General features: G+C 42.0%; 2 non-coding genes and 1 pseudogene across 2 annotated transcripts; 1 reads left to right on the top strand and 2 right to left on the bottom strand.

Annotated features, from left to right (window-relative positions):
* Positions 1–36,415: 36,415 nt before the first annotated feature.
* Positions 36,416–110,262, bottom strand: LOC131256325 (glutamate receptor 2.7-like; annotated as a pseudogene).
* On the bottom strand, positions 51,373–51,479 carry LOC131257034 (small nucleolar RNA R71). Its single transcript, XR_009177057.1, has one exon. It is a non-coding gene; the product is annotated as a small nucleolar RNA R71 (small nucleolar RNA).
* LOC131257201 (small nucleolar RNA R71) lies at positions 98,303–98,409 on the top strand. Its single transcript, XR_009177214.1, has one exon. It is a non-coding gene; the product is annotated as a small nucleolar RNA R71 (small nucleolar RNA).
* Positions 110,263–144,179: the final 33,917 nt, after the last annotated feature.

The raw sequence follows: 144,179 nt of genomic DNA, 5'->3' as shown, positions 1-144,179 counted from the left end.
CAACGTTGCAGAATAAGCTTATTCTCCAAACTCCTTAGTCCAGGCCGTTGATATGATTCGTCCCACCAGCCTATCCTGAATGGAACGATTTCTAAAATGATCTCAGGTTGATCCAAGCCCTACAATATTATGTCCTTTTCAGTTGAAGGTGGATGGTGTGTATACTTGTTCCTTAGCCTTCAATGTTGAGACCACACGAGGTGGGCCCATCATATCAACGGACTGGCTTAGTAAACGTCATGAACGAAACAGGCCTGGTTTGGGTTCGGTGGGCCAGGCCCAGATAAGCTTGTTGGATGGCCCAACATTCAATTGAGTCTTCTGATCGGCTATGATTGAATTTGACTTTGGAGGATTTGAATGATACGTTGGTAGGATATGGCGCAGCACGTGCACACAATCACCGAATACATGACATGCATGTAGATCAATTTCCACCATCCAAATTGTGGGGTCCATTATAGAAAGAAGCATTGCTCAAAATCACATTGATAAGATTATTCTAAGCATTTGATATTGGCCCTTAAGTTCAAGATATGAAAGAAAATTGCCAACTTCAATGTGAAAATGTCTATTAATCCAATGGTTAGAATTGTCCAATAGGTTTGATTTTGTGGCCATGCGGCATCCGAATTCGTGTCGGCAGATTGGACGGTCGGAATTGGAGACAGGACATGTATGGTGTATATGTGCGTGGGTATGATCCCTCATGGCACGTGCAAGGTTGAAGGACGGTCTCTAATCTCTATCATATCATTTCTCCTATGTGGGACCTCAAGGTTGCCACATGGCACCATCTAAATGGACTATGACGGTATAGATGGGTGATAAATGGGGACGCGGACTGCATCCTGCGCCCGTGTGTACGGACTCGGTTCAGGCAGGGGCTCTGTGGGACCCACTGTGATGTATGTGTTTTATCCACGCCGTCCATCCATTCTGACAGATCATTTTGGAGCGTAAGACCAGAAAGGAGACAGATCCAAGGCTCGAGTGGACCAACGTAAAAGCCAATGTAATCATATCCACATTCGACAATCAGTTCCTTTTGCCTCCGTGGGTCCCACATGATGGGATGTTCCAATGATTTGAAGCGTCCATATTCTTTATAACGAGATATATAATCCACTGGCCCGTAATCACACCTTGCTGATGATCCTTGCCTTTGATTTCTGGAATAAAATGCAAGCCAATGAAATTCTTTTTTCCACTGTTCTAAATTCATCTATTGATAGCTATGCCCATAATCATCCATCTATCTTAATTTTATTATGATAAATCATATATCGGAGTTTCCAAAACAGGGACAGTTCCGATCACTGGACCACCCAGTATGTGGGTCCCTGTGTGTGGCGACACACGCTGGATCTGGTGAGAGAGGTAAAACCAACTATTTAATTACAGTTATCTTTTCCCACGTGGAGAAGAGAACCAAAAGAGAGATCCTCACCGTACATTCACATGCATACAGTGTCCATGATCCGAGAGTTTGAATTTTGTCCACTACTTTCTGTTTTTCAGTTACTGTGGCCGACCGCTCAGTTATCCGAAGCGTTGGTTTGATGGGTCCTTCCACTGATGGCCTCAGCACCCGAGTATATAGACTTTGATCTTGAGTTTCCGGCTATTAACTTAATAAAATGTGCATGAATCTTTATTCAGATTCTTATAAAAATAATCAGAGTAATACAAATTAACTTAGCGAATATAAAGCGAGGTGAAGATAACGAAAAATTCAAAAATATCAAAAATATAATTTTAATGGTAGTGATCGCCCAAAATAGAGATTATACAAGCCACAACGAACATATAATAAAATTTATGCATAAAGTATGTCCGATCATGCACTCTACCATAGACATGCACAAAACAAAAATAAAAGTAAAGTCTTCTAACTTCGCATGACACTCCCAAGGTATTATGGTGAAAAGCGTAAGCCAATCTAAGTCTACTCGTCGGATACCTCGATAGAACCTGCATCAATGACAATGCCTAGTTGGTATTTTAAAACACTGTTTCAGGTGGGAGTGAGTAGCTAACTTAGTGGTTACATTAGTTCTAAATTATACATGTTATCAACTCAATTAGCACAGAAAATGATAAAACAAGAAAACAACCATTTCTTAAATGCTCTTATTAAATGCACGAATAAGATTATGTAATGATGCATGCACTTTTCAATCTAATACTCTCTCACACGAGACTTCAACGCTTATTTCGCAAATGCCAACACTCTCTCATCACGCGACTCTAACACTAAATTGCTACATCTTATCTAATACAATACGATTGATGCGTATGTTAACTGAGTAATTATTAAGTTCCATTCATCAAGCATATTGAAGAAGCTAGAATACCAACGTTATATCATGAGTCCTTATCTAGATTATGTAGCTCGTTGTTGCACGTAGCGGCTCCTTACCAGTGTCCTTTTATCCAACTTTAGGTATCATCTGTTTATCTCACCAATCAACAATTTCAAAAGTACGCCATGATACCCAAATGTATGAGAATTAACTCGGTATGGGTCGTCACCCAAACATCGAATATGATCACTCGGTTCTGAGGTACGGGCTTATCACATAAAACTAAATAACCACAAAGGAAAAGGGCTCGTCACCCAATTTCATTCACGCCCTGGTCGTTCAAACGGTACTCTGGCACGAAACCATCGACCGGGTAATTTGACGGAGCCTGTTCAAACAATGATTTATCACCTTCGTTAGTTCTCACTGGTCACTAAGGGGAGACTCATCACCCCAGCGTATGCCGATAGCTAGGACATGATGTCTCATACTACCATACCCAACTCATGAGTCTTAGTGGGATCGTATCGCACTAACAGTTATGGATGAACTCATCCATTATGAACGGGGTATCTTAGATTTCATTTAGTCGTGTCATATATTGTGAACATACATGATCAGTTGGCTAGTAGACTAATTTGATTGACTTGAGAGAACCACGATGCAACTGACATTGGGTGCAAGTATCCCGTGTAGTCTAACCACTGGCGATCATCTGTGTTCAACTTATGTCGATCAAACAAGCTTAAGGTGGCCACCCCAATTTGGGTCACTCCTTTAGTTCCGATGATTATGCAACTGACCCAACATCATCATAGCAATTCTAAATATCGTTATGGACTAAACACTACATCACACAAATATAGCATAAGTTCTATTACACAATCACTTAGGTATTTCATTGAACATGTAAGCATCTATATGGTACTAAGTTTACTAAGACATTAAATCAAACATATGAGTATGCATAAAATAATACAATCACTTAAACATTAAATCAAGCACATGAGCATCGAAAAAGCAACATATTCCACCACTCAAGAATTTCATCAAACGTGTGAGCATCCATATCCAATCAATAACATATATTATAGTAAAATCAAAATGTTAACACAATAGCATACACAAATTTATCTACAAACAGTTGATCATTAACTAAGACCATCAAAGGTCGATAAATGTAAACCTAGGCATAATGGTCCACACCTTTGTAATAATTCATCCAACTTAGTGCATATAGGGTTGGAATTTTAGGAAAAAAATATCAATTCCTAATCAAATCAAAGAAAACTTAGATAAGATTCATAGAATCTAACATGATATAGTTTAAATAGGATGTGGTATAACACCCAGGCCAAATGTCGCAGCGTCCTAGGGCGTCCACTAGCGGAATCACCATAGGACCGCACTAGGAAACCGCATGAAGCATTTGTGTAATGCCCTAAAAAGCTAGGGATAAATGATGCCAAAAGTCATTATCACCGAGTTATGATAGAATGAAGTCATGAACGTAGTCAAACCTGAGTATGATCGGTGTCAGAAATGGGCCATGGTGCCGATTCCTCCAACAATTCACTGCGACAGACTAAAATAACCTCGTGTTGTCCATGAAAAATCCAATAGGTCTGAAGCTATAGGGAATTATAGGCCTCACTAGGCTTGGGGTCCATGGTGGACCCAAACGGTGTCCCGAATTGCACAACTTTGACCGTGAAAGTAGTGCTTAAAAGGCTCGAATTTCCGAAATATGAAATCTAAAACCCGAAACTTAAGTAAGTTGGCCTCGCCACTAAAACTGCAAAGTTGTGACTTCCCAACCATTGAATTGCAATCAAACTCGAGGCATGAGCCAGGGATATTTCCCTACTCATATCCGAATAACTGGAGCCCTGATCGAACATCAGTGACCTTCGATCGCAAATAAAGCCCCTACAGTCAATCAAGACATCCGATTACTTCCAAATTCAGACCGATCACTCATTCGGCAATGGGGCACTTGTCTTATGACATAGATGGGTCAGTGGGCCTCTAGAATAGCCCTATGGGCTAGGGTTCAACCCACTAGGGGCATGCATGTTAGAAAAAGAACTCTTAGGGTCATGTAAACACAAATTTCAGACTAAATAAGCATGAAAAAGGAGTGTCTCCACGAACCGTCGGACTATTCTTAGGTGCGGACTATTATCCTTAGGTGACCGATTATCGAATTTAGTATAAAATTAATGATTGTGTGTGAAATTGTTGTGCACGTTGATTTGTAAGAAATTCGTTACTAGTTACTTCTCTATAAATTTTCCTAATTATGTTCAGAATAGCTATTGTTTGCTTCCATGTTAGATTAGGCAAAGTTATTTAACTGCTAAATGCACCCCACCCATGCCAGGACCAAAATCTGGCGCTTGCAAATGAAACCGAGATACCAGGCTGTCCAACCATCGGATCTCTTCCATATTTACGGTGGAGGTCTAATGGATTTTTCTACACCCGTCCACCAACTCTGGGACCCGATCGTAGGACGGTGACCGTCGATCACAAATCGGACCCGTACGACCAAACCTCAGGTCCAATCGTCCCCAAATTTTGCATGGCCCTTCATCGGGCCATGAAGCATCCGTCCTAGAAATTTTATAGCCAGAGGACCACCAAAATTACTCCAATCACCAGAATGGACCCCACATGGCTGTTTAAAGATCAGAACCGTTGACTCAAACCCCACAATCGTTCATCCGTTTGTTCCCAAATCTTACACGGGCCCTAACCGGGCCCTAGGGCACCTACCCACCGAATTTGGTAGCCAAAGGAGTGTTAGGGCCACTCCAACTCAAAAAATGAGTCATAGTTGTCTTTTTGGGAAATTGAGGGAACTTAAGGCCAAAGGGCCCAAGTTTAGGGAATAAACCCTATCTCTCATAACTCTGCTACAACCACCAAGAGAGGAGGGTGAAGGAGAGTAAAGAGGAGAGAGAGAGAAGGAGGAGATCCCAGGTGGACCCTAGATCAAGGTGGGGCCCCAAGTGAGCCAACCCTTCCAACTCCTTGCCTCTCTTACAAGGAGGAACTCTCCCCCTTGACTTCTACAATCGACCGTGGGTTGCCTAGGTAAGGTTTTCACCTATTCTTCATGAAATCTAGGTAAGAAGGTGGGTTTGGTTTGGGATTCTAACATGCAAGAGCTTGGTTTAGGGATTCCGGCCGATCGACCTGAAAGCCCTCTTTCCTAGGGCGTTTTTCGAATCTCCAACGAGCCATAGGTGCGGACTATTACTCCTAGGTGGCCTAGCACCAATTTTAATATGAGTTTAATGATTTTGTATGCTTGGTTGATGCATTTAGAAAATATAGAGAAAAACTAAGAATTTATGCTTATTTAGAGTGGTATGGAATCGTATGTTTTATTTGATTTCCTCACATGATGTTGTTCTTGCTTCTTACATGACTTGGTGAAATTTGATGATCACTTGTGATGTTTTGTTGGAATTGTTCATATGACAATGCCTTATAGCATGCGTGCCTCATTTGTTTCCTGGTAAATTTGTTTCTATGAGTTGTTGGAAGTGAGCAACTTCCTCACCAACGCACACACACAACACACTTGCACCATTGCTCCTAAATTGTGTTAGCTCGCTTATTAAAAGAATCTGAATTATATGTTGAGGTGTGAGAACATGATGATGATTTTGCTAGCTGATAACCCTGTCCGTTGACATGTTGTGGACCACCATCTAAACCCTAGGGTTGGTCAAGAAAACAAGGAGAGTTAAGGCGATCTCGTTGGTAGGACCGCCTTGAGGCTAATTCCATGGATTTAGGCGAGTGCGTGTGGGCGGCTGTAGTTAGACTACATGGGTTGCTCGCACCCGATGTCGTTCCGCCATGCACTTGCCTGGACTCGTGCGGTTTAGCCCACTGTCTGACCAACCATGATTGTTAACCCTGTTTGCTCACACTTGTATGGAACCTGGGACACCCTACAACCATTGTAGCTCATCAATAACCCACTTGGAATCGGTCCACAGCTTCGTGAGCCGGGCATGGTGGAATGAGACACTGTGTCCGAGCTATCGGCCTACGCTGGGTACCGCGCCTCCCCGTAGTGACCGCGAGCGATCCCTTTCTTTTGGCACTCCTCATGTACTTGAAGTCAAGGATGAGGAACCCGACGGGATCACGGACCGCGGGGCCTCGGCCTCACGCATTGGGGGGTCTTGGCTCGCACCCAGATTAGGGCATTAATATGTGGGGTGTACCAGATTCCCCAATCGGCTGGATGAATGAACCTAACTAATAACTCTGCTAACACGATCGCATTGCATTGCACTAGTTAGGATGGCGACTCGACAGTCGAGGTCGCACTGAGGGAGTGTTGGCATTGGCGATCGTTAGATGGTGTCGCACGAGGGAGCGTTGTGGTGAGGGCATGCATCATGTCATGCTGCATACATGCGCATTAATAAGATTACTTAGGCGTATGTGATTGTCTGCTTTTCATTAAGATCATATTAAAATTGATGCCTGTGATAACTTGAGATTAATAGCACCCACTGAGTTGATCACTCACTCCCACTCTGGGGCGGTATTTTAAAACACCAACCAGACCCATTCTTAGATGAAGGTGGCTCGGGATTGGAGGAGCCTGGCGAGGAGTGCCTGGACGAGGAGGACGAGCTATCATACTTCCAGTTGATGGAGGGTTCGCCGCCTGCTTGAGGGGCGGGATTGGATGGTTGGGCAATGGGCTCAGCCTCATTCTTTTTTGTCATAATATTCTTTTGTTATTTTGGTTGGGCAACGCCTTGTGCGACCCATTTATATTTTGGACTTGTATATATATATGTCAGACTTCTTTCATTTCAGCAGACTCGCGTGTTCATGTTTCATGTTCAGAGAATTTCAGGCTGCGCAACTTAAACGGATTAAATGCATATTAATGAAAATCTGTTAATAGTGACTCTCGGGAACTCGGGAGTTGAGCGGTTGCATGACCCCCGATTTTCAGGGTGTTACACCTATGTTTATTGATATGGGAGCTCGAATTTTCTGTGACTAAGAGTACTTTATGATCTCCTATAAAATGTTAAATGATTGACCCTTTTTTTGGGTTGGCTAGTAAAATTTCAAGACCCGTGCGAGCAGCCCCACCAGTTGGACCGCCCAGCGACCAATTTGACCAATCTAGGTCAAACACGGATAGTCGCCAGTAGTTGAACTGCGTAAGATGTTTGCACCCAATGCCGAATACTTCACAGTTCTCTTAAATTGGCTAAATTGACCCACTAACTGACCAATCGTATCTGTTCACCATGTATGACCACGCCTGTTTGAACCTGAGGCACCCTGCGCCTATGGAGCACCCATTGATAATAGCTATGATGTGATCCACAAGTCTCGAGAGTCGGGCATGGTAGAATGGGACACTATGCTCGAGCTGTAGGTTTACGTTGGGGTGACAAGCCTCCCCATAGTGACCGCGGGCAAATTAAATTTACAATGCCGCCTTTCGTATGAGTTTTCTAGGAGTGACGAACCCAAACGGATCAAGGATCGTAGGCGCAAGGCTGTCACGGCCACTTGGACCTTGCGATTAGGATAGGGTATTGACTTCGTTAGGGTGTCTCAGTTTCCTCAAACCTACTGGATGAATGGAGATAACTATACACTTGACTAATATAATCATGATCGCATCACATTAGTTAGGTTGGCGACTCGGCAGTCAATGTCTCATTGAGGGAATGTTGGACATATGCGAATGTCAGATGGTGTCGCTTAAGGGAGTGTTGGACATATGTGAACGTTAGATGGTGTCGCTTAAGGGAGTGTTGATGGCGAGGGCATGCACCATATCATAACAACATTCATGAGCATTAATAAGAGAAGTTAGAAATTTTGTGCTTAGATGTTTTTCATTAATTGCACCTGTAGAATTGATAACTTGTGTAACTTAATGCTAATAAAACTACTGAGTTGATCACTCACTCCCACTCTGGGACGGTATTTTAAAACACTAACTAGACCCTATCTTAGATGCAGGTTTCCCAGAGCCTGATGCGCTAGATGGGGCGATTATAGACGAGGAGAAGGAGCTCTCCTATTTCCAGCTTCTGGGCAAATTACCATAGGCCTCCCTAGGACCAGTGATGAGGCCTTAGGGTAAGGGGACATTTGCACATTTTTGGACCATATATTTTGTTGGACGCGGCCCCATACATCATGCATACTATCTCAATTTGCTAGTCATACTTTAATTCAGTAAGTTAGTCATAGTTTGTGTAGCATGATCCATTTAATTTTTCAAACGCTCATATAATCAATCGGATGATACCCAAAATTTGACAATCCGCAAGGTATAAGTGGCACCTAAGAATTCGGGAGTCGATTGCTTCTCGGCTCCCGAAATTTAGGGCGTTATAGGTGGGAAGCATTTCTTACCTTCGATCGTATGTAGGGGTGGATTCGACGGAGAAAAATGGTAATGGCTTGGGTTTTGTCGAATGAATTCCGGTTTAAGCAAGTACCAAGGACCTCACTCTCTTCCTCTCTCTCTTCCTCTCTACCTCTCTCCTTTCTTTTCTCTCTCCTCCCTAATTTCTAGGAAAAATTCATATGGAGAGGAGGGGGTGCCCAAACAAGGGCCTTATATAGTGGTAGAATTGGTGAAAATGGCATTAAGGGCTGAGTTTTTACTATATTAGCCCTAAGGGAGTGTATTTCTACCCTTTGGGGACCACTATGGGGCGTAGGAGTTGACACCTACTATTGGATAGTTGGCCTTATTGATGATTTACGCATAAACATAATCGACCTGCTATTTGGACGCGTCAATCGACATGTATGATCAAAAGTCTATTCGATGGTCGATCGGGGTCTCGGGTATATGGATATGTGCAAGATATTAACTTAGATTGTTGCCCTAAATTTAGTTGTGATCTAACGGTCTGAAAGCCATAACTTAGGTAAAGACCTAACATAGATAAGTGACTTAAGTTCTCGGTTAATTTCAAGGATATTTGCACAACTCATGCACCGAACTTGGAAGTCCAAGTTGAGCAATTCAAGTCACGATCTCGACTCGATGTCTTACGATGGGCGTCAAGTCTACTAAGATGAACATATTTGTATAGCATCAGATTTAGTGGCCCACTAACGAGCGGTCTAGACCTTATTTAGATAATCAGGGTATTTTCAGAATGAATTGGGTATCGAGATTTCTTGTGCACAATGATTAGGGTTTGGATTAACTAAGTTGTAACGTCTCAGATTTTCGCTATTTTGGATCTTTCAAAAACCCTTGATTTTTTTTAATTAACTTATATTGTTACTTACTTACTATTAACATTCGATGTTAGCCTATACATGGGTGGTATTAGTAAAGAACCACATAAATTCGATTAATTAACCGTAAAAAGCCAATGAATCTGTCCGATCACTTAAGCATCGAGTTTAGCCTCGTGATTTGTTCACATAGGGTCCAAATCTAGCCGACCTATCACTGACTAATCAAGACAACCACAACTAAATTAAAAACATACTTAAAGCTGGGACAACTATGAGTTGGATCTTAATTAATAAACCAAATAAACCCGATCACTCATTTAGCCTAAGAACCAATGATCTAGAGTAATCATGACCGAATCACTATTTTTACTAATTTCGAATAGGCTACACTATGAATTTAGTTAATCTAGACCCTAACAACTACGCCCAAGAAATCTCCCTACCCAATTCATTTGAAAAATGACCCGATTATCCAAACAAGCACTACACTAGTCGTTAGTGGGCCACTAGTTCCAAAATTATATAATAATGTCTGTCTCACTACGCTTGACATCCATCACGGGTGGCGAATCAAAATAGTACCTAGAATTACACAACTTGGGCCAGACGCCAAGTGCTTAAAATGCGCAATTACCCAAGGCTGAAATCTAAAACTTAAGTGAAATAAACCTCTTACTCTTTTACGAAGTAGTGGCTTTACGACCGGTAGATCGTGACCAAACTCGAGGTATAAGTTAAAGATATTTCCATGCTCATATCCGTATAGCCGCGGCCCCAATCGAGCACTGACAACCATCAATCGTAAGTAGGGTCCCCATGGTCGATCAAGGCATCTGACTCCACTAAAATTGGTCTGGTCGCTCTTCCTATGATGGAGCACCTGCCTCATGGCGCGGGTGGGCTAGCGGGCCCCCTGAAATAGCTTTATGGGCCAAAATCTAGCCCACTAGGGGCATGCATGTTAAAAAAAGGGCCCCAAGGGCCATTTAGGCATAAAATCTGGGCTATATAAGGCCCGAAATTTTACTCCCTCACTCCCATATGAATTTCTAGCTGCAAGGGAGAGAGGGAGTGGGAAGAAGTGGAAGAAGGAGCTCCTTGGGGGAGTTATTTTGTGGGTTTCCCATGCCACTACTGCCTACATTGGGGTTCATAATTTCGCCTCACTGTAGAGAATGACCCACCGACATTAAAAAGATAATCCTTTAGCCCTTTTCAAATTTCAGCCTTAACCGTTTGCATGCGCCCTTACAAGGTAATCTCATCGGCGTAGGGCTTCGATACACCCATCCACGGACCCGAATCCTAGTGGCGGCCCTAAAAATCCAACGGACTACCCTATGTGCGGATCAATACCCTTAAGTTGCCAATTATTGAATTTATGTCGCAATTAGTAATTGTGTAGTGAAAGTTGGAATTTGAATGCTAAAACATTGAGAAATTCTTAGGTGTAATACCCTCAATGAATTGCGAAGTTTGCCTAGAATATTGATCCTTGATTGCTTGTTAGAATAGACTATTTTGCTAAAATTTTCATGCCTATATGCTCTACATTCTTCGCTTAATACTCGTGCGTAATTATCTAGTTGTTGTAAATTGTGCGATGATTGAAAAATGCACTTGTATACCTTTTGTTTGCCCATATTAGTTAGAATATCCCAAGGTACTGATAAATTTGGTTGCTTATTCTTGAGTAAAATTGTTTGTGGTTTGATATAGAATTTTAGTCTAATGGTAATTGGGTTGACCAACAAAATCAGAAAGATTCGCAAGGGCGGCCCTATTGGATCGGTTGCCCTGAGCCAATTTGACCGATTCAAGCCGAAGATGGACAACCGTTAATAGTTGGACTACGCGGGATGCTTGCACCCAATGCCGGTTGTGCTGTACTTCACTCGAGTCAGCCGAATTAGTCCACCAGTTGGCCAACCATGTATATTCACCATGTATGGTCACGCATGCATGCTTGAATCTAAAGCACCCCATACCTTTGAGGGGCCTACTATTAACCGTTAGTGATACGATCCCAAGTCTTGGGAGTCGGTCATAGTGGTATGTGATATTGTGTCCGTGTTGTCGGCCTACGCTGGGGTGACAAGACTCCCCGCAGTGACCAGCGAGCACAGGAGGTGATAGGTCCTGTTCGAACAGCCCTCATCAAATTATCCGGCCGATGGTTTCGTACCAGAGTACTGTTCGAACGACTTAGGTATTAATGAAATTGGGTGACGAGCCCTTCCTTATAGTGATTTGGTTATGTGATAAGCTCGCACCTCGAAAAAGAGTGATCATACTCGGTATTTGAGTAACAACCCATACCAAGTGGATCCTCATACTTTTGGGTATCATGCCTTACCTTTAGAATTATTGATTTGTAAAACAAATGGATGATGCCTAAATTTGGATCATGGATCGCAGGTTCAGAACCGTTACAGTCACTATAGGCTAAGTGATCTGGATAAGGCTATTGATTAAATGGAGGTGTTTCAGCTTCCCCAATCTTACTGGATGAATGGACTTAATTAAATACTCGGCTAACATGAAAATTCATAGCATTGCATTAGCATAGGTTGGCGACTCAGCAGTTGAGGTCGCATTGAGGGAATGTTGGTCATATGCGAACGTATAGATGGTGTCGCTTGAGGGAGTGTTGGATGGTAATGGCATGCATCATATCATAATACCATGCATATGCATTAACAAGAGTACCTAGGAATTGTGTGCTTAATTTCTTCTCATTATTTGCGCCTGTGGAATTGATAACTTGTGTAACTTGATGCTAATAGAACTATCGAGTTGATCACTCACTCCCACTCTGGGATGGTATTTTCAAACTCCAATCAGACACTTTCGTAGATGCAGGTACTAGAAATCCGATGCGTTAGAGGAGGCTCACACAGATTCGGAGGAGTCCTCATACTTTCAGTTGTTGGATTGGCCAATATAGGACACTTTCAGGATGTTAATGAGATTTTTGGGTTGATACATTTTGTAATTTTGAAACTGTATATATTGCTCAATTGTAGTCCTGTACTCTATATAAACATATTTTACTTATTGGTCGATTTACATGCGTTAAAATTTACATTTATTCCAGAGTACATCGCATAGTCTAACTTAATACCATGAATTGCTTAAATGCCAGGTAAAACGAATTATAGAACCCCACTTTCGCAAAGCATAAGTGACAACCGAGATATCGGGAGTGGAGTATCTGCTCGGCCCCCGAAATTCGAGGCGTTACATAAATTTATAGTGCGGTCTATTCGTAATTAGCGAAAATAATGATTCGAACATAATCACCTTAAACCGTTGGTTCTTACGTTAAAATGATACTGGGTCAATTTGGTTTGTTGATTAAGATCCGACCCCTAGTTGTCTTGACTTTATGTAGATCGTTATTTAGTTACGATTGTTTCAATTAGTCAGTGATAGGTCGGCTAAATTTAGGCCCCATGTGAACAATTCATGTGGCTAAGCTCGATGTTTAAGTAATTGAGCGGATTCATTGGCTTCCTATGGTTAATTAATCAGATTTGTGCGGTTTTTTACCGGTACCACCCGTGTATAGGATCACTTCGAGCGTCAAGGGCTAATAAGTGACAACATAGGCTAGTCATATCAAAAGTTTTCAAGAACTTTTGAAAATTCAAAATAGCAAAAATCCAGTATGTTACACCCACATGCTAAAATCCGTTAGATTGGAAGATCCTAGGTTTAGAACTTGCCTTTTCAGGGCTGAATCTTGAATATATACCGCTGTAGTTCTTTCTTGAGTCTTGACCATCTATTTTTTTTTAAGTCATCAAGGGTCAGGATTCTTCCATCTGCAAGAATTTTGATGCATAGGCAATCCAAAATGAACCACGCAAATATTTGGATCATTTTCACATGGGCCCCTGACGCAGGGGAGGACGTGAGGTCGAGCACCGTCTTCCTCAAGAGGATAACTATTCCAAATCCACGGAACTTCTCTGGACTCCTCACAGAGACTTCTTGAATCCACGAGGAAAGAAAGCAGAAAATAGAAATAAATTCTAATAAATTCGAAATTGATTGATGAATAATTAAAAACGAGTTCACAACCCTTTAAATAAGGGTACCAAGCAATGGGAAAGAAATTAGAATCAAACTACAACTCAAACTCCTAGAATCCGCGACTTACTATAAATAGTAAACTTACTAGTTATAGACAGTTGTGATGTCTACTAGTGCGCAAGGTTTTTGGCCAAAAATAGTAAGTGTCCTATTTGGCTTCACCAAACCGTTCTCCTAATTATTCTAAGCTCTTTTCACGTTGAGCGCAACTCCTAAAGCCCGACGGATGAAGAGTTATAATCAAACTAAAACTTACTATTTATAGTAAAAACGAAATTAAAACAGGGAAACGACCATCGATTAAGGGGTTTTTCGCAATTCCGGGCTGCGCAACCTGGCATAGCAGGGTTGGTTGGCTAAAGTAGCTCGTTCTACCCTAAAATCATATATTTTACGTCAGATAACTCATTCCGGATTGCAAGATACGCCCGATCTAAGGTCCGATGGTCCGAATCACTTCTGTCGTCGACCGGGCCTTTTCTGATCTATCTTTGCCATGAAACTGTCCGCAACCCGCTCTACATCAGTCCCACTAGTAGAAACCAAAATACCAAATAATTGGATGTTGTTTTTTATGGTGTGCCCCACCTAATGATTGGACAATGTATTTTAGGGCCATCTTGTGGTGGGGCTCACTTAATAGACAGGTACGCATGATATACACGGTGGACCTGAATAGAATACGGAAGAAATCTTAATTTTTTACTTGCTACAAATAGAAATTTTTTATTTTTCTACAATGTGATTAGCTCACATCATCACTACTGTTATTAGCACTGCTATTTGTGATGATGTCGCCCAATCACACTACAACAATCAAACATTTTAGACAAAAGAAATAAAAGTTGTAGAATATGTTTATTCTACCACAGTTGGATAGGATACAACTTCTCAATATCATACAATTCAAGTAGAAAAGAGAGAAGGTTAGGAAAGAAAAGCAGTTGGTTAAAGCCTCAAAGACAAGTCTAGCTGATTTAAATCCTCTCCTCTTATATCTTCTGCCGTGAAATTCTCTCTCTTACCAAAGCTCCTCTCATAGTAATAATCAACTTGCTTTTGTGTGGACCCCATGATCATGGCACCCATATGTCCACTGTGGATAAATCCACCATTAGAAGAAGACTGTCGATGGCCCACCCCGATATGCGATTGGACGGCTAGATTTGAATCGCGACACCTCTTGGCCATGCTGCGCTCGAGCTTGTGTGCATTCTGGTGGCCACCCAAAGCTTGTGAGCTGTAGAATTTCCTTTGGCAGTAGTTGCAAGAGAAGATCCGGGGCACGACGTGAAGAGATATCGACGGTGATGATGGCTCTAGAGCTAGTTCAAGGTTTAGATTATCGTTATTTGATGGGGCCAGATCAAGATTGGTACTGGATTGAAATTCCATGAGAGAGAGAGAGAGAGAGAGAGAGAGAGAGAGAGAGAGAGGTTGAAATGGCTAGTGAGAGGTATTACGATGTATTATATAGAGAGTAGAGACGGTGCATAGAGGGAGATGCATGCAACTGTTTGATGTTCCTGCAATCATAAAAAAAGAAAAGAGAAGGAGATGTCAAAGGGTCTGTGAATAGAGGGGATTGAGACCTACAAAATATCAATGGAGAATCCAAGGTTTGTCCCCTTCATTTGTGGCATGATTTTAGTACTTGTCGGTCCATTGAAAAATAAATAAATAAAAAAAATACAAATGTCGTTTTGTATCCTGATATATATATATATATATATATATATATATATATATATATATATATATATCTATATATATATATATATATATATATATATATATCAGGATCATCGACCTAAGTCATGTACATTGTACTCAAGTTTCAAACATGGGCCATTACAATATCTTAAATTTGTTTTAATGGGAGAATCCCCTTCAAATGTCAAACCAGAAAAGTACACGGTTCATGAAAAAAACCACAGCAACAGCCAACATCCAAGTATCGCACATTTTGTGGCATTTTCTCTAGCTGAATTTGGACCGATGATATACATGTCTTCCTAGTAATCTATCATTGGGTAGTGAATGAATGGATAGGATCATCTTTTCAAAAATATTTTGTGTTATGGACCATTGACTGTTGGGCCAATGAACCAACGGTGTGGATCACTAAACATGTGCTCATTTTTTCTACAACTTGAAAAGGTAGGTATATTGTATACATTCACGTACATGCGGTATATAAACTTTTACATACGACGCACGCTTCCTTTCCGGGCAACATCTCACTTACATGGAACATCCAAGCCATGCCAAAGGTGGGCCAAATCTCCATGTCTAGCCTGCGAGACAATGACCCAGATCCGTATCCATCCCATGCCTGCCACAGGCCTGGAGGTAGGGGCCTTCTCCAGCCCATTGCAGGGAAAGGAGATTTTGAGTCCAACCCAAAACCTTATTAAGCATATGGGTCAGACCCAAGCCATCAGGGTCCATGTGTGGTAGGCCACAACATGGACGAACCAGAAATCAAACTCATGGTTTTAAGATTCGGATGAATCCCATGCGACCCGAGTTGAATCAGCCTCTATTGGACCCGATTCGGTTCTTAAAAAACCAGGGCTAAGATTCATGGGCCGAAACTCCCAGCCCAAACTCACCCTTAGTGTGGTGGGCTGGACTAGCTAGCCAAGCCCAGTTTCCTCTTTTAGTAAGGTTTCCTCATTAAGGATGGGTAATTGTATGATACTCTGGCCTACATGCACAGTACATATGACAGATAAGTACTCTATCTAGGCATGTTTTTAAGTGGGCCCACACTATGGGAAGGCTCAAATGACATAGAAAGGATAATTGTAATCATCTGGTCAACATGCATTTAGCTGTTTGATTTTGACTACGCACCACGTTTAACTTGTCAACCGTTCATTTGATGGCAAGATATGAAATGGCTAGTATCTTTAGAATTGGTCTTTTTCTTTTTTTGGAAATTACCCTACAACTATGTGGCCTATAACTTGGACGGCTGGGATGGAGTGCTTATAGCTACTTATGGAGCGGCTATGTGCATGAGTGTGATCCACTATACTCCTCCTTTTAGTCTCAGCTAGTAGCCTAGTATGCAAGTGATTGGGCAATCTTGTCCATTGAATTTGGGGCCAACAAACGGATGGTTAAACTGACTAAGAAGTTAATTGATCAGATGGACACGATCATACAACGGATGTTGTTTGTTTTGGATTCTGGTCATCCATAGTGGATGGCCCAGGATGGACAGCCTTCATTACCGATTACCAAAAGGGCGTACGGTGAGGATGATAACCATTGTAATGATGCCACGTGTATAAGCAAGTGAATGGTTAAGATCAATTGTCCGAATTCCCTGTACACACGTGTCACACGTGGTGATTGGATTGGTGTATTTTTGTGGCACGGCATTACACTGTCCGTACACCTTGTGTACAGCTCTGAATTGCTACAACACGTGCGTTAAACCCAGTGCGAGGCGAATGCACTTACAAGAGTTCGTTCTGCCTCTCTCGCGACGGAGAAACCAGCATGTATCTCCGCCCATGGGACCCACATGTTGACTGGTCTGAAGATCGAGACTGTCCATTATGTGGAGCCTATAACATAAGGGACACTAGATGAAATTTAATCTCAACGGATGATCTTGACTATCACTATCTGTAGAAGATTTGAAGCAATGAAAAGATTCAATGGTTCATATTAAAATCTATAAATAATATGATATAAGCATAACTGATGCCAGATTATGTGATAATAGCTTAGATATGATAGTATAGAGAAAATGGACGGTTCAAATCATCAGATCATCTCATCATGTGGGCTTAGCGGGTGGCAGAGCACGCTGGATCCTCAGTCTCGACAGAGGCAAAACGAACTCCTCTGCAGGATCCGATTTCTGACATCGTATCAGCTGAGTCAACTCGAATGACTCAGTATCTAAGGGCGCACCGTTTAAATAAGGGTTTCTTTTGTCTCTCTTGGTATCCGTTTCCTTGACTCGGTTAATCCCCTCGACACCAAACTTGTGTTTGGTATTGTGCGGATAACCATAGTCGCATGTCTTGCCATAAGGTGGGCCCACCAAGTACCACTTGTCCTAATGTAGGCCACACGATCTTGATCAAACGGTTGTTACATACTGACAATCACTCGTACCGAACCGACGGTATGGGTTCATATCATATCAATATGGATGGTCGATAAGTGTTCAGCAAACCTGGCACACGTGTGTCGAATCCGGACCAGTTATCAGGTGGGGCCCCTTGTAAATATACCCTGGTCCAAAATTCAAGGTCTACTATCAAGTTGAGCGTGCATGCTGAAAGAGACAATCGGTCATTTTTCTCTGACCATCGACACCTTGCGTAAACATGCGGCCCACCTGATGAGTGGACTGGCCTCGTATTCAGGTACGAGCACGGTTGCAATCTGCCCCACTTGATGAATGGCTCGGATCTTTTACATGTATACATCAATGCCACGTGTGGTATGAATCACATATCGTGCACCAATTCAGTGTACTAAAGCACATGCCAATTCAGTGTACTAAAGGTCTAAAGCACATGGGATGCTTGCTGTGCCCACAACCAGGCAATATATTGATATGTTCTCAGACATGATATTATAAATTATACTGGAATTGTTTGGTAAAACCATGCAAACCGGCTTTCATTAAGGAGAGCTTTGTCTCGCCAGTCAAAGACATAACACATACCTGAAATCTCTATTCCAACCACGATGGGCGCCACGTGGCTGCATTTTTAGATAATCTAGTCCATTCATCAGGTGGGCTCCACAATTTATGGGAGGAGTATATGTTAGGTACGCCGACTGAAGAATCTTCTCTGTTCGATTAATTGTTTTTAATGTGGACCACTGATGGTTCTTTTAAACCGTCTGTTCGAAGGCTGTTAATCGGATGGATATGATTGTCCACCCCATATGATATTCATATGGTCCACCTCCCACCAAAGTGCCCATTAGATAGACAGTCCAGATCATTCATTCACACAGACAAGTGGGCAAGATCCCTTGCTCATCATGGATTGACCAGGCAACCAACAGATCACAGGATGTATTGGATAGCCCCTGACGTGTCATTTGTATTGGACATCTGACCCGTTCAAAAGGATGGCCACATCTTCAAGATAATCTAGTACTAAAATAATATTTGTAGGCATACTAAGTAAGTTACACTTTCAAATCAATGGATAGCCATGAATTGACTCAATGCACGGGTGTCCCAGATATTGAGTGTATCGGACTAATTTTCATAAGAGACCATTCTTATGATGTGGTCCACCTTGTGAGCGGATTGGATGTCCGAAACATATCCCATGTTGGAAGGAAAATAGGGTTGTACGTGAAAGTTCACAAACATGATAGTTCCATGCATGCGATCCTTTCTCGAAAAAAAAATAATTACATTTTTGCAAATTCGTAGAACCAATAACAATATATAAAAGTAAATAAATAAAGAGAACTGATCACCTACATGGGGCTGTATGATTACTTAGTATGCAGCCCTTCTTTTCTTACCAACGAATAGCATGTGCAGGCAATCTGACACGTGTAAAAGTGTGGCCCCACCATTAAGATAATCTGTCTCGAAAATCAATCCGATCCACTCATTAGGTGGTCCACACCTGTAAGTTGCTGAAAACATATTTTTGATCATGTGAACTGCATGGAAAGTGGGCCAGTCTGATTTTTGCAGGTGGTCTTCATCGTGGGGCCCACTGTTTTCATGACTCCGATGTCGTGCATAAGTAAGACATTGGCGAGAAAGATGGGGCTGTAGGCTAAGTTAAGCATGCAACTGGCTGTAGGTGGTTAGTTCTATTAAAAAAACGAAGGAGAGGAGAGGGAGTCTGAAGGTGGTTGTATAAAAAAAGATGAGGAGAGAGGGGACTCACATGAGAGTTATGAGTTATTGAATAGCCGTAGATCTTGAAAACCTCTACATTTAGAGAAGAAAAGAGCTCCAAAAGCTTTCAGGATGTTAGATTAATTCTCTCGTGGATGTGGCATTTTATAAGCCTTCTGAGAGCAATCATTGCTGTTGTGACTAAGGAGTTTTGGTTTTCCTTTTCACTTATACATGGATAGACTTTTACTGTGTTTAGGTCATCCAAACACAGCTCATGACCTGGTTTTAGAGAAGAATTATCCAATATGCGCACGTATATGTGGACAGATTGATTTGGATAGTTCACTTGGTGGGCCCCACTTGGATTTATTGGGGAATGAAAAGTGGATGGTCTTATCTGTTGAAACAGTGAAGTAGTACACAATAGAAGAAATTCATAAACTTGTAATGAAAAATTAGGCTCGTAGAATCAAATATTTATCCGGATAGTTAATATCTTAAGAAAAATTTGATATTGTTTTTTTAAAATATTCCACCAAATGTAATAAAAAGGAGTTCATTAATTATCTTTAGAATATGATGAACTTACAAATCTAAAATTCGATACTAAGATTCATACCTCTTAAATGTGATTAGATTTTCAAATTTTAATACTGATATGCTTCACAAAAATATTCTTAAAAAGATAATTGCAAGAAGACAGAGAAAATAGTATTGGGCTTTGGATTGAATGACATGGAAATAGTGTATTTCTTGTCTCTTTTGATTACAATGTTCAAGAGATAAAACTTGAAGGGACATGATATCTTTTTAGGAGTTAGGCTCTTATACCTTTTTAAAATATTCACACACTCATTTACATGCAACATTCATATTTGTCTTAAATTAATATGTCATTTTTTAGGATAGTTAGTTTTTCTCTTTTAAACATAAATTGTTAAACAACAATAGAAATATTGTTTATGTATGACAACAAATTTAGCTAGCATGCAGATTTTAATTAGTTTAATTGTCATCACATATATGACATATGACACTAATACTTCGTATACAACTTTGTGTTAGGCACACTTAATCAACATTATAGCTAAAATCTTAGACACTAATAAGTTAAACCTATAACTCGAACCCTATTTAATCCTTAAGTGCGACATGACTCAAATAGGTTCGAACCAATTGTTAAAAAGATTAGCCTCCTTGTGAGGATGCATATACGCCAAGTGTAATGCACGCCTACTAAAGTGCCAAAAGCACTTAAGCAAACCTATAACTAACACCATGCGCATGGTTGGTGCTTCACATTGTCCTTGTCGGTGATTTCAACCAAGATTCTTGTGGCAAAATTTTCTCATCCTATCACCAATTTGATAAATATATTTTTTTAAATGTTTATATATAATATAATTATTTACTTTTTAAAAATAAATATTTTAATTATTTTTTTCTTATAAATATACAGCACTAGTTATTGAATCAATGACAACAAAGTCCTTTTGCTCTTAGTGGTTTGTGGCAGAGTTGAACTATAAATTACGATGGAGTCTATAAAATAAAAAATGACAATCCCATTGCAGGATACAGGAATACATATGAGAAAATAAGATAAAACACAAGAAAAAAATACTTATTATTGGAAAGAGTGTTCTAGCACTAAAATCATCAGTTTTACAGCATTTCCCTGTTCATTAATTAGGTGAAGTTCAATGGTCTAAATCTCTTATTTTTTCACTGGTGATCAGAGCCACATTTTCTTAAATGGGTATTTTTGAATGTTCTTGATTAGATGGTTAGGATTGCTCGATCTCCCATCTAAAAAGGAACCCACCAAGTGGGTGGTCCAGATTGATGATTATCAAAGATACACGTAAGTTGTTAGGATGAGCGTACTGAATCATTTCTCCTCAGCGAGCATAGCCCTAGCAACGTGAGGTAGTAGCCATTTGAATGACACGTGTGTAAGATATTGGCCATTCATGATGTGGGCCCCATTCATTGCCTGAAGATAGGCCAGGCTCTCTTTAGGTAGTGAAAATTCAAATGCCCTTTCCGTGTACACCTTATAATTTCACCATTTTCCCCGAGTTCGTTCGAATAAAACCCGCACGCCTGAAAGAGCATATGACACGTCAGCATCGTTAAGTTGACCACAGATGCGACTGACGGACTCAGCTGTCTGTCTCAGCCAGCGATTCTTGTCACCTTTCTCTTGGAAGAGAAAAACTTTGATACTCTGGCGGAACGTGAGGGATGATAAACAGGCACTTAGAAATTACTTTGGAATTGTTTATGTGGCATATAAGTAGTTCCGAAAACTTTCTAAATAATGACTCTTTTTAGGTGTATGATGACCAAAAACTAAGCTTTTTTGATAATCTGACTATCAGATCAGTGTACATTTATTGGACGGTTAAAAACTAAATATCCAATGGTCCCTATTTCATGAAACAAATGTCCACGAATCAAAGATTAAGATTGCTCAACCATGGGATTGTGAGTTCGCAGGATGGGGTTCTACAGTTTTGAACAATTTATAAGTGCCGGCGTATCAAGCTTCATACTCTGCCAGAGTATCAAAATGGTAAGTAGGAAAGTGCACTTACTAGTGTGATTGCGGCGAGAGGTTCCCGCACGCTCGATCCACGATGTTCATCAAGTGGGCCACACCATGTAGCTTCCATGGTAAAAGTTAGGCAAGTAGGCTAATCTAGTTTTGCTACGTAAGTTCGTCTAATGCAGACCTAGGTCTATAATCTTATACCTTCCATTTCTTTTGTATATATGTGGGACCCAACGTATGATCACACCAGCCTGATTTTCCACCGGATGTGCGGCTTGGATCACGCACGCGACATGTGTAACATCATGCACGCATGCACATTAAGATTAAGAGTACAGAGAGGTGGGCCACACCATGAATACGACCTGAAGCGACAGCCAGACTGACCCAACGCACCGGGCGTGCAACATCTAGAAATCAATGTACAGACGATGGTCTGACTCAACGTATAGATGAGGTCCACGTAATTAATGGACTTCTTTGAGTATCACGGCAGGTAACCTCATGGTGTGGACCAATTTTGGATGGCTCAGATGTCCAACACGCATGCCAAGTACGTGGGAAGCTCAGGATGTACACGGATTTCCTGCGAAAGCCTTTTGCAGGAAGTTCCTGCGCAAGGATGCTGGGTGGGGCCCACATAGATGTTTGTGAGAAATCCACACCGTCCATCCTTCTTTCGAGCTCATTTTATAACGTTAGACTAAAAAAGAGATGTATCCGATATTAAAGTAGGCCACAAAAGTGAAAACAGTAGAAATTTAATGAGCACCGTTAAAGCCATAAAGTTTTGTATCAGTCTATCCTTCTGGTATTTTCACTTAATCCCATTGGGAATGACCTTATAAACGGTTTGGATAGCAAAAAAACATTAATGTGGAGCCCAGGAAGGTTTCAACTGCAGGAATTTCTTTCTCCAATTTTCCTCTCGTGTGACCCAATTGAGTTTTGTATCCAAGTCATTTTATCTCGAACGCCCTAAAATGAGCTCGCAAAACTGATGAACGAAATGGATTTCACACATACATTGCAGTGGACCCCACCCTGTATCCTTCCGCAGGAACTTCTTGCGAAAGGCTTTCGCAGGAAATCCGCGCCCGTTCAGTACACGATACTCTCTACCATGTTTGCACAATAAACTCATTCTACAACGCCGACCGTGGGGCCCACTGTGATGTAGGTCCAACATCCAATCCGTCCTTAAGGTGCATCTCTTGAAGTTCACCTCTCATTACGAAAATCATCCCATCCAAAACACAGGTTAGGTTGCAACATAGGGAAAGAATGGGATGAGGATGCCACCACTCACACCTTCCACATTGTTTGTGGGGCGTTCCATGTTTTTATATTCCATCCAATCGAATCAGAAGATGGAGCCCACGGGATTAATTGAAATCCCAAAAATCATGCCATCCCCAAACTCATGTGAGCCACTTCACGTGATTTTAGAGTTTATGAATAATTTTACATGGTGTGGCCCATATGAGTCATATATCGGTGAAATTTTGGGATCAAGGAGAATATAATGTGGATCTCGTGATGGACGGATTAGATTTTGTACAAACATCACTGTATGACCCACATAAGACATTGTACAAGAAGCTTACTCTACAATATTGCAGGAAAACCATTCTCTTGGATGCATAGGGCATTTTAGCAAAATTTCAGGGGCAGTTTTGTAATCTTAATGTGGGTAGGGTAGGGTAGGCTACCCTATCATTTATGGTCGTCGGTTACGCACATACGCGCCTATGGTAAGGAAAGGTATCGCACCGAATTTTCCGTGTATAGTATGCACACTCATGTTTGGTGCATCCACTGTTTTCCACCATCCACTTGGTGGCTGGTGGCCCCACAAAGGGAGGTATTCCTTGTGTTGCCACGAGGTGAGTTAAACCTCGAGAAGGTGGTGGGCCCCACTTATCGTCAGTTCGACTGATTGAATGTGTATATACATCAAACATTCAGTGTATAAATCGTTCATTTAATAATTGATGGAATAATTGTAAGCCCCTAGAGGAGTACACGGGTCTAACGGAGTCGAGCTGTGCACAGCTCGACCTGGCTCAGCCACTTGCTGACCCTAGCTTAAACTCGGCTCAGCTCGGTCCTTGAGCATGATCAGCCAACTCAGCTCGATTCGGTCAGCAGCTCGGGCCAATTCGAGCCGAGTTCGCTTGTGCAGCATTTTCACAAATACATGGATTACACCTTCAAAATCTCACTTACGTAAAACAGTAGTAATGGTTTTATATGTATTTCATCAAACACCTTCTTAGCAATACAAAAATTAAGAAAAAAAAAAAAAGAATTTTTGTTTCATATACATACCTTCCTTGCCACCCACCACACTTCATCGAGTCATTTCATTAAATACTTGGTCAGCAACATCAATATCAAAGTAACTGAGTCACCAAATTGATTAGATTCGAGCTGGGTCCAATCCAAGTCGAGTCGAGCTCAGGCAAACTCGAACTCATTTTGAAATTTTTTCGAGCTCAAAAAATCAGCTCAACTCGGCTCAAACTCAATTTCAAACCGAGTTGAATCAAGCTTTTTCTAGTCGAGTCAAGCGAGCTAACTGAGCTAACTCGGTTCGTGTACAGCCTAATAAGCACCTCCCCAGTGTTTTCACAATTTGAAAATGCCACCCCCTTAAGGTTTGAATTATTGGTCATAGCTCTCTTATGCCAGAGATGTGACAGGAATATGCAACAAGTAACAAAAATATCCTCAGGCTTATGAGTTCATTTTTCCCTCATGTGGGGCCCGCATTCACATAATACTGCTGTCCAAACCGTCCAATAAAGACCCTCCACCATAACAAAAAAAAAAAAAAAGCAGGTTAATCCTATCATGGGATGGGCCACACCATATCAAAACCCTAAAAATTTTAGATGGCAGGCAAACTGGTGGTTAGATCAGCCTGATTTTTGGGATCACATTTTAATGGTGAGTAACCAAGTATGCACTATGGTTGGCCCACGAGTCTACAATTATTTACACACAAGGTCGTAATTGCAATAGTAAAAAATCTAGGTAGCATTTTGTAATTTTAAGAAATCAGAGCCCTGAACGTAGGGCCCACCTAGATGTATGCGTTGGATATCCATGCCGTCCATCCGTTTTTACAGATCATTTTATGGCATGGTCCAAAACTTGAGCTAGTTCCAAATCTCAGCCGGGCCACACCACAGGAAAACAATGGTGATTGAACGCCTACTATTAAAAACTTGCTAGGGCCCACTGTAACTTTTATTTTCCATCCAACCCGTTGATTAGGTCACACAGACCAAGATGAAGGGTAAAAACAAATGGAAGCTTGATCCAAAACTTTTGTGGCAACCGAGAAGTTTTTAATGGCGGGAATTCGATCCGTACTTTGAGGCTCACCTGAGATTTAGATCTAATTAATTTTTGGAAACATGCCTAAAAGGATCTGTAAAAACGGATGGACGGCGTGGATATGCAACATATACATTGACTTGGGCCCCAAGCTCAGGGCCTCACCCACTAAGCTGTTACCCCTGCCTCCCGCGGATGTTTTCCTCATATTCGTCGCGATGGAGATTCTGCTGTTTTGCCCAAGCCATGAATGGCTGGGTGGATGCATGATCAGATAATCCGCACCGTTCTTTGGATGGTTCTTATCCACAAATGCTTAGCTGTTGGCAACTTTTATGTTTTCATCCATCCAATTAGTTCGATTATTATATTCGGATGGATAGGATTGTCCTACGATAATGCAGACGTTTAAATAATTATCTATCCACGGAAGGCCCACCAGATGGACGGCGTAGATCCTTGATACATACATCCACGTAGGCCCAATGATGGCAGTCATGTGCCTCCACCACCTTAGATCATATAGAAGTTTACGGCTTTCAATGGGCCGGACCAAGTCCAAGAAAAATTAAAAAAAATTTAACTGGGGCCCACACGAAAAGGCCCAGTCCATCTCCCTAGTCCTCGATGCATCATTGACCGTCCATCCACATCTTCCTCCGCTTTATTAACGGAAGGCATGCGCCGAAAAATACGAGACACGGAGGCCAATTTCAAGGCTACAAGCGACTTGTTTTCACCGTATCTTTTGTTTGGTCTATGCCGTGCAGCCGTGTGCATGACTACCCTGTTAGTTTACAATCATTTTTCAAGGTGCTGTATCTCAGCCACCGTACACGTGGCATGCATGGATTTTAATACTTACCAAATAATAGAGCTCCTTTTGGACCCGAAATATCCCCAAGTCAATACTGATTAGTTGATCCTAGCTTTCCAATCGATGGGCTATCAAATGAACGGTTGAAATTTGAAGAGCAACGAGTGCCAATTCAAATGAGCAAGAATCAAACCGTTAAGATCTATTTGTCAGCGGTTTTTTTTTTGGCCTCTGCACTAGAACAATGAAGCCAACCATATGGACGGTCTGAATTGATATCAGGTGGATGGTGGATTGCTACACTACTGTTTAAAAATTAATGGAATTTCTGATGAACCATCTCATCTCACTGTTCTAATCTGGTCGGTCTGTGTCCTCATCATCGGGGCCCACCTTGACACGGCTCGACAAAGGAAGGTGCAGTTTTGTTTAGGAATGTAAATGGGTCGGGTCCAGCACCTTTAACTCGTCCGAGTCCACCCAGAGTACCCTACCCCGAGTCGCCCCAATTGGGGGACTATAGAACCACACAGAGATGAATTAAGTGGGGTAATTCAATCGCACCAAGAAAGCACAATGCAAACCCTCCAAACCTTTCGGATAGAAATTCACGGCACAAAGTAACATATATCATTATAAAAGCAGAAAATTACAAAAGTAGAGAGGTTACCTGATTCAAACAACTTCAAATCAACTCAGGTGAAAAAGCTTTAGAATTTTTATTTCCAACCCGATTACGTCCAAATATATAGTCTTTGGAAGAATCACAATCAGAATATATAACAAATCCCATCCAGTCTCTGAATGATTTAAGACTCAACTCCTTCTCAATTCTCTGACTAAGCTTGACTAAACGAGTCACCCCAATTAACTCACTTCAGACCCAACTGACTCAGGACTGGACAAGTTCATCTTAATCACTGAGCTAGAAAAACCAACTGGTGTGAATAGAAATTATTGAAAAACATGGACCTTTGACCGTTTAGTTTATTTAGTGGGCCCACATCCCTTTGGGTTTGTATATATATCTAAAATTAGGCCGTTCAGTAGCGGCGGTCAAGTCCAAAAATGTCCAACAATCAACTTTAGGTCCTGAAATTGACATTGGACTATGTGATGCATTACTATATGAATGATTGGTACAAGTGGGTCCATGAATTAATTAGTAATCTAAAATTAAACCATTGTTGGAATGGGCCACACCATCAATCGGTGTTGCTGTGGAAGTATTCAAATTTTGAAGATTCTAGCCATCGAATACTGTTCTTCCGTTTCTCAAGGGCTAGGATGTTCTAATGTCAAGAATTTAAGGCATTCCATGTCAATGGTGCAGCTTATCAGATCGTTGTCTAGTGATCACTGTACAATGGGCCACACTTGGGTGGACAGGCACATCACGATATGTTCACGTAATGTTGCATATTGACTAGAATATATGAAATTACGTGAGGAGAATAGAAATGGAAAGATGGGCAAGAATGAGATAGACATCAAGAATCTAACATGTTACAAGGGATGGATGACATCATGATCTTGACCATCTTTACTCACAATCAATAGACTAGTACATTGTTGACTGTCCAATTCAAAGACCACATCTTGCATAGGTCATGGCCTAAAATTCGTGAATTCTTATGTTCCGAACCAACCAATCATTGGATCGAAAAATCATGGTATTTGAATAGGACATGGCCACATGATTGGCTTCATGCCTTGAATGTGTGACCTGTTTTTGTTTTAGTTGTCCATTTATCAAACGGTTCGAAACGCCAGATTTCAGAAATTGTTGGCAACATTGTTTGATTGGTCCTTATTACAGATTAATAAATTCTTAATTTTTCATAAGAATAGAATCTTCTTCTACTTAATACAGTAATCCACATTGATATAATTGTTAAAACCGGACGTAGCCAAAATGTCTGTAGGGTGCATTACTGAATATAAGATGGTATAGTCCACAACTAATGACGATGAAAATAAAAATACTACGAAGAAGGCTAACACACACATGCCAATGTAGTCACCATTTCGAGATCGATGAGACTCATCTAAAGGTGGTTGTGATCCAGTGAATGGACTAAATCCCACACTGCTACCATTTCTAGAGAAGACCAATCTCAACTTGCGGTTGTGATCATTGATTGTCCCACCAATGGTTTTGGAGATGATCCTTCAATTCGATATAAATGGTTTTCAAGGACTAATGACATTGAACAAACAAGTAACTGTACGGACTTAAGTTTGCTCTTAAGAGTTGGGACACGTTGGGTTTTCTTTTCTTTTCTGGTTAGCTTGTTAGTACACCCACTGTCAGTTCATACTTCACTGTTAGCCACCCCCACTAGGGAATCAATACCAAGACCTCAATATTGAAATGAGGTATCATTCACTCAGTCTACCACTTGCACACACTCACTTTGTGGATAACAGGGTGGGTTGATGTAATGGACAATGCACATATTCTACCATGTGGATAACACATACTTACAGTCGAACCCACCCATTTTACTCCACACACAAGCATGATGAATTGTTGCAAGCATCCCAAAACTCTAGGTGAAATTGCTCTTTTATTTTCTTCTCTTCCAAGCACCTTTTAATAGTCATTGTTATGAGGAAAATCAAACTAACCTACTACATGGGACACATATGCATTATATATATGCATTATGAGGGGGATCAAGGCGATGCTAGCAAAGAACGCTAGAAGAAGCTCCCCGAACTACCAATGTATCGACTACATAGATGAGCCGAGCTGAGCTCTAAGGAGAAACCCCATAAATAGGCTCCAAATAAAGACTCACCTGCCGAGGTAAATTGCTCGAATTCAGAGCTTAGTGTTAGAACTTATCGGTCTAGTTGATCAAACCGGTCTCGACTTCGAACGAGGGATATTTAGAAAAAATCCCGCATTATACCGAATAAGGATAGACTCGACAAAATCTTAGCCGAAAGTCAAGTCGATCAAGGCGGGATCAGAGATATTCTCAAGAGCAGATCCTCACTTAATTTCAGACCATTCAGCATATCTTACAAATTCCATTGAGATACACAAACCGCATAACCATCCTATAAATACACCCCCTACCTTAGGATGAAAGTATCCGAATGCCTAGAAGTACAATTGCAAGCTCATTTAGGTTCAAACAATAACAATCATTATTAACCTTTTACAATTATTTATGTGTATCTACAAAAAATCAAACACCCCCTTAAAGAAGGGATGAAAATGGCCAGCTTGGCCTTCTAAATAAAAGCATCAATTCTTGGGTCCATCCACATAGATGGTTTTTTATTATAAAGAAAATCCGTCACCCCAATTTCATTAAGAAAGCTTGATTAGACGGCTTGGATGTCACATACATACTATTGTGGGCCCAGATGCAGATGCATGATTTTCTCATCTACAATTAATGCATAGAGTACTCTGCTTTGTTGGAGAGCACTCACAAAATTTACCTGCAGCCTATACAAGTCAAAATATGATATCCAAATTGCCAAACCTAGGAGATGGATGGTCATACCAAAATTAGATTGGTGGAATGATCCTAACCGTTGATTTGTGGAAACTTGATTAATGAATTCAGACCATAGGATATTTCTCATTGGAACTGTCCATGCATCGATTTCAGTAGCTAAGTAATCAAACGAGTGTAATTTCTTCCCTGTGATCCATCTAAAATTGTGGACTACTGTTTGGACAATTTAATTTGACTTCATTACACGTGCAAATGTGCTATTTCTTAATGCGTATGCGAATCAACCATCACAGTTTGGCAGAGTATAAAAGTTTCTCTTTTTAAATATGTTGTTTGGTTGCCAGATTTGAATTTGTGGAAGGGATAGCGCTTTCAAGTTTCTGTTATTTGGATGGCTTACTTCTCTTGGAATTCTTTTTCTAAGGGGAAGTACACTTATACATGAATATTCCCGTCCAATAAAATAGACATTCCACGGAATTACTGTAGCATTTATAGAAAATGAATTGATGGTTGAGATTATCCCATCAAAGCATTTTTTGGAAAGGATAAGACAAAAGGTGGGCTGTGCATGATAGATGTTTCATACAATGCTTATACGTTTTAAACCTTTTATTTTGTGGCTATTAATCAGATGGCCAGAGTCATTGACCAAAGCCACTTGGGCTGAGAAGGACTAATTCTCAATCGCGCAGTATATGATTGGGTCATGCATGTCAGATATAAGTGATCTCAACCAAACAATTTTTATATATGTTTTATTTCGGTCTCTGATAATCGCACATACTAAAGTTATTAGGATATCTTTAATAATAGAATTCACCATCTTCATATAAATAAGGAATTAATCAGTGAACTTACGCGATGGACAATCAAAGAAAATATCATAGCTTCTCTAGCATAAATAATATAGACCATCCATACTATTGATTAGATGGTTAGGTTATTCAGTCAAAGCGTTTCTTTAAAGGGTTGGCAATAGAAGTAGCCGGAAATGTTCATTGAAATTTTCTAATCTAATCAAAATGGACAGTCCATTTTCTAGCCCCTTTATAGGATGGTTAGGATGATCAAATTGGATTTTTATTTTTATTTTTATTTATTTTTATTTTTTTTAATACTTTGAGATGGATGGACAGTAAAAGGTTGAGCCCACATGATGGATGGTCCAAATAGAAGATTGGACCTTTCCAAGTACAAGCAATATGGCCATCTCTTAGCCATTGGTTAGGGGAGCAGAGGGAATTAAGCGCAGCCCTGGCTTCACCTAATGCGGTGCGGCCATGACTGTGGGGGCCACCTTGATGTACGTGTAGTATATCCACAGTCCATAGATAGGTCTGGATTGTTTTAGGATGCACGAGAGTACTCTGTTACAAAACTTATTGAATCAATAAGGAGTAAAATCCAAAACTTCTTCCTTGGTCGATGAGACGAGGCCTTAGCTTATAAGAGAATTTTGACTCATTGGGCAAAAAAAGATTGTTCGAACTTTATCACTCGGAACTACGAAAGATACAATGTATCATGATTTCAGAAGATAAGTTCCAAGTGATTGCAAGGGGAATGACTGATGTAGTGAAATTAAGAGAAATGAAGTGTACATGCGGTGAGTTTGGAAAAATGTTGCTACCTTGTGCTCATGTGATAGCTGCCTGTGATAAGTATCAACTTGATATGTACAAATATTGCTCTCCATCTACTTCAATGAAATATATCATAAAACATACCAAGAGTCAGTTACCCAGTGCTTGACAAGACACAATGGAACATTGCAAACGAAGTGAAGGTTTTATGTGAGAATATGAAGCCTCCACAAACGAGAAAATCTGCTAAAAGACCGAAAAAGATTCGAATTACATTCCTAGGAGAAGATAGGTTAGCACGCAGATGCTTGAGATGCAAACGAATAGATCACAATTGGTATCGATGCACTTTTGTCCCTGTAGGCTGAGGCTAAGGCTGATGATAACTTATTATTTTAGTTTTTTTTTAATATTTTTTATTGTTTGTGATAATGTAATGTGAACTGTAATATACTTATTAATTCATGAACCTTGATGCATGTTAACCACGATCCAATGTGGATGATAACCACAATCCGTTGTGCATTTGAACCACGACCCATAGAGGAAACCATGATCCGTTACAACTTTGAACCACGATCAATTTAACATGACAACCATGACCCATATCAACTACGACTAATGCTTCACGTATACTACAACCTATATAACACGACAACAAAGACCCATATATTATTCCATTCAGGGTCCATGTATCATGACAACCACGACCTATACAACCTTACAACCTTGACCCATATATAATGACAGTCATGACCCATGTATCATGTCAATCACGACCCAATGTTGATGATAATCACAAGCCTTTATACATTTGAACCACGACCCAAAGATGAAAATAGTGTACATAACAATAGGTCGTAGTTTTCATCATATATGGATCGTGGTTGTCATGTTAATGGGTCGTGCTTTCACTCAGTGCCGTGGTTGTCAACAACGATCCAGTACGAATGATAACCACAATCCATTATAAACATGACAACCATGATGTATGTAAAATGTCAACCACGACCAATGCAACACGACAACCACGACCCGTATAACATGATAATCATGAACCCATATCAACTGACAACTATGATTAATGCTACACGTCAACCACGAACCACATAACCCGACAACCACAATTCATATAACACGACAACCATGACCCATATATCGTTATATTCAGGGTCCATACTTCATGACAATCACGACCTATACAACATTAAAACCACGAGCCATATATAATACAGTCACGACCCATGTATCATGTCAACCACGACCCAATGTGGATGATAATCACGAACTGTTATGCATTTGAACCATGACCCCAATATGGAAATAGTGTACATAATAATGTGTCGTGGTTTTCATGATAATACGACAACCACGATTCATATAACACGACAACCACAACCCATATATCATTCCATTCAGGGTCCATATTTCATGACAACCACGACCTATACAACCTTACAACCACAAGCCATTTATAATGACCATCATGACCCATGTATTATGTTAACCACGACCCAATGTAGATGATAATCATAAACCGTTATGCATTTGAACCACGACCCCAATATGAAAATAGTGTATATAACAATATATTGTGGTTTTCATGATAACACGACAACCACGATTCATATAACACGACAACCACGACCCATATATCATTTCATTTAGAGTTTTTATTTCATGACAACCACGACTTATACAACATTATAACCACGAGTCATATATAATTACAGTCATGACCCATGTATCATGTCAACCACGACCCAATGTGGATGATAATCATGAACTGTTATGCATTTGAACCACGACCCCAATATGAAAATATGGTACATAACAATACGTCGTGGTTTCCATGATAACACGACAACCATAATTCATATAATATGATGACCACGACGCATATATTATTCCATTTAGGGTCCATATTTCATGACAACCACAACCTATACAACCTTACAACCATGAGCCATAATAATGACAGTCACAACCCATGTATTATGTCAACCACAACCTAATGTGGATGATAATCACAAACCGTTATGCATTTGAACCACGACCTTAATATGGAAATATGGTACATAACAATATGTCGTGGTTTTCATGATAACACGACAACCATGATTTATATAACACGACAATCATGACCCATATATCATTCCATTCAATGTCCATATTTCATGATAACCACGACCTATACAACCTTACAACCATGACCCATATACAATGACAGTCACGACCCATGTATCATGTCAATCACGACCCAATGCGGATGATAATCATGAACCTTTATGCATTTGAACCATGACCGAAAGATGGAAATAGTGTACATAATAATAAGTCGTAGTTTTCGTGATATATGGATCGTGTTTGTCATGTTAATAGGTCATGCTTTCACTCAGTGTCGTGGTTGTCAACAACGATCCAGTAAGGATGATAATCATGATCTATTATAAACATAACAACCACGACGCATGTAAAATTTCAACCACGACCCGTACAATATGATAACAATGACCCGTATAACATGACAACCACGAACCCATATTGAATGACAACTAAGATCAATGCTTCACGTCAACCACGACCCAGATAACACGACAACCACGATTCATATAACACGACAACCACGACCCATATTTCATTACATTCAAGATCCATATTTCATGACAACTATGACATACGCAATAGTACAACCATAGGCTCTATATAATGACAATCACGACCCATGCATCATGTCTCGAGCTTGATCATAGGGCTTGTCTTTGTCCGAGCCGACCTTATAATCTGAAACCTTCCGTGACAGTTCTTCCGGGTTCCAGGCTGATGTCAAAGCCTTACAAAAGAACTTGATATTTTGTTGATGAGTACCTACTCGGATTTGGTTGACCAGTTGTGTAATGGCTTCCTTCGGGTTCCAAGCCGATGTGAAATGGCTTCTTTCGAGTTCCGGGCTAACGTGAAACCTCTATAAAGAACTCAATATTTTGTAACATGACGCAACGATCCATATAACAGAACAACCACAATCCATAAAACATGAAAACCACGACTCATAACAATCGACACCATGACCCATGCAACTTTGACAACCACAATTCATATATCATAACAACCACGATCCATTTTACATGAAAACCATGATAAATACAAATTGTCAACAACGATCCTTTGTCTGGGTCATGTTTTGACAATGTGGAGGATCGATAAATAGATATACCCCCATATGGGGAAACAGTCGTTTTCTATTGGTAAATCCATTACATTACATTACATTCCCTGTATGGGGAAACAGTCGTTTTTCTTTTTCCAAAACATTCTAGGTATGGGGAAACGGTCGTTATATGATGAAGGTTGGGTCGTGGTTGTCATGTTAATAGGTTCGTGGTTGGGAACCACTATTTATTGTGTATGACAACCACGACCCGAAAGTCGGTCATGGTTGACATGCATATTGAATTGTGGTTTACACTAATAATGGATCGTGGTTGTTATTCATGATCCAAGGGACATTTTCATCTGAAACGTTTTATAAAACTTGTTAGAAAGCAACCACCGTCGGAATATTTCAAAGGTAAGACCATGCATCGAGGCCAGTATTAAGGGTCGTGGTTATAAAGAACAATTGGTCTTGGTTGTCATGGACAATGGTTCATGGTTGTCACTTACATCGTGTCGTGGTTATGATAAACAATCGTGGTTTGCATATTAGAAGGGTCGTGGTTATGAAGAACAATTGGTCTTGGTTGTCATGGACAATGGGTCATAATTGTCACTTATGTTATGTTGTGGTTATGATGAATAATGGATCGTTGTTGTAAAATGATAACCATGATTCATATTTCATAACAATCACGACCCATTATTCATGTGAACCACAACCCATGTCATCTAACAATCACGACCCTTCTAACATGAAAACCACAACTCATATAACATGACATGAACGAGCCATATCTACTGAAACCCACGAACCATATTCCATGACAGCCACGGACTATATTCCGTGACAACCACAACCCATGTTCAGGGGGCGGTATTGAATCTCAACTCCTTGGCCCATAACTTCGTATCATGGTTATTATGTTATATGAGTTGTAGTGTTAATGTTCGATGGGTCGTAGTTAACATGATGATATAAATCGTGGTTTTCATTGTATATGGATTGTTGTAGTCATGATATACGGATTGTGGTATTCGAATTCTACGAACCAATATGTCCTCGACACGTAAAAAGAGGTAATGATGAAAAGGTAAGATCGGCACCGGATTTATTGTGTTGTGCTGGTATGTCTCATACAACTCTGGTTATCTCTCGGTTGTAGGATAGATCTTATGTAAATTTTCAATCTACACCGATTGTTAATTGTTTGAGTATATACAAATCTTTATTCAAAAATATGAATTTTACTTACAGATGTAGTTGACCATACCAAAATAAACAGTTATAAGGTATTGAGAACTACGTGGGCCGTACATCCATCTAATAAACCTTATTTTTATGTTATGCCTTTATATACATACATTACATATAATGATCAGTTTAAGTGACATTTACATATCACTGTGGACCCCACATATCTTAGTTTGTACTTAATCAATATGTCGCATGTACATACATTAAAAATGGCATGCAAAAGGTGAAAATTCGCTTACGATTCCCAACGCATAACATCAATTGTTGATCATGTCGTTCTAGTCTATGGGCCCATCATAAATCGGATATAATCTGTCAAAATTGTTCATGGCTAATGGATTCCTTCAAAAAAATTAATAGTAACATGTATCAAGCTATCAGTGGCCCACACAGAGTAAAAATGATAAATTATGGGCTTTTACGGAACCTATTGGTTTGAACTGTTGTGGTCTATTGAATTTGAATATTTTGATCATTCTTTAGAAAATTCTGTTTCTTGATGTTACAAATAGAATGGATGGAGCAGATAAGTGAAAAGGCAATTCGATGTAACTTAGAAACGTCTGAGGTTGGAAGATATACAATGTAAAGCAACCGCTTGCCCCATACGGAACACTGACTTTATCTTGTAGCTTCTTCTCTGGGACCCTCTTCCCTTTACATTTTTCTAATTTTAAATCTTCTTCACTAGGCCTCTCCATCGCCACTCAGCGAGTACATCTACAAGTTCACTGCAGCTTAGTCAATATAAATGACAAAGCAATGTAATAGTTGACAGGCACAGTGTATCATGGCTCACATGTTATGTAGGGCGGGGCTGTGAACCACGACCTAATGTATATAACTACAACGATATGTATAGCATGACAATCACTATCATGGTTGTGATCATGGTTGATATGTCCAATGGATCATGATTGATAGGCACAATGGATCATGGCTCACATGTTATGTGGGTCGTAGCCGTGAACGACGACCCAATGTATATGACAACAACAATCCGTATAGCATGATTATCACAATCGTGGTTACGATCATGGTTGGTTTGCCTAATGGATCGTGGTTGACAATCATAGTAGATCGTGACTCATATGTTATGTGGGTCGTAGCTGTGAACCACGATCCATTGTAGATGATAACAACGATCTGTATAGCATGACAACCATGATCGTGGTTGGTTTGCCTAATGGATCATGGTTGACAGGCACAATGGATCGTGGATCACATGTTAGGTGGTCGTGACTGTCAACCACGACCCAACATATATGACATAAACGAACCATGTAGCATGACAACCACGATCCTTTAGAACTCGTGATAACTACGACCTTTTGTGGATTACAACAACAATCCACTATGTAGTACAATTACGACCTATGTTAAATTTTACAAGACCATCTTATTTTTTATTAACAATCCGCGACCATATTGGAATGGAGGTCGAAACAAGCTAATGATGACCACATGCTTAGACTTCGAAAAGGCACAGGTCTCTTGTCATGCCCCAAACTCGAAAAATGGGCTCACAAAATTTTCGATCGCCGAATCTGGTGCCGACAGCCTCCGTAGTACCCCATTCTCGGCTCCCAGTACCCATACGCCAGATTCCGATCCTGGGATCCTACAAGGAGGATTTTCAGTATGAAATTTTTTTTGGTAATGGAACATAACCACAAGCATAACCAAGTCACAAAACAACATCACCACATATCTACTATATTAAAAACTTTAAGTACAATGCGAAAAGAAAAAATACAGGGTAATCAAAAGCTCCAAAATAGTCTGGTACGCGCTCCTGCCTCAGCGCTGCTGCTGTCCAACGACACCTGCACGCAACAGTCGTGCATAAGCTTACAAAAGCTTAGAGGGTGGTGTAAGTGTGTGCGCAAGGCGAGTGCCAAGTATACAATGTCAGAGTAATGCGAAAATATGCGGTAAGTCCATGAATGCTATTAGTGGTACTAAAACTATGAGATGCAAGGCATGAATGCTATCGGCCATACCAAAGCCATGCGATGCGAGGCCTATGTAGCCAAATGTCATATGCAAGATGCAAAGCAAGCATGCCAGTACTCATCAAGTACACATATCAGTACAGTTCCTCTCTGGATATCACCAGGGTCTAATACACCTCACACTGACTGCCTCCTCCCTAGCTGCACAGTCAAGTAAGTGGAAGAGACCACACTATCCGCCTAACCAGTAGTTTGCCAATACCTACCTGGCTTGTCGATAGCGGACTCATTTGCGAGCTGGTTAAACTCAGCCTAACTTATAGCCCCCTCACTCGGGCGAATAAGGCCACACCCCCTTCCAACTGACCATGACACAGTGGGAGACGCGGCCTACTGGTATTCGACACTCGGGCGCTCGTGTATCCACTCGGTCTAGACGTTGGAGCATCTCCTGTTACCAAAAAGGTTTTGAAATTTTCACCCAAGGACATCCTAAGTGCCCACAATGCTAGAACCAATATTTTCAGTATCCAATACGACCATTCACGATGTGCCTATGGAGGCCACGACCCTGATGTTGCTAGGGCGTGCAGTGAATCACGACACACAATGCGAAATGCATGAGTCAAACCGTCAGTCATGCAGTACGCGCTCATGTGGGGCATTCCATCTCATAAGGAGTCCCGTAAATGTCTCAGCCCAATGGCTTATGATATGATCAAACATTCCTCATATCAAGTATACATATGATGCGTATGGGTATGAATCATGGAGATATACTAATTATGTTACAAAGTGGTGAATTATCCTTACAATGCAGATGGGCCTAAACGGCCTACACACAACAAGTACGGCTTATCAATGGGCCCTAGGGAGAGTCGTAATGCAGACATTTAATCAACATTATACTTGCAATGTGGACGTCAAACCAACATTGCTCCCAAGGCATAGCCTGCCACTAACCATAGAGAAATCACGCATTACAATGGACCTTAAGGATAACCCATCGGGCCTCAACCCATGGGCCTTAGATACATCAAATGGGCCTCCTCATATGGGCCTTATATAAATCAAGTGGGCCGCATCAATGGGCCTTGTGTACATTGCAGTGGGCCATATCCCATGGACCTTTGAAATACATCACAATGGGCCTCGTAACATGGGCCTTATATATATCAAAGTGGGCCTCAACAACGGCCTCATACACATCAAGGTGAGCCTCAACAATGGGCTATAAATATGACAAGGTGGGCCTAAACACTTGGGCCTTATATATACCAAGGTGGGGTCCACTTGAACTATAGATCTATCTTATTTTTAGTCTTAAACCTATTAAGACAAGCTTGCCAAATGGCTGGACCGTTTGGATGCAACACATGCATCAAGGGTAGGGTCCACCGAATTATGGATCTAGCTCATTCTTTAGCTCATACCATTAAATGAGCTTTTAAAATGGATGGACAGGTTAGATGCAGCACATGCATCATGGTGGGTCCCATATAAATGGACGGCATGGAGTGAACACATGCATCATTGAGGTCCCACAGTCCAACCCTGGACGGTGTGGTGAAAACACATGCACCATGGTGGGTTCCACCGTCCATGGTGGACGGTGTGAATAAAGCACATACATCATTGTGGGTCCCACGTGGGGCCCACCATAACGTTTGTTTTCCATCCAACCTGTTGATAAGGTCACAGTGACCTGAATGAAAAGGAAAAACAAATTTCATGCTGACCCAAAACTTGTGCAGCAACCCAAAAGGGTTTCAACGGCTGGCGTTCAATCATCACTGTTTCTTGCTGTGTGGCCCACCTGATTGACAGCTGGATGGCATGGATAGAACACGTACATCACAGTGGGTCCCACCATCCAGTACCGTGGACGATGTGGACAGAACACATACATCTATGTGGGCTCCACCGTCCACATGGACGGTGTGAATAAGACACATACCTCACTGTGGGTCCCATGTGGGGCCCATCATAATATTTATTTGCAATCCAACCCGCTGGTAAGGTCACACGGACCTGGATGAAAAGGAAAAACAAATTTCATCTTGGCCCCAAAGCTTCTGGGCCACCCAAATAGATTTCAATGGTAGCCATTTAATCCCATTATGTCCTGTGATGTGGGCCACATGAGTTCCCGATGGAGCTGATTTTTGGAGGGGGCCCACTTCAAGAAGGGGCCCACCAATTGAACAGATTGGATGACAAATACACATCATGGTGGGGCCCACGGCTGGGCTGTGGGTCCCTGCTCGTCCGCCCGCCAGCAGCAGGCGCTGCCTGCGCCTCTGACAGCAGCAGCAGCAATGCCGCTGTTGTACTTATTATTATTATTATTATTTTTGAAAACCTTATTTTTTCATGGTTTTTTACTCGTGGGCCCCGCGTCAAGCGAATCCATCCCGTCTATTGCTTCCCATGGCCCAAGACAGACCAAACAAGCCCAATACTGAATGGGTTTTCAGAGTGTAGAAATCTCAAAGTGTATTTTAAAAGTAGAAATGTTGTTTTCCATACTATGGCCCGCCAGAAGATCGGATTGGCCTCATTTTTCATCTCAACGCCTAAAATGGTCTGAGGAAAGGGATGGGCGGCGTGGATTGGACTTATACATCAAGCTAGGGCCTACACAAGTGGCCCACCCAAATAGCCTTAAACCAAGGATAATATTTTTTTTTTATTTTTTTGTTTCCTTTTTAAGTCCAGCGTCCCTGGACGCTGGATGGTTTGGCCCTACACCTTCATTTAAGGTGGGCCCCACCTAGGGACGTGGGCCACCACAAGAATGGGTTGGATGGTGTGGTAATACATACATCAAAGTGGGGTCCATCCAAGTGGGCCTATAACACCCTGAAAATCGGGGGTCGTGCATACGCTCGACTCCCGAGTTTCCGGGGTCACTTATAATCAATTTTCAGTAATATGCATTTAATTGGGTTTAAATGCGCAGCCTGGAGTTCCTGGAACATGAAGCACAAATGCACCTATCGACTGAAATGAAAGAGAACTAGCACATATATATATATACATACATATACACACACACACACACATATACATGACCAAGAAAAAAATGATAAAGGGTCACACATGGTGTCACCCAACATAATCACAAGAGAATATATATGTCCAAAAAGAGTAGAGTTGAGCCCTTTGCGTAGCGATCCAACGCGCCATCTACAGGTCCGATGAGGGCTTGTACATCGGCTGGAAGTAAGAGAACTCGTCCTCCTCCTCGAGGCTTGCATCGTCAGGCTCCACGAAATCTGTATCACCTGCATCTATGAACGAGTCTGGTTGGTGTTTTAAAATACCGTCCCAGAGTGGGAGTGAGTAATCAACTCAGTGGGTGCTATTAGCCTTAAGTTACAATAAGCATCAATTATAATAAGAATTTAATGAAAAACAATCAATCATAAACATCTATCTAGTCTTGTTAATATGCATGCATACAGGATGATATGATGTATGCCCTCACCACAACGCTCCCTCGTGCGACAACATCTAACGATCGCCAATTCCAACACTCCCTCAGTGCGACCTCGACTGCCGAGTCGCCAACCTAGCTAATGCCATGCAATGATGATGTTAACCGGGTTCTTAGTTAAGTCCATTCATCCAGCAGATTTGAGAATCTGATACACCCCACGTATCAAATGCCCTGAACTAGTTGCGAGGCCAAGACCCCCTAATATGTGAGGCCGAGACCCCGCAATCCTTGACCCCATCGGGTTTCCCCCATCCCCGACTTCAAGCACATGGGGGATACTGAATGTGGGGTCGCTCGAGGTCACTACGGGGAGGCACGTCACCCTAGCGTAGGCTGACAGCTCGGACACCGTGTCCCATTCCACCATGCTCGGCTCACGAGACTGTGGATCAATATTCCATCCGGTATCGATGGGCTACAACGGTGGTAGGGTGTTCCAGTTTTCATACATATGTGAGCAAACAAGGTTAACAATCAGGTGGGTCAGCCAATGGACTAAACCGCACAAGCCCAGGCAAGTATGTGGCGGAACGACATTGGGTACAAGCGACCTATGCAGCCTAACTACTGCCGCCCACACGTACTCACCCAAACCTATGGGTTTAGGCTCAAGGTGGTCCTACCAACGGAACCACCTTCGCTCTCCTCATGTCCTGACCAACCCAAGGGTAGGAATAGTGACTCATAGCATGCCAACTACCAATGTAATATCAAGTATATTCAACACCATGTTCTCATGTTGCTCAACATATAATTCAAATTTCTCTAACAAGCAACTATTAATATCAGGAATAAAGTGTAGGTGTGTGGTGTGGGTTAGTGAGGATGTTAACACTTCCTCCATGTTGAGAAATCATATGTACAAGAGCAATAAATCATACACAAGATGAAGCAACACATAAGAGAAGAAGAAATCAACCATACATGAGCATGTAACCATCCATACACTAGATTATGAGAGAGGCAAGATTAACATCAAAGAGAAATAAACATGCAATTCATATAATTCCAACAATATGTCATTCCTAGATTTTTCTAGATTCTTCCATACAACACACCAATCAAACAAAATCATTAAACTCCAACTATAATTGGTGCTAGGCCACCTAAGGATAATAGTCCGCACCTATGGATCGTTGGAGGCTTGGAAAATAACCTAGGAATGAGGGCTTTTGGGGTTGGACAGCCGGAATCCCTAAAGCAACCTTTTGCATATTAGAGTTTCAAGCAAATCCTTCCTCAACTCAAGGTTTTCAAGAAAAGGGATGAGGGTTTTTACCTAGATGATCAATGGAGCGAATGTGTGGTTGTGGTGGAGGGTTCTTCCTTGAAGAAGAGGTAAGGTGGTGCAAGATTAAACTCCCTTAGATCCCACCTTGCCTACGGTCCACCTTCACTCTCACCTTCACTCTCTTCTTCCTCTCTTCTTTCTCCTTTTTCTCTCCTCTCTCCCTTTGTTCCTTAGGAAAAATTCGTATGAGGGAGTGGGTGCCCCAAATAAGGCCTTTTATAATGCCAGATTTGGTGACAATGGCCCCAAGTGTTGGGTTTTTATTATACTAGACCTATGAGAGGGTCTTTCTAAGCTCTAGGGCCCACTATGGGGTGTACAAGTCAATATACACCGTAGGATAGCTAGCCCTAATGATGATCTACGTATGGATATGATCGACCCGCCATTTGGATGCGCTGATCGACAGATATGATAAGAAGTTTATTCAACGGTCACTGATAGTCGATCAGGGCCGCGGCTATACGGATATGAGCAAGAAAATATCCTTATTCCATGGGTAAAGTTTGGTCGCAAACCGACGGTCCGAAATCCTCAACTTTGCATAATAGTGAACGACTCAATTCACTTAAGTTCCAACTCCTTCCTTTAGAGTATTTGCACTTCTCATGCACTCGTCCTTCAGCTCAAGTTGACCGGTTCTGGACCGTACCCAGATCCGATTCCCGCGATGGACGTCAAGCCCAATGAGACGGACATTTTTCTATAGTTTTGGAACTAGTGGTCCACTAACGAGCGGTGTAGAGCTTGTTTGGATAACAGGGCAGTTCTGGTGGCCCTCTAACTATGAAACTTATAGGATATGTGCTCCATAGCCAAATGAAGGGCCATGCAAATTTTGAGGATGATCAGATATGGGGTTTGGTCGCACGGGTCTGATTCGCGATCAACGGTTACCGTGTCACGATCGGGACCTAGTTTTTGTGGGCGGGCGTAGAAAAATACAAACCTTTACCATAAATTTGGAAGAAATCCAACAGCTAAAATGCCTGAAATCTCAGTTTTATTTACTAGTGCCAGATTCCAATTCTGGCATTGGCGGGGCGCATCTGGCAAGTGCCAGATTTCACTTTTGGGTGTCCACTGGGTCCGTGGTCCGCAATGGTCCCCAAGCCCAGTGAGATTTATGCTCCTCTAAATTTTTATAATTTTCTGACCTTCCCGTGTCACGGTATAGCCCGCACGGGCTGTTGCTAGGTGTTAACGGCCATCTGGCTTGGATGCCCACACCAGGTTCTATCAAGGCCCGTCTGGTCTGTTCAATTAGGTTAATCTTGGTCTAATTTATTTATGATACCTCACTATGAGGGGCTTAAACGAACGGTCCTGTGGCAGATCCTACGTGGACGCCCCAGGACACTATTCTGTTTGGGCGGGACGTTACACTACACCTGATGTTCAAGTGATCAGGCGGATCTATTGGTTTTCTACGGCTGATTAATTGGACTGGTGTGGCTCTTTACTAGTACCACCCTTGTACACACTGACATTGAGTGCTAATGGTTATTAAGTAATATTTAGGTTAATTAAATAAAATTTAAAAAATAATAATAATAATTGATGGATTTTTGGAAATCCAAAACAGTGAAAATTCAGGATGTTACAAGGCCACACAATCATATCATCACACAAAAATAAATGAAAAAAAGAGGGAGAGAGAGAGAGAGAGAGAAAGAGAGACACGTGATGATGGAGGGACCCCGGCATTATGGGCCCTCCCTTGCATAATCTATAACATACATCAAGTGAGTCCCATTCCAAATGGGCCCACCAATCAAAATCAACGGTGGAGATCCTTTCTCCACCGAAATAGAGGGTCTAGATGACCCATTTTCAAGCTAGAAAATAAACATTATGATGGGGTCTATAGAGAGTAGCCCCATCATGGAATGATCATGAAGATCAAGGTGGGCCATCGGCCACATCTTAGGGTCCAAAGTGAGATCCATACCATTGATTGGTAGGCCTCACTTGGCCCATCATAAGAACATGAAAATCTAGCTTATAGAAGCACCCACCGTTCGATCTTCTCGGTCCGTTGGAAAGCCGATCTCCTTGTGCTTCACTTTAACGGTGGAAGATGAGAAATGAATGGCTAGGATGATGGATTTTTGGGATGAAAAGTGGGCCACACACACTCACTTTTCTCTCCTTAGAAGTGTTGGAGGTCCACACTCTTTTGCTTGGGATTTTGTGTTTTGAAAAATGAGAGAGAGAATGGGATGCAAGGAGAGAGAGTGATGGGTGATGGAGTGATGGATGGGAGAGAGGGATGGGTGTGTAAGGATTTTATTGACTTTAGGGGTAGATGATGTAAGAAGGGTATGGGGTGTGTAAGAAACTTTTGACTTATGGGTTGCTTGGGGATGGGTGTGAGGTAATGGTGTAGTAAGGTTGGAAAGGGGTGTGGCCTTACTCGCCCGAGGGTAGGGGGCAATACTAGGCTGAGTTTGACCAGCTCATGAATGGGTCCGCTATCGACGTGTTGGATAAGTATTGGCAGACTATTGGTCAGGCGGATAGTGAAGTTTCTTACGCTCACTTGGACTGTGCGGCTTGGAGAGCGGCAGTGCCTCTTGGAGTGACTAAATCTCTGTGATTATCTAGAATGAGAAATGTACTGATATATGATGAGGATTGGCATACTTGAGTTTGTATCTCGCATCGCATGGCTGTGTTATGGCTGATGGCATTCATATCTTGCACCGCATAGCCTTGGTACGGCTGATTACATTCATGTACTCATCACTATGATTCCGCATTACTTTGACCTTACATTCTGAGCACGCCTATATTGCGCACACACTTACACCACCCTCTAAGCTTCCTATAAGCTTGTGCACGATTGATGCGTGCAGGTAACGCCAGGACACAGCCATAGCATAGTAGCAGCAGGAGCGTGCAAACGAGCTTTGGAGTTTCTATCTTTTGCATTATCTTGTATTTTTCCCTTTCAGACGCATCGTACTTAAAGTTTTTGATCATAGTGGATTTTGTGATAGTGTTCTTGTGGTTATTGTTTGTGGGTTATGCTTTTAGTTGTGCTTATTATAATTAAAGTGATGATTTAAAATCCTCCTTGTATCATCCCAGGATCGGAACCTGGTGTATAGGTACCGGGAGCCGAGAATGGGATACTACAGAGGCTGTCAGCGCCAGATTCGGCGATCGAGAATTTTGTGAGCCCGATTTCTGAGTTTGGGGCGTGACAGTGGGTCTCCCCTCTCCATTAGTCCTCCGCTGAAGAAAATGTTCAGAAGTTGAGAATGAGAACCACATAATTATGCCAAGTTGTTCAAAAGGTGGGCCTCTGAACTTGCAGTTTATACTGTGTTTTAGCTGATAGAATAACAAAAGTGATTATATTTTATTATTGAGTAATCAATCGTATAAATACACCAAGGAAATAACCAAGAATGGTTGAAGATCCTACAAACTAGGAAGTTGTTATAAACTGAATCCTATATTTATGGAAGATAGTTAAATACATTTGACTGATACAATCTGATATGAAAGAAGAAGTCAAGCAGTTAAGTACAACTGATTAGCTCTATTATGCCCCCTCAAGATGGAGCTCGGGAGAGAAGTCCAATCTTGTGCTTGAGTTAAAGAAAACGTTGTCGTGGAAGTGGCTTGGTAAGACCATCAACTAGTTGATCTTTAGAAGAGACATGAGCAACATGAAGAGCAGCATTTTGAACTTGATCCCGGATAAAATGAAAATCTATTGCTACATGCTTCATTCGGAATGAAAAATTGGATTGGAACAAAGCTAAGTTGCCTCAACATTATCACAGTAAATGACAGGGCAATAGGGAAGCGAGATACCAAGATCAGTCAAGAGTTAACAGATGAAATTAAGTTCTGCAGCTGTGTTTGCAACTGAGCGATACTCTGCCTCAGTTGAGGATCTAGCACCAGTTCGTTGCTTTTTAGAACTCCAGGATATCGGATTTTTACTCAACATAAGCACTGGTTGAGTAAAAAGTGTCCTTGTCCCCTGCCCAATCAGCATCAGAGAAAGCTTGTAAACTGAGAGAAGAGTCTGAGAAAGCATGCAAACTGAGAGTAGAGTCATTGTAGAGTTGTAAGCCATCATCAATGGTGCCAACAAGATAACGTAGTAGCCGTTTGACAAAGGACCAATGTTCAGTTGTTAGGCAGTGCATATATTAGGACAATTTGTTAATAGCAAAGGCGATGTCAGGTCTTATTAGTAGCAAATATTGGAGGCTCCCAACTACCTGGCGATACTCAGTTGGATCAGACAAAGAAGAACTGAAGGTTAAAATGAGAGTCGGACTGGTTGGTATGGGAGTAAGAACAGTCTTGGCATCTTGCGTCTTGGTTTGAGTGAGGAGATCCATAACATATTGCCTTTGTGAGAGTAACAAGCCATGTTTGTTTGGGACAACTTCTATACCCAGAAAGTAAGTAAGCCAAGGTCTTTGATGGAAAATTGTTGAGCAAGAATAGCAATGAAATGATTAACTTTGGTAGCATTGTCTCTTGTGAGAATTAAATCATCAACATAAACAAGGAGATACATAGTGTGGCCATCAGCATGAAAGACAAAGAGCGAAGTATCAGCATAGGAATTCTGAAAACCAAACTGTAGAAGAAATGTTCTGAGCTCATGGTACCACGCCCGAGGGGCTTGTTTTAGGCCGTAGATTGCTTTTCTGAGTTTGCAGACATATGAAGGGTTGTCTTTATCAACAAATCCCAAGGGCTGTGACATGTATACATTCTCTAATAGATAACCTTTAAAAAAGGCATTGTTTACATCAAGATGCCTTAAGGACCAGCCATGGCTTACAGCTATACTGAGAACAATTCGAACAGTAGTTGGTTTTACAACTGGACTGAATGTGTCTTGGTAGTCTATTCCAGGACGTTGGTGGAAGCCTTTTGCAACCAATCGGGCCTTAAGCCTGTCAATTGAACCATCAGATTTGCGTTTAGTTCGAAAAATCCACTTACATCCAACTGGATTTTGACTGCTATCCGGGGGAACTAGTGCCCATGTGCCATTCTTTACTAAAGCATCATACTCTTCAGACATGGCTCGACGCCATTTATGATCTTTGAGAGCTTGGGTCAATGTGGTTGGTTCAAGATCATTACTTTTGGTTAATTGGGTGTGAAGATTCATTTTGGTGATGGGTTTGCAAATATTGTTTTTAACTCTAGTAGTCATGGTGTGGGTGGGTTTTGGCTGAGGCTCAAGTGGGTTTATTTGTGGTGATGGTTATTGGGGATTGTTGGTATTTGAAGGTTCATATGATGGTGTTGGAATAGAAGTGTCGGCTAGGTCTGGTGGTGGTGAAACTTCATTGGGGGATTTCTGTTGAGCTTCCACTACAGATGATGAATTGAGTGTTGGTACCAAAGACAAGTGTTGAGGGTCAAATATTGCATATCAGACCCATTTATTGCATAGATTTACACGCATGATACTGCTTAATGGCCTGATTAATCGTGTTTATAATGCAGAGTGTATGTACGAGCCTGGACCAAAATGGGTGCTTAAAGCATGGACTTAACGCTCTGATGACACCAAAGCGTGGGACGGACTCCAGAGACCCAAGATCAACAGAATTACACATCAGGGACCCAAGAAAATCAAGGAATTGAAGCTCAAGTGGCCTGAAAAGTGTCCAGAATGCAAGATCATAGGGTTCCCACCATCTGATCAGTTCGAAACTTCATACGTAGCCTGAGGACCATAAACTAACCGTACACGTCAAATTTCAGCCATTGGATCCTCGTGAAAGTGGCTGAACTAACAGATCAGTCCATAAAATCCTGATTTGGGGCCCACCCGCTGTCCAGATACGCTTTAACTTTGGTCCCCACGGTTCAAATGAAATGGAGAACAAGATGAATGGTGTGGATTTCTCATAATCATTATATAGTATATATACTACACTTTTTGCACTAAGAGTGCATGGCAACACAGGGACGTGAACTCTGTTTACGTGAACTCCGTTTCTGTCATGAAACAGAGACCGAGGATGATCTCAGTGGGCCATCATCATGGTCCAAATGCTCAATCCGAGCCGTCCATCATGCAGAGGGGCTCGATTTAGCCAAACCCATGTTGACTTTATGCACTCATGCATGCACACTTGTTGGTTTCAATGGTCACAAATGGACTGCCCTACAACTATTGCAGCTGATTTCTTTCGTGGGTCACGCCGAATCTGATCCAAAATCCATCCCTCTTACCAAAATTTTGTCACGAATCTAATGGACGGTTTGGATTTCTCAAGCGACAAGGTAAGTGGGCCCCACTAGTAGCTCAGCGCAAGTCTTGCGCAGGCAGAGAGTCCAAACAGCGCCCGGACGCTGCCGCTCTCCGTGGCCCCTTTTGTGATGTCAATCACGACCGGATCAATGATCCAGACCGTTCAAATGATAGAGTAGGAGATCCTGAACCCCACCAAGAAGTCCGATTCCGATTTTTGACGATCAGTCGTCCAAAATCTCAAGCGAAACAGAAGTACTTTTCTGCGAAATTCTTGGCTGCGTCAGCTGTGTCTGCGTAAACGAATTTGTTTCCGTTTCGAATACAACAACCTCGCTCCTCCGTCCCTAGCAAGGGATAAAAGGAAGGAAGAGAGGAAGAGAGGAAAAAAACGGGAAGCAGGGAGCTCGGTTTTGGGTTTTGTGCTCGGTGGGAGGAACAGAAGAAGAAGACTTGAAGGCTGGAACGGCTGGAGTGTGTATAGTGCTGCTGCACGTAGGGGGAGAAAACAGAAGAAAAGGAGAAAAAAAGCTAAGAAGAAAAGGAGAAAAAGCTGAGGAGATAGGAAGAAAGAGGTTTCCTTTTATTTTATTTCTTTCCTTTAATGTTTTTTTTTCTCTTTGGTTCTAGCATAATCATGCTAGGCTGAACCTCTTAGCTAGGGCTAAGAGGTGAAGCTTGTATTGAGATGGGAGACTTTATTTAATTATTTCATTGTGAATTAAACTTGATTGTGGTTTAATTATTAAATGAATATTTTTCTTAGTCTTTAATGGTCTGTTGTGACTGAAATTACAATGGGTTTGCAATGGCTTTGAATATTTCTTTTCTCTTTTGATGTTTATGACGTCAGGAGGCCCTGTTGTCCACCATCGTCTCATGGGCATGGTAGGATGACAGTACCTTCCTGATCTTCATACATTGTTGATTGGTTGGTAATTAGTTTAATTTTATTGTTTACTTTGTCTCCTGGGCATGGTTTGGTGATGGAATCCATTCTAATTCATATACCTTTCATCTCTTGAAAATCAAATCAAGTAAGTTCAGTTGAATTCCATAATCCTTGATGCAGGCATAAGATCTCCCTGATCTCTACAAGTGGATCCTCTGAATCCCTAGTTCCTTTCCTCTGAATTCCTTAAAGTTTTAGATAATTCTTCCACAATTATTTCTTAAATTCTATTTGATTTAAATAGCATCTTAGTCTAGTTCTATTTCTACCTAGTTTCAGGACACGTACAAGTTTCAGTCCCTGTGGATTCGACCTCGGTCTTACCGAGTTTATTACTACATCACAACCCTATATTTCGGGAGTGAACAAGTTTTTGGCGCCGTTGCCGGGGACTGACGGTTACGATTCTCTGAAGTTAATTGGTTTTAGGATTAGTTTAAGATTAGGATTTTACTAACTTTAGTTTTTATTTATTTATTTATTTTTATTTGAGTTCTAAACTAACTTGTTTCCTGTTTTATAGGATCTGGACATAAGTTTCTAAATTGGTAATTCCTTCCTAATCTCTCTACTTTTTCATATTTTTAGAATTAGGGTTTAAATTTTAAAAATTTTCTAATTCTAGTATCCTCCCTTCTGTAGGAAATAGTTTATTTTTAGAATTTAGCTTATTTCTTTCCCTTCTTAGAAATTAACTTTCTATTTTTGTTTTATTTTAGTAACTTTCTAATTCTGACACTTTTAGAATCTAATTTTGTTTCTTAATCTATTTTTAGAATTCTTTAGAAACTAACCTTCCTATTTTGTAGGCGTTTAAGATAGAAATCTCTAATTTGGTACACTCTTTCCCTATTTTCTATTTTTCAATTCTCTTGTAGTAATTTACTTTTTAAAGTTTAGGACTTTCTTAATTTATTTTAGAAGTTTCCACTTTCTTTTAGAAATCAGTTTACTGTTTTCTTTCTTTTAAAAGATTGTTTTTCTCCTTTTTAGAATCTAACTTATTTTTGTTTTATTTTGCAGGTCTTTAACTCAGGACTCCAATTTGGTAATTTCTTTCCAACTCTCTCTTTCTTTCTAGATTTTCTTTTCCTTTCTTAGGATTAGGTTTTTAATTGAGGGCTGCGAGTGTTTTCATGCCCAAGTGGGCCCGTGATGACACTCGACGTCTCTTGACTGAAGGAGGATTGGTTGAGGGGTTGACTATCCATCGCAGGACTAGACACCGCTCGAAATCCCCTGAGTTAACTGAGGTTATGGCTGAAGACCAACCTCCTCCACTTCCACCCAGGGTGGAGGATACCCAAGATGAGAATGAGGTGCAACAGGCACCCCCGCCTCTTACTTTACGAGATTATCTACAACCGGCGGGAGTGAGTATGCCCTCATGCATGATTTTTCCTGAAAACACAGGACAAATGGACATCAAGCCAGGAGTTATCCAACACCTTCCCAAATTCTATGGACTTGAATCAGAAAGTCCATATTTACATTTGAAAGAATTCGATGAGATTATAGCTACATTATGTTTTCCTAATGTATCTGAGGATACAATTAGGCTGAAACTCTTTCCTTTTTCCTTAAAAGAGAAAGCTAAGACGTGGCTACATTCACTGCGTCCTAGATCCATTGGCACATGGAACGATATGCAGAGGGAATTCATAAAAAAATTCTTCCCACATTATAAAACGATTACCCTCAGAAAAGCAATCATGAACTTTGCCCAAAAGGAAGATGAAACATTCTTCCAATGTTGGGAAAGGTTCAAAGATTTGGTCAGTTCATGCCCACAACACGGATTTGAAACGTGGCGCATTACAAATTTTTTCTACGATGGACTGACATCTTCCATGCGCCAAATGGTCGAGACAATGTGTAATGGAGAGTTCATCAACAAAGATGTTGACGAGGTATGGGATTACCTCGATAGTCTCGCTGAAAAAACACAATCATGGGACTATTACCCACTGGCGAACACCACGTCTAGGCCGACTCAATTAAAGGAGAAAGGTGGATTATATCTCTTGAAAGAAGAGGATGATCTCAAGTGTAAAGTGACTACGCTCATAAGGAAAGTTGAGGCCATGGAAGGAAAGAAGGATAAGGTCAATGAAGTTGTTTGCGGCATCTGTGATTGCAACATTCACACAACTGAAAACTGTCCTACAATACCTGCCTTTCGAGGAGTGTTGAATGAACAAGCCAATGCTGTAAATAATTATCAAAGACCTTTTACTGGACCCAACTCCAACACATACAATCCTGGCTGGAAAAATCATCCAAATTTTAGTTGGAGGAATGGACAAACGGCGACTCCTCCAGGTTTCTTCAATCAAAATCCAACTCAAGTGAAACCTCAAGAGGAACTGGTTCAAAATCCCATACAAGAGCTGGCTCAGGCAATGCGGGGGATTACAGATTTTATGCAAAGATAGATTCTCGTATGACGGTTATAGAAAAGGGGATGCTTCTTCGCACAACCTCTCCCCAATCCTAAACCGCGATACGAGATATGATCCCAGCTCTTCAAATCGGATGGGGCATGCTAAATCCATCACCACTCTTAGGAGTGGGAAGATCATTGATAAAACTCTTCCGGTTAGGCCCGAAAAGCCTCAAGAACCGTAAGAGGACAACAATGATGGATCCAAGTGATGCCCCACAAAAAGTAGAACCGGAACTTCTAAAGAAGCCGGTTGCTCCATTCCCCCAACGGTTGGTATCACCAAAACCTCTCTCTAACTCTCGGGATATCCTAGAGGTGTTGAAACAGTGAAAGTCAACATTCCTCTACTTGATGTCGTTAAACGATACCTTCATATGCCAAATTCCTAAAAGACTTATGCACGACCAAGACGGAAAATTATTCAAAAGAAAATCTTCTTCGAGAAAGTGAGTGCCATCCTCAAGCAAGACGTGCCACAGAAATTCAGGATCCCTGTAGCCCAACCATATCATGTGTAATCGGGAACCATCGAATTGATCACGCACTTCTTGACTTAGAGCGAGCGTCAATTGATTCCCTACTCGGTATACAAACAGTTAGGTTTGGGTGAATTAAAACCCACCCTAACCACACTACAACTTGCTGATCGCTCTGTTCGTGTACCAAGAGGGATAATTGAGGATGTGTTAGTCCAGGTCGATAGATTTTACTACCCTGTAGACTTTATCATCCTGGACACCGAACCCATCAAAAACATGAGCACTCAGATTCCCGTCATTCTTGGTCGCCCATTCCTTGCCACGTCAAATGCAATTATCAATTGCAGGAATGGTATCATGACTATGTCTTTTGGAAATTTGACATTGGAGTCAAACATCTTTTTCAATAACGGCAGCAACTCAGAGGATGATGGCGATTTCCACGACATTAACATGATTGACTCTTTCGTGGAAGATACGACACCTCTGACCTTATCCTCCGACCATCTAGAGACGTGCCTGGCCCACTCCCATGATTTTGATGATGACATGATTAGGGAGACGTGCGCCTTGCTTGATACTGCACCGGTACTTGAAGTTAACCGATGGAGGCCACAATTTGAAGAATTACCACAAACCGATGTAGTGCCTCTACCGCCTAACCTCAAGCCGCCGAAGCTTGACCTAAAACCTTTGCCCTCTGATTTGAAATATGCATATTTGGGTCAAGATGAGACATACCCGGTGGTGATCTCTGCCCACCTGGAGAAAGAACAGGAGAGTATGCTTATATCTACTCTCATTGAGCATAAAGGAGCCCTGGGATGGACGATAGCGGACCTCAAAGGAATCGATCCCTCGATTTGTACTCACCACATATATCTTGAGGATAATACAAAAACCGCTCGGCAACCACAACGTAGACTAAATCCAAACATGAAGGAAGTGGTTAAGGCCGAGGTTCTTAAACTATTGGATGTGGGTATTATATACCCTATATCTGATAGTCAATGGGTGAGTCCAACTCAAGTGGTCCCTAAGAAGTCCGGAATCACTATCGTAGCCAATGCTAATAATGAACTCGTGCCAACTAGAGTCACTACTGGTTGGAGAATGTGCATTGACTACAGGAAGTTGAATACCGTCACGAGGAAAGACCACTTCCCTTTACCATTCATTGATCAGATCCTGGAAAGGTTAGCTGGTCATTCCTATTACAGTTTTCTTGACGGGTATTCGGGCTATAACCAGATAGAGATAACCCCTGAAGACCAGGAAAAGACTACATTTACATGTCCCTACGGCACCTTTGCTTACCGAAGGATGCCATTCGGACTATGTAATGCCCCTGCCACCTTTCAGCGATGTATGCTTAGTATCTTTTCTGATATGGTAGGGTAATATCTAGAGGTCTTCATGGATGATTTCTCTGTTTACGGTCCATCTTTCAGCAAGTGCTTGGAAAGTCTTAAATGTGTGCTGAAAAGATGTGAAGAAAAGAACCTGGTACTTAATTGGGAGAAGTGCCATTTCATGGTTCAGAAGGGAATTGTCCTTGGACATATCATCTCGTCCAAAGGAATCGAGGTAGATAAGGCAAAAATCGATCTTATCTCTAACCTACCTCCACCCAAGAACATCAGAGACGTGCGATCCTTCTTAGGACACGCAGGATTTTACAGGCGATTCATAAAGGACTTTAGTCTCCTCTCTCGTCCATTATGTAATCTTCTTCAAAAGGATGTTCCGTACGAGTGGACTGAGCAATGCCAGGAAGCTTTCACCAAGCTTAAAGGCACATTAACCACTGCACCTATCATGCAGCCACCCGACTGGAATCTTCCTTTTGAGCTTATGTGCGACGCTTCTGATTATGCTCTTGGGGCGGTCCTAGGCCAGAGAAAAGATAAGAAGCCCTACGTCATTTACTACACAAGTAGGACTCTGAATCCCGCCCAAGTGAACTACTCGACTACGGAAAAGGAACTCTTAGCCGTAGTGTTCGCCTTGGACAAATTTAGGTCCTACCTGATCGGATCCAAGATCATTATATATACAGATCATGCGGCACTGAAGTATCTTCTTTCTAAGAATGATTCTAAGCCCCGCTTGATAAGATGGATCCTTCTACTCCAAGAATTTGATTTGGAAATTAAAGATAAAAAGGGAGTAGAGAACGTAGTGGCCGATCACCTTTCTCGCCTTAATACCTCTGATTCCCTTGAGGCGACCCATATCAATGATATGTTCCCTGATGAACAACTGTTCAGAGTCTCCCATTCACCTTGGTTCGCTGATATTGCTAATTATCTTGCTACAGGTGCCATACCGACACAGTGGACTGCACAAGATAAGAAGAAATTTTTCACCGAGGTGCGCAACTTTTTCTGGGATGATCCTTATTTATTTAAATATTGCCCAGACCAAATTCTAAGGAGATGTGTACCAGACGATGAGCATCAGAGCGTCATCTCCTTCTGTCACTCAGAGGCCTGTGGTGGTCACTTTTCTACTAAACAGACCACGGCCAAGATTCTGCAGTGTGGCTTTTACTGGCCCACTATGTTTAGGGACACTCATGAGTTTTGCAAAGCTTGTGAGCGTTGTCAGAAATTGGGAGCATTGTCCCGTCGAAATATGATGCCTTTGAATCCCATTCTTATCATTGAAGCATTTGATTGCTGGGGCATCGATTTCATGGGACCATTTGTAATGACCCAAGATTTGGTGCATAAGTATACACGTGCATATTTGTACACCTGCATTCATCGAAGCATACACGCATAGGTCCATGCATACATCCATACATCCATGCATATATACATCCATCATTCTATGAAACTCGTGACCGTGGATATGTATAATATATCTAATTAAGGTGAACATTGACTTACATGATTATTAATTATGTGATTTTATGCGTGTGTGTATTTATATGTATATATATACTTGCACTCTCATCACTAATGCATACAAAATCAATTGTTCATTCATATATTTGCCCAATCCTAACCATTAGTCACGCATCAAGCTCACTGGATCATTGACTGTTTATGTGATTACAGTATATGAATGCTGACTTGGTTGTCCATTCAAATTAGTAGGTAGACACATTTATCTAATCATCAATCTAAGTCATTTATTCAATGGACCATTAGATCAATCCATCTCCACTCAATTTGTATTGATTCATTCATAAAAAAATGATTGTTCTAATTGGGTTCTAATTGTCTGATTATTTTACATACATCCAATCATCTAACAATACATAACACTTATATTATCCAACTAGATCACCTAATTACCAAAGTAAACCATCATTTCCATAACTCTCAGGGTAAAATTTTAATCCAACGGTTGGTTTCCATATGAGATACCTGTACACGTCACATGGGACCGTAGAAGAGAGGAAACCATTAAAATTATTTCTGACCATCGTCAAGGATCATAGATCAAAATTGTGCTCATTAGATAGAGCACAACAATCTGAGGTGGGGCATCAAGTTGTACCCCAATTGGACGGTCCAATGTTGAACTACACATGATTTTATATTGTTTAAAAAAAAAAAAAAAAAAAAAAAAAAAGAGAGAGAGAGAGAGAGATAAGAGTCCTAGAGCCTGACGTCTCTCTCAACAGTCCACCTATTATACTACCTGAATGCATGCATCCCTCTAACCCAGACACATGTGGGACCCACACGTCTATATAGAATACACTGGAATTCGTGAGCTAATCTAAACCATATGTCTAAACACTTATTTCCATCCATCCTAACCGTTACTACTAACTTTTTATCCGTAGAAAATACTTAACTTTCAATCGCAACCACTCATTGAAACATTAGTCAAAGATATGTTTTCAGGAGATCCAGACCATTCATTAATGAGACCACGAGGAATGTAATGAGATGTACGGTGTACCTCAACTATTTGATGATATTACACGCGTACACGACCACATTGAAAAAAATAATAATAATAATAAATAAATTAATAAAACTAACCAGATGCTTGTTTGATGTAGCATATTGTGAATTTGCTCCTACATATCCTCTAACTAGAAGATGTGCTCGGTAATGACGTAGTCAAATCCAATTATGACAAGGGACCCGATCACGTAATCCACCATATCAAACCACACCATGAATCTTGACTGTTTTTCTTGGGCCATCCATCCCACATTCATTGACGAGAACCATCTATCAAAAAAAAAAAAAAAACTTATGTATAAATTCCATAAGATTCAATTATCCATCTGCCCATTCCATCAATCCAATCCATCCATCAGGATAGTCCAACCTTTAAGTGTGTGTGGGCCACCTAGTGCATGCGTGAGAGAGATGGACGGTGAACTAACAAAGAAGAAGAAGAATTTCACCAATGCACGTTACTGAAGGCAGCACCTTACGTGGCTGGAATAATGGAAACCATATCTCCTCTTTCTTCTCCTTTCCTCCAACACGTTGAAGGGTTGCGTGGATATCGGAACCCACCACCAACCAGCTCATTGGGACCACCTTTAATCCAAACCATCTGTCACGGTGGACTCCATATAGTTCCATGATCCTAGGCTTCTAAAGGTAATCCACGCCCACACGTTGTCTCACCTCTCCATTCTCATCTCTTTCTTTTTCTTTCCCTCCTAAATCTGTAATCCGTCTAGGACCAATCTTAACCATCCGATTTCCATCCTTTGAAAGTGTTCTATCCAATACAAAATACTTAGCTACCAAACTGAATCCGTGGAGCACGCACGACCCGTCATCTTCGGATAGTGGAAGATCAACAATGAAACCACCATCCGGAAACACTTCTTGAAAATCTAAAAACCCTGACCATTAATCCTGAAAACTTCACTGATCTCTTAGAACGGAAATAAAAAATAAAAATCCTCATCTCATGAATATTATTTGGGAACCCAATCTTTCACTCATGTTAGGAAGGCCAGGAATCAACAAGGAAGAATGCCATCAACGTGCCATGCATTAAAGGGTTCCTTCTCTGTCTGGGAATGTATGCGTTGTACCTGTTTCACATGTATTGAGCATGCATAGAAGTGGTGATGGGATTCTCTATAAACTTTTAGGCATGAAAGGAAGGAAGTTGTGACATTGTAGAGACAGTCCAGCGTGGAATGCTACGTGAGAGGCATGCATTTAGTCCAGAGGTCAGGTGGGTGATTCTCCTCCATTTATGAACTTTTTGATTTTATGTATTTTAGAATATTTATTTATTTATTTGACATAATGACTTCAAATTAATATTGTCAAATTCCTTTATCCCTAGTATCTACTTTTCTAAATTTTAACATGTACTGAATCTGATTAACTTGTAGAGTTAGATTTTAATTTAACTTTTATTTCTGAAATTTGGTGTTAAGATTTAGACCTTAAATCTGTGTTAAAGTAATTGATTTAAATTAATTGGTTTAAAATAATATTAATAATTTGATTCTAAATTTTGGTTTCCTTTTTTAAAAAAAAAAAGGACAAAGAAAATAACTTGATGTTTCAGTAAATTTTAGGAATTGAATTTTTTTACGGCAACGAATTTTTGCACATTTGTATAGAACTTGCATTGTTGTATCGGGATTTAAATAATTAAATTATTTCGCTACTGATTTAGGAATAATTCATGGCATGCATTCATCTCTATTGATTACGGAATTATAGAAAAAGAAAGAAAATGAGGAAATGATTGTGGTATTAACAAGTAGGGCAATCGTGTCCCTTGGGTGAAAGACCCTAAAACCAATAAGTAGGGCAATCGTGTCCCTTGGGTGAGAGACCCTAAAGCTAGCAAGTAGGGCAATCGTGTCCCTTGGGTGAAAGACCCTAGAACCCGTTGGATCCTTCGGAGTCTCCCTTGTGTACGGCGTATGAGTACAATTGTGTGCGCGGACATACGTCAGAGGTACAACTGGAGCAGTAGTCTGACTAGCTAACGTATAAATGAGTCCCTCACCATGAGGTACCGATGTGTGGGCATTAATGCAACATGGCCATACACCTAGGTACGGTGTTGTAAGATGTGATGATTATTTAATTTTATTATTGAATTCATGATAGTGTGGCATTCAGTACGTCTTTATGATTCCAGCATCGCATTCATGTCATATGTAATATTTAATATTTTGATTCATGTTTTGAAATTCAAGGAAGTACTTTTATTATTTATTCGTTTGATATAAATCTAGAAATTTCATATTTTGTTGGATAAGATCCCACGAGCGGTTGTGCTCATACCCAAAATAACAGTGTTTCAGGTCTTGGAGTTTAGTCGAGGCGAAGCAGAGTGAGGATCTAACCATCGGCTTAGTGGTAGCCATTCTGTATTTGTATTTTTTTTTAAATAATAATAATAAATTGTATAGCAGGAACTTAGAAGTGAGTTTAGGCTGTAATAGTTAAAGATTGTATTTGATGAATGTTGTTTATTGTAATGAGTTTTAATTAAGTGTGGTTGTTAATGTTTAAAATTGAATCATGACCTGAGATTTGGAGTCGGGTCTGGCCAACTCGGGTACCAAATTTCGGGGCGTGACACCATTCCCCCAATCGTTTGGGAATCTGTATATTTTGCTCGCCGTGGATTATGTCACTAAATGGGTCGAAGCGATTCCATGTCGAAAGAATGACCATCGCACGGTCATTAAATTCCTAAAAGAAAACATCCTTTCTCGATTCGGAATGCCTCGAGCCATCATTAGTGATGGGGGCTCACACTTTTGTAATAAACCATTTGAGAGCTTAATGAAGAAATACGGTATCTCTCATAAGGTGAGCACCCCATACCATCCTCAGACAAGTGGACAAGCTGAGATTTCCAATAGGGAGATCAAACACATTCTGGAGAAAACGGTTAACCCAGATCGTAAGGATTGGTCAATCCGATTGACCGATGCCTTATGGGCATACCGTACTGCATTTAAAACTCCTATTGGAACGTCTCCCTTTAGACTTGTCTATGGGAAGGCTTGTCACTTGCCTGTGGAGCTGGAACATAAAGCGTACTGGGCGATCAAAAATCTTAATTTCAATCTGGACAACGCTGGCTCGCTACGCAAACTTCAATTGAATGAACTTGAGGAAATCCGGAATGATGCGTACGATAATTCGAGAATTTACAAGGACAAGATGAAAGCATTTCATGACCAACACATTTTGCGAAAATCATTCACGCCTGGTCAGAAGGTCCTTTTGTACAATTCTCGATTACATCTCTTTCCGGGTAAGCTTCGATCTCGTTGGACCGGCCCTTATATTGTTGTCACTGTTTTTCCGCATGAGGCCGTTGAGATAAGAGATCCTGACAGTGGCAAGGAGTTTAAAGTCAATGGACATCGATTGAAACCATTTGTCGAGAAATTTGATTCAGAGGACATGTCCATGCCTCTGACTGATCCTGTTTACCAGGATTAATCTCCTAGTCTGATGGAGGTATAGGTAAGTTTCCTGTTTTCTTAGGACTAGGGTAGTTGCTTTATTTGTCTGGCTGAAGACGGTAAACTTAGCGCTCCTGGGAGGCAACCCAGCTCTTCATTTCATTTCATTTTTATCATTAGTTAGTTCAATGTTTGTGGGTAACATTGCTGCAAACCCTCACGAGACTACAACTCGTCCACTAGGGGTAACCTAGGGGTTTAAAGGCTTGTTGCATACGCTAAATGCAATCGAGAGCACCTGCGAAAGTGGTATAGGTAGGATTGTATTTTTGTTATTTTATTTGTTGGTTTCTCTCTTGTGCTGACCGCTCTTACGTAGAAATCTTTGAAAAGCCTCTTGATTCTTTCATTCAGGTACTATCTTTCCATCACTCTTATTTTTCCGTTGTCTCATGTGCATTGCATGTCTATTTCTTTTTACATTGAGGACAATGTAGATTTTAGGTTGGGGGTGGGAGATTAGGTCACCTAATCAGCATTTTCTTGGTCTTGAACAAAAGTTGTGAAAATTTTAAAAAATTTTCTGACATTTTGTTGAAGTCGAAGTGATTTTGACGGCCATCTAGGGCACTTAGAATTTCAAGATGCGTGATGTTGGTACTTTATGACTCTTGGATTCAGTTATCTATTAAATTTCACAGCTAAGTTTGAATTATTAATCCATTATTAGAATTTGTAAACATTGGTTGAGTCATGAATTCGCAGGACACATCTCGCTTGCATATTAAGGTTTCAGTTCGATATTAAAGGATTAACTTGGGAAAACTGAAAGGATTGGGCAAATGGTCTTTACCTTAGGTTTGCTCCCTATAGGTGTAGATTTAATTCCCCATGAATGATATGTGAAAAAGTTGGGTATACAGACTTTACCTTAGGTTTGCTCCCTATAGGTGAGGATCTGATCCCTCTTCTTGGCGTTACTTCTAATGAAAAAACCAAAAAATCAAAAAACAAATTAAAAGAATAAAAAGATAATGTGTAAGTCAAGAAGAGTTATCGTGAAGTCTCTCAGTTGTTACCAATGATATCCTTAAATATCAAGGTAAATCTTAATGTTGACAAGTCGAGATTAGATTATACATTCATGGATCTCAATGGTTAGAATTTTTCTAATTAATGGAATAATACTTTGAACTTGATTATGAAGTTTACCATGTACTGGAGTCTAGGAGAAAGTAATATCCAACAGTCATGAATCTAAAAGTTCTCGTATCTGGATTACTCTGCAAAAATCACTCGAGTTTATAAATTGTTCTGTAATTCTCAACTCATTTTTCGCATACTTTGCTCGGGACTAGCAAAATGCTGGTTGGGGGTTGTGTTGAGGGTCAAATATTGCATATCAGACCCATTTATTGCATAGATTTACACGCATGATACTGCTTAATGGCCTGATTAATCGTGTTTATAATGCAGAGTGTATGTACGAGCCTGGACCGAAATGGGTGCTTAAAGCATGGACTTAACGCTCTGATGACACCAAAGCGTGGGACGGACTCCAGAGACCCAAGATCAACAGAATTACACATCAGGGACCCAAGAAAATCAAGGAATTGAAGCTCAAGTGGCCTGAAAAGTGTCCAGAATGCAAGATCATAGGGTTCCCACCATCTAATCAGTTCGAAACTTCATACGTGGCCTGAGGACCATAAACTAACCGTACACGTCAAATTTCAGCCATTGGATCCTCGTGAAAGTGGCTGAACTAACAGATCAGTCCATAAAATCCTGATTTGGGGCCCACCCGCTGTCCAGATACGCTTTAACTTTGGTCCCCACGGTTCAAATGAAATGGAGAACAAGATGAATGGTGTGGATTTCTCATAATCATTATATAGTATATATACTACACTTTTTGCACTAAGAGTGCATGGCAACACAGGGACGTGAACTCTGTTTACGTGAACTCCGTTTCTGTCATGAAACAGAGACCGAGGATGATCTCAGTGGGCCATCATCATGGTCCAAATGCTCAATCCGAGCCGTCCATCATGCAGAGGGGCTCGATTTAGCCAAACCCATGTTGACTTTATGCACTCATGCATGCACACTTGTTGGTTTCAATGGTCACAAATGGACTGCCCTACAACTATTGCAGCTGATTTCTTTCGTGGGTCACGCCGAATCTGATCCAAAATCCATCCCTCTTACCAAAATTTTGTCACGAATCTAATGGACGGTTTGGATTTCTCAAGCGACAAGGTAAGTGGGCCCCACTAGTAGCTCAGCGCAAGTCCTGCGCAGGCAGAGAGTCCAAACAGCGCCCGGACGCTGCCGCTCTCCGTGGCCCCTTTTGTGATGTCAATCACGACCGGATCAATGATCCAGACCGTTCAAATGATAGAGTAGGAGATCCTGAACCCCACCAAGAAGTCCGATTCCGATTTTTGACGATCAATCGTCCAAAATCTCAAGCGAAACAGAAGTACTTTTCTGCGAAATTCTTGGCTGCGTCAGCTGTGTCTGCGTAAACGAATTTGTTTCCGTTTCGAATACAACAACCTCGCTCCTCCGTCCCTAGCAAGGGATAAAAGGAAGGAAGAGAGGAAGAGAGGAAAAAAACGGGAAGCAGGGGGCTCGATTTTGGGTTTTGTGCTCGGTGGGAGGAACAGAAGAAGAAGACTTGAAGGCTGGAACGGCTGGAGTGTGTATAGTGCTGCTGCACGTAGGGGGAGAAAACAGAAGAAAAGGAGAAAAAAAGCTAAGAAGAAAAGGAGAAAAAGCTGAGGAGATAGGAAGAAAGAGGTTTCCTTTTATTTTATTTCTTTCCTTTAATGTTTTTTTTTCTCTTTGGTTCTAGCATAATCATGCTAGGCTGAACCTCTTAGCTAGGGCTAAGAGGTGAAGCTTGTATTGAGATGGGAGACTTTATTTAATTATTTCATTGTGAATTAAACTTGATTGTGGTTTAATTATTAAATGAATATTTTTCTTAGTCTTTAATGGTCTGTTGTGACTGAAATTACAATGGGTTTGCAATGGCTTTGAATATTGCTTTTCTCTTTTGATGTTTATGACGTCAGGAGGCCCTGTTGTCCACCATCGTCTCATGGGCATGGTAGGATGACAGTACCTTCCTGATCTTCATACATTGTTGATTGGTTGGTAATTAGTTTAATTCTATTGTTTACTTTGTCTCCTGGGCATGGTTTGGTGATGGAATCCATTCTAATTCATATACCTTTCATCTCTTGAAAATCAAATCAAGTAAGTTCAGTTGAATTCCATAATCCTTGATGCAGGCATAAGATCTCCCTGATCTCTACAAGTCGATCCTCTGAATCCCTAGTTCCTTTCCTCTGAATTCCTTAAAGTTTTAGATAATTCTTCCACAATTATTTCTTAAATTCTATTTGATTTAGATAGCATCTTAGTCTAGTTCTATTTCTACCTAGTTTCAGGACACGTACAAGTTTCAGTCCCTGTGGATTCGACCTCGGTCTTACCGAGTTTATTACTACATCACAACCCTATACTTCGGGAGTGAACAACAAGGTGGGAATTCGAAATGGTGGAGGAATCCAAGTAGCAATGGAGTCTGATTGAGGACTGGAGGTAGGAGCAGAGAGATGACTGAAGGGAAAGATAGACTCAACAAATCTAATATACCTAGAGACATATATTTTGGAAATGGATGGATCATGGTAGTAATAGGCACTCTGAGTTAAAGAGTATCCAAGGAAGACACATGGTTTGGATCGAGTGTCTAGTTTGTTGGTTGCATATGGTCTAAGCCAGGGATAGCATAAACAGCCAAAAATTTTGAGTTTTGAGTAATTAGGAGCTGTTGTAAAAAAAATTTCCATATGGAGAGGAGAGGTTTAGTGTGGGTGTTGGCATGCAATTTGTTAAATAAACTACTATGGCTAATGCATAAGTCCAATAACTTAAAGGAAGAGAGGCATCAGAGAGTAATGCTAATCCAGTTTCTACAATGTGAAGATGTCTTTGTTCAGAAAAGCCATTGTGTTCAGGTGTGTGAGGTGGTGTAGTGAGATGAGAAATACCATTTGTTGAAAGAAAATGGGCAAGTGCAATATATTCACCACCATTGTCAGAATAAAGCGTTTTGATGGTTTTATCAAAATGTTTTTCAACAATGGCTTTAAATCTAATAAAAATTTCTTTGACTTCGGACTTTTGTTTAAGAGGATAGAACCAAATATATTTGGTGAAATGCTCCACAAAAATGACATAATATTTAAATCCATTATTTGATATAATTAGAGAAGTCCAAACATCAGGAAAGATAATTTCAAGGGGTTGAGAAGAGACAATTGTGGATTGAGAGAATGACATTTTGCGGCTTTTATTATTTAGATAAGCATTACATGAAAAATTAGAGGATAATGAAGAAGAGAAATCAAGTTTATTTTTGAAAACAATCTGTTTCAGAATGTGGAAAGCTGGGTGTCCTAATCTTTGATGCCGCTCGGAAAAGGTTGTTTTGATGCTGGAAAAAGCAAGCAATGGTGGAGATACTGGCCACTCATAAACGCCATCTTTAGTTTGGCCCTTCAGAAATGTTGCCCCCGTGTGAATGTCCTTTACAAGAAAAGCAATTGATAAGAATTCAATGGAGACATTATTTGAGGTACAAAATTGAGAAATTGAAATGAGATTCTTTTTCATAGCAGGAACACAGAGGACATTGTTCAATTGAAAAGTGTTATGAGATGTGTTGAGAGAGAAAGAACCGGTATGAGTAATAGAGAGACCCGAGCCATCGCCGATCATAATGTCATCCGAGCCATTGTATGGAGCATGCATGGAGAGATTGTTTAGATCAGCTATAACATGGTAAGAGGCTCCACTGTCGAGGAGCCAAGATGTATGAGTGGGAGTATTGGTGGCATAATGAGCCCTTGGTTGCCATGAGGTAGCAGAGTGATTGTTCGAAGTAGGGGAAGTACTGTTGGATGTGTTAACTAGAACTAGCCGAACTGAGGGACACCGTTTTGCTGTATGACCTTGTATGCTGCAGATTTGGCAATGACCCAGGTATGGCCGAGATGGGCGGATGCCTTGAGTTGTGAGTTGTCCGCTGTTTTGTGTAGTAAGATACCTGTTTTGGTGGCTGTTGGAGGGGCGCCATGAATGATTGTTGGTGCCTGAAGGTGCAGGTGAGTGCCAAGTTGTTGGATTCCTGCTCGTGGGATTAGCAGTGGCAGGAAACTGAAGAGGGTCTGGTTTTATGGTGATTACCGAAGCTTCAAAATTGAGCAATTTTTCATGTATTTCCTCAAAGGTTATAGGCGTCTCTGGCTTGGACAGCTCGTGTTAGTTCTTTTTATTCATCGCCAAATCCATCAAGGATTTTGTCGGTGAGATCTTCTGCATCTAGAGGTGCTCCAAGAAGGGCAAGCTCATCAGCTTTTGCCTTTATGGATTGTAGGAACGCTGTGACACTGTCAGAGCCTTTAGTGATCATCTTGAGTTGGCTTTTGTCCTATTTGATGTGTCCACGAGAAGGCTTGGCATAGGTGGTGGTTAAGATAGTCCATGCTTCACGAGCGGTCTTGGCTTGTGCAATGAATGGTATGATAGTGTGGGAGATGGAGCCAATGATGGCATTTAAGATTAACTGGTCCTGTCGAATCCAGAGGGTGTGAGCTGGGTTTGATCTGGTTGTGTCATTTTGTGTGAGAGTGGCTGAGCGACATGACTTTGAGCCATCGATATAGCCTAAGAGATCATAGCCAATGAAAAAGATCTAAAATTGCAGTTTCCATGAGAGGTAATTGCTAGAAGTGAGTTTTAGAGGGGTTTGGGCAGCAACATTAATGCTGATAAGGGTGTTATGGGATTCATTGGTGTTGAGAATGGAGGGTGAAGAGTTAACCATGGCTGTTCGAGATTAAAGAAAGGAGAGACAAAAATTAGAATTTGTTATCTCTAGTTTTGTTTTGATACCATGATAGAATAATAAAACTGATTATTTTATTATTAAGTAATCAATCGTATAAATACACCAAGGAAATAACCAAGAATGGTTGAAGATCCTACAAACTAGGAAGTTGTTACAAACTGAATCCTATATCTATGGAAGATAGCTAAATACATTTGAATGATACAATCTGATATGAAAGAAGAAGTCAAGCAGTTAAGTACAACTGATTAGCTCTATTACTAGCACCCACACCACGGAGCCGGTGAATAAAAAGAAGGCCCCGCTTATCAGCCAAGGGTCCCTATTGAGGGGCTTTAAGAAAATCCAAATGTTTTTACTATCATCTTTCATTGGTGCTACCATGAACACCCCCTGACTCTGTGTACGGCAACGAAAAATCCACGTACAAAGAGCGATTGGCTATGATTGTTGTATCTCCAACCACGACATCATATATCTGTCATTTTTCAAATACAACAAGACCCACAAATGAGAACATTGATCGTAATTTTTCTTAATTTACGGTGCATTCAGAAAATCTCCATTGGCTGCAATGGACTTCCACTCAAATTTTCATTTGGCTTATTTTGAGAAATGAGCCAATGTCAATTTTAGGCCATTTTGAGAGGGATCTCGTTCCACCTTCACGAACTCATGGAACCCTTGTTTCACAGGAACACCAAATCTTAACTTCTTCTCACCTGTAGGTATCATCCATCCCTTTGGCATAGACGTTGATTCTCCCGGCCAAAATACAGGTGCAAGATTGAAGCTGAGTACATTTTATTGGGACCTATGTTCAAGTTCAAATTCCGCGAAATTCCATAAGTTGGAGTCCAAATTCCGATCTCTCTCCCACCTTTCCCTGTCACATTAACTATTTGGAAGGCCAATGGCTATAATTCCCCATTGACGAGGCGAAACTCACTGCTCACGCCATGGAATTCTGTTTTTAAGATGGCATTGAGAAGTTTTGGACCTGCCTGAGAAACACCCAAACTCTCCAATTCTGTTGAATTTTAACTAGTTTTTGGTTTTTTAAAGTGATCTCTGCCGCCATTGCCAATGCCCAAATTGTACCATATGCCCATAAACCAAAATTACTTAGTTCGACTCTTTCTACATCGGGATTCTCCTGGCGGAACTTTCTCTTCCATCTGACTGTGAAATCATCAAGCTCTTTGGACTTTGCCACATATGGTTTCAGGCCCAAGACCCCTCACATCGAATCGATGACTAAAGAGCCCATCGAATCCAAGAGGTCCGTTAGCACATCTGTAATAATCCACACGTAACCTGTACTCATCATCCCTACCTCTTTTGCCTTTGGGAAGAAGCGGATTGCAAGAGAAGATGAGATGTGCACAATGAATACTCTTATTTGCATGGTCATCAACTTGTGGAGCTCCCTGAGTATCTGATCATCAGTTGCTTGTAGCAGAATGACGCTCTTAAATGAGACTTGAGTATTGATATCCTAGAAGGCGTCGGTGAGATAAGGAACAACTCCAGTTTTGTAATCAGTGTCTTCATAGATGAGAACGACCTCCCTCCATGCAAAAGCTTGAACAATGGCCGCGATTGCCTTCACTTGGGAGGAGTCATTCTGTGTTGTTCAAATAAAATAAGGAGTTCGAGAGGAAGAGAGAGAAGGGCTCGTCGCAGAGAAAGAGATGATGGGCACTTGCATTTTCACTCCGACTTTGGCCACAAAGTCAGCTGCTTCTGATCACTTCTACGTTTTTTAACAGGTCCAGAGCTACACAAAAGAAATTTGAAAAATAAGTGATGTTAATCGCCTGGTCATCACCAATGTTTGTCTCATGTAGTTGGAGATGCAGAGTTTGTGGATCATCTGTTTATGCAATGTATCTTGTCTTGAGCCATTTGGGAACATTTCCTCCACCTATCCCAAAATGAACTTTTCCTTCTTATTCTTGCACAGGACAATAATCTTGTTGGTTATGGGCTACGTCTTGGTTTGGCTGTGGCCCACCAAGCAATGGTAAATTATATTGATGGATCATTGCAAATTGAATGTGGTAAACCTCTTGCTACCTGGGATTAGAAATATTCTATTAATGAAAGTTTTAGGTTATGGGCCTAAGACCTATCTAAGAGGTGGTAGTAATTGATGCCCTCCTGCATCAATTGAATGGTTGAAACAACTTTTACACTATACTTCAATATATAGTTTGTACAACATGATCTCTTCAAATCTTCATGAAAGAAGAAAAGTCTACTATGTCATTACTATAACACTTGTTTCATCTTGAAACAAAAAGATTATTATATTTCAAAACATTTGCTGGCTGCAATTATCACAACCCATCCAAGTTTTGTTTGTTGTCCTGCCTTTCCTCTCTCTATAGATTTCCTTCACCTTTTCTCTTGAGATATCTTTTATATGATATTTTGGGCAGAAGATCGATTGGACACTAATGTTAGTTGTCTAATTTATTGTGTATAATCCAAAATCTTGACTCGACTCGATATTCAGCTAAGTTCGGTTGACCAGAAGACTTGATCCGACTTAACTTTCAAAATTAATTGCTATAAATTAAAATTCTAAAACTAAAAATAGATATTAAAATAGTTACAGTACAATGAAGTATATAAACACAGTATGTATGATAGTCTGCTGGGGATGCGTGTGTTGCTCTATGGGGGGTGTTTCAAATTCAATTCCTAGTATGGGCTTGTTCATTTTACCACCAGTAATGTTGTGTCAAAATGAGTGATTCAATTCAAGTCACTATGAATTGACTTGACATATCGGATGGAATCGGAGCTGAACTAGGACAAGGGTCAAGTTTTCCAGTGGCTCGGCTCAAAATCTCGCTGAGTCTAGCTGACTTAGCTGAGTTTCAAGTCGAGTCGGTGAGTTTTAGATCTATGGTCCAATCCCAATATGTATTTTTCTTGAGGCTACAAAGAATGGAGAAATTATAAATAGGTCACTAGTACTTTTTTTTTCTGTTCTTCCTTTCTTTTTGTTATTGTCATTAAATTTGGAATCTATTTAGATCTTGGGTGTCATTGATCTGACTGTTCACTAGATATTGCAAGTTTTCAAAAAAAAGTTCTACAATTTTTTTTATATAGAAAATTGGATATTCATTCCATCAAGAGAAGCATTACAGGATCTATATACATTCGAGAATGGCAGGAATAAAAGACCTGACCAAACCTATCATAAAGAGGACTGCAAAAAGGCGTGGGGCTAGCGCCTGAGGGCCCCAAGACCTACCCTATCCAGGAAAACACGGCCCCTAACCTCTCTAGGCAGTTCTGAAAGGGAGTGGAAGGTGGCTGACATTTGGGTCTCACTACCCATCCTGGCCAGCCAATCAACTAGCCCACTGCTGTCCCAAAACCTGTGTTGAAATTTCACTTCCCCTTTTCGCTACAACTCCTTGATCCTCGACAACCAGTATTTCCACTTACAGGCTGGAGAGTTACCCCCAGTAATTAGATTGATCACCAACAGCAAATCTAATTCAACGATGATATTTTGGAAGCCCTTGCTGAAACAATGGAGCAGTCCATCGTGGACAGCCCAGATTTTCGCTCTAATATTAGAGGCAATCCCGAAGCCGGCAGTAAAATTGAAAAGGACCTCCCCATTCTCCCCTCGACAGATCCCTCCAGCCCCAGCTAATCCTGGATTTCCCCTTGCAGACCCATCTACGTTCACCTTAATCCACCCCAAGGGTGGTTTGACCCACTTAATAATCTGCGCTTTTCTAATGGGGGGAGCTGGCTGACAAGTAGCTCCTCCTGACGTCATTCGATTCCACCTATCAGAACCCGTAGGAGTATTATGTGGGCCCCATCGATTCGAGATGGCGTGAATCCAAACTCTAGTCCGAGAGGTCTGAGTGTGGATGGTGGGGTGGCTGCCTTCGAACTTAACAAGGTTTCTCCCTCTCCATTGCTCCCATAAGATTAGAATGGGGACCATATTGTAGACAGCACCAGCCCAGCCTCTTGGGTGGGGACCAGTCCACCAGCGCCGCAGTCTGTCATCTACCGAGTTCCCACCCGGAGGAGGCCTCCCAAACTTTTTAGCGAAAACTCCCCACAATGCGGACACCCGGCCGCTGAGAAAGAATAGGTGGCTGATAGACTCCACAGCAGGCCCCTGGGGCATGGTTCCGCCATAACATACACATTGGGAAGTGAGGTGCACTCCCCTGAACTGAACCGCACACTCCACTAAGATCGCCCCCTTGAGAATTCGCCAGACCAACAACGAAAGCTTCAGCAGGACATAAGTGGACCACAGTTTGGCGCCAAGCGGGCTAGGAAATCTACAAGAACACTAGGCGAATCTGACTGTGAAGTCGCCTGAAGGGTCGGCCGGCCAAACGGGGGTGTCTGGACCATCTGAAGTGCAGAAGCTGCCATGAAATATGGCGTCAATTTCTACCTGAGGGAGATAGTTGAAAGCCGCCGATGGGGGGAGGGGCCTTGCCTGCCCCAAGCATTCCTTGATATGGATGTCCATCATACCACTAGGAATGGGCTGCATCACCTTAGATTCTAAGGGCCCCCGACCGGTCCAGTTAATTCTCCAGAAGCTTAAGTCCCCTTTACCAATCTGCCATTGCACCCTGGAATCCAGCATGGGAAATAGATCTCGAATCCTCTTCCAAAGAGGAGAAGCCGCTAACGCGCTCTAACCTTGACCGGACAGGTCCTGCTGATACTTGGCCTGCATAAAATCGCCCAAGAGACTCCGAGATTCCTGGTACTTAGCGGCCCAGGCTAACTTAAGATGGAAAGCATGCATGATATCCGCTAACCTCCGGATCCCCAGGACATCTTCATCTTTCAGTGCCGCAATCACTGACCAATTCCTCCAATGAAGCTTCCTCTTGCCGTTAGCCCACCCCCAAGAGAAATTGGCGAAATGAGATTCCAAGGCCTGCAAAATCGAAATCGGGACAGCCGCAGCCGCAAGGATATGAACAGGAATGCTGCTGAGGACATGTTGGATAAGCATGACTCTACCTACTTGCGACAAGCACCTCGCCTACCACCCCTTCACTCGGGCGTCCACCTTATCAATAAGCAGTTGGAAATTTGAGCTTCTTCTTCTACTCGCGGCAACTGGAACCCCAAGATAAATGAAGCTAGTTGAGATCTTAGTCATCCCCGGAGTTCTCTGAATCGCGTTGCTCCTGGCTGAGGAGAGACGGTTTGAGCATATGAGACTGCTTTTTTGGAAATTGATGTTTTGCCCCGAAATCTACTGAAATTGGTCTAAAAAATTCTTTGTAGCACGGACCAATTTAATGCCGCCATTAAGGAACAACAACGTGTCGTCGGCATAAAGAAGGTGGGAAACCCTGGGGCAATTCCTACCCATGCGGTAGGCGAGACAACTGCCCTTGTCTAGGAGTTTGGCAAAACCTCTGCTTAAAACCTCGGAGGCGAGAAGGAACAGGCTGGGGGACAGGGGGTCTCCTTGGCGAACACCTCTGGTAGATTTGAAAAATCCAGCCGCTTCACCATTGATTAAGATGGAGAACTAGGAGTTGCTCTAGCATCTCTCCACTAATCTAACCCACGGGCCCGAAAACCCAAATCGGGTCAAGCCCTTCTTAAGGAAGGACCACTCAATGTGGTCATAAGCCTTCTCCAAGTCAATCTTTAACGCTATGTTACCGCCACGCACCTTTCTGTTGATGTCCCTAAGGACTTCCTGAGTCAGTACCACATTTTCTGCGATAGATCTCCCTTGGACGAACGCACCTTGTTCTAGGGAAATCAAGTTCGGGAGCACCCTGGCTAGCCTATTTGCAATGATCTTGGCAAGGATCTTCTAGACGCAATTACAAAGACTTATTGGCCGGAAATTGGCAAAAGACTTGGGGGAATCACCTTTAGGGATCAAACAGATCAAGGTCGAGGTGAATGCTCTAGGGATGGGGCAACCCAGAAATAGAGCTGCCACTGCTTTAAAGAGATCAGGCCCCACTATGTCCTAGCAACCTGCGAAAAACACCCTAGAAAAGCCGTCGGGGCCTGGTGCACCATCAGGCGGGATGGCCATTACCACTTCTTTGACTTCGCTAAGGGTCGGAGGGGCCATAAGATCAGGGTTGTCTTCAGCTGAAACTAACTCTGGGATTACGGAGAGGATACTCTCCCCTAGGATTGGCACCCCCGCTGAAAAAAGTTTGTGAAATAATTTCACCAGCTCTTTCTTAATATCTACCAAGGAAGTAGCCAAATCCCCTGATTCCAGTAAGATGGAACTGATCATCGATTTTCTACTCTTAATTGCCACCGAAGCATGGAAATAATTAGAGTTTCTGTCACCTTCTTGCAACCAATGATTGTGGGCCTTTTATTTCCAAAAAATTTCTTCCAACATCTCAAGGTTACAGAGCTTGGCTTGCGCTGCGGTCAGGTCTTGAATGGTCCTGTTGTCCTCCTCAGTGGGGCGGGCCTGTCAAAGGAGAATCTCCTCACAGGCCTGGATTTCCTGTTCCGCTGCCTTAATCTACCCGAATATGTCCCCAAAAGTCTCTTTATTCCAGATCTTCAGCGCTAACTTGACTCTGTTGATCTTCAAAATCAGATTTCGCATCGGTTCGATTTCGCTAGCTACCTCCCATGCAGATTTTACAACTTGCATGAACAAAACGTGGTGCAGCCACATACGTTGAAACCAAAAAGGTCTGGGGTGAGAGATAGCCAGCCTGGGAAAAGCAATAAGGAGGGGAGCATGATCTGAACAGACCCGGGGGAGATGTTCCACCTGGAAATTAGGAAATGCCGTGTTCCAATGGGTGTTGATAAGCAGCCTGTTGAGTCTGGCCCAAGTCATGGCCGCACCTTGCTGATTGTTACACCAGGTGTAACGACTCCCAACGAACCCTGCGTCTAATAGACTTGCCCTGTTGATAGCTTCCGAGAAATCCCTGGCACTAGCTGCATCTGGATTCCCTCGGCTCCTCCCTATTGCTTCAACAGTAGCATTAAAATCACCCTCCATAGCCCAGGGACCCTGCACAGTACGGGACAGTACAACTTGCTGACTTGACTCAAACTCGGCCAAGTCAACTCAACTTGGCAAGATTTCAAAACAGGCGACTGGGAAACTCATTAGTGAGAGCAACTAGGTCCAAACTCATTAATGTATTTGATTCAATCATTGAGTTTCAAATTCACCTCTCTTTAGAGTGGAAAGTTCATAATTTGTATACTATGTAGCTGGATATCCACTCGGTCTATCAGTTTGGCAAGCTTACAATGCGTTGGCAACCTAAAAATTGAGGAAGATCCAAAACTAAAATGGCTCGCAAGACAGAAAACAGTGAGAATGGAAACAACTACACTTGAAACCTTCCTGGAATGCACCGTGATGTTTACATCATACAAACCGTTCGTAAGTTTATACCACTAGGATAACTGAAAAAAAATAAAATTATAAGCCAATCCAAAGCTTCTATAGGCCCATGAATGTTTCGATGGTGATCTTTCAATCCCTACTGTTTCCTGTGATATAATCCACTTTAAGGTTTTATATATATAAAATCTGCGGTTCCTTTCTTATTTTTGAATTTGAGGAGATGATGGATGGAGTGGATATCACGTGAACATCAAGGTAGGCCCCACATAACTAAGTCTGTGGTAACTTCTGGGATGGACGCGCATTTCCTGAAAAAGCCTTCAGCAGGAAGCTCCTTTGCTGGAAAATTAGGTAGGGCACGCCATGATGTTTGTGATAAATCCACCCGTCCGATAGTTTTGTGAGATCATTTCAGGACTTAAGACCAAAAGCCAACAGAATTAAAGACACAAGTGGGCCGTACTAACGGAAAAGGTGGGTGGGAAAATTCATACTGTTGAAACCTCCCTGGTCGACAGTTATATTTACATGCCATATATACTGTTCATAACTTCATTCTTAATGCGATGAACTGAAAATACAAATATTAGAGCCTGATTTCACACTTCTTTTGCCCTGCGAATATTTCAACTGTGGATGTCCAATACTCACGTTTTCGGTTTCCTTGAGTATTGGATCCGGCTTATTTTTTTCAGTATATCCTAAAATGAGCTCGCAAAACGGATGAATAGAAGGGATTTCTAAAAAACATCAGTGGCCCCACCTAAATTCCGAGCCCAACAACTTACGGCGGAGGCTTTAGCAGAAATCGTGTCCTCCTGCGATTAGGAAAGCAACTCCTATGGGGCTCGGATTGCGTCGTTCAGCACAAGGCACCTACGACCGTACTGTGTATTGCTATTAAAGCGAGGTGGACCAAAAAACGAGGCGTATGAAAATCTCAAGGGACCTTTCATCCAGGTTGTCCATCCATCTTTTCAACTCATTTCAGCGGGATTTTGATCTTCCCCATTTTTCAGCCTATATAACTGGATGAATAGAGTGGATAAAAGACGTACGTCACGGTAGCGCTCACTTGTCTAGCGGAACAAAGGGCCGCGGATTCGATACTGACAAGGTCAGTAGCCAAATCCTTATTGAAGTGACGTCATCAAGCTATGTGGACCCCACCATGATGCATTTGTTGTATCCATACCGTCCAACCATTCGTAGCGTCTGTTTTATGACATTACAAAGAAAATGAGATAGATCTAAATTTCAAGTGGGCCCTACCATAGAAAATAGTGGGGATAGTAATATCCACCAGTCAAAAACTTCGATATTTTTATTTTTACTTCGCCTATCTTGTGTTAACTTATGAATAGGTCGGACGGTGGCCCTATAAATGTTTCAACGGTGGTTGTGACTGCTCTCACGGTCTTCTATAGTGGGTCCGCTTGAACTTTGGATCTATCTCGTTCTCTCTGTGATGACATAAAATGATCTCTACAACTGGTTGGACGGTAGGTATACAACACATGCATCACGGTGGGTCAAGAGAGCATGGTGACGTCACTTCAGTAGTGATTTTCCTACTGACTTTGTCAGTATCCAATCCGCGGCGAGCACAACGTACCTTGTGCCGTATGGACGCCGATTTCCTGCGAAAGCCTTGGGCAGGAAGTTCCAACGCTGGGAAATCAGGTGGGGGCATTGTGATGTTTGTGAGAAATCTTTTTCGTACATCCGTTATGTGAGTTCATTTTAATACATTTGACCAAAAATGAACTCAAGTCAGCCAAAAACGTGACAATTAATGTCCACAGTTGAAATATTTGTGGGGCATAGAAGTTTTGATTCATGTTAATATTTTTGTTTTAGTTCATCCCAATAGAAATGACGTTGTTAACGGTATGGATGGCATCTAAACATCACTGTTGAGCCTAGGAAGGTTGCAACGGTGGGAATTTCCCTAACCACATTTTCCTTTAGTACGGCTCACTCAAGCTTTAGATACGGTTCATTTTTTTACAAAATGTCCTAAAATTAACTCACAAGACGGATGGACGGGGACGATTTCTCACAAACATCACAGTTGGCCCCACCTGAGTTCCCAGTTCCTGCAAAAGGCTTTCATAGGAAATCCGCGTCCGTGCCGTGTCCTACAGCTACACCACGCAATCCGAATCCATTCGCACCTGCTGCTATATACGCAAACCGAGTCCTATATATACACACGTACACCTCTCTCTCTCTCTCTCTCTCTCTCTCTCTCTCTCTCGTTGAGATGGAGAATCTACCAGAGGGTATTATAGTCGACATCCTCTCTAGATTATCTCTCAAGCCCCTCTTCCAATGCATAGGCGTATGTACCACCTGGCGCAAAATAGTTCTTCACGATCCTCACTTTGCTAAAATGCACCTAACTCGAGCAAACCAAGTTCATATCCCCTGCTTCATCTACTGCACACCCTCTATCCGAGGTAAATCCCAATTATGTCTGGTAGATTTTAATTCTGAAGACAATCAAGATCACGCACTCGACATGGTATCAAAAGGCTCGATTGGCATACGCTTTGGCATAGGCATTGAATTCAGTAACGTATTTTCTTGCAATGGCTTATTATGTTTATGTGAGCCTAAAAATAACAATCCCATATGTGTGTGCAATCCGGTTACTGGAGATCATGTTATACTACCAAAATCAACCCAATGCACTGATGATAGCTTTTTTATATCTGGGTTTGGTTTTGATGCAATAAATAATGAATATAAGGTAATACGAATGATGTATCAAATGAAATTTAGATCAGATTCCCAAGTTGAGGCTGAGGTCTACACACTCGGTTCAGGTGTATGGAGGAATATAGGAAGTGTTCCTCAATTACTACCAAAGGACTTTGGGGACGGCGATCAATTTATAACAAAAAAAATGGAACGCATTTGGCCCGTAGACCTTAATGGGGCTATTCATTGGATGGCTGAGCGAATTTTCAATGGAGCCCATGTAAAACTCATCATGGCATGGGATGTTAAGGATGAGAAGTTTCGTGTGATCCCACACCCTGTAGAATTTGGCCCAAATATGGATTACAGAGGCTTGCGTTTAAGGATGTATGATAATTGTCTTTCAATATTCGATAATAAGAAATTGGATTTTACGAATATTTGGATAATGAAGGATTACAATGTGAAGGAGTCTTGGACTAAACAGATTAGGAATGAGAAAACGTTCATGAATACAAGCAATATGAATGAGATTTTGATTACAAAAGCTAGAATATTTCCGAGGTGGTATTTACGATGCGATGCATCATACCATAGCACAGATGATGAAAGTATTGCAGAGGGTGTATACAATCGCAGAGAAAGACGTTTTATTGAAGTCAAAATGATTTATTTAAAAGAAAAGGTCGTTCGAGGTTACACTCTTCACCCGTTCGGCCGGTTCAAAGGTTGTGTCATGAATCCACATGCTCATGTGGGGAGCTTCATTTCTGTTAAAAATAAAAATTCCTGAGCAGATGGCATGGGCCGAAATGGTGTGGCCGCTGGTCACATTCAACTAGCCAAGAGAGAGAAGAGATGAAATTCCCAACTGCTGGTCACCAATTTCAATTTCTCGTGCTTTTAAAGATCAGGTGTTTTCTGTTTTCTTTTCTTCTCTTTATTATTCTTTGTTTTTCTTTCTTTTGTTTTCTTCCTCCCTGCCCGGGCTGTGCCCCCCTATATTTGTTTTTCAGTTGCGTACCCCTTTAGAAGAAATAAATATTTATCTCAGAAGCTTGTAATGCACAATTCACTCTAAGAATGTTTACATGCACATACGCCCGTCCACCTTCCTCATCGATGCAGCATCCAAACTGCCCTTTAAGTGGGCCCCTGCTTTGAGATTTACCCAGAACAAACATCAGGCCTATTTGATCATGATCAGGTCGGCTACATGATACAAAAACAATAGAGGCCAGCCACCCAATCCACATTTTTTCTCCGAGTGATCTACTAGCTAGCTGGACCTAACCTTTTGGACTGCGCCGATGCACAATGTAATGGTTTCCTATCACTATCAATGGCAGAAAGGGTATGGGGTGAGCTGGGTCAGCGTTTCTGATTTATTAATGGGCTTAAAAGTAAATTCGGCAAAGCCCATTTAGTAATCAGGGCTTAATTTCAAGATCATGCCCCTCGATAACATGATAATGGGCCTAGGGCAGTCCAGGCCCACCATAACGGGCCCTACCGTTTTATGAACCGGGGTTCAAAATCAGGACCTATGCTCCCAGGTACGCATTCCCCCCATTTGAACCAGTTTCATTTATAACTGATAAGGTTGGACCCACTCCAGTGATGAACAGCACAGCCCATTGGCCCTTTCCCTAATCGAGCATCTTGATTAATATAAATAAAGGGGTGAATCCTATGTAGAGCTGGGCATGTCTGACCCGATCCGAACCGAACCGACGGCCTGGATCGGTGCGGATCGAATTGAGCCATTTAGATCCGAATGTTTTTCGGATTGAGTTCGAATCGTGGTCAATCCGGACCAACTCGATCCGAATGGATTCGATCCGATCCGGAGTGGATAAACCACATGCATTCACGGTGGACCCCAACAGAGTTTACTCAAGATACATCCTCTCTTATGTACTTATGGTAACATACAATAGTACAGAGTTGTACTGTATAATACCAAGAGTAGAAAGAAAAGAGTGTTTATATCTGTCAGGGCGGACGGACGATAATATCATCGTATCATTTTCGGTGAGAGAGAGAGAGCTATATAACTGCTGTACCTGTAGGTACGTGTCGTGCGAAACGGTCCTCGAGCTCCGAGTTGTACGAACGGTTCAAAGGATCGAGATCAAAGTTATATGGGCCCCACAATGATGTATTTATTATATCTACATCGTTCATATATTTTTAGAGATTATTATAAAGCATTATCCAAAAAATGAATAATATCCAAAGATCATTTGGACCACACCACAAATAGCAGTAGAGATAATGATTTTCACTATTAAATAATTCGTGTGGTCCACTTGATAGTTAGATCTATCTTATTTTTCGTCTCAAGCATTAAGACGAGCTCACCAAATGGATGGACGGTTTGAATATAACACATACCCCATGATCAGACCCACAAAACTTGCTAACGTCAATACAGCAAAGTGCACATCAAGTGTCAACACAGCTGCACTTTCGTGCTGTGCATGTCAACACAACTACGCCTACGCGCCTCGAGCTCTGAGTTGTATGAATGACTCAAATGAGATCAAAATTACATAGGCCCCACAATGATGTATTTATTATATCCATACTGTTTATCCATTTTTCGTGATCATTTTAGAACATTTGGAAAAAAAAAATTGAATCATATCTAAAGCTCAAATGGATTACACCGAAAATAGCAGCGAGGATAATGATTTTCACCATTAAAAAATTTAATCTGAATCGTACCCAACCTGATCCGACTCGGTTTCCCTGACCGAGTCGAACTCGGTTCGAGTCAGATGTCCCGGACTCGGTCTCGGATTGAATTGAGTTCGGGTCAGCCTATATAGATTTCAAACCAAATCGAGTTGGACCCAATCTGATATAACTAGGTCCGATGCTAGCTCTAATCCTATGCTTGCCACAAGCAAGAACCCGAATAAACCATGCATTATCCATGGCCTATCATAGTGGCATAATTCATAATTTTGGTTTGAATATCATATTTGGAGATGTGAGATTACTAACCCCAATCAAGAGATTAGTGGACTAATTTGAATTGATGGTTGTTTTTAATGATAATGAGTTCATCCTCATACCTTTGAGTTTGAAAATTTATGCTGCATCATCGTGTATAAAAATTCAAGGGATATGATTTCTCGAAAATAATAGATATTTTCATGATTATGATCGAACCATGAACCTAAAATAAATAAATGAAATTCATGGATTTGATTTGTTCAAATGTCTCTTTAAATGCCCAGAGATATGTACATCACGTTATCAAATCCCATTTCATTTGATTTAGTGGTCATTCATCTTTCTAGACTTCAATTGAACTATTAAACCTTTTTTTTGTTATTATTATATAAGCTGTTGGTGGGCTCCACAAAAAAGAGATTTGCTGCTTTGAGATGACAATGAATCAATTACTCTTCCATGATCGTGGATGTTGATCAACAGCTTAGATTATTCCAACACGTAAACCGTGTTTTTAATGCATCTAATGTTTAGCAACAACGCATGAGCTATGCACACCAATTTCATGGAGCAAACAATATCAAACAGGTCAACGCATCCATTAATTATTCTATATGATTCCAATCAAGTGGGGCCCACCAGCATTGTTCATCAATTAGATCCAACGGACAGATTCAATTTTGTTTGATCATAAATTTTAATCGATATTGGCCCACTGAAAGGAAATCTTACAAGCTTAGCTCCTCTGATCTCTATTATCATTGGAATATTAGCCAATAAGCCACCCATGGATTCAAGGTGTGTCAGACTGGTAGACGCATGCATCTGAGATCCAGTGCATTCATTAGAAGGGTAGTCCCATGATGAATGGACCCAAGACAAGATTGGTCCAATCCAGTAGTGATCAGGTAGGATGCACACGAGCAAAAGATTTGGTTCATTGGAAATTGATAACAGACGGTACTCATCCAACTTTGCATGCTAAAAAACAGTGTGACGCTTAATTTCTTTTATGGAAATAGATTGCCTAATCAGTTCACACACCCATACTAGCTTAAATACAAACCATTTAAGAAACATGTTCTCCACTGCCTCTATCCAACCAACCTATTTGAAAAGGTAAGTCAAACAAAAGAAATGGAAGAAATCAAAATCAGATGTAACATCCAAATCCCAAATATATAAAATTTGTATTTCCATCAAAAATTGATTGTATATATGATACTCAATCCTAGATTGCCACTTGGCCATGTTGGATCACAACAACTCCGTCTAAAAGCAATCTTACAAAAAACATTAATACAATAATTAAATATATGCTAACGAAAAATATATATTCCAAATCTCATAAATCATATGAGGTAAATCTTTCAAACTATAAGCTAATTCTCACTTTCTTAGTGAAAATTATGATTACATTCAAACTAATGTATAAACAAAAATTTAATCAAGAAATAAACATTGGGCAGTTTGGATTAAATTGCCTGAAATCAAAAATGTAGTTGAATCCTAAGCTTCGACGCCTATTTCACAAATGCCAATACTCACTCATAACGCGACTACAACACCAGTTCACCACGCCCTAGTCTAATGCAATGCAATGAATGGTTATATTTAGCCGAGTAGTTAATTAGTCCTATTCACCTATTATATTCGAGGAGACTAGAGTACCACCACGTTTATAATTTGTCTCATTTGGATCACTGGGCTTGGAACAGTCGTGGCGGTCTCTTACTTGTGTCGCTTGATCTGCTTGGGTTCGTCACTCGTGGTTGTACACATATGATAGGCAAGTTGAAAGTAGCATTGCTCACGATTACTACGGGGAGGCTCATCACCCTAACGTGGGCCTACAATATGGACACGGTGTCTCATACCACTATGCTTGACTCATGAGACTTATGGATCGTATCGCTAATGGTTATTAGTATACTATTTGAACAGGTGTGAGTTAAGTTTGAGTTTTAGCTAGTTTCAATTTTTTGTGCAGGTTGAGTTGCTATGGAGGAGAGGGACAGAGTAGTAGGGAGAGAGAGAGAGAGAGAGAGAGAGAGAGAGAGAGAGAGAGAGAGAGAGAACAAAGGGAAATGGGAGCCGGGTGTGGTGAGCGGGCTCAATTGGTCAAGTATAGGTAGAGAGAGGAAGATGAAATTCAAAGAATGTGAGAGGAAAAGCAGATGGCACTCGGCCGATAGTAAGGTATGTTGTGAGTAAATCTGAACTGAGTCGCATCGAGGTTAACTTAGAGACAGACCGACCTGAAACTCGGAAGAAGTTATCACCCATCTGACGAATAGAGCCTCAGAATGGTAGCAGTATGAATTCATTTGAAAAGCTACGCAATATCTTGCACCCTAACCTACTCTACACTACTTAGACCTAGTTTCCTAGCCTGACTTTGGCATCGGAGGGTCCCCTACTCTAGCCAGGGTCTCCTTTGTTTTCCATTTGTGCAGGACCCAAGGTTCGCTCCGAGCACCCGGAGCTCGGTGGATGGTGATCCAGATTTTAACATCAACATTTTGGCACCGTCTGTAGGACTTCTAACAAAAAGACTAGATAGCTTTACCAGAAATGGCCAGAGGAAAGAAGAAAGCGCTCCCATTAGAGACTATGGAGCCTAAGCCGAGCGGGCAACCACACTCGTCTTCGTTACTTCATACCGAGTCGGCTCCGACAGGGCCATCTCAGTGGACCCAAAGTCGAGGAGGTAAAATAGGGCCTTGCAGAACCAGGTACAAATGTTAATTGACGAGATCAACCGGATGAAAGAACAGCAAGGGCAGCAGCCGCCTCTCAACCCAGAAGAGGTTACCCTAGTAGTTGAGGAAGAGCCACCACTCTTGAGCTCCGGGGTCAAAGCATCCCAAAACTTGTCCGCTCGAGCCCCGGATCCTTCACGGCATGCAGTGCCAACCTATGTATCTGCAACTTTTGCGTTAGCCCCGACTGACATTTGCCATGAGTTGGAGAGAAGGAGAAAGGGCAGAACGCCTGAGGTTGAGGCTCCTCAAGAGATTGTTGTGGAAAACCAAAATCTATGGGAAACTCAGCTTGAAGAGCTTCAAAATCAGATCAAAACTCTACAATGGAACCAGCAGACCCCTGCTTCGATTGCGGTAGAAGCGATGATGGAAGAAACTGAACCTCCCTTCACCAGTGTCGTTATGAATGCAGAATCCCTCTGAGGTTCAGGATGCCTCCCATCGCTCAGTATTCAGGGTTCGGGGACCCAACAGAACACCTGGAGTCTTACCGCTCATGGATACAGATTCAATCCGCCTCGGAGGTGATGATGTGTAGAGCTTTCTCAATAACTCTCACTGAGGCCACCAGGAATTGGTATCGACAACTTAAGCTGAGGTCGATCAGCACCTTCACCGAGCTCAGTAGATCATTCCTGACGCAATTCATCGTCGGCAAGAAGAGTCGGAAACCATCAACCCACTTGCTTACCCTTAAGCAAAAAAACGGAGAATCGTTGAAAGATTACATCTCTCGCTTCAATGAGGAGGCCCTGCAAGTAGATGACTACTCCAACAAGATGGTGTTGTCTGCTATGATCAGTGGGCTCAAGGAAGGGAGATTTCTATTCTCAATAGGGAAGAACCCACCTTCCACTCTTGGCGAACTCATCAGCCATGCACAAAAATACACTAATGCTGAGGAAGTTTTCAGCTCGCGTAAGAGTAACCTGACCTCTGAGCCCTCATTTAAAGAGAAGAGGCAGAGGGATGAAGTGTCACAATAAGCGAACAAAAGGAGGTTGGACGACAATGCCTCCCAAGACAGGAGGCCGTGTAGAAGACCCGAGAGCAAGTTTAGCTCATACACTCCACTCAACACGTCTCCAGAGCAAATCCTGCTGGATATCCAAGACCAGAGGTTGTTGCATTGGTCGAGTTGCATGAAGACGGAGGCCGGCTAGCAGGATAAATGCAAATATTTTCGCTTCCATCACAGCCACGGTCATAACACCAGCGATTGCATCGACTTAAAGGAAGAGATCGAGACCCAACTAACATTCGCAAGGAATAGATTTCCTTCACCTTTTCTCTTGAGATGTCTTTTATATGATATTTTGGGCAAAAGATTGATTAGACACACTAATGTTAGTTGTCTAATCCATTGTGTATAATCCAAATCTTGACTTGACTCGATGTTCAGCTAAGTTCGATCTACCAGAAGACTTGATTCGGCTTAACTTTCAAAATTAATTGCTATAAATTAAAATTCTAAAACTAAAAATAGATATTAAAATAGTTACAGTACAATGAAGTATATAAAATACAAAAGACTAACTACGGTATGTATGATAGCCTGCTGGGTATGCATGTGTTGCTCTGTGGGGGAGGTTTCAAATTCAATTCCTAGTCTAGGCTTGTTCATTTTGCCACTAGTAATGCTGTGTCAAAATGAGTGATTCAGATCAAGTCACTATGAATTAACTTGACATATTGGATGGAATCGGAGCCGAACCAGGACAAGGGCCAAGTTTCCCAGTGGCTCGGCTCAAAATCTCACTGAGTCTAGCTGACTCAGCTGAGTTTCGAGTCGAGTCGGTGAGTTTTAGATATATGGTCTAATCTCAATATGTATTTTTCTTGAGGCTAAAAAGAAAGGAGAAATTGTAAATAGGTCACTGTACTTTCTTTTCCTGTTCTACCTTTCTTTTTGTTATTGTTATTAATTTTGGAATCTGTTTAGATCTTTGATCTGGGAAGGGGTGGTCTTGGGTGTCATTGATCTGACTGTTCACTAGATATTACAAGTTTTCAAAAACTCATTCTGCAACTTGTTGACTTGACTCAAACTCAGCCAAGTCAACTCAACTCGGCAAGATTTCAAAACAAGTGACCGAGAAACTCATTAGTGAGAGCAACTAGGTCCCAACTCATTAATGTATCCGATTCAATCCATAAGTTTCAAATCCACCTCTCTTTAGAGTGGAAAGTTTCTAATTTATATCGCTCAACTATTGTATATATTTATCCCCATTCAAATATTAATTAGTATCCTTGAACATTGTTGAGGTCAAAATTTAGACCACCCTCCACTCAATGCTACAAACCTTCAATGAACCCTGGTCCTGCACAAAGGGATTAGCAAAGGAGACCCTGACTCAGCTGGGGAACCCTCCGATGCCTAAGTCAGGCTAAGGAATCTGGGTCTAAGTCGAATGTAGAGAGAGGGTGCGAGATCTTGCGTCCCTGTAATAATGGGGTCCCCTAGTATTTATACTTGTGGGTTGGATGATCCACGTCCGTTGATCTTGGCATGATTCGCTCAATCAGCAAGATATCGTGATTGTGGAGATATTATCTGCAATCTATGGATTTGTGTAGCGTATCATGTCTTAAGGGCACGTATCCTTGGGCAAGATCTTCGGTCACGTCCACGTTTAGGTAGCTGCCTGGTTCGACACTCGGAATAGTCACATCTGGCCTCAGCTTCGGCTGCGTCTAAGCCGAGGCCAATTGTTAGTAGTCGGGGCTGGTTGTATAGCCTTTGCTTCGGCTCATGGTTTCGGACTAAGATGGCCTCAGCACTATGTCTCGGACTGACAAATGTAAATGGCCCGTTGAATTCTTAACCGATGGCTGCTCGGAGTTGGGATGGGCCGAGAGAGGACTTGGCCTTGCTTCTCCTTCATACATTTCCGAGGTCTCCCCTCCGAGCTCTGAGGTCCGTAGCTGGCTTGACTTGTCGAGTTGGATTTCGCCACAATAGAAGCCCCCTACTCTCTTAGTCCGAGATCGGACTTAGAGAGTAAACACATGGGGAAATGAAACGACGTCTCCATGCCTCGGCTCATGATGACGATTAGGATGATCGGGGGGCTATTAATGCGATACATACGCCTCAGATCCTGCGTGTTGTACAATGGTCGCAACCCTTCGGCTTCTATCCTTTCGGTGAACGACACATGGCGACGGTTGCGATTCGTAATCATTGACATGAAGGAGACAGCGCCATGTGTATGCGGGAGAACAAGGATTCGACGCATCATTAATGGCATTAAATGCTGAGAAGACTCTGACCTTGAAGCGTGGGTTTGGACGTATGGCTCTCGTTCATGTGTCCCTTGGCGCTAGTGCCAAGTCGCCTTGGCTTCGGGAACGGCCACTTGCAATGATGGCACTGAGTAATGAGGCAGTTATATAAAACCCCTCCCGTCCTCACCCTCACACTTCTCGCGCTCACTCACTCCTCATTCTCTGTTCTTTCCTTCTTAATCACCCTCTACTAAAAATCACCCTTCACCGAAAATCGCCCTCTGCCGGAGAAAGGATTTTCATCGCCAGATAAAGGGTTTCTGACCATCGGAGAAGAGATTCTTCTCAGAGGAAGCCATCGAAGTTAGGAAAACTTCTGCCGAAGGAGATCGCCTGCAACGCTATGAGTCTTCCAACACTTTAACGTCTTTTTCCTTGTATTATGTTAAGCAATTCTGATGAGATGGAAGAGGTCCGAGGAGCTGGTTTAAAGTCTGAACCAGAGACTACCACCTCGGGACCCAAAGAGTTCGAAGGCCCTTTTGAGGCTGTACCCCTTAGTACTTTGGCCCCGGCCCAAAGAACTGCAAGTCAGAGGGCCAAAAGCTGAGGCAAGAGACCGAAGAGAGCTCTTAGAGATTCCGTGGGGCGATCGAAGGCAGGTTCCTCTGGAGGAAGGTCGAAACCCTTAGTTCCTGGGGGCTCCATCCTAGTCGAGTCCCAGATGGCTCAGCTCCACGAAGATTATCAAATTTTCAACTCGGTGCACATCTAAGCCCCTACCCCCATGGACTAAGCGGGCTCTCCAACTAAGGGAGAGATTGTTATCTTCATCTGTGCTCTTCAATGCGGGCTCCAATTCTCCATCCATCTATTCTTGCGCGAGCTAACCGCACAGCTGAGAATCGCATCGGGGCAGCTGGTTCCGAACTCCTGGAGGATCCTTGCCTCCACTTTTATCCTTCAGCATCGGGCGGGGAATTAGAGGCTGACGCCAGATGAGTTCTTATTTTTGTACATGGCCATGTACGATAGGTCGGATAAGACCTGGTGGTACTTCTCGGCTAGGCCTTAATGCTTCCTGGGTTTGTTAACCCAACTTTCCTCTTCTAACAAAGACTGGAAAAGGAAGTGATTTTGGGCCTCTAGGGAATGGGAGGCCTCTGCCTCTGAGTTAGGTGAACTGCGGATCCCAGTCCCCACCAAGTTTGTCAACCCAGGTCGGACACTTCATTTTAGTCGCATCGTATGCTCAGTCCATCTATGTTTTAACTCATACTCTACTTCTATTTACAGCTCAACCGAAGGGGGCCCCCGACCTCTCTGCTGTTTAAAAGCGACAGGTCGACCGAGTCAGAGTGCTCCCTGAGGACCAGCGTGCCTGGTTTTACCTCATCAGCCAGGAAAACTTGGTGTCGTCTTGCGTCTGTAGAATCCAGCCCACTCTCTTTACTCTGGGTAAGTGGGGTAAGGACCTTTAGAGATTGGTTTGCTGACATTCAATGATTCAGTAGATTTTACTTGGTTGATTTCCTTTTTCTAAGCAAGAATGGAGGCAGGCTACTCAAAGAGGAGGCAACCACTCGTGTCGCGCCCTCCGATGGACGTTGTCCTCTCCTCCGAACCGAGGACGATGGTGGCGCTGAAGAAGAGGAAGACTTCTTGGGCCAAGGTTGTACCTGCAGCAGCCACGACCTCAGCTAAAGTCGCGCCCGTCACGGCCACAGTCGAAGTCGTGCATACCGCAGTCCCTTCTGAGGTCATTCCTACCATCACTCTGACCCCTGCTCCCAAAGCACGAGCCCCCGAAGCCCCTGTCAGAATCGAGCCTATCACCATCTCAATGTCATTTGTTAGGGAGCAAGCCCCTGAAGCTTGGTCTTCAACGATTGCAGGTCCTCCCGGGGTCGGAAGAGAGGGAGTAGGGGAGACTCCTCATACAATCGCCCACGTGCGATCCGTGGCCCACCATGCTGCCACTGAGACTAAGCCCTTAGTCGGTCGAACCGATGCCCTTGTCAGATATGCCACAACGCCCGAGGCGGCTGCCCAAGCTTCTGCGGCCAGCTGGGTCGGAGGAGCTTCCGAGCCCTCTCCATAAATTGTCTCCCGATTATCACATGGCTCTGCTGAACCCATGGGCGGCCAAGCATATCCCAGAGTTAAAGATTGCTGACACACTCTCCCAACATCACGTTAACTTCATGAATGATTACGCAGCGGTTTGTTACTAGTCGCTGCCAATGATGGTGAAAGTGAAGGAGAGGTTGAAGGAGATGAAACAGCTCGAAGTGGAGCGGGCCAAGTTTGTGGTGGAGAAGGCAGATCAAGAGGTGTGGGTGGTCGAGCTCGAAGCATAGAGGGCTGAGCTTGAGAAACTGTTGGAAGCTTCGGCTGCGAAGTGAGAAGAACTGAGAAGGGCTGCTTTGGAGGGTTGAGCAAGGGAACTAGCGCTTCAGGTGAGGTCAACCAACTCCAAGCTCGCTTGGACGTGGCCAAGCCCGAAGTCAGGTGTGTGTGCCGGGCTAATAAGGACCTGGAGTTCAAGGTCGCAGAAGTCGAGTGAGGGCTCGAGGATACGAATGACAGACTTGAGACGGAGCAACGGATGGTTGCGAAACAGTTAGCCCAACAGCGGATTGTCCTTGAGGCCGCGGCATCCGCAGACCGAGCGACACTCCGGGAAGAGCTTGAGGCTTGAGCGGCCTCGCAGGTTGCCACGGCCGTGGACAAATACCAGAGGTCAACTGAGAGAGCCAAAGAGATGGATAAGCTATATTACTTTGGCTATAACACTAGCTTCGATGCTTGTATCGTTGAGGTCTGAAAGCTTCATTCGACCATCGACCTCGATGCTCTCTCTGCAAATGAGGCTGATGATGTTGATCCGGTCGCGGAAGATGGGCCTAAGGATGCTGAACCGGTTGCGGCAGATGAGCCCGAGAGTGCCCTTCCTACCGTCGAGGCCACCCCTGAAGCTTAGCCCCCCAGCTCGGTGGCTAGTCCCTCTACTCGAAGGGAGTGAGACTTAAATTGTTTTTTATTTTTTTTACAATGTGGATGGATAATTTTTTGAATGGATGATCTGATCTTTTAACCCCTTGGTAGGGGGCATTTTCTCATGTGTTGTTGTGATGATTCTTTGATGTTAGTACTTAAAGATCGACCCCTTGAGAGGTTAACCCCCCATGAATTGCGTGTCCCTTGATTGCTTTCGTAGATTCGTCATGTTGTGACAAGTCGACCCCTTTTTTAGGGAATCGAGTCATCTCCGGGCTTTTTCCCTGCGTATGAGGGGATCTCTTTGTAGATTTTCGTGAGTTTAACATTCCGACCCCTTCTTTAAAGGATCGGCCCGTTAAGTTAGCTTCTACTTTGAGAGGTAACTTTTTCCATTTGTAGATTGCGCAACTAGACTATGTAGAAAAGAAGAGAACTTTTATTAAAGGCCTTAAGAGGCTAGTAACTTTTTCCATTTGTAGATTGCGCAACTAGAAAAGAAGAGAACTTTCCAAGCAGTACATTTATTGAGGGCCTTCAGCAACCAGTAGATTTTCATGGGTAGATCTTCAAGTGCTCGGCATTTCAGGGGTGGGGATGCTGATGTCCTTTGAGATCCTCCAAGTGGTAGGAACCTACCTGGGTCGATCTGACCACACGGTAAGGCCCTTCCCAATTGGGCGCGAGTGTCCCATCCCCCAGCTCTGCTGTATTTTGGAAGATACGGCGGAGGACCAAGTCTCCTGGATGAAACCGCCTTGTTATGACTCTTGAGTTGTAGAATCGTGCCACTTGATGATGCCTAATAATGATTCGGAGTCTGACGACATCTCTCGCTTTCTCGAGCAAGTCGAGGTTTGCTGCGATCTGCTCTGCATTCTAATCCTCCTGGTAGTTTCTGACCCAAGCTGTTGGGAGGCCGATCTCAACCGGAACGATCGCCTCGGAGCCATAGGATAGCGAAAAGGGGGTCTCCCTAGTTGACGACTGAGCTGTAGTCTTATAGGCCCAAAGGACGAATGGGAGCTCCTCTGCCTAGTTACCTTTCACTTTCTCCAAATTCGTCTTAAGATGGTGCTTGATGACTTTGTTCACGGCTTCCACCTGTCCATTTGACTGTGGATGCCAAGGTGAGGAGTAAGCGTTCGAGATGCCGAGCCCCCTGCACATGCTTTGGAACTCATTGTCGAACTGATTGCCATTGTCAGAAACAATGGCGTACGGGATTCCTAACTGGCAAATGATATTCTTTCAGATGAAGTCGATCACTTTTTGCTAGGTGATCTTGGCCACGGGCTCGGCCTCAGCCCATTTAATGAAGTAATCGATCGTAACAATAGCAAACTTCACCTGTCCTTTTCCTATGGGCAGAGGCCCGATGATGTTGATCCCCCACTGAGCGAACGGCCATGGTCCACTCATGGGGATCATTTCTTCTGCAGGCTGCCTTGGTATAGTCACAAACCTCTGGCACTTGTCGCACCTTCGGACGTAATCTTTAGAGTCCTCTCGAATGGTTGGCCAAAAGTACCCCTGTTGAAGTATCTTCAAAGCCAAGGCTCGACCACCGGAGTAATTTTCGCAGATGCTTTCGTGGATCTCGCATATCACATAGTCCTCTTCCTCGAGTCGAAGGCATCTGAGGTAGGGCTGTGAGTGCCCCTTCTTGCATAAGACTCCGTCCAAGATGATGTATCGAGCAGCTTTGATCTTCAGGTGTTGTGCTTCCAATCTATCTTCGGGGATCTCACCAGATACAAGGTAGTTATAGATTGGGTCCATCCAACTAAGGAGAGTTTTCTCCTGGTTGACCACTTCCTGATACGTTCGGTCGATGCTCGGGCTTTCCATGAATTCCACGGGGATGGTCTGAGGCATCTTTCCTTCCATGGCTGAGGCTAACCTTGCGAGGGCATCGGCCCAAGGAATTCTCTGCCCTTGGAATCTGGTTGATGGTGTAGCTCCAGAACCGCTCTATCAATTTCCTAGCCTCAGCCAGATAGGCCACCATCCTGATTTCCTTGGCTTCATACTCGGTGGAGATATGGTTTACCATAAGTTGAGAATCACATCGTACTTCAAGGGACTGAACCCCTAGACTAGCTACCAGTCTGAGTCCTACCAACAGAGCCTCGTATTCTGCTTCATTATTGGAGGCTCTAAAACCAAGCCTGATGGCATACTGAATATTTGTAGAGTCAGGTGCGACCAGGACGATTCCTACCTCAGCTCGCTTGGCATTAGACGATCCGTTGACATAAAGGACCCACCTCTGCTTAGACTCCAGATCCTTGGCAGGTAATGGAACAGGTGGGGTCGCGAGAGATGCTTCTGCTTCGGTATCGACACTCGGGATGGTAAACTCGATTATGAAGTCAGCCACAGCCCTTAATTGTAGTCCTTGGACGATATTGGACGTTGAACTCCCTGAGTTCTATCAGCCACTTCATCAGCCGTCCAGAGACGTCTGGCTTCTGAAGGACTTGCACGAGGGGGGAGTTAGTCAGGATGATGATGGTGTGTGCTTGGAAGTATGGGCGCAACCTTCGTGCCGAGAAGACCAAGCTGAGTGCCAGTTTCTCCATGCCTAGGTACCTAGTCTCGGCGAGTACCATTGCTTTGCTTACGTAGTATATAGGGTATTGCTTGCCTGCTACTTCCCTGATGAGTGTAGAACTGACGGTCGAGGCAGAGACCGTTAGGTACAAGAATAAGGGCTCGCCCTCTTCTGGCTTCAACAGTAAGGGAGGCGAACCTAAGTATCGCTTCAGCTGTTGGAACACTTACTCACATTTAAAGGTCCACTCGGCTTTCTTGTGACCTTTCAGTTGCTGGAAAAAGGGGAGACACTTGTCTGTTGCTCTAGAGATAAACCGACTAAGCGTTGTTACTTGGCCAGTCAGACACTAGATCTTCTTCGTTGTCCGAGGCGAGCTCATGTCCAGCAATGCCTTAATCTTCTCGGGATTCACCTCGATGCCTCTCTGGTTGACTTGAAACCCAAGGAGCTTGCCCGAACTGACTTCGAAGACACACTTGACCGGGTTCAGCTTCATGCAGTACTCCCAGAGGATCAAAAATGTCACCTCGAGGTCCGCAAGGTGATCGGATGTTTTGATGCTCTTGACAAGCATGTTGTTGACGTAAACTTCATTGTTCAACTGATTTGCTTGGCGAACATCTAGTTCACCAATCTCTGGTATGTTGCCCTAGTATTCTTCAAGCCAAAAGGCATAACCCAATAACAATAGAGTCCTTTGTCGGTGACGAAGGTAGTCTTCTGCCTGTCTGGGGGTGCATTGGGATCTGATTGTATCTGAAATAAATATCTGAGAAGGAGAGTCGCTCGTGTCCAGCCGTGCTGTCCACCAGCTGATCGATCCGACGCAAAGGGAAACTATCCTTAGGATAGGACTTGTTTAGGTCCGAGTATTCTACACAGACCCACCACTTCCCACTTGATTTCTTCACCAGGACCACGTTGGCGATCCAATCTAGATAATGTATTTCCTCTATGAAGTCCACATTGGAGTTTAGAGACTTCATCGACTATGGCTATGTACCTCTCGGCATCGAATCCTCTTTTCTTCCGTTTCACTGGTTTGTGATTCGGATCCACGTTCAATCTGTGGACCATGACATCGAGAGAGATGCCTGGCATATCCTCGTGCGACCACGCGAAGACGTCCCTATGGTGTTGTAGGAAAGTCAGCATCTGAGATCTCTACTCGGAATTCAATGAAGACCCGAGCTGAACAATTTTGCTTGGGTCGACTTCCTCAAGCGGGACGGTCTCCAAGTCCTCAGGGGGATCTTTCGTGAGATCGAGGACGTTGATGGTGAGGGCCTGCTTCACCAACCTTTTTCTCATAGCTATCCCATAGCACCTCCAAGCTTCATGCTGATCCCCTCGGAGGTATCCAACCCCACCTTCGGCGGGGAACTCCAGCATCAGATAGTATGTGGACACAACCGCCCTCATGGCATTAAGGAAAGGTCGGCCCAGAATAACGTTGTGCACCGATGGCACGTTGACAATAAGGAAGTCCACGAGAATTGTGACTTGATGCTGTCCTTCTCCTACCGTCACGGGGAGGGCGATGGCTCTCTCGAAAATCACATTATCTCCGACAAAGCCGTGCAGAGGAGTTTTCACGGGTCGGAGACGTGACCTTTCGATCCCCATCTTTGTGAACGCTTCGGAATAGATGACATCGACCGAGCTCCCAACCCCCAACCAGCATTTTGCTAGTCCCGAGCAAAATATGCGAAAAGTAAGTTGAGAATTACAAAATAATTTCTACAAACTCGCGTGATTTTTGTAGAATAATCCAGATATAAGAATTCCCAGATTCATGAATGTTGGATATTACTTCCTCCTAGACTCAAGCGCACGGTAAACTTCATAGTCAAGTTCAAAGTATTATTCCATTAATTAGAAAAATTCTAATCGTTGAGATCTATGAGCGTACAGTGTAATCTCAGCTTATCATCATTAAAATTCACTTCTCTATTTTAGGATATTACTGGTAACCAATAAGAAGATTCATGATAACCAAAACTTGCCTCACAGATCATCTTTTCATTCCTTCAGCTTTTGATTTTTTTCATTAAAAGTAACGCCAAGAAGGGGAATCAAATCCTCACCTACAGGGAGCAAACCTATGATGAAGATTGTACACCTAAATTTTTCACATATCATTCATAGGGAATTAAATCTACACCTATAGGGAGCAAACCTATGGTGTAGACCATTCGCCCAATCCTTTCAATTTCTCAGGTTGGTTCCCTTCAAGCTTAATGAGTACCAAGTAAATCCTTCAATATCAAACTGAAACCTTAATGTGAAAGCGAGATGTGACATGTGAGATCATAACTCAATCAATGTTTACTACTTCTAATCAGAGATTAACACTTCAAACTTAACTGTGAAATCTAATAACTGAATCTAAGAGTCATAAATTACCAACATCACTCATCTTGTAATTCCAAGTGCCCTAGATGGCCGTCAAAATCACTTCGAATTCATATGAAATTCAATAAAAATTTAAAATTTTCACAATTTTTGCTCAAGACCAAGAAAACACAGATTAGGAAACCTAATCTCCCACCCCCAACCTAAAATCTACATTGTCCTCAATGTAAAAGAAATAAGCATGCAATGCACATGGGACAACAAAAATATAAGAGGAGTGATGGAAAGATAGTACCTGGACGAAAGAATCAAAAGGCTTTCCAAAGATATCTACGTAAGATCGGGTCAGCACAAGAGAGAAACCAGTAAAATAAAAATAAAAATAACAAAAATGAAATCCTACCTACACCACTTTCGCAGGTACTCTCGATTGCATTTAGCGTATGCAACAAGCCTTTAAACCCCTAGGTTGACCCTAGTGGACGAGTTGCAGTCTCGTGAGGGTTTGCAGCAATGTTACCCACAAACATTGAACTAACTAACTAGGAAAATGAAACAGAAAGAAAAGCTGGGTTGGCTCCCAGGAGCGCTAAGTTTACCGTCTATCCTAAAACAGAATAAAGGAAACTATCTTATTCCTATGAAAACAGGAATCCTACCTATACCTCCATCAGACTAGGAGATCAATCCTGGTAAACAGGATCAGTCAGAAGCATGGACATGTCCTCTGAATTAAATTTCTCGACAAATGGCTTTAAGCGATGTCCATTTACTTTAAACTCCTTGCCATTGTTGGGGTCTCTTATCTCGACGGCCCCATGAGAGTAAGCAGTGATAACAGTAAAAGGGCCGGTCCAACGAGATTGAAGCTTACTCAGAAAGAGATGTAATCGAGAGTTATATAAGAGGACTTTCTGGCCTGGCGTGAATGATTTTCGTAAAATATGTTGGTCATGAAACGCCTTCATCTTGTCCTTGTAAATTCTCGAGTTCTCATAAGCGTCGTTCCGGATTTCTTCGAGTTCATTTAACTGAAGTTTGCGTAGCGAGCCAGCGTTGTCCAAATTGAAATTCAAACTTTTGATCGCCCAGTAGGCTCTATGTTCCAACTCCACAGGCAAGTGGCAAGCTTTCCCATAGACAAGTCTAAAGGGAGACATTCCAATAGGGGTTTTAAAAGCAGTACGGTACGCCCATAAGGCATCGGTTAATCGAATTGACCAATCCTTACGGTCAGGGTTAACCGTTTTTTCCAAAATGTGTTTGATCTCCCTATTGGAAATCTCAACTTGCCCGCTTGTCTGTGGGTGGTATGGGGTGCTCACCTTATGAGAGATACCGTATTTCTTCATTAAACTCTCAAATGGTCTATTACAAAAGTGTGAGCCCCCATCACTAATGATAGCTCGAGGCGTTCCAAATCGGGAAAGGATGTTTTCTTTCAAGAATTTAATGACCGTGCGATGGTCATTAGTTCGACATGGAATCGCTTCGACCCATTTAGTGACATAGTCTACGGCAAGCAAAATATATAAATTCCCAAAAGATTGGGGGAATGGCCCCATAAAATCGATGCCCCAGCAATCAAATGCCTCGATGATAAGAATGGGGTTCAGAGGCATCATATTTCGACGGGACAATGCTCCCAATTTTTGACAACGCTCACAAGCTTTGCAAAACTCGTGAGTGTCCCTGAACATAGTGGGCCAGTAAAAGCCACACTGTAAAATCTTGGCCGTGGTCTTTTTAGCAGAAAAGTGACCACCACAGGCCTGTGAGTGACAAAAGGAGATGATACTTTGATGCTCATCATCTGGCACACATCTCCTCAGGATTTGGTCTGGGCAATATTTAAACAAATACGGATCATCCCAGAAAAAGTTACGTACCTTGGTGAAAAATTTCTTCTTATCTTGCGCAGTCCAATGTGTCGGTATGGAACCTGTGGCAAGATAATTAGCAATATCAGCGAACCAAGGTGAATGGGAGACTCTGAACAATTGTTCATCGGGGAACATGTCATTGATATGTGTTGTTTCAAGGGAATCAGAGGGATTAAGGCGAGAAAGATGGTCAGCCACTACGTTCTCTACTCCTTTTTTATCTTTTATCTCTAGGTCAAATTCCTGGAGTAGGAGGATCCATCGTATCAGGCGGGGCTTAGCATCATTCTTAGACAGAAGATACTTAAGCGCTGCGTGATCAGTGTAAATAATGATCTTGGATCCAATCAAGTATGACCTAAATTTGTCCAAGGCGAACACTACGGCTAAGAGTTCCTTTTCCGTAGTCGAGTAGTTCACTTGGGCAGGATTTAGAGTCTTACTTGCGTAATAAATAACGTAGGGTTTCTTATCTTTTCTCTGGCCTAGAACTGCCCCAAGAGCATAATCAGACGCGTCGCACATAAGTTCAAAAGGAATGCTCCAGTCAGGTGGCTGTATGATGGGTGCACTAGTCAATGTGCCCTTAAGCTTAGTGAAAGCTTCCTGACATGGTTCAGTCCACTCGTATGGTGCATCCTTTTGAAGTAGATTACATAGAGGATGAGAGATGAGACTAAAGTCCTTTATGAATCTTCTGTAAAACCCGGCGTGTCCTAAGAAGGATCGCACGTCCCTTATGTTCTTGGGTGGAGGTAGGTTAGAAATAAGATCGATCTTTGCCTTATCCACCTCGATTCCTTTGGATGAAATAATGTGTCCAAGGACAATTCCCTTCTGAACCATGAAATGACACTTCTCCCAATTAAGTACCAAGTTCTTTTCTTCACATCTCTTCAGCACGCATTTAAGACTTTCCAAGCACTCGCTGAAAGATGGACCGAAGACAGAGAAATCGTCCATGAAGACCTCTAAATATTGCCCCACCATGTCAGAAAATATGCTCATCATACATCGCTGGAAGGTGGCAGGAGCATTACATAGTCCAAACGGCATCCTTCGATAAGCAAAGGTACCGTAGGGACATGTAAACGTAGTCTTTTCTTAATCTTTAGGGGCGATCTCTATCTGGTTGTAGCCCGAATACCCATCAAGGAAACTGTAATAGGAATGACCAGCTAACCTTTCCAAGATCTGATCAATGAAGGGCAAAGGAAAGTGGTCTTTCCTCGTGACGGTATTTAATTTTCTGTAGTCAATGCACATCCTCCAACCAGTAGTGACTCTAGTCGGCACGAGTTCATTATTGGCATTGGCTACGATGGTGATCCCGGACTTCTTAGGAACCACCTGAGTTGGACTCACCCATTGACTATCAGATATAGGGTATATGATACCCACATCCAATAGTTTAAGAACCTCGGCCTTAACCACTTCCTTCATGTTTGGATTTAGTCTACGTTGTGGTTGCCGAGCGGTCTTCGCATTATCCTCAAGATATATGCGGTGAGTACAAATCGAGGGGTCGATTCCCTTGAGGTCCGCGATTGTCCATCCAAGGGCTCCCTTATGCTCCAGGAGAGTAGATATGAGCATACTCTCTTGTTCTTTCTCAAGGTGGGCAGAAATCACCACCGGGTATGTCTCATCTTGACCTAAGTATGCATATTTTAAATCAGAGGGCAAAGGTTTTAGGTCAAGCTTCGGTGGCTTGAGGTTAGACGGTAGAGGCACTTCATCAGTTTGGGGTAAAGTTTCAAATTGTGGCCTCCACCGGTTAACTTTAAGTACCAGTGCAACATCAAGCATGGCACACGTCTCCCTAATTATGTCATCATCAAACTCATGGGAGTGGGCCAGGCACGTCTCTAGAGGATCAGAGGATAAAGTAAGGGGTGTCCTGTTATCCACAAAAGTATCGATCATGTTAATATCGTAGATATCGTCATCTTCCTCTATCCGTCTGGCCGTGTTGAAAAAGATATTCATTTTTAATGTCATATTCCCGAAAGACATACTCATGACACCATTCCTACAATTGATAATTGCGTTTGAAGTGGCAAGGAATGGGCGACCAAGAATGACGGGAATCTGAGTGCTTGTGTTACCGATGGGTTCGGTATCCAGGATGATGAAATCAACTGGGTAGTAAAATCGATCAACCTGGACCAACACATCCTCAATTATCCCTCTTGGTATACGAACAGAGCGATCAGCAAGTTGTAGTGTGGTTAAGGTGGGTTTTAATTCACCTAAGCCCAACTGTTTATATACCGAGTAAGGGATAAGATTAACGCTCGCTCCTAAGTCAAGAAGTGCGTGATCAATTCGATGGTCCCCAATTACACATGATATGGTTGGGCTACCGGGGTCTTTGAATTTTTGCGGCACATCTTGCTTTAGGATGGCACTCACTTTCTCAGTTAGGAAGATTTTCTTTTGAATATTTTGCCGTCTTTTGGTCGTACATAAGTCTTTCAGGAATTTGGCATATGAAGGTATTTGTTTCACGACATCAAGTAGTGGAATATTGACCTTCACTTGTTTCAACACCTCTAGAATATCCTGAGAGTTAGAGAGCGATTTTGGTGCAACCAACCGTTGGGGAAATGGAACAACCGGCTTTCCTTGAGGTTCCGGTTCTAACTCTGGTGGGGTATGACTAGATCCATCTTCTTTATCCACTTCCGGGTCCTTAGGATTTTCAGCCCTAACCGGAATGGTTTTGTCAATGATCTTTCCACTCCTAAGAGTGGTGATGGATTTAGCTTGCTCCATCTGATTTGAAGAGCTTGGGTCGCTAACTTCATATTGCGGTTTAGGATTGGGAAGAGGTTGAGCTGGGAAGCTCCCCTTGTTCCCAATCGTATTTTCAGCCTTAAGTCCTTGTATTGCTTTTGTTAGGTCTTGGAAGGCCTGTAGCATACCCTGATTGAAAAGCTCTTGCTTTTGAAAATGTTTCAGAACCGAATCCTCTTGAGGTTTCTCTTGAGTTGGATTTTGATTTAGGTAACCTTGAGGTGTAGCGGTTTGTCCATTCCTCCAACTGAAGTTGGGATGATTTCTCCAGCCAGGATTGTATGTGTTAGAGGTGGGCCCACTGAAAGGTCTTTGGTAATTGCTTACAGCATTGGATTGCTCATTTAATACCTCTTGAAAGGCAGAGATAGTTGGACAGTTTTCAGTAGTATGAATGTTGCAACCACAGATGCTACAAACAATTTCCTTAGCCTTATCCTTCTTAAATTCTATGGCCTCGAGTTTCCTAGTGAGATTAGCTACCTTAGCATTAATATCATCATCTTCTCTCAGGAGATACATTCCACCCCTTTCCTTGGAGTGAGTCGGCCTAGACGCAGTACTAGGTCTAGGAGAGATATCCCATGTTTGTGTGTTCTCAGCAAGTTTATCAAAGTAATCCCACACTTCATCAACTCCTTTATTCATAAACTCTCCATTACACATCGTCTCAACTAATTGGCGCATGGGAGATGTCAGTCCATCATAGAAAAAGTGTGTAATGCGCCATGTTTCAAAACCATGTTGTGGGCATGAACTGACAAGATCCTTGAACCGCTCCCAACATTGGAAGAATGTTTCATCTTCCCTTTGGGCGAAGTTCATGATCGACTTTCTTAGGGTGTTCGTCTTATGGTATGGGAAAAACTTCTTAATGAACTCCCTTGTCATGTCATTCCATCTGCCAATTGATCGAGGACGTAGTGAATGTAACCACGTCTTGGCTTTCTCTTTCAAAGAAAAGGGAAAGAGTTTCAACCTGATCGTGTCATCAGATACGTTAAGAAAGTATAAGGTAGCTATGATCTCGTCAAATTCTTTTAAATGTAAGTAAGGATTCTCTGACTCAAGCCCATGAAATTTAGGGAGGAGTTGGATCACCCCTGGCTTGATATCCATGTGTCCTTCATTCTCAGGAAAAACCATGCATGAGGGCGTGCTCACCCCCGCCGGTTGTAAGTAATCTCGTAAGGTACGAGGCGGGGGTGCTTGATGCACCTCATTCTCATCTTGGAGCTCTTCTACCCTAGGTTGGGGTAGAAGAGGTTGATTTCCAGCCATATCCTCCATTAACTCGGGGGATTTCGAGCGGTGTCTAGTCCTACGATGAACAGTTAACCCCTCAACTAATCCTCCTTCAGTCAAGAGACGTCGAGTGTTGTCACGAGCCCACTTGGGCATGAATCACTCGCAGCCCTCAATCAAATTCTAAACCTAATCCTAAGAAGGGAAATAAAAATCTAAACAGAAAAAGAGGGTTGGAAGGAAGTTACCAATTTGGAGTCCCTAAATTGAAACCTGCAAAATAGAACAAAACAAGTTAGTTTCTAAGAATGGCAAGCCTATAAAATTCCTAAGAAGAGAAATATAGAAATAAAAAGAAACAAGGAAGAATTCCTAAATTAGAAAGTAGCAATTTAGAAAGAGCGTACCAAATTTAGAAATTTCTAATAAGCCTACAAAACAGAAAAGTTAGTTTCTAAATAGAAAGTCTTAAAATAGAAAATTTCTAAAAATAAAATAGGAAACAAAATTAGATTCTAAAAAAGTTAGAATTAGAAACTCATTAAAAAGGAATCCTAATCTAGAAATAGTAAGGAAGAGAGAAATTACCAATTTAGAAACCTATCTCAGAATCCTACAAAATAAGAAAGTTTGGTTAGTTTCTAAAAAAAAAGAAAACTATCTAAAAATAAAAAGTTATTTAAATAGAAGATTTCTAAAAATTAAAGGAAAACATGGAATTAGAAAATTCTAAAATAAATCCTAAAAATCAGAAAAGTCCTAATCCTAAAACCAGTTATCTTCAGGAAACGTAGCCGTCAATCCCCGGCAACGGCGCCAAAAACTTGTTCACACCCCAAGTGCAGGGTTGTGATGTAGTAATAAACTCGGTAAGACCGAGGTCGAATCCACAGGGACTGAAACCTGTACGTTATCTGAAAATAACCAGATCTAGAACTAGGCTAAGATGAAATTTAAACCAATTGTGATTTGAGGAATATGGTGAAATATTAATTTAAACTTAAAGAATTCAGAGAAAGTGAACTAGGGATTCAGAGGATCCACTTGTAGAGATCAGGGAGATCTTATGCCTGCTTCATGGATATTATACTGAACTTACTTGATATAGTTTTCAAGAGATGAAAGGTATAAGAATTAGGTATGATTCCATCACAAATCCATGCCTAAGAGACAAGGTAAACAACAGAACTTAGACCAATCCATAACCAATCAAAAGATGTATGAGTGCTAGGAAGGATCCCATCATCCACCCATGTCTATGAGACGATGGCGAACAACAGGGTTTCTGAACATCAAAATAAAAGGAAAGGAATTATTCAAGCCATCACAGATCTACTGTAATTTAAATCACAACAAATCATTAATGACTAAAAGAATTTCTTAAATCAAACAAAGTCAATCAGTTCAGTTCAATCAAACCTGTAGAAGCTCCCATCACGCTACAAGCTTCACCTCTTAGCCCTAGCTAAGGGATTTAGCCTAACATAATCATAGGAAAAAGAAGAAAAATAAAGAAAAAATACATAAAAATTCCAAACACTTCTCTCTCCGCCTCCCTCTCTCTATCTGACGTCCCCTATTCAAGCATACCCTCTTCTCCACGTTTGGAACTCTTTTTATAGCTTTTGGAGTGGTGGAAATCGGATTTGGGAAGCTATCGTACGCGCAGCGAAAGCCTTTTTGCAGCCAAGTTTGGGGCTTCATAACTCTCGCGTTCCTTGCATTATTTCTGTAAAATCAGCGTCTCTTGGAAGTGTTTTGGCTGGCCTACACGATGGACGGTTCAGATCTGCCATATGATCAAAGATGGTGGGCCACAACTGCCTGGAAAGTCCGATTTCGCGGACGTGCGTAGCCTTTCGCACGTCCGGCGCTGACGTGATTGGTGGGCCCCACAGAGGTGTTTTCAAGAAAATCCACCCCGTCCATTAGATTGCCCTCGAAATTTCAGTAAAAAACGGATGGTTTTTCATATCCATTGACTAAGAATCAGAGAAGAAATCATCCAAACATCAATTTGAACGTTGCAGGGCAGTCCACTTATGGCCTCTGTATCGCGCACGTGTAATTGCATGAGTCCAAAAGCTCAGCATGGGTTCGATGAATTCGTGGCCCTCTACACGATGGACGGATTGGATTATCCGTACAGGCCATGGGTGGGGCCCACTTGCGTCCGCAAAAACGGACAGTTTCCGTCCGTTATACAACGTTAATGCGGCAATTGCTGTTTTAAAGAAGAAGATACGGGTCAGCCGCGCTGACCCGTTATACACGGTATGGTGCGGCTCGGCACATGTGTACCTCATGTACACACTTTGGTTATACGGGGCCCACTGTAATGTATATACAAGATCCGATCCATCCATTTATTTCCTCATCTTATTTAAACCGCCGAGACCAAAGTTGAGACAGTTCCAAATATCAGGTGGGCCCAGAATCAACGGTTTATGGGCTGATCTGTCAGTTGGGGCACTTCTATAGTGATCCAAGGGCTAAATTTTGATATGTACGGTTAATTTATGGCCCTCAGGCCATGTATGAAGTTTTGAGCCAATCAGATGGCGAGAACTATATGATCTTGCATTTTTTACCAATTTCAGGCCTCTTTAACGTGAATAACTTGATTTCCTTGGATCCCTGGTGTGTAATTCCATCGATCTTGGTCCCCTGGAGTCCGTCCCTTGCCTTGGGTGTCATCAGAGCGTCAAATCCATGGTTTAAGCACCCTTTTTCAGTTCATGCTTGTCAATACACTCTGCATCACAAATACAATTAAATCAGGCTATTAAACGGTATCATGCTTGTAAATCCATGCAATAAATGGGTCTGATATGCAATATTTGACCCTCAACACTCCCTGTGTCAACCAAGATGCGGTAAACTTTGTGATTAACTATGGCCATAGTCACCACGAGGACATCGTCATGCGGACACTGGATTTCATGCGCGTCATCCTCTGTGAAAGCCAGACTGCAGGGGCTGATTTAGAGTTCTTTCCTTGGCTTTTAGGCCAGGTGGACATAGTGCTCCAGGTCTGAACTCCAAGAGTGGGCTTTGCGAGCCCTGTTTGAGTCGCCTCCCCTGGACCAGCTGTCATAGATGGTGTGGATCTCGGCAGGTTCTTCTGTAGTCTTACTCGGTTGTTCTTCTTTCTGAGCCGACTTCTCTTCCTTGGTATATCGTCACAGATGACCCCTACGAATAAGGGTCTCGATCTCATCTTTGAGATCCACATAGTCGCACGTATTATGATCGTGGTCATGATGGAAGTGGCAGTACTTACACCTGTCTCGATTCTCTGCGTCGACCTTCATGCAGACCGGCCAGTTCAGGAGTTTCTAGCCCCGGATGTCTAGCAAGATCTGTTCAGGAGATGTGTTGAGGGGAGTGTAGGAACGGAATTTGCTCTCAGGCTTCCTGCTGGGTCGGCATTCGCAAGTGACGCGATCATCAGGCCTCTTGTTAGAGACTGAGGCTTTTCGTTCCTAAATCGCTTCTCCTTGGACGATTGCTCAGCTACTTGTATGTTCTTGGGAGAGTTGGAGAACTCCCCGGCATTGGTATATTTCTGATCCCTGCTGATGAGCTCGGCCAAGGTGGTAGGTGGATTCTTCCCGATTAAGAAAGTGAACTTCCCCTCTTTGAGCTCGCTGAACATGGCCGAGAGTGTCATTTTGTCATCGTAATCTTCCACTAACAATGCCTCCTCTTTGAAGTGGGCAATGTAGTCCTTTAGCGGCTCTTTTTTCCCCTGCTTAAGGGTCAACAGATGGGTAGTCGGCTTCCGACTCTTCTTACCAGAGATGAACTGGGTAAGGAACAATTTGCTGAGCTTTGCGAAGGAGCCGATCGATTTTGGTTTTAGCTGTCGATACCAACTCCGAGCAAATCCGAAGAGGGTTATCGAGAAGGCTCGGCACATCATTGCATCCGTGGCCGATTAGATCTGCATCCACGAACGGTGTAACTCTAGATGCTCCGACGTATCTCCAGACCCAGAGAATTGGATGACGGGAGGTATCCTAAAACTCGGCAGTATCACCTCATCTATGATTTCTGAGGTGAAGGGAGTCTCGGTCTCTTCCATCAACATTTGGACTGCGGTTAGAACGGATGTAGATTACTGATTCTTCTAAAACATCTTAAACTAGTCGCAGAGTTCCTTAAGCTGAGCTTCCTAAAGATTCTAATTCTCAACTATTGTCTCTTGGGTAGTTCTCGTCTCCTCGGGCGCTCTGCCCTGTTTTCTCCTCTCCAACCGATGGCGGAAGTCGGTGGGTGCCAGAGCCGAAGTGACGGACACATAAGACAGTTCGACATCCCAAGCAGGTCCCGAGATTGAGGCGGATCGCTCCTGGGACACTGCATTGCGCGCAGGGTCAGGAGCTCGTGCGGACGGTGCCTGGGAACCCCTGGCCCGAGAACTAACTTGCTGCAATCGTTCCTCAGGTGCCTAGGTGGCTTCCACTAGGTTAAGAGGTGGCTGTTGATTTTGTTGCGCCTTCATCCAGTTGATTTTGTCCTTCAGCATCTGGACTTCATTCTGCAATGTCTTGTATTTCCCTCCTCGACTCCGAGTCCGTTGGGACGGCCCTATTGGAGCCAACTCGGTGTGCAGCAGCGAAGAAGACTAATGCTGCTCGCTACATTTGAGCTCCATCGCTGTCACTTTCTTCTTCCCGCTTGCCATTTCTGATAAAACCTTCTGACTTTTTGTTAGATTTCCCACATATGACGCTAAAAAATATTGAGGTCAAAATCTGGACCACCCTCCACTCAATGCTACAAACCTTCAACGAACCCTAGTCATGCACAAAGGGATGAGCAAAGGAAACCCTGGCTCAGCTAGGGGACCCTCTGATGCCTAAGTCAGGCTAGGGAATCTGGGTCTAAGTCAAATGTAGAGAGAGGGTGCGAGATCTTGCGTCCCTGTAGCAATGGGGTCCCCTAGTATTTATACCTATGGGTTGGACGATCCACGTCCGTGGATTTCGGAATGATTCGCTCAATCAGCAAGATATCGTGATCGTGGAGATATTATCTGCAATTCATGGATTCGTGTAGCGTATCGTGTCTTAAAGGCGAGTATCCTTGGGCAAGATCTTCGGTCACGTCCACGTTGGGGTAGCTTCCTGGTTCGGCACTCGGAATAGCCACATATGGCCTCAACTTCAGGCGCATCTAAGTCGAGGCCGATTGTTAGTAGTCAAGGCTGGTTGCATACCCTTTGCTTCGGCTCATGGCCTCGGACTAAGATGGTCTCGGCACCATGTTTCGGACTAAGACTGGAATGTAGATTGACCGTTGAGTTCTTAACTGATGGCTGCTCGGAGTCAGGATGGGCCGAGAGAGGACTCGGCCTTGCTTCTCCTTCATACATTCCCGAGGTCTTCCCTCTAAGCTCTGAGGTCCGTAGCTGGCTTGACTTGTCGAGTTGGATTTCCTCACAACAAACATAGTTCAATTATAACTATAAATATCAAAACTCGAGTCAAATAAAGACTGAGTCAATAAGTCTTCAAGTCGACCCGAATCAGCAACGCATGGAGTCAAGAGTATTTAAACCACGCTCTATCAAAGACTCGATCTGACTTGACTTTGAAAATTAATTATTATAAATTAAAATTCAGAATAGATATTAAGATAGTAATAATAGAATGAAGGATATAAAATACAAAAACTAACAGCACTATGTATGATAGCCTGCTGATTATGAGTGCGTTGCTCTGCGGGGGAGGTTTCAAATTCAATTCCTACTCTGCACGTGTTCATCCTACTACTAGTAATGCTCTGTCAAACTGAGTGACTCAATTCGAGTCGCTGTGAGTCAGCTCGACGAGTCTGATGGAATTGGAGTTGAGCCAGGACATGGACCGAGTTTCCTAGCAACTTGGCTCAAAATCTCATTGAGTCAAGTTGAGTTGACTGAGTTTCAAGTCAGGTCAGTGAGTTTTAGAACCATGGTCTAATCGTAATATGTATTTTTCTTGAGGCTAGAAAGATGGGAGAAATTGCAATATGTCACTAGTACTCCTTTCCTTTTCTTTTGTTCTTTGGTTATTAATTTTGGAATCTGTTTAGATCTTTGATCTAGGAAGGGGTGGTCTTGGGTGTGATCGATCAACCATTCTCTAGATATTGTTAGTTTTTAAAAACTCGTTCTACAACTTGCTGACTTGATTCAAACTCAGCAAGTCAACTCAACTCGGCAAGATTTCAAAACAGGAGACTGAGAAACTCATTAGTGAGACTGACTAGGTCCCAACTCATCAAGGTATCCGACTCGATGAGTGCAACCTGAAGTTTCAAATCCACAACCTCTCTTTAGAATGGAAAGTTCCTAAGCTAGCTCTCCAAGCTGTAAATTTGTTAAATTTGTATAGATCAGCTAATTTATTTTTTTTATCCTTATTCAAATATAGTTCAATTATAACTATTAAAGATCAAAACTCAAGTCAAGTAAAGACAGAGTCAAGTCTGCAAGTCGGCCCGACTGGACTACACATCGAGATGAGTTTTTGAACCATGCTCTATCGTGATTCGTGATACTTGGATAGTTAAAAGGAGGCCATGATTTGGACTCTGGATTCATGTTCATGTATGTTGTGGTGACAATTGCAGCAATGGTTCCCACCTTTCATTCATGTTGGTGGGAATTCCTGCGCAAATCCAACTGGATTTCCAACCTATCCAAACCTTTTGTGCTGAAATTCTCACCCACCATGGATTGACAGGTGAGAAAATGCGATCTGTCAAACTACAACAACAGAAGATGATGATCATGGATGGCCTAGTTTAGAAGAGATAAGCCAAAGAGCTCAGGAAAAAAAATGAAAAGAAGAAGAAGAACCTGCAGACGCTGCGATGACAACATCTTTCTTTGAATCTCTGATGTGGAGACTGAGCCTTGTGGTGTAATCTGTGTGGGCTGAGTAGAAATCATCGAGCGCCATTGGAGTGCAGGTAAGGCCCATCTTCCCAACAAACGTATCAAAATCAAGAACAACTCCAACTTTGAATTCGGCCTGTCCCACGTCCTTCTTTTGAGCAATTCCCCATTTGGAGAACAGGCTGAGAAAGAGAATACAAAACAAGAAATAAAAGGAGAGAGTAGCTTTGGTTCTTCATTACTTAGCTAAACAAGGTGAAATTCATGGTCAGCCTCACAGTTCTATCTATACATGTACGAAGGAGAAAAACAAGTGGGCCTGCTTCTTTCCATGTTCTAGATTTTTTTCGCTTCTCTCGAGTGGGGCCCATGATTCAGTCATCCAGACCATTGGCATGTTCTGTCTCACCATGGATTGACCATGCCCCCCTTGTGGTGTCTTTTTCAGCTTAATGTGGACCACTTAAACAGCAAATTGATATCGTTCTGTTTTATGTCGAGGAGATTTTTCGGTGTGGCCCATCCATGGTGGGCCTTTCCAACGGATCAGTGATCTAGATTACCACACCGTCCACCCCACTTTTCGGGAATTGAAAGCCGCCCATCATGTGATTAGTGAAAGAGTACTTTTCAGTATCCTCTGGAACTTGCAGAATCTAAACCAGCTAGGTAGACTTTGGGTCTCTGGAATCGTAACGACTTTGGGTCCGTGGAATCCTAATGACTTTTAGGGAATTAAATTTAAAATTTAAAAAAAAAAAAAAAAACTACCTGACTTGTATAGAGTTTACATTCCTTATGAAGGGCTTTATAAAAATCAGCCTGACTTTTGGCCCTAAACCTAATGCAAGATTACAAATCTAATGATCAGAGTGGATGTCTCATGCATCACGTTGTACCCTGTAAAAAATCATGGGGTCCCTCCCCCAACTGTTAAAAAAAACATATTTTTCTGAAAATTGAGAATTTCATGGGACACCCACACTTGATTTTTGACAGGCCCATTTTGATGTCGTGTAATCTTACCTTAGGCACAGGGCCAAAACTTCAGGTTGACCTGTTACGCAGGTGGACCATGCTAAAGGAAATAGTTGGGAGAGATATGTCCACCTCAATTTTTATAGGGCTTACTGTGATGATTATATGAAATCCACTCTAACCATCATATGCCACACCAAAATTTAGGTCCTAGGCCCAAAAATAAGACCCATCTGTGATTAAGGTGGGCCACACCAAAATTTAGGCTAGGGCCAAAAGCCAGTCCCATTATTTATTCATGTGGGCATACCAAGGGAGAGTTTAGAGGGTGAGTGTTTTCCTGTATATTGTTTCCTATCATGTGGCCCACTTGAATCACAAATAGAGCTGAGTTTTGGGCCAGGCATAACAAATGGTAATGCATCTGGTAGTTGGGATGGATTTCACATAAACATCAGGATGTATTTCACATCAACATCGGGATGAATTTCAAGTAAAAATATTTTCCAAAGGAAAAGGGAAGGAAAGAAAATTCTATATAAGAAGAAAAGGGAGAACCATGTGAAAGAATACTCACCTCTAAGGAAACAATCTAAACCCAACTCTCTCTCTCTCTCTCTCTCTCTCTCTCTCTCTCTCTCTCTCTCTCTCTCTCTCTCTCTCTCTCTCTCTCTCTCTCTCTCAGTTGAGTTGTAGGCCAACCGTGATTTTTAAGCCTTGAATTCTTCACCATAGGCCCACCTAATGAATCGCTTGAATCGCATACATCCGTAGGGACAATGCATATATCGGCAAGGACAAGCTACTTGCCCTCATGCGATTGCACTTTAAGGGTGGTCTACGTGTAATACAAAAAGTAAAATAAACAGTTTCATGAGGATGCCATTGGCGCGCCTGCATGTTCGTTATGTTCCACATGATGTTTGATCCAATACATCCGACTTTTTATAATATAATAAGTCGAGGCTTTATCTATTGGAATTGGTTTTTTCATTTCAATGCCACATGGATTATGGGATTGGGCTCCCATTGGATGGGTGATTCCAAAAAATTTATCAGTAAAATTTCCAAATCTCGAATGTATCAATCAATTCAATTTAGAGATTTTATTTGTTTTCTATCCACCAGATATATAAGTTGCCACTCATTGTGTAAACGATGATCCAAATTGAAAGGCTAATGTTACATCTGGATATATTGGAGGAAATTCCCTTGCAAAACCCGTATTGCTCTGAGTCCCGATAAAGGAATTATAAAATACGAGGACGTGGGGCCAGGGTCATGATCATGATGTGCGTGTGACATTCTTTGGTGACGTGTGTGACGTACGTCCTCTTTTCCTTTGGTTGTGCCGGATCTTGTTAGAAGGTCAGCTTAAAACCTGAGCGTGGATTAAGTGAGGCAGGGTCACAGCTTAGTGGGCGAGGCCCTGATTGTGGGGCCACCTCGATTTATATGTTGCTTATCCATGCGATCCATCCATTTTGCTAGATCATTTTAGAGCATGGTCTAAAAAATGAAACAAATCGAAACCTCAAGTGGTCCGCATCACAGGAAAACAGTGGTGATTGAACGCCCATAATTAAAAACTACAACGCTCACTGTAATGTTTATTTTCCATCCAACCTGTTGATAAGGTTACTGGGACTTGAATGGAGGGAAAACACAAAAGTAGTCTCCAATAAGTTTTTAACAGTGTAAATTCAATTTCTATGGTGTGGTCGACTTAGATTTTTTATTTTTTATTTTTAAATTCTTTTTACTGTGATCTAAAATGAGCTGGCAAAAAGATGAACAAGGTTTAACTACAACACATACATCAAGGTGGGCCCCATGGTCACAACCTTCTCACCTACTAAGCATTACCCCGCCTCACCTAATCTGCATCACCAAAGCTTGGGCCAAAAAAAGAAAAAGAAAAAAAAACTCAAGCAGGCCCCACCACATGAAAAGTGGGCATGGGAGGCCTACCATGAAAACTTTCTTGTGGCTCACGGTTTTGATGAGCCCATATTTAGTTTTTTTTTTTTTTTTTTTTTTTTTAAATTTTTTTTAAGGTTTGTCTCACTTTAGCTAGTGATGGCCCAATGGCATATAAACACCGGGCTAAGCTCTTGCCCTTGGAAGATACAGAAGGTAGATGTCCCAATCCGGCATGAATTACTTGTATTTGGCACAAGGGTTATTTAACAGGTAAAATGAAAAGCAGAGAGACTTTCCATGCAGTCACTTCAATGGCCACTCCATCCCGGCTCAAGTCAAGAAAGCATGGAATTAATTCTCATTTTCTCAACTGAGTTTTCTCTGATACAAACCGGCTACCAGAAGCCAAGCTCTACAGCCGTCGAAATTCAGTTCCTTGAAGAGTTTCCTCCCTTACATATATTATTCTCCATTTACTGCTCTAGATATAAAAGTCCACAAAGGGCAAAAGCTATTGAATTTTCAAACCCAAATCCATCTTTGGATTGGAAATCCGGTCTTGCTCAATGGATTTTACTAACAATGACTAACAGCAATGCTCAACAATGACTAACATGACTAACAGCAGTGCTCAACAAGAGAGGGACCTAATTTAAGAAAATATCACTTACTAATTTTCCATAACTTTCAAAAAAATTTGCAGTCATCCAACCATACACCCATGTGGGCCGACTCATGGGTAGAGAACAAAAAATTTGGGACTCAAATGCGATCCACACATAACATTCCTTGTTGAGACTCAACCAGTTAACATGCATGCATGACATACAAGGGATTATATACAATGGATTTTTTCAGTTTTTACAAGTGAGGCCATTGTTCAGTGACCTAAATTCTGATATTATATATGATCCATGCACCAAAAATCTGAAAAAAGGGACCCAACTTGAATAAATGAAAAGAAAAAAAAAATAATAATAACTGGTAATTTACTAACAAACTGGAGATTGGTAAGGAACATAATCAAAACCCTCAATTCAAAAGGCCCAAATCAGATGCATCAAGTCAAATGCACCTAATCAACTGTCCATATAAAAAAATCCCGAATCAAATGTACCTTGATGATTTGGGCTATGATTGGAAGCACGGTGTACCTTGATGTAGCCAAAATTTTTAGGGTTGAGTTCTTCCATGATCAAAAAGGGGTATTCTTCTCCTTGTTCTTTCAACTTCAATAGCTTGTTCGCAGAAGCACTCGCCATGGCTGCATATAGAAGAAGAGAAGACATGGAAGTTCTATTCTTCCTTTGGAAGAAACCGCCATTTCTCTGCAGAAAATAGAGGATTTGAAAAGAAAATCTTAGAAAGAGATGGTCGTAGTTGCAATAGAGGAAAATCGAAGGGGTTTTTGGGTAAAAGCAAATGACTGGGATTGTAAACAGCTACCTGGTTTGAGGATTGCAATAATGAGAAGACGATTCCAAGGTAAGAGAGAGGGAGGGAGGGAGAGATATGGACCCTAGGGTTGCAACTTCTTCCTTCATGAATCATGCACAAAAACACCATGCCAGATCTCCCTTTAAGAGAGAGAGAGAGAGAGAGAGAGAGAGAGAGAGATTTCCATTTGGGATGGATACATTGGGACGGATGCTGATCTCCATGACACAAAAACACCGACTCCAGGAGGAACGCCAATCTCCATTTGAGAGAGAGAGAGAGAGAGAGACGCGAGAACGAAGAAAAGGGGGAGCAAAGAGACCTACTAACGTGGAAGAATGATTTATTCCTACACCTAAAAACGGCTTAGAACCGTGTGCAATCAGAAACGGCTCAAAATTGTACCTAAACCAAACCACTAGCCGTTCCTGATAAATATTTTTGGTGTAGTGGTCATTTATCACTTGATTTTATAAACATGATAATGCTTAATGTACTATTTTAATCATGTTTGTGTTGTGAGGTGAATCTAAGAGCTCGAATTGAAAGGGATGTTAAAAGCATAGATTTAAGACTCAAAAATCACCAAAGCCAAGGATGGATCTTATGAGACTAAAAATGAAGAATTCATATGCCAATGATACAAGAAAACCAAGTGAGGAATTAAGAGCATTTAAGACTTGAAGTGAAGAAAAGGAACCGTTGAAATCTGCCTTCTTCGACTAGTCGAAGATTCCTCGATTCGAACTCTAGCGACAAAATCCTCTAAAATCTCGTCATCCTCGACCATCGAAGGTTGTCCTCAACCAGTCTAAGGTTATGCAGATTTTGCGCAAACTGTATAAATTTGAGTCGGTTTCCATATTTTTCCAAGTCGGTGTGAAAGGAGGTGCTGTAAAACTATAAATAGGAGTCCCTAGGACATTCCTAGGTATCTTCTAGGGTATGAGGAGTGGAGGAAAAGGGTGGAGTTGTCGTTCGGAAGTTCCTCTTCTTCTTCTTTAGTTGGTCTTTTTGTTTTGTTTAAAGAGATTTTAGTTCAATCATGTCTATGGTTGGCTAAACCTTTTAACTAGGGCTAAGAGGTGAATCTTGTAGCGTAATTGGGATGTTTGCTTTGTTTTGATTCATATTTTGTTGAACTCTCTTGGATTCTAGTTTGATTATTAAGGAATATTTTTAGTTTTTAATGGTTTGTTGTGACAAATTACAATAAATCTGCAGTAGCTTGAAATATCTTCTTTTCCTAAATTAAGATTATGAAATTAGGAAATGCTGTTGTTCACCATCATCCCTTAGGCATGGTAGGATAATAAAATCCTTCCTAACCTTCACAATTCTCTTATGATTGGATGTGGGATTGATAAATCCTATTGTTTGCTTTGTTTCCTAGGCATGGTTAGGTGACGGAATCACTTCCAAATCCTCACAACTCTCATCCATTGATGATTAGATCCATGATAAGTTTAGAGATCAGAAAAATCTCTTCTTACCAATTGGATAAGATATGACTTTGATTCCAATTGTGTCCTTGAATCAAGCATAGATCTCCATGATGTCTGCAAATGAGTTCTTGGAAACCCTAGTTCCCACCTTTAATTTCTTAAGTTTCTAATTCCATACATCACAATTACTCCATTTATTTCTAGATTTAGGTTTACATCTTCTTCTATTTCTAGTTCCAGTTACTTTCAGAAGCATACAAGATTAGTCACTATGGATTCGACCTCGGTCTCACTAAGATTATTACTACATCGTGACCCTACACTTGGGGTTGTGAACAAGTTTTTGGCGCCGTTGCCGGGGATTAATAGTTGTGTTTTTCTAAAATTAATTAGTTTTAGAATTAGGTTAAGATTAGGATTTAGTTTAATTTCTATTTTTAGGTTAGGAATTTTCCTAATTTGTTTTAGAAACTAATTCGTTTCCTTTTTTGTAGGTGTCTGACATAGAACTTTCTAATTATGTAACCTCTTTCTATTTCTAGATTAGGGTTTGTTTTCTAGGTTTTGTTTTTAGAAACTTTCTAATTCCAGGTGTTTATTTTTTTAGAAACTAACTAATCTTTTTATTTTTGGTTTTAGAAACTTTCTAATTTTAGAATTTCTGTTTTTAGAAACTGACTTGTTTTGTTTTGTTTTATTCTGCAGGGTCTTAATTTAGAAACTTCTAATATTTGGTAACTTCTTTCTAATTATCTCCCTTTTCTAATTGTCTTGGGTTTCTTTGTATTTATAAGATTAGGGTAGATTTTTCTTAATTTTTGAAATTTTCTAACCTAGGGGTTTTAGAACTTTCTAATTTTAGACTTTTGTTTATTTATTTATTTATTATTTTTTGGATTTTTCCTATATTTTTTTAAGCAACTAACAGTATTTTTTGTTTTATAGGATCCTAACATAGTAATCTCAAATCTGATAACTTCCTTCTAACTTCTTCTCTACTCACGTTCCATATTACTATAGTATTTTTCTTTTATTCTTCTTTTAGGATTAGATTAAGAGTTAGGGTTTCACCATGCAAGAGTGGGAACATTAGTATGCTGAGATAGCTAAGAGACATTGGGAAGGGATGTATGATGATTATGATAGGAAACAACCTATGTCTTAAAAATTTTCTAAAAATATCATCGAGAACCAACCAGAATACAATGCTTCACCGGTTAAGATATCCTTACGCGATCATATGCGAGAGAACAATTACACCCCACGAATTAAGAAAATAGTACGTGAGTGTTGGGGTTATCATAACTATGAGAGTGGGAATTATTATCACCCATCAGACAAGAAGAAAACAATGAGAGATTATATTATGGGTGGTAATATGTATCAACAACCATTAGATTCTCTCACCTATGACCCGTATGATTATAATCAGTGGAAACATCAATGTTGGGAAGATGAACCAGCAATACATCACAGTGATAATTCTCTTAGGTCCTCTACTTATGAATTCCAAACAGAAACGATACAAGAAGAGTCACCTCAGAGTTACACAGACTATGTTACTGACATGCAAAAATTATTAAAAGCGCTTGAATCACGCCTTGATAGGCTGATGGAGGCTAGTTCACCCCAACTGCAATCCAATTTAGAAATACAATGCGGGGAAAGTGATTTCAACTTGCAGCATTGGAGAGATGAACCAACAATCGATCATAGTGACTATTCTCTTGGATCTCCTACCTTTAAGATCCGAATAGAAATAATCCAAGGGGAATTCACTTCAGAATTCAATGCAAAATCTAGAGCACACCCAACAAAACACACTCCAAGCATTATAAGAACTTATAAAAGATATGGCAAAGATAAGTTCACCTAGTGCACTTGGGGAACACACTGAATTAAGAATGGGGAATTGCATTCTGATAATGAGTGCACAGTTCAGTTTCCCGAAGAGTCAATCTCGATGACTATCCAAATGAATGATCAAAAGACACTGTTAGTTTTCTAATATAATGATACTGGCACGCCTGATTTCGATGATGATGAAGAGGTTAGTTTATTCGAACCTCTACCCAATCTAGGAACAGAATGTGAAGAAAGTGATCCTATTCCACGTGTGAACTGCACTGAATTAGAAGATGATGAGTATTAGATGACAACCATGAATGTACAGTTCAAATCCACCTGGATTCAGTCTCAAGTTTGTCCCATATCAATATTCAAGAGGTTCAGGAAGTGGTTGTCCATAGTGATATACTCCACCCATTTAACATGTCCAATTTAAATGTGGAGGATGAACCACGTTCAACCAATTCTTCCAACACTTGTGAGGCATGTTTAGACTACTTCCTTGAATTGTATGATAATATGATTCGAGAGATTGCCAATACAATGCCTTTACTGAATAGTACCAATGAATAGAGTCTTCATATAAATTCTTTGCCTGTTGATTTTCAATCTACCTATGTAAGGCAAGATAAGATACATCCGGTGATGATTTATTCTCATCGTGATGAAGAGCAAGAGATCATACTTCCATCCACTTCCAGAGACGATGGAATCCTTGAGCAGATCATTACAAACTTCAATGTGGAAAATTAGTCACTCTCAGATGAATTTCTCAACTCTTTGGATGATTGCTTTGCATAATTTGCGGACTCGAATGATCCGATAATAAAAGAAATAGTGGATATCTCGCAAGACAATACGTCGGTAGTTGTCACGGACCAAGAGAACTCTTATTCTGAAGTCCCTCCCTCAATAGATCTTAAATGTTTACCATTACATGAGGAGCTGAAAATTAAACCGGAGTCTAAAACTTTGAAATGTGTTGAGACTACATCACTTTCTGAGAATTTTTCTAAATTTCATCGATGTGTAGTCTCTGATTCACCATTTTATGTTAACATTGAAATTTTTTCTATCATAAATGAATCGTATATACTTTGGACACCTCAAGAGATTAAAAGGAAACCTTATGTTGAGGTCCATAAATTTCTCTAGAAATTCATGCTCCAGGGCATCCAAGCCTATTGCAAAAAGGGCTTCTGGATGATCTTGTTGAGAAACCTACTGAGAAATTTATCAAGATATTGGCCGGAGGAGGAACCTTGCGGCACAACTGACTAGCTTTTCCCTTGCTTTCCTAGTTTATGATTAATTTATTACTTTCATGAAATTTAGAATAGTTTGCTTTCAACTGTTATAGGATAGTTTGCTTATCATTGGTTTGAGTCTTTTGTGCTAAGCCATTTTTCGCATTGAGATCATTGGAAAAGCCTCATCTCTATGTGATTCTGCAACACAAATGCCAACAAGGCATATGTACAGCACCGCACGGGATGAGTGGATACATGTGCCTAGAACAGATCAACCACAAGCCCTACGATGGATATGCCAGCGACATCTGGAGCTTCGTCAGAATGTCTATTCTCCATTGCCATTTCAGGACACAAACTCTCAAGAAGCCGAACACCGGCTACTTAGACAAGTGGATGTGCATTGCGCATTTGAATGGAAATAAGGAGCCGCCGGAGATGCCAGATGACTCATTGGAGGATTTTCAAAGCTTTATCAAGTGTTACGTGTGGGAAGAACCATCTAAGCGGTGGACTGCACAACAACTGTTGGAGCATCCATTCATTATTATTTAACAGGACCATGGCAGTGCCCAGTATTTGATTGATGAGAATCCACAAAAAGAATCTTCTTCATCTTTTTATTCTAACACTGTTCAGAATCCACAGGCAACAACATCTTCTTCTTTTTCTAACACTGCACATAAATGAATTTTTCTCTCTGATTCCATTTTTATCATTTTCTTCTTCTACCCTTCTCTTTGTTGCATTTTCTTTTGTTTATTTTACTTTTCTACCATTCTCATGGCTTAATTTGTCTTTATTTTTTTTTACACTGATTTACTCTTTTGTTGTTGGCTTGATTGTGTATGATACAATGAAGCAAACCCTGGGTATATTGGGAAATTGGTAATGTCAAAATGGGAATTCTCTCTCTTGTTGTTGTTTGTTTTCTCTGTATCTTGATGGGTTTGTTACCATTATTTCTAGTTGAGAAATACTTCAATACTTCAATACTTCAATACTCAAAATGGACAATCACCATCCACCCTCTCATGTGAAGATGCAGAGGATAGAGAGGGGTTGATGGCTGTCTGAATGAGCGGGTTGTCAAAGGTGGGAGCAGCATTTTCTAGGGTGTGATTCCCACAACAGATGCATCTCGACGCCATGTTAATTCCGATTTTCTGGATGGTTGAATCCACCGAGATCACACTAAGCATCACTTTCCAAAGGAATATACTGAGCTTGGTGATGCGGGGATGAACGTGATGGGGTTGATCACCAGCTTCCTCAAGGATAACTACTCTGAATCCACAAAGCTTTTCTGGACTCCTCACAGAGACTTCTCGAATCCACGAGGAAAATAAATAGAAATAATTTTAAAATATAGGAAAGAAACTTGCTGATTGATTGATTGATTGATGAAATAAAAGAGTCTACAATCCTTTAAATAGAGGTACCAAGAGTAAGAAGAAGTTTAAGAATTGAACTATAACTAAAACTCTCTAAAATTCATAACTTACTATAAATAGTAAATTTTCTATTTATAATAAGTGTCCTATGTGGCTTAATGATGTAGAGCGGGTCGCAGATAGTTACATGGCCAAGATGGATCAGAAAAGGTCCGGTCGACGACAGAAGTGATCCAGACCATCGAACCTTAAATCGGGCGTATCTTGCAATCCGGAATGAGTTATCTGACGTAAAATATATGATTTTGGGGTAGAACGAGCTACTGAAGCCAACCAACCCTGCTATGCCGGGTTGCGCAGCCTAGAATTGTGAAAAACCCCTGGATCGACGGTCGTTTTCCTGTTTTAATTTCATTTTTACTATAAATAGCAAGTTTTAGTTTGATTATAACTCTTCATCCGTCGGGCTTTAGAAGTTGCGCCCAACGTGAAAAGAGCTTAGAATAATTAGGAGAATGGTTTGGTGAAGCCAAATAGGACACTTACTATTTTTGGCCGAAAACCTTACGTACTAGTAGACATCATGACCGTCTATAAATAGTAAGTTTACTATTTATAGTAAGTCACGGATTCTAGGAGTTTGAGTTGTAGTTTGATTCTAATTTCTTTCCCATTGCTTGGTACCCCTATTTAAAGGGTTGTGATCTCGTTTTTATTTATCTATTAATCAATTTCGAATTTCTTAGAATTTATTTCTATTTTCTGCTTTCTTTCCTCGTGGATTCGAGAAGTCTCTATGAGAAGTCCAGAGAAGCTCCGTGGATTCGGAGTAGTTATCCTCATCACGTTCATCTCTGCATCACTTAACCACGTTATTATCCGATTTTTTATAAATACTTTTCATGTTGGGCGCAACTCCAGATGAAGAGTTATAATCAAACTAAAACTTACTATTTATAGTAAAAATGAAATTAAACATTGAATTGGGCCATCAATATAATGGAATCTCAAAAATTTGGGGTGGGCAACCCAGAAAAGCCTGGTTGGTTGGCTAAAGTAGCTCGTCCTACCCCAAAATTCAAGTAACTCATTCCAGTTTGCGAGATATGCTTGTTTTAAGGTTCCGACGATCTTGATGACTTCTACCTCCGATCGGGCCTTCTCTAATCCATCTTAGACATGAAAGTGTCCGCGACCCGCTCTACATCACTTGGGAGGCAGAAGCTTCTTCCAAGCCCAAGAGGTCCATTGCTGCTTGGGGTGGGCGGCCCGAAGAGAGTTTCATGCTGACTTGATTGTGAATTTGCCTATTGGAGTTAGATTCCAAATAAGTTTGTCTTTACTGTTCGAGGGAAAAATTCTGCTTTCTTTGATGGAGTGGATGGCTGCTGCCAGGAGAAGTTCTTAGGCCTGAGAAATGTTCCATGTGACAGGGGTCTCAAAAATCTTTAAAATCCAATTCACCGATTAGTTGAGTGATCAAATCTCAGGCATGGAGATGAAAAACCAGCCCCATCAATAGTTCAGTTAGACCGTACAATTGAGAAGTGTACAAGGATTTATTCACTCTCCGAACTATTTCCCTTAATGTGGGCCACCTTAATCATGAATAGTCGTAGCTTTTTAGATCCATGCCTAAATTTTAGTGCGGCATCTAATGGACGAAGGGGATTTCACGTGGACATCAGGCTAGTCCCTATAAAAATTCAATGGTAGACTCCCCTCTCCCATTGTTTCCCTTGGCGTGTGGCCAACCGAATCATGAATCTAATTGGTTTGTGATCCATATGGCTAAATTTCCATCATAAACCTAATGGTTGGAATTGATTTCGTAAATGCATTACACTGGGGCCGACCTGTTCTAAGCAAGCCCAACCCCAACCCCAACCCCTCCGTCTAAGCAAGTTTGATATGGCCCACCAGAGTTTTCGATCAAGTTGAAAGTTAATCCCTAGAGGTTTTATAGGATGCCGCATCACATGGAACATTCGGATTTTATGCCCATGACACGTGGGTAGAGGTGCGCACGGGTGCTCGCCTAAGAAGGTGCGCAGGTGGGCATTCTTATATATATGTGTGTGTGCGTGTGTGTGTGTGTGTGTGTGTGTGTGGGTGGGTGGGAAAAGGTACTATGCGCTCGACCTCACGATAAGCTCCCGTGAGGTCGAGCTGTGTGGGCCCCACCATGATGTGTGTCGACCATCAACACCATGCATTTGATGAGTCCCCTCTAAATTATGGGATATCCCAAAAATCAGCCGTATACGGAACTCAAGTGAGCCATACCATCTAAAATCATGTGAAGACACCGTTAAAACATATAAAAGCACTTGGTGGGGCCCACCTGAGTTTTGAATGCTGCTGAAACTTGGTCTAAACCCTCATTCAAGTAGGATACACATAATGGATGGGCTGGATTTGCAAACCACATCTCGTTGGGCTCAAAAAATGATTATGAATGTTTTAATAGTGCACGGCCCCTTCCCACTTCTGTATGTGGTGTGGCCTAAACAAGTCACGGATTGACTTGATTTTTGAGACCTAGATCGACGATGGAATGGTGCATCTGACTAATGGGGTAGATTTTTGAAACGCATCACGGTGGGGCCCACATAGCTCGACCTCATGGGACGGACTCGTGAGGAGCGCATAGTACCTTTTCCCTATATATATATATATATATATATATATATATATATATATATATATAGGAAATGGTTCTATGCGGTTGACCTCATGGGACCTTCCCATGAGGTCGAGTTGTGTGGGCCCCACCATGATGAGTGTCGAACATCAACACCGTTCATTTGATGGTTCCCCTTTAGATTATGGGATATCTCAAAAATCAGCCATATACAAAACTCAGGTGGGCCATACCATCTAAAATCATGTGAAGACACATGCCTAAAACTTGGATGCGTCTAAAACTTGGTAGGCCCCATGTGATGTGTGTCAAACATCAACACCATCAGCCAGATGCATCATTCCATGTTAGGCCACGGGCATAAAAATTAAGACAATCTATGACTTGAGTGGGCCACACCACATACAACAGTTGAGAGGGGTTACCTCCCATTGAAACATTCATTATCATTTTTTGGGCCCACAGATGTGTTTCACAGATCCAGCCCATCCATTGCATGCTTCACACTTGGATGATGGGTCAGAGCAAGTTTCAGCTGCATACCAAACACAAGTGGGCCCCACCAAGTGCTTATATTGTTTAAAGTATGTCTTCACATGGTTTTAGATTGTATGGCCCACCTAAGCGCCGTATACGGTTGATTTTTCGCATATCCATAACCTAAAGGGGACCCATCTTGCTGATGGTGTTGATGTTTGACACACATCATGGTGGGGCCCACACAGCTCGACCTCATTGGAAGGCATGTTCCAATGAGGTCGAGCTATGTGGGCCCCACCATGATGCGTGTTGAACATCTATCCCATCAGGCAGGCAGATGCACCATTCCATGGTGGGCTATGGGCCAGAAAATCAAGTCAATCTATGACTTGGATGGGCCACACCACTTATAACAATTGAGAGGGGTTACCCTTCCATTAAAACATTCATAATAATTTCCTCTTCTTCTTCTTTTTTTATTTTATTTTATTTTATTTTTTAACTACTTCTTCTAAACATCCTTGGCCGGCACCGCTAAAAATATGCGTACGAACCATCACACTCTGTAATTATTTCTCAAACAGAGATAACAGTAACCGAACGAACGAACCCATCAAGGAAAAAAAAAAAAAAAACAAACAAACAGAGTATTCCCATTTTGACATTTTCCCAGTATACCCTAGTTTCGCATCATACACCATCAAGCCATCATCAAAAGGGCAAATATGTAGAAAAGAAAAGAAAGAAACGAAAATCTAGCCATGAGAAGGGTACAAATGTATAAGAAAATGCAGCAATGAAAAGGGTAGAAGAAGAAATATTTAGCCATGAGAAGGGTAAAAATAGAAATCATGAATGGATGCATCAGAAGTTTTTGCGGTCCACCGATCTGACAGTTCTTTCCGTAAGGAGCACGTGATAAAGCTTGAATGGATGTTTGCCCAAATGGCACTCCGAAACAGACACTCCGAAGCTGCAGATGTCGATGGCATATCCGTCGTAGAACTCTGCAGCGATCCGCTCTGCAACCGCCCCTTACAATCTATAAGTTAGGTGAGAAGAAAAAGAATAAGATGATGAAGAAGGAGAAGACAAACAAGGAAAAAATTAAAGTGGAGAACCAACTTTCAAGTCAGAGGAGAAGAAGAAGCAGAAGAAGACGAAGGATCGGGAAGGGACAACGCTGATGGTGCTTCAGGCGGTGCATGATCCCAGACATATATCGAACCTAAAGAAAAAATACCTTTTTTTAAATTTCAATTGATTGCAATGTGAACACTTACTTTAGGCGTTTACAGAGACAAGGAATTTAAACATGAAAACATGAATACAAATCCCATAAAATCTGCTGTTACCGATATCCTTCAACGTCTCTCCATTGATTGAGGCCATATCACCTCCACTGATTGAGGCCTTATCACCAACCTCATCACCTCCACTGATTAAGGCCTTATCACCTCCACTGATTGAGGCCTTATCACCAACCTTATCACCTCCACTGATTGAGGCCTTATCACCAATCTCATCACCTCCACTGATTAAGGCCTTATCACCTCCACTGATTGAGGCCTTATCACCTCCACTGATTGAAGCCTGATCACTTTCACTGATTAAGGCCCTATCACCTCCATTGATTGAGGCGACAGTTGCTGAGTTGTGACGTGTGCTAATATCCTCCTACAAACTATATCGGGGTTGGAGGCAAAGTTTGGTTCGAAAATAATGAAGGGCGACCTTTGACATTGGCTTAGTAAAGAGGTCTGCAACTTGGTTAGCAGTAGAGATATGCCGAGTGATAAGTAGACCAAGCGCAACGCGTTCACGCACAAAATGATAGTCCAACTCGATATGTTTACTTCGTGCATAGAACACAGGATTAATTGTCATATGAAGAGCACTAAGGTTATCGCAATAGAGTATGGGAGGAGAAGCCATTGGAATGTGGAGATCTTTGAGAATGAAGGTCATCCATGTGAGTTCGGCTGCTGTGTTAGCCATGGCTCAGTACTCTGCTTCGGTGCTTGATCGAGAAATTGTATGTTGCTTCTTTGCATACCAAGAGATGAGATTTCCTCCAAGGTAGGTACAGTAGCCAGTAGTGGAACGTCTTGTAGTAGGACACCTTGCCCAATCTGCATCTGAAAAAGCAAACAGATTAAGTGTAGTGTTTGAAGAAAAATGTAGTCCTATGTCAATAGTTCCTTTGACATATCGTAGGATACGTCGAACCATTTTCAAATGTGCCAAGGTAGGAGCATGCATGAATTGAGATACATAGTTAACACTAAATGAAAGATCAGGGCGTGTTAGTGTGAGGTACTGTAATGCTCCAACAAGTCCGCGATAGTAACTAGGGTCTTCCATAAGAGTTTCAGTTGATGAGGTTTTTGTCTTAGCTTCGAGAGGTGTACTCATGGGCTTGCAATCTACCATGTTAGATCGTTCAAGTATGGTAAGAGCATAGTGTGACTGAGACAGATGAAGACCATTGGAAGTTGGGGAGATTTCTATGCCAAGAAAATGATGAATTGGTCCCAAGTCTTTCATTGCGAATTCACTGCTCAGTAGTTGAATGAAATTTGTAACAAGTAATGGAGCGGATCCTGTGAGCAGTATATCATCTACATAAAGAAGCAAAATTAGTGTTCCATAATCAGAATGAAAAATAAATAAGGAAGGATCTGCTAGACTGCAAAAGAACCCGTATTTAAGGAGAAAGGTACTGAATCGATCAAACCAAGCACGAGGTGCTTGTTTTAAACCATAGAGAGCTCTTTGGAGTTTACAAACATATGTCGGGTGTTGAAAATCCGTCAATCCTGGAGGTTATTGCATATATATATATATATCTTCAGAGATTAGACCATGCAGGAATGCATTTTTTACGTCTAGCTGACGAATAGGCCACCGCTGAACAAGAGCTACAGTAATGATCATGCGAATTGTTCCCGATTTGATAACTGGAGAAAATGTTTCAGTGTAGTCTACAACATCAATTTGATGATAGCCTTTTGCAACAAGACGAGCCTTAAGTCGATCTAGAGAACCGTCGGGTTTGAGTTTTGATTTGAATACTTATTTAGATCCAATAACGTGCATGTTAGATGAGCGAGGAACAAGTTTCCAGGTCTGGTTTTGATGTAATGCCGCAAGTTCCTCATGCATGGCAGCTTTCCACCCAGGATGTGCCAAGGCAGATCTAATATTGTGTGGCTCATGAGGTACACTAATAGATGTGGTTGTAATCAAAACATACTTTGGATTGGGTTTTATCACACCCAGTTTAGACCGAGTGACCATAGAATGAGATATTGGTGTTGAAGAAACTGGAGTAAGGTGAGATAACTCTGATGGTTCAGACATGAGTTGTGGAAGCGGCGCTGGTTAAGACTCGTGCGATGGAGGTGTTTCAGGTAGTGCCGAACTATGATTGTGGGTAAGCATATCGGAAGTCTCTGAAAGGGAGGATGGAAAATCTGGTAGGTTAGTGGAACCGGGATGGTGGGATGGTGGGGTTGGATGATGGATGTTTGTTCCTGGTAAGGGACTCAAACAAGGTGGTGTTGAAGATGCCAAAGAAGGTCCAACAGGGAAGCGCATGTCAGTGTGTGGTAACCAAGAATCAAAGATGCTAATGACCTGTGGCTTAGTAGATGTGATGCGAGAAGTGTTAGCAGTCTTATAAGGAAAGACTAACTCATCAAAAATAACATGCCGAGAGATAAGAAATTTTTTGTTTGAAGGATGAAAGCACTTGTATCCCTTGTGTTTATCACTGTAGCCTACAAAAATACAGAGAATTATTTTTGGATCAAACTTGTGATGTCGTGTGTCCCAAGTGTAAGGAAAACATTTAGAGCCAAAGGTACGAAGTGAAGAGTAAATAGGATGAGCTCCATGCAGTGCAAAATATGGGGTTTCAAAATTAAGGGCAGATGTAGGCAGTCGATTCATAAGGTAGACAGCTGTAGTGAAAGCTTCTACCCATAGAAATAAAGGAGCACCACAATGAAATAACATAGTCATACCTAGCTCTCTTATAGTCCTGTGTCGTCTTTCAACCATACCAGTCTGCTCAGGTGTATACGGGGAAGATATCTGATGAATAATGCCTGTGGAAAGAAAGTGAGTTGAAAGTTTGGAGTTGATGAACTCACCGCCTCCATCTGAATGGAAAATTTTAATTTGTTTGTTGAACTGCCTGGCAACGTATTTTTCAAATGCCAAGTATGCATTAAAAAAAATCAGATTTATGACGTAAGGGAATAATCCATGTATATTTAGAGAAGTCATCAACCAAACAAGCATAATATCTGAATTTTGCAATAGATAAAATAGGAGCGGGTCCCCATAAATCACAATGAATTTTTTCAAAAATACTAGAACTTGAATGTTTAGAACAAGAGAAAGGTAAACGACTAAGCTTCCCTAATTGACAACTATCACAAAGATGTTGAGATTTTGTTGCCCTTAAAAGATCAATTAGCCCCTTATTTTTTAATAACTGTAAAGCTGAAGACTGAGGATGGCCTAAGCGTTGGTGCCAAACTTCTGCAGTGACGGATTTGAAGCGATGAGAAAAATATAGTTCTGGCGAAGATGGTAGAACATAAAGATCACCCCTGTGTCTCCCTATTATCATTGGTTGTCCTGTTTCCTGATCCTTAATACAAAAATCAGCGTTAGAAAATTCACAATTAATAGGAAATTGATTAGATAACTGGCTTACAGAGAGTAAATTATTTTTTAAATCTGGAACTAGTAAGACATCATGTAGAGGTAATGCAGTTTTTTTTTATTTTATACATGAGTCACCAATTGCAAGAATTGACAAGGAAGATCCATCGCTAATTAGAACTGTGTCAGTACCAGAATATTTACGAATATTGGTTAACATACCTGGCTTACCTGTCATATGATTGGAAGCTCCAGTGTCTGTTGTCCATTCTGTATTTGCGATGGTGTTGTCCAAGGTAAGTGTTGCAAGTGCTTGTGGGATTTCATCATGATGAATAAATTTTTTGGGTACCCACCAGCAGATCTTTGCAACATGACCCATTATCCCACAGTATTGACACTGTTGGTCACGGTATTTATCCCTCTCTACAGGAGTCATGCGACGCCCACCTGGTGATGGAGGACGGCTCTGTGAATTGGCAAAAGGGGGGTTGTTTGTGTAGCTCCGATTGGAGTCCTTATGTTGTTGTTGTTGTGCCTGGAATCCACGCCCACTGGATGTGAACTTTTGTGGGGTTCCATGATAGCCTAAGGAAGTTTGCTGAGATCATTGCCGTTGTTGACCATAGAATGTCATTTGATGAGTGAGAGATGAGGCCGGTACATCTGTATGACTAGAAAACCAATTGCGCCTTTGATCAAAATTTTGGAGTTGAGAAACCAACTCAGAGTATGATGGTCGTGGGGGCTTCAGCATGGTTGTTGTGAAAGTTTCATATTGAGGACCAAGACTGGTGAGAAGACAGAAGGCTTTTTCTTGGTCTAGAACAGGTTTTTCAATAGCTGCTAGATTGTCACATAGGCCTTTGAATGTACGAATGTGGTCTGTAATGGTTTTGTCATCTTCTTTTCGAAGATGAGTTACCTGTTGCCGTAGTGTAAATTCTCGTTCTTGCGAGTCTTGGGCATATGCATTCTTAAGTTGTAAGACCCGTGTCCTAATCCGTACTGTTCCGTTAGCTTCCGCGATCCTTCCGGTCAAATTCCGGCAACCTTCGCACCGTATTCGGTATTTGCGCACGATCCTAAGCTAGATCCCGCGCACCGACGTCGGCTTGGTCCGAAAGTTATATCATAGCGACCGCGTCGTCGCCGCGGTTCCAACGCCGTGACTTGCGCACTGAACCGATACCCAGGCTAGAAGATGCCGATCAGCGTTTATTCCGAAGAAACACCGCGCGTTGCGAATTTCGAGGGAATCTCTACAATTAGTCCCATCAATCAACCATTAAAGCATCCCATACCTCAAGTACAACAACCCATCACCACCTTTTACAAAAGTCCACCATTCTTTCCACCTCACCACTCCTCTTTTCCAAATTTCAACAACAACCATACACCTTTTCACAATTTTCAACCCAAACCATCCCCCATCACTCCATCACCCATCTCTTTCTCTCTCTCTCCCTCCCTTTACAACTATCTCTCTTATTCTTTTTTCAAAAGAAAAAAATCCAAGAGAGAGCACCATGAGTCCCCCATGGTGAGAAAACTTCATATGTGAGGTCCACCTTTCCCACCCCTTCATCTCTCATCTCAACCATCCATTTCCCATCTTCCTCCATCAAAGGGTAGTACAAGGAGCTAAGGAAGCCAAGGGAGCAAGAAGATCAAGTGGTGGGTGTTTGGATAGGATAGTTTTTGATGTTTTTAAGATGGGCCAAGTGAGGCCAACCGATCAATGGTTTGGATCTCGCTTTGGACCCTAAGGTGTGGCCGATGGCCCACTTGGATCATCATGATCATTCCATGATGGGGCCATTCTCCATGGACCCCATCATGATGTTTATTTTCTTGTATGTTTAGGGTCATCTAGACCGTTTAATTTGGTGGAGAAGGGATCTCCACCGTTGGATTTAATTTTTAATGGGCCACATAAAATGGGACCCACTTGATGTATGATTTGGTGCAAGGGAGGGCCCATAGTGCCGGGGTCCCTCCATCACACGGTCTCACTCTCTATCTCTCTCCCTTTTTATTTTTAATTATTTTATTTTTTATTTTTATTTTTATTTTTATGAGGTTATGTGTGGCCCACTTGAATGGACCCCACCATAGGGTATGTATTCCATCCAACTCACCTACGAGTGGGGCCCACCTTGTGTGTAGTATACACACCATCCTCCATGAGGTGGCCCACATAAGCAAGGCCCACCTCTAGTATATTTGGAGAGAGTCCAGCGTCCAGGGACGCTGGACGTTTCATGGAAAAGGTAAAAAAAATATATATATATATATATAATTGCTTGGTTTGGGGATGGCCCACTGGTGTAGGCTCCACCTTGATGTATGTATTAAATCCATGCCGTCCATTCCTTTCCCAAATCTGTTTTAGGCGTTGAGCCAAAAGATGGGGTTAATCAGACCTTCGGGCGGGCCATACCATACCAAATGGCGGTTTTCACCATTGAAACCTTCCTTAATTTCCTGTACGCCAAAACATGTCCGATATTGGACTTGAACTGCTCGTGGTGAGCCATGGTAGAGCACTGGACGGAGTGGATTCGCTGGATATGGACCCCACCTGCAAAATCCATCAAAAAATAGAAATCAAAAAAATAAAAAAGAAGGGCCGCTGTACAGCCCAGCACGGCTGTAGCCGTGGGCCCCACCTTGATGTTTATATGATATCTAAACCGTTCATATGGTGGGCCCCTACCTGACATGGGCTCACCCTAAAAATCAGCTCGATCCAAGGCTCAGGTGGCCCACACCGTATGAAACAGCGGGATTTAACCCCTACCTTTGAAACCCTTTTGGGGCCCACAGAAGTCTAGGATCAAAATGAAATTTGTTTCTACCCTTCATCTAAGGCCCACTGGCCTTATCAAGGGGTTGGATGACATATAAACATTATGGTGGGCCCCACATGGAGCCCACATTGATGTATGTGCTTCATTCCCACCGTCCGCCTGGACGGTGGGCGTAGAGACACTGGTGACGTGTGTGGGCCCACTGTGATGAGTGTGTGGGCCCACTGTGATGTGTGTGCGTGTGTGTATATATATATATATATATATATATATAATATTATATTTCATATAATATTATATACATGTATTATGTATATATATTATATACTATATACATATTATATACTATATTATATGTATATATTTTTTTACTAATGTGGAGGCCCGTGATTGAGGCCCACCTCAGTACTTGTGACCCATGGTTGAGGCCCACTTTGATGTATATAAAAGGCCCATGGGTCGAGGCCCATTCAATGTATTAGAGGCCCATGGGTCGAGGCCATTTAATGTATTAGGGGCCCATGGGTCGAGGCCCATTTGATGTAATGGGGCCAATGAGTTGAGGCCCATTTGATGTGCACATGGGGCCCAATTGGTGAGGCCCATTTGATACATATAAGGCCCAGGTGAGTAGACCCATTTGATGTACATATGGAGCCCAACTGTCGAGGCCCATTTGACACGTGTAAGGCCCATAAGCTTAGGCCTATTTGATATGTTCTGAAGCCCCAGGGTTATAACCCATTGCAATGTACATAAGGCCCATTGGTGTGGCCCACTTAATGAATATAAGGCCCATATGACTTGGCTAATTTGATGTATTTAAGGGCCCAATGGATGTACTTAAGGTCCATTGCAATGTGTGATCCCAAAATAACTTATGAAATGATATTTGTGGCAGTCGTGCCTTAGGAGCAATGTTGGTTTGACGTCCACATTGTAAGTGTAGTGTGGTTAAATGTCCGCATTATGACTTTCCCTTGAGCCCGCTGATAGGCCCATATGTGTAATATGTAGGCCGTCTAGGCCCGTCTTCATTATGAGCATCATCCACCCCATATGACATATTTAATTCCATGATTCATGATCATATGCATCATACGTATGCTTGATATGAGAAATGACTGATCATAGCATAGCCTTGGGCGGATTGTTTAGGGGCTCCGTACAGGTGTTGCCTACATGAGCGCACGATACGCGCGAGATTGCTCTATGTAGTGAATAGTGTGATTCATGCATTCGCATTGTGTGGTATAGTTCTTGCACGCCCTAGCGACATCGGGCCGTAGCCTCCACGCTGACGTATCGTGGTTGGCGGGGATTGGATACGAAATCTTGTTCTACATGGGGTGCGATAGATATCCTGGGTGAAAGTCCCTAAACCCTTATGGTACCAGGAGGTTGCTCAACGTCTAGGCCGAGTGGATGCATGAGCGCCGATTGCCGATTACCAGACGGTTGCGTTTTCCACCGTGTCGTGGTCGGTTGGAAGGGGGTGCGGCCTTACACGTGAGAGTAGGGGCAATGCTAGGTTGAGTTGACCGGCTCGAGGAATGAGTCCGCTATTGACGAGCCGAGCCCGATATTGGCAGGCGGATAGTGAGGTCTTTTCCACTCACCTTATTGCGCGCGATGGGGCGGCAATCTGGCTTGGAGTGTACTAGACCCCGGTGATATTCCAGACTTGAGCCGTATTGACATGTGGACTTAGATGAGGGTTTGTATGCTTGACTTGCATTTTGCATTGCATGACCTTGGTATGGCCGACATCATTCTTTGCACCGCATGGCCTTGGTACGGCTAATGGGATTCTTAGCATTCATCAGCATGTTCCGCATTACTCTGATACTGCATGACTACATTATCACCTTGGGCATACACTTTCACCACCCTCTAAGCTTTCTATAAGCTTATGCACGACCGTTGCGTGCAGGTGACGTTGGATCGCAGCAGCGCTGAGGCTTGGACGCGTGGCGGATCTTCTTTTGGAGTTTTGGTCTATCTTCATTGTATTTCCCTTATGCTCATTGTACTTGGAAAGTTTTTGATTATAGTGGAAATGTGATGGAGTTTTTAGTTGTTGTTTGTGGGTTATGCCTTTGGTTATGCTTATTACGAATCAAACTGATGTTGAAAACCCTCCTTGTAGCATCCCAGGATCAGAACCTGGCGAATGGGCGCTGGGAGCCGAGAATGGGGTTCTACGGAGGCTGTCGGCGCCAGATTCGGCGATCGGGAATTTTGTGAGCCCGGTTTCCGAGTTTGGGGCGTGACAGAAGTGCTTCCCATACAGCATTAGCTGTGTCGAGACCAATGACGAGTCCGAGAGTTTCTTCTGAGAGTGTTCCGATGATCCACCCACGAAGGAGACGATCAGACTTTCGCCAGGCTATGAAAGCATCTGTTAACTGTGGAATAAATTTTTTTGCATTTGTGGAACTATTTGAATTTGGTGTGGTGTATTTAATGGGAGCAGGATCTTCATTTGTGAGATGGCCGACCAATTCTTGACTCTCTGCAAGGGCTAAGGCTTGTTCACGCCACAAGGGATAATTATTTGAGGTGAGTCTGAGTGTAATGAAGTTACCAACGTTGAGAAATAGAGTAGCCATGGCGGAAGAAGAGAGCGAAAAATAAGAGAAAGAAGCGTTGACGTGGTAACGATGCCAAGTGTTCACAATGGCTTTAATACCATAAAGAAAAAAATACTTTTTTTAAAATTTCAATTGATTACATTGTGAACACTTACTTTAGGCGTTTACAAAGACAAGAAATTTAAACATGAAAACATGAATACAAATCTCTATAAAATCTGTTGCTGCCGATATCCTTCAATGTTTCTCCATTGATCGAGGCCATATCACCTTCACTGATTGAGGCCTTGTCGCCAACCTCATCACCTCCACTGATTAAGGCCTTATCACCTCCACTGATTGAGGCCTTATCACCAACCTTATCACCTCCACTGATTGAGGCCTTATCACCAATCTCATCACCTCTACTGATTAAAGCCTTATCACCTCCACTGATTGAGGCCTTATCACCAACTTTATCACCTCCACTGATTGAGGCCTGATCACTTCCACTGATTAAGGCCCTATCACCTCCACTGATTGAGGCAACAGTTGCTGAGTTGTGACGTGTGTTAATAGAACCATCTTCATTGGAACAGCTGGCCATTTCACCGTCACGTCACCTACTCACATCCAAACCGAGCACTCCTAATGGATGATCTTTCCACGTAATCATCGATATGAGTCCTCTAGCCCATAGTCCCAGACTGCAACCATCTTGTCATCGTACGAAGAGGACGCCACCTAATATTCACGGTGTTGTGAAAATTTCACCCTCCGTACGTAATTCCGGTGGGCTCTGTCCAATAGTTTAACGTGAATGTCATTCCGTCTGGTGTCCCACACCTTGATGAACGTTCGATCCAATGAGCAAGTCACAATACGTGGATTCCCTATCTAATTCCAGTCGCAATAATGCAGTGGTCCATCATTGGATGGGATGTCGATAGCCACATTCTGAACACGAAGTGTCATATGTGCAGAGTTCAATCTTCACATGCCTTAGCAAAAGTAGCGTCATCACGTGGATCCGAAACTACACACGTAAGAATACGTGGGTGGACGTAGATACTTTGGATAATCAAATGTTCTAAGAACCAATGTCACGCCCCAGACTCGAAAACCGGGCTCACAAAATTCTCGATTGCCGAATCCGGCGCCGACAGCCTCCATAGAACCCCATTCTAGGCTCTCGGCGCCCATTCGTCAGGTTCCGATCCTGGGATGCTACGAGGAGGATTTTCAATGTCAATTTGATTCGTAATAGGCATAACCCACAAACAACAACCAAAAACCCCATTACATTTCCACTATGATAAAAAACTTTACAAGTACAATGAGCATAAAGGGAAATACAATGAAAATGGACAAAAAAGCTCCAAGATAATCTACTATGCGCTCCTGCCTCAGCGTTGCTGCGGTCCAACATCACCTGCATGCAACGGTTGTGCATAAGCTTATGGAAAGCTTAGAGGGTGGTGTAAGTGTGTGCGTAAGGTAGTAATACAATTATACAGTATCAGAGTAATGCGAAAAATGCTGATGAATCCATGAATGCTATTAGCCATACCAAGGCCATGCAGTGCAAGATGCAACTCAAGCATGCGAATCCTCATTTAAGTCCACATATCAATACAGCTCAACTCTGGAATATCACCGGGGTCTAGTATACTCCAACCAGATTGTCGCCCCATCGCGGGCAATAAGGTGAGTGGAAGAGACCTCACTATCCGCCTGCCAATATCGAGCTCAGCTCATCGATAGCGGACCCATTCCTCGAGCTGGTCAAACTCAGCCTAGGTTTACCCCCTCCACTCGGGAGGGTAAGGCCACACCCCCTTCCAACCGATCATGACACAATGAAAAGTGCGACCGTCTGGTAATCGGCACTCGGCGCTCATGCACCCACTCGGTCTAGACGTTGGAGCAACCTCTTGGTACCATAAGGGTTTAGGGACTTTCACTCATGGATATCTATAGCACCCCATGTAAAGTAAGATTTTCGGTATCCAATCCTGCTAACCACGATACGCCTGTGGAGGCTACGACCCTGATATCGCTAGGGCATATAGTACCATATCACACAATGCAAATGCATGAATCACACTATCCAGTCATGCAGCAATCCTGCACGTATCGTGTGCTCATGTAGGGCAACACCGCCTATCCGGGAGCCCATAAACGACCGGCCCAAAGGCATATGCTATGGTCAATCACTCCTCATACCAAGCATACATATGATGCGTATGAGAATAAATCATGAGACTATACTAAACATGTTATATGGTGATAGATGTTGTTCATAACGAAGATGGGCCTAGACGGCCTACAAGTATGGGCCTAACAATGGGCCTTAGGGAGAATCATAATGTGGACATTTAACCAACATTATTCTTACAATGTGGACGTTAAATCAACATTACTCCAAGGCACGGCTGTCATAAACATCATTACACAAATCATGGTAGAGTCATACATTGTAATGGATTTGTGTACATCCAATTGGGCCTCGACCCATGGGCCTTAGATACAACAAATGAGCCGCATAACATGGGCCTTATGTATATCAAGTGAGCCTCAATGGATGGGCCATAACTACATCAAGATAGGCCTAATCATATGGGCCGATAAAATGGGTCAAATCAGTTGGGCTGAATCGGATGGGCCAAATATATGTCGAATTAAGCCCACCCTTATGTAATTTGAGACCCGACCTATTCATAAGTTAACATAGGGATAGATGAAGTGAGAACAAATATCACTTGAGTGGGAACCACTGTGGCTCCTAAGAAGTTTTAAATGGTGGATGTCACCATACCCCATTATTATTGCAATTGGTGGGGTCCACTTGAACTTTGGGTCTCACTCATTCACCTCATGCCATAAAATGATCTCGCAAATGGTTGGATGGTTCGGATACAACTCATGCATAATGGTGGGTCCCATAGATAGACGGCATGGATATGGAATAGGTGGGACCCACGGAACTTGCGGCTGTATGGAGCAACAGGTTCACACGCCACAAGGCAGCTACTGCTGTTGTACATGTAGCCAATGCTGCTTAGAGAACCACAGAGGTGGGTCCCACGTAGGGCCTACCACAACAGAGATATATTAAATATAAATTATATAATATCTAATATAATATATATATATATAATCTGACGTTCAGGCCGTCCAGGGCCTGGACGGTCACATACATCAGGGAAAGTCCCACACGTGGGACTGGGTCCCACCATCCTTGGACGGTGGACACCACACGCATACATGATGGTGTGGCCCAGTCCAATGGATGGACGGCGAGAATGGGTCCCACGGACCATGAAGAGGAGAAACAAATTTCAAAATGATTCAAAACTTCTAGACGCTTCATTGGCAGACGTCAATCACTACTGTTTCCTGCCGTGTGGGCCACTTGAGTTCTGGATGAGGCTAATTTTCGGAAGGCCCACCGTCCAAAAAGAGGCCCCCCAGATGCACGGTGTGGATCGTCCAACCCACATCACGATGGGGCCCACGGCTGGGGCCGTGGGTCTGCCTGTCCGTCCATCCGCCAGCGCTGCCTGCGCCCTCTGGCAGCAGCAGCGACCTGCTGCAATCCTTTTCTTCTTTTTTTTTTGTTTTCATGTGATTTTTCACATGTGGGGCCCATATTTAGAAAATCCAACTCAGCCATTTGATTCTACGGCTCATAACAGGCTATAAGAGCTCAATATTGAAGGTATTTAGGTGCATAGGGACATCAAGGAAGATTTTAAGGGTGAAAAACACTGTTTTCCATGTTATGGCCGCCGAATAATCGGACTGACCTCATTTTTCGGCTCAACGCCTAAAATGAGCCGAGGGATAGGATGGACGGCGTGGATTTTCTGTACACATCAACGTGGAGCCTATATGGGTGGCCCAACAAAAATCCTCACTGTTAGTACATCCCATTGTCAGTTCACGTTTCACTGTTAGCCCACGTCCACGCCAGTCCACACTTCACTGTTAGCCTACGTCCAGCATCCCTAGACGCTGGACAGTGTGGATTACACACAGGCATCATGGTGGGTCCCACATGGACATGGCCCACCTGATTTGGATTATCCTGATATTTGTGTTTTACCCAAGGCACGTGCCACCCATGTAAACAGTGGAGTCCACCTCAATGGACGGTGTGGATAAGGTCATGCATCAAGTGGGCCACAAGCCATCATACCTAAAAAAATTAATGGAGAGAGAGGGAGAGAAAGGAGAGGATGGAGGGGCCCCGCCACTATGGGCCCCTCTTTAATACAAAGCCTACATCAAGGTGGGTCCCATCATAAGTGGGCCCTTACATCACAAAAATACAAAGAAATGGAGATCCAAGATCACCCACCGGCTTCTTCTTGCACCCTAGGCTTCCTTGGCTCCTTAGCTTTGATTCCAACGGAGGAGATGAGGTTTAGACGGTTGGGATGGGAGATGAAAGGGTAGGAAAGGTGGGCCACACTTGCGGCTCTTTTGGAGTGGAAGAGCTTGGACGTATGGAGATTTTTGGGTTGCTTGGATTGTGATTTGAAAATGAAGGAGAGAAAGAGTTGTAAAGAGAGAGGAGTGATGGGTGATAGATGTGGTGGTGATAGATGTGTAAGAGACTTTTTGACTTTTGTGGTAAATGTTGTAAGAGAAGTATGGGTGTGTAAGAACCTTTTTTACTTTAGGGGGGTTGCTTGGTAATGGGTGAAAGGTAATGTGTACTTGACATGTACTTGACATGATGGGATTGATTGATTAATTGATTGAGTGACATCTAGTAGAGATTCTCTCGTAATTCACACGCGGAGCATTTTCCTCGCACCGAATGCTGGCCCACATCTCCTAGCCAGAGTATCGAATCGGCGCGCGAGTTACGGTATCGGAACCGTGGCGACGACGCGGTCGCAAGGGTACAAGTTTCAGCTTGAGTCAATTCAGGTTGACGGCTTGTGACGCAGGGTCGCACGCAAATACCGATTAAGGGTCGAAGGTTGCAGAAATTCGACCGGGAAGACTGTGGAAGTCTACGAAACGGTACGGTGTAAGATACGGGGCTTACAACCAATGTTTTACAGTAAAATCTTTATACGTTGACAAGAAGGTCGTGACGCGATGATGACAGTCCACTGATGTTCTGCTGGAGTGAGTTTCTGCCTCGTATGATCAAATTACGCTAACATTGGGTACATCGATAAGGTCGCAGTGACCATTGTCGCTTGCTAATATAATGTGGTTCAAGTGGTTATTGTGGTTTAGTAACCACGTGAAATCAAATATCTGGCGTTCATACGGAAAAGAATACCATTTTCTATCTAAGTTGGAACTATATACTTCGATACTTCCATGCAGGACACCATCATCTGTTGGGAAGGTGCTAGTGGCAACGATCGTATCATCTTCTGGATTAAAGTAAATCGTATCACATGGGTATCCCATTCTACGTAATGTCATGATGTCAATAGCTAGTGCCGTCAAACAAGAAATCAACCGTATACGGTGCGCAGCTTTTAAAGAAGAGAAAATGAAGGTAATGGTTTTTTAAATACAATACAACTATCGAATCTTAAATGCTGTTATTAAATCTTATTCTTGGTTCTTTTTCTTGATTTTTTTTCTTGTTTATTCTTTGTTAGTTAGTTTATTATATTTTAACGAAACCAGATTTACTGTCAGAGCCTTTCGCAACAAGTTCTTGCAATGGGAACCTATGTGGGGCCCACTGTGTTGTTTGTGAGAAATCCACACCATCCATCCTTTATTTGAGTTAATTTTAGGATATTAGGGAAAAAATGAACCGGATCCAATGCTCAAGCGAGCCGAAAACATGATAATTGAATATCTACAGTTGAAATGTTTATGGGGCCACTGAAGTTTTGAATCATTCTAATACTTTTGTTTTAAGTTAATCCTAGTAGGAATGACGTTATTAACAGTATGGATTAAATTTAAACATCACTATTGATCCCAGGGAGGTTTCAACGGTGCGAATATCCCTAACCACCTTTTCCATTATTACGTCCTACTTGAGTCTTGGATCCTACTCAAATTTGGTCTCATGTAATAATATGATCTCACAAAATGGATGGACGGAGTGGATTCCACACAAATATCACGGTGGACCCCACTTTGGTTTCCAGCGCAGGAACGGATTTCTAAGGAAATCCGCGTCCCATTTTAACCACGATGAATGAAAGCAGCTTAGTGTGCCACATACCACTGACCTGGATGGTGTGTTGACGTCATCAAGTTCTGTGGACCCACTATGATGTAAGCGTCATATCCAGACCGTCCATACATCTTTTGATACCATTTTAAGCCATGAAATCAAAGCGTACGCAAATCTAAATCTCAGGTAGACCACACCACAGAATTCCCAACATGGAAAACTTATAAGGGATTAGGTGTGCCCCGGTCTCGCCCAACAGGGTGCGGCCCGGACTGTGAGGCCCACCTTCTTGAGGTATATATTATATATTTATGTTACCGATCTGTTTTACTAGATCATTGAGGGAATGAGCCTCATATGCGTCGAGTTCTAAATACGGAAGTCCCATATCCGTAGAGTTACATCTTCAGATGTCGTGGCAAAAGTAACGTCATCACAAGGATTCAAAACTATCATGTAACTTTGGCTAATCGATTGTTCCAAAAACCATTGTTTTATAGTAAAATCTCTATACGCTGACAAGAAGGTCATGACGCGACGATGACAGTCCACTGATGTGCTGCTGGAGTGAGTTTTTGCCTCATATGATTGGATTACGCTGACATTGGGTACATCGATAAGGTCGCAGTGACCGTTGTCGCTTGCTAATATAATGTGGTTCAAGTGGTTATTGTGGTTTAGTAACCACGTGAAATCAAATATCGGGCGTTTATACGGAAAAGAATACCGTTTTTTATCTAAGTCAGAAATGTATACTTCGAGACGCCCATGCAGGACACCATTATCAGTTGGGTAGGTGTCGGTGGCAGCGATCGTATCATCCTCGGGATTAAAGTAAATCGTTTCACACGAGTATCCCGTTCCACGTGATGCTATGACGTCTATACGCTACTAGTGCCATCGAACAAGAAAGTCGTCAAAAGAAAAAAAAATGGAAGATGGTACTGCTAGTGCCATCGAACAAGAAAGAAAAAATTAGCACTGTACATGCTACCTATCAACCGACGTGATATGGCGGTGTCCAAGAATGATACGTTACCAATTTAGACATTCGGATGAAGGTACCCTTGAAAAGCAGGGGAAGACCGTTGAAAAAATGGAAAAGGAGGGATATTTTGGTCATTATAGTTGTTGTCCGCACGGTGATGAGTCTACTTTAGTAAACTAAGTTTGCGATGGGAGAAAAAAAAAAGGTGAGGAAAAGGTTCCGTCTACAGTAAAAAAATTACCCGAAGAAAGCCGTCGAAGAAAAATGAAAGATGGTGCTGCTAGTACCATCGAAAAAGAAAGCCATGGAAGAAAAAATGGAAGATGGTGCTGCTAGTGCCATCAAAGAAGAAAATGGAAGACGGTGGGTAAGAAGTATCGAGAAAGAATAGAAGAACAGCGTGTGGAAGAAGTGTAAACGAAGAAAGAAGACGACGGTGCGCTGTTTTTTAAGTACAATACACTTAGCGAATCTTAAATACTGTTATTAAATCTTGTTCTTGGTTCTTTTTCTTGATTCTTTTTTCTTGAATCATGTGTATTCTTTGTTCGTTAGTTTGTTATATTTTAGTTAATGAATGCGGATTTCTTGCCAGAGCCTTTCGCAGCAAGTTCCTGTGATGGGAACCTAGGTGGGGCACACTGTGTTGTTTGTGAGAAATCCACACCGTCCATCCTTTATTTGAGTTAAGTTTAGGATATTAGAGAAAAAATGAACCGGATCCAATCCTCAAGTGAGCTGAAAACATGATAATTAAATATCTACAGTTGAAATGTTTATGGGGCCACTAAAGTTTTGAATCATTCTAATATTTTTCTTTTAAGTTAATCCTAGTAGGAATGACGTATTAAATTTAAACATCACTGTTAATCCCAGGGAGGTTTCAACGGTGCGAATATCCCTATCCACCTTTTCCTTTATTACGGCCTACTTGAGTCTTAGATCCTACTCAAAGTTGGTCTCATGTAATAATATGATCTCACAAAATGGATGGACGAAGTGGATTCCACAGAAATATCACGGTGGGCACCACTTTGGTTTCTAGCGCAGGAACTTCCGGGCTTTCGGAGGAAATCCGCGTCCCATTTTAACCACGATGAATGGAAGCGGCGTAGTGTGCATACCACTGACCTCGATGGTGTATTGATGTCTTCAAGTTCTATCGACCCACTATGATGTAAGTGTCATATCCAGACCATCCATACATTTTTTGATATCATTTAAAGCCATGAAATCAAAGCGTACGTAGATCTAAATCTCAGGTAGACCACCCTACAGAATTCCCAACATGGAAAACTTATAAGGGATTAGGTGTGCCCCGGTCTCGCCCAACAGGGTGCGGCCCGGACTGTGAGGCCCACCTTCTTGAGGTATATATTATATATTTACGTTGCCAATCCGTTTTGCTAGATCATCGAGGGAATGAGCCTCATATGCGTAGAGTTCTGAATACGGAAGTCCCATATGCGTAGAGTTCCATCTTCACATGTCGTGGCAAAAGTAGCGTCATCATGAGGATTCAAAACTACACATGTAACTTTGGATAATCAATTGTTTTAAAAACCAATGTTTTACAGTAAAATCTCTATACGCTGACAAGAAGGTCGTGACGCGACGATAACAATCCATTGATGTGCTGTTGGAGTGAGTTTCTGCCTCATATGATCGGATTACGCTGACATTGGGTACGTCGATAAGGTCGCAGTGACCATTGTCGCTTGCTAATATAATGTGGTTCAAGTGGTTATTGTGGTTTAGTAACCACGTGAAATCAAATATCAGGCGTTCATACGGAAAAGAATACCATTTTTTATCTAAGTCGGAACTGTATACTTCGAGACGTCCATGCAGGACACCATCATCAGTTGGGTAGGTGCCGGTGGCAGCGATCGTATCATCCTTAGGATTAAAGTAAATCGTATCACACGGGTATCCCATTCCACGTGATGCCATGACGTCTATAAGCTGCTAGTGTCGTCGAATAAGAAAGTCGTCGAAAGAAAAAATGGAAGATGGTGCTGCTAGTGCCGTCAAATATGAAAGAAAAAATTAGCACTGTAGACGCTACCTATAAACCGGCGTGATATGGCGACATCAAAGAATGATACGTTACCAATTTAGACATTCGAACGAAGGTACACCTGAAAAGCAGGGGAAGATCGTTGAAAAAATAGAAAATGAGGGGTATTTAGGTCATTATAGATGATGTCTGTACGGTGATGAGTCTACTTTAGTAAACTAAGTTTGCGATGGGAGAAAAAAAAAAGGTGAGGAAAAGGTTGCATCTACAGTGAAAAATTACCCGACAAGAAAGCCGTCGAAGAAAAATGGAAGATGGTGCTGCTAGTGCCACCGAAAAAGAAAGCCATGGAAGAAAAAATGGAAGATGGTGCTGCTAGTGCCGTCGAAGAAGAAAATGGAAGACGGTGGGGAAGAAGTATCGAAAAGGAATAGAAGAACAATGTGTGGAAGAAGTGTAAAAGAAGAAAGAAGACGACGATGCGTTATTTTTTAAATACAATACAACTAGCGAATCTTAAATACTGTTATTAAATCTTGTTCTTGGTTCTTTTTCTTGAATCTTGTTTATTCTTTGTTCGTTAGTTTGTTATATTTTAATTAACGAACGCGGATTTCCTGTGGGGCACACTGTGTTGTTTGTGAGAAATCCACACTGTCCATCCTTTATTTGAGTTAAGTTTAGGATATTAGGGAAAAAATGAACCGGATCCAATGCTTAAGTGAGCTGAAAACATGATAATTGAATATCTGCAGTTGAAATGTTTGTGAGGCCACTGAACTTTTGAATCATTCTAATATTTTCGTTTTAAGTTAATCCTAGTAGGAATGACGTTATTAACGGTATGGATTAAATTTAAACATCACTGTTGATCCCAGGGAGGTTTCAACGGTGCGAATATCTCTAACCACCTTTTCCTTTATTACGGCCTACTTGATTCTTAGATCCTACTCAAATTTGTTCTCATGTAATAATATGATCTCACAAAATGGATGGACGAAGTGGATTCCACACAAATATCACGGTGGGCCCCACTTTGGTTTCCAGCACAGGAACTTCCAGGCTTTCGGAGGAAATCCGCATCCCATTTTAACCACGATGAATGGAAGTGGCGTAGTGTGCCACATACCACTGACCTCAATGGTGTGTTGACGTCATCAAGTTCTATCGACCCACTATGATGTAAGTGTCATATCCAGACCGTCCATAGATTTTTTTTATATCATTTTAAGCCATGAAATCAAAGCGTACGCAGATCTAAATCTTAAGTAGACCACACCATAGAATTCCCAACATGGAAAACTTATAAGGGATTAGGTGTGACCCGATCTCGCCCAACAGCGTGCAGCCCAGACTATGAGGCCCACCTTCTTGAGGTATATAATATATATTTACGTTGCCAATCCATTTTATTAGATCATCGAGGGAATGAGCCTCATATGCGTAGAGTTCTGAATACAGAAGTCCCATATGCGTAGAGTTCCATCTTCACATGTCATGGCAAAAGTAGCGTCATCACGAGGATTCGAAACTACACATGTAACTTTGGATAATCGATTGTTCCAAGAACCAATGTTTTACAGTAAAATCTCTATACGCTGACAAGAAGGTCGTGATGCGACGATGACAGTCCACTGATGTGCTGCTGGAGTGAGTTTCTGCCTCGTATGATCGAATTACGCTGACATTGGGTACGTCGATAAGGTCGCAGTGACCATTGTCGCTTGCTAATATAATGTGGTTCAAGTGGTTATTGTGGTTTAGTAACCACGTGAAATCAAATATTGGGCGTTCATACGGAAAAGAATACTATTTTTTATCTAAGTCGGAACTGTATACTTCAAGACGTCCATGCAAGAAACCATCATCAGTTGGGTAGTGCCGGTGGCAGCGATCGTATCATCCTCGGGATTAAAGTAAATCGTATCACACGGGTATCCCGTTCCACGTGATGCCATGACGTCTATACGCTGCTAGTGCTGTCGAATAAGAAAGCCGTCGAAAGAAAAAATGGAAGATGGTGCTGCTAGTGCCGTCGAACAAGAAAGAAAAAATTAGCACTGTAGACGCTACCTATCAACCGGCGTGATATGGCGACATCCAAGAATGATACGTTACCAATTTAGACATTCGGACGAAGGTACCCCTGAAAAGCAGGGGAAGACCGTTGAAAAAATGGAAAAGGAGGGGTATTTTGGTCATTATAGTTGTTGTCCGTACGGTGATGAGTCTACTTTGGTAAACTAAGTTTACAATGGGAGAAAAAAAAAGGTGAGGAAAAGGTTGCGTCTACAGTAAAAAATTACCCGACAAGAAAGCCGTCGAAGAAAAATGGAAGATGGTGCTGCTAGTGCCATCGAAAAAGAAAGCCGTTGAAGAAAAAATGGAAGATGGTGCTGCTAGTGCCGTCGAAGAAGAAAATGGAAGACGGTGGGGAAGAAGTATCGAAAAAGAATAGAAGAACAGTGTGTGGAAGAAGTGTAAAAGAAGAAGGGAAGACAACGATGCGCTATTTTTTAAATACAATACAACTAACGAATCTTAAATACTGTTTTTTAATCTTGTTCTTGGTTCATTTTCTTAATTCTTTTTCTTGAATCTTGTTTATTCTTTGTTCGTTAGTTTGTTATATTTTAGTTAACGAACGCGGATTTCCTGCTAGAGCCTTTCGCAGCAAATTCTTGTGATGGGAACCTAGGTGGGGCACACTGTGTTGTTTGTGAGAAATCCACACCGTCCATCCTTTATTTGAGTTAAGTTTAGGACATTAGGGAAAAAATGAACCGGATCCAATGCTCAAGTGTGCCGAAAACATGATAATTAAAAATCTACAGTTGAAATGTTTGTGGGGCCACTGAAGTTTTGAATCATTCTAATATTTTTGTTTTAAGTTAATCCAAGTAGGAATGACATTATTAACGGTATGGATTATATTTAAACATCACTGTTGATCCCAGGAAGGTTTCAATGGTGCGAATATCCCTAACCACCTTTTCCTTTATTATGGCCTACTTGAGTCTTGGATCCTACTCAAATTTGGTCTCATGTAATAATATGTTCTCTCAAAATGGATGGATGGAGTGGATTCCACACAAATATCACGGTGGGCCCCACTTTGGTATCCAGCGCAGGAACTTCTGAGCTTTTGGAGGAAATCCACGACCCATTTTAACCGCGATGAATGGAAGCGGCATAGTGTGCCACATACCACTGACCTCGGTGGTGTGTTGACGTCATAAAGTTCTATGGACCACTATGATGTAAGTGTCATATCCAGACCGTCCATACATTTTTTGATATCATTTAAAGCCATGAAATTAAAGTGTACGTAGATCTAAATCTCAGGTAGACCACACCATAGAATTCCCAACATGGAAAACTTATAAGGGATTAGGTGTGCCCCGGTCTCACCCAATAGGGTGTGGCCCAGACTGTGAGGCCCACCTTCTATATTATATATTTACATTGCCGATCCATTTTGCTAGATCATCGAGGGAATGAGCCTCATATGCGTAGAGTTCTGAATACGGAAGTCCCATATGCGTACAGTTCCATCTTCACATGTCGTGGCAAAAGTAGCGTCATCACGAGGATTCGAAACTACACATGTAACTTTGGATAATCGATTATTCCAAGAACCAATGTTTTACAGTAAAATCTCTATACACTGACAAGAAGGTCGTGACGCGACGATGATAGTCCACTGATGTGCTGTTGGAGTGAGTTTCTGCCTCGTATGATCGGATTACGCTGACATTGGGTACGTCAATAAGGTCGCAGTGACCATTGTCACTTGCTAATATAATGTGGTTCAAGTGGTTATTGTGGTTTAGTAACCAAGTGAAATCAAATATCGGGAGTTCATATGAAAAAGAATATCGTTTTTTATCTAAGTCGAAAATGTATACTTCGAGACGTCCATGCAGGACACCATCCTCAGTTGGGTAGGTGCCGGTGGCAGCGATCGTATCATCCTCGAGATTAAAGTAAATCGTATCACACGAGTATCCCGTTCCACGTGATGCCATGACATCTATACGCTACTGGTGCCGTCGAACAAGAAAGCTGTCGAAAGAAAAAAATGGAAGATGGTGCTGCTAGTGCCATCGAACAAGAAAGAAAAAATTAGCACTGTACACGCTACCTATCAACCGGCATGATATGGCGACGTCCAAGAATGATACGTTACCAATTTAGACATTCGGACGAAGGTACCCCTGAAAAGCAGGGGAAGACCGTTGAAAAAATGGAAAAGGAGGGGTATTTTGGTCATTATAGTTGTTGTCCATACAGTGATGAGTCTACTTTGGTAAACTAAGTTTGCGATGGGAGAAAAAATAAGGTGAGGAAAATGTTGCATCTACAATAAAAGATTACACGACAAGAAAGCCGTCGAAGAAAAATGAAGACGGTGCTGCTAGTGCCACCGAAAAAGAAAGCCATGGAAGAAAAAATGGAAGATGGTGCTGCTAGTGCCGTCGAAGAAGAAAATGGAAGATGGTGGGGAAGAAGTATCGAAAAAGAATAGAAGAACAGCGTGTGGAAGAAGTGTAAAAGAAGAAAGAAGACGACGGTGCGCTGTTTTTTAAATACAATACAACTAGCGAATCTTAAATACTGTTATTAAATCTTGTTCTTGGTTCTTTTTCTTGATTCTTTTTTCTTGAATCTTGTTTATTCTTTGTTCGTTAGTTTGTTATATTTTAGTTAACGAACGCGGATTTCCTGCCAGAGCCTTTCGCAGCAAGTTCCTGTGATGGGAACCTAGGTGGGGCACACTGTGTTGTTTGTGAGAAATCCACACCGTCCATCCTTTATTTGAGTTAAGTTTAGGATATTAGGGAAAAAATGAACCGGATCCAATGCTCAAGTGAGCCGAAAACATGATAATTGAATATCTACAGTTGAAATGTTTGTGGGGCCACTGAAGTTTTGAATCATTCTAATATTTTTGTTTTAAGTTAATCCTAGTAGGAATGACGTTATTAACGGTATGGATTAAATTTAAACATCACTGTTGATCCGAAGGAGGTTTCAACGGTGCGAATATCCCTAACCACCTTTTCCTTTATTACGGCCTACTTGAGTCTTGGATCCTACTCAAATTTGGTCTCATGTAATAATATGATCTCACAAAATGGATGGACGGAGTGGATTCCACACAAATATCACGGTGGGCCCCACTTTGGTTTCCAGCGCAGGAACTTCCGGGCTTTCGGAGGAAATCCACGTCCCATTTTAACCGCGATGAATGGAAGCGGCGTAGTGTGCCACATACCACTGACCTCGGTGGTGTGTTGACGTCATCAAGTTCTGTGGACCCACTATGATGTAAGTGTCATATCCAGACCGTCCATACATTTTTTGATATCATTTTAAGCCATGAAATCAAAGCGTACGCAAATCTAAATCTCAGGTAGACCACACCACAGAATTCCCAACATGGAAAACTTATAAGGGATTAGGTGTGCCCCGATCGTGCCGAACAGAGTGCGGTCCAGACTGTGAGGCCCACCTTCTTGAAGTATATATTATCTATTTACGTTGTCAATCCGTTTTGCAAGATCATCGAGGGAATGAGCCTCATATGCGTAGAGTTCCATCTTCTCATGTCGTGGCAAAAGTAGCGTCATCACGAGGATTCGAAACTGCACATGTAACTTTGGATAATCGATTATTCCAAGAACCAATGTTTTACAGTAAAATCTCTATACGCTGACAAGAAGGTCGTGACGCGACGATGACAGTCCACTGATGTGCTGCTGGAGTGAGTTTCTGCCTCATATGATCGAATTACGCTGACATTGGGTACGTCGATAAGGTCGCAATGACCATTGTCG

Source organism: Magnolia sinica, chromosome 9 (genome assembly GCF_029962835.1).
Source record: "Magnolia sinica isolate HGM2019 chromosome 9, MsV1, whole genome shotgun sequence".
NCBI classification, from domain to species: domain Eukaryota; kingdom Viridiplantae; phylum Streptophyta; class Magnoliopsida; order Magnoliales; family Magnoliaceae; genus Magnolia; species Magnolia sinica.
This window is presented reverse-complemented; position numbering and strand designations above follow the sequence as displayed.